This window comes from Hyperoodon ampullatus, assembly GCF_949752795.1.
Source record: "Hyperoodon ampullatus genome assembly, chromosome: 7".
Lineage (NCBI taxonomy): Eukaryota > Metazoa > Chordata > Mammalia > Artiodactyla > Ziphiidae > Hyperoodon > Hyperoodon ampullatus.
In genome coordinates, this window is record NC_136920.1 from 39,826,378 (window position 1) to 39,970,556 (window position 144,179).

General features: G+C 44.5%; 1 protein-coding gene and 1 long non-coding RNA gene across 3 annotated transcripts in view; both read right to left on the minus strand.

Moving 5' to 3' along the window:
• Positions 1-5,632: 5,632 nt before the first annotated feature.
• On the minus strand, positions 5,633-108,791 carry AMOTL1 (angiomotin like 1; the record flags this gene model as incomplete). Of its 2 annotated transcripts, XM_079707396.1 has the most annotated exons (13): positions 5,633-6,089; positions 7,182-7,457; positions 10,236-10,462; positions 11,554-11,679; positions 15,490-15,680; positions 21,503-21,652; positions 25,035-25,180; positions 44,503-44,592; positions 45,813-45,957; positions 53,766-54,057; positions 68,636-69,569; positions 74,159-74,305; positions 108,743-108,791. In XM_079707396.1, the coding sequence occupies 13 exons, from the start codon at positions 108,789-108,791 to the stop codon at positions 5,983-5,985; spliced, it is 2,880 nt and encodes a 959-aa protein (XP_079563522.1). In that variant the 3' UTR covers positions 5,633-5,982. The 2 variants fall into 2 exon arrangements, with proteins under 2 accessions (XP_079563522.1, XP_079563523.1); XM_079707397.1 differs by lacking the exon at positions 74,159-74,305.
• Positions 108,792-131,397: 22,606 nt separating this feature from the next.
• LOC307055293 overlaps positions 131,398-144,179 on the minus strand; it is a 13,150-nt gene continuing 368 nt past the window's right edge. The window contains exons 2-3 of the long non-coding RNA XR_013810976.1: positions 132,443-132,496; positions 131,398-131,727 (exon numbers count right to left, since the gene is read on the minus strand). This is a non-coding gene — a long non-coding RNA (uncharacterized lncRNA). The remainder of the gene's footprint in view (positions 131,728-132,442; positions 132,497-144,179) is intronic.

Here is a 144,179-nt window from a genome sequence, read left to right on the forward strand (position 1 = left end):
CCATTTTATCCATTTATTATATACAATATTAAGGCACAAGTTTAAGCAGCAAAGAATAGGAAAATCTTTGGCTGACCAACAGTATCAACATTTGCTGTGAGGGACATGCCGTCTTCTTGGATTTCCCCGCTCTGGATACAGACCCATCTGTACCCTCCACCTCTGCTTCAATACAGACTAGCAATACGAAGATGCCAGAATCTTACATCAGAGTCTGCTGGAGGGAACACAGCACACGCCACCAAGCAGGGCGATGGCACACACAGCTGGCGGGAAGTGTGGCAGCACCCCGGCCGTTGGTGCTTTGGCTGAGGTGGGTGCATGGCCTGCCCAGCCTCACAGAATGTCCCAGATCCTGCATGCGCCTCACGCGGAGAAGGAGCCTCCCCCCGCTCCGCAAAAGGGGAAAACACCTTAATTCAAAGAAAATCACTACGGATCAATTTGCTTACATTCCGGTTTGTAATAAATACTTACAGGTGTCTCTATGTGAACGGAATCTTAGGCAAACCACATGTAAACACACCACTGGGCACCAAAACTTCAGGAGCTGACACAAGAAAATACTGTATATGTACTTCATTATATTGAAAAAACAATATTTTAATTCTGTGAGGAAGCGAAGTTTCATGACAAAGAAACACCTCAGTCTTGGCCTAACATGACAATAACATGCACTTAAGTCTAACAGGATTTTACAGAATCCCTACTGGAGGTGGCTACTCATGAATGTGCACTTACACCCGCGTGTACGCAGAGACGTGAACACATACAAGGCGTGGCAAGAGAGCAGGTTTTTAAAAACGAAACTTCTGGAAGGTACACATACTAACGATTACTGTCCTCCTTTGAAGTGGTCACTCTGAAAGCCTCTGAGGGTCCAAAGACTCATCCCCCAGGAACATCTTAAGGACTTCTTTAAAAAAAAAAAAAAAAAAAGCTAAAAGGATGTGACTTACCTTAATCACCCATCTTTATTTATCCAACTGAGTGAATGACTTAGGATTTATTTCCAAACTTAAACCTGCCTTCAAAGGATGATGATTTCTCATCTCTAAGGATAACCAGAGGAACATGCCAGGCCCCCAAATCCATTCTAACAGAGGCATCTGCAAAATGTTTCTACTTAGCACGGCAGTAATCAGCACAGAGTCTCGCAAAGGGTCACCTCTTAAGCAACGTGGGATGAGATGAAACACTTGGATCTCCTGGATATTAAGAAAAGAAACTCGACATACAACCTTACAGTCACACCTCATATGTATGCACTGACATATACATGTCTTTATGCCATTAAATTACCAAATGAGAAAAGGGGATACTACCTAAAAGGGACAGAAAAACATTGCTCATTATTGATAGTTCCAGAAGAAATCCATTTACTGAAATGCTGACTTTTCCATGCTCCCAGCTGATCAGCTTCTGGTAACTTCTTAATTACTCTGAGCATCTCCCATGGAGCCACACACCAGAGGCAAACCCATTAAACAATCCTCATGTTGAATGAAGACGTTTTAAACCCACTGATTAATTAGCAAGAAAAAAGAAGAGAAAACCAACATTTATAAAGCGTATACCATGGCTGTGTCAGACTTGGAGAGGAGAAGCAGGCAACTGTGGGCGGGACCTTCTCTATTTAAGAACACTCGCCTGGCTCCCTTGTACCATGGTCCTCCAAGGCTTAGGAGGAGTGTGAGATCACTGGGGGCAGAGAGAAGCATGCCCCGCCGGCACCAGTGCAGACACGCAGCAGGACTTTGTTCTGGAAAACATACCTCTTTGCTCAGCTCCCAGCAGCCCAAGCGTGAGCTCCCTGCCTCAAAACCTTGCAACTCCTCCACCTTGCAAGTCTCCATAGCCCCCAGGGCCCTGCCCCACCTGACATCTGTGTTCACATCAGTCTCTGGGACTCAGGCTGCTGTAGGGAGAATTTCTCTTGCCATCAGCTACGGACAAGGATGCAGGAGCCACCTGCAATTGCCAGCACTCAGCATCCTAAGGACACAGGAGGTTGCAGGCAAACCCAGGAGAGAACAAACAGCAGTGACGGGTGGCTTCTCTGCAGGGGGCATTCCAACGGCCTCCCCGCTGAGCAACAGAACCAATGAACTCTCTCTTCCAAGTTCACAATCCATTGGGAACAACTGTCTCGATCCAACCCAAGTCCTGTGTAGTCAAATGCACACATAGGTTCCAAAGAGCAAGTTCTGCAGAACTGAAGAAGAGAGACATGCCTCCACTCTCTGCCCTCCAACCCAAGCCCTGGGAGGGACGTGGCAGCCCTGTCCTGCATGCCTGCTCCAAGCAGACTGGGCATGACACTGTGGCTGGCTTCCCAACTCTGGGAAGCAGAAGAAAAGCTAAGAAGAAAAAGCTAAGGAAAGGTTCTGCACACGCTCTGAAATTAGTGCCCCAAAGCAGCAACATCTCCTGCTGCATACAGTACCCCGGGCAGCATGCAGAAACCGCCAGGCGACACACTGAAGGAAGAAGCGGAGTTACTCCAGCACGTCACCACACAAGGCCAAGGCCTTTATCCTTCACCCTGAGACAGGGCCCGCGAGTTCAGAATTAGACACCACTGAAAAGTTCTGGAGAAGGCCCGGCCTCTGGACCACTCGCAAGTAAGTGCTTTTTAAACAGACTTTGTGGTCCTGCTTACAACGGAACACAAAGACTCCTACCTATAGCTGTGTTTATGGGCAGTTCTAGCAGTTCTGGGCTTTAGTCCTATTTCTTAGCTCCCGAGGTGGCAAGGGGGCAGGAAGCTGTGTGTGTGTGTGTGTGTGTGTGTCTACAAGTGCACACATCACACGGAGGGAACAGAGTGGGTCAAGCTGTGGCACTTATCATCCCCAAGTCAGAGGCAGTCCAGCCTGTGTCGAAGGCACAGATCCTCCCAAAGCCTCGGTTCAGATCCCAGCCTCTCCTGGGGAAGGGACTTGACCTCCTGAGCCCCAGTTTCCTCCTCTGTGAAATAAGGATGATAAACTCGCCCCTGCTCCCATGTGGTCTGAGGACTCATTAAAAGGGACTTACCCCAGTGCCTGCATACAGTTGGCACTAAAAAAATGGAGCTAGGGGCTTCCCTGGTGGCGCAGTGGTTGGGGGTCCGCCTGCCGATGCAGGGGACGCGGGTTCGTGCCCCGGTCTGGGAAGATCCCACATGCCGCGGAGCGGCTGGGCCCGTGAGCCATGGCCGCTGAGCCTGTGCGTCCGGAGCCTGCGCGTCCGGAGCCTGCGCTCCGCAGCGGGAGAGGCCACGGCAGTGAGAGGCCCGCGCACCGAAAAAAAAAAAAAAAGATGGAGCTAGGATTATTTTCTGAAAATCCAATGAGATCATATGTTGTCAACTGCCAGAACACACAGTGGGAGTTCAGTATCTGCATTTCTCCTAAATGCAAGCAAGGCTTTGAGCTATGAAGATGAAAAGTGTCAGGGCCCATAAAAGAAGACATTTCAAAACTATAGGTCCCTCTTCTTATGGAGGAGTCTTAGCAGGTTAGAAGAAAAAAAGATTAAGAGACTACAGCACAACTGAAAAATGGTGATGTCTCTGTTTGCGTTCTGACAATTAACATGCCTGGCAACGCGGGGGACCAAGGAAAGCAAATGAACCTTGTGCCTGAGCTGCCAACATATGCTGGGGCATAAAGATGAGGCTTTGCGGGAAACTGGGCTGCGGCTGTCACTCTCACCCGTTTCTAGGGGACACAGCCCATGTTTGGGGTAGCCCAGACACGGATGATGGGGGCTGGCAGAGGTGACGTGCCCTCTTATTTCTAGACATTTTCTTTCCATCCCCCACGTTAATCAGGGGTCAAAATGTCCTTAAGAGAGTTAGTTGCCATCAACCGAGCCTCATCACCTATAACAAGTGACGGGGAACTGAGACTGAGATGGGGATCCCTCTGCTCCATCCCTGCCCCGATGTGTCCATACTCACCTGGCCCCCAAACAGCCATGGGGCCTCAGCGCTCCCTCCTCACACCCAGGGCTGCTCTGGTTTCCCAGGCTGCACAATCCTCAGCGATGCTTAACGGAGGACTGCAGGAGGCAACTGCACAGCGCCTACCGCAGAGCAGGGCTTGAGCAGCATCCGTTCTGCTTACTCTCCTGACCACTAGGCAGCTCAGAGGCTCCCTGGGCAAAGCCACGGGTTTCCTCCCCCACATCTCCCTCTCCAGCTCACACCTCTGTCATCCTTGCACCACCTCAATTTGGGGAGGCTTCACCCAGGTTACACTCCAAAGACCAACTCTAAAATGAGCCACCCAAGCAAAATTTCCTAAGTGATGCTGTCTTCAGGGCTTCATCTGGGTGGGACTTGAAAAAGCCTCAGACCTGGGTTTTGTTTTTTCTTTCTTTTTTTTTTTTTTTTTTCTTTCCTTAAGTAAGCATAAGGAAAGGGACCTGGGAAAACACAGATCCAGCTACCCTGCAGGGAGAAAACTATCAGGACCCTGCATGAGCATCTGACGGCCTGACTAGCTTCTCTCTTCTGATCCAGCAGCTTCTAGATTTGTAAAGAAAGCCGATATCTGAGTATCTGAGGAGTCAGATGGGAAACCTTACAGCACAGGATGAGGCCCACGACCTCACTCACTCCTGGCTCTTTGACCTGGTGTTTCCGTCTTACTTTGGACAAGTTGCTCCCAACTGAAATCTTGAAAAACCTGACCACACTGTATAGATACTGGCCTGTCAGGTTACAAAGCAAGTTCCTGGCAGGGCAGAACTGATGTGCTGACACACACGTGCTGACAGTCACAGCGTCTGCGTGCTCACCAACAATCCCAGAGGGATGCAAGGGGCAGGCAGAGCGGTGGCCACAAACAGTAGAAAGCGGGACGAGGTGCCTGGGGAGATTCTGGATGCCACCAAGTCAAGTGTCACTCGTTTCCCGGAATGCAGTCCTGAAAGTCCTACCTCAACAGAGCAATGAGGTGGAGATACCAAACTCCACGCAAGAGCTGATGTGAGAGAGAAGAAAGTCGGGGCCGTGAGCTTAATGCAGGACGTCACAGGGCTCATGGATCTTCCGCCTAGTCGGAGCTTACCTAGTTCATGGTCAGAATGAGATCAACCACTGCAGCCCAACTCCTCAAAGGTGGAGGAAGCAGCCAGGGACCCACCGTACGGCTTTGTCCCACTGGTCACGATGAATGATGACCGTTCAGTTACTGCTCTGATAAACCCCAGAACAAAGGAATTCTGCAATGGCTTGTTGCAAAAGGAAAAAAAAAAAAAAAAGAAGGAAAAAAGGGTAAAATTAAAGAGTATGAAGCAGAGACAGAGATGAACTCAGAGAAGTGAGGGAGGATGCGCACCAAGACCAGAAAGCTCCCATCCTGTTTAGAAAATACTGCTCAATCCAGAAAAGCTAAGAAGTCCAAACCAAGCAGGTAATGAGGTGAAGATGGCCTTTTAAATTCCCCATCACCCCGGACATTTCTCCTCCCTGCCACACCCACACGCATTCACAGGACACCCCATGGAGGGCACAGGTGATATTATTACGTTATATCAAGACGGACTCTCCGAGATTTCTAGGAGGTTCTTCTCAAACAGAACAAGCTAAGAGGCAAGGAGAATGGGCGTATTTCAAGGAAGATCCATGCTTAGGTTTATCTGTTTATAACCAGAGAATGGGTGTACACAGACCCTCCCCAAGAGATACATTTTCTGTACAACGGAAAAATTCCATTTCCTATTTCTTCTTTGTTTCCAAACCTACATGCATCTTCTCTCTTCCACCATATGCAGTAAAAATCCACGACATCCTCTTCATTTTCAGTCATGTAGGCCTCCTGTTTTTGTTTTGTTTTTAACATTTATAAAAAGTGTTCTCATTAATCTGAAATCCTGATCAGTTCAAATCATTCCTGATTTCCCATCCACAACCTTCTTGATCTTTCTTTCTCTTTGCCACGTTCCTTGCTTGTCAATGTTCTGTTGCAAAATTCAACAGGGATGCCGGTGTTAGATGAGAACTTCCATCATCTCCCCGTCAGGGAACTCGGGCTTGTGGAGCAAGCTGCTGACGCGACCTTTGTGGTCAGGTGACTTCCCGTGGCCAGGAGAATTCTCTGCCAAACAGAAGGGACACATTAGCAGCCTGTTCCCCAGGAGGAGCACAGCCTTCCCAGCCCTCTCTAAAATGGAACCATTTAAGTACCACCCTTTACCATCAGTACACGCAGGTAAGGCCGTAGTGCCCAGCCCACGGTGGACCAAAGCTGAATGACTGGCCCTGGGATTCGGACACAAAGAACAGAACTAGGATGTGATGGGAGAGGTCTGAGTGGGTGAAACTGGCATCGGGACTTTGTGCGGAGCCCTCACCCCCGCTCTCCTCCTCTCCTCTAAACTACCAAGTGCACGCCATGAGCCAGGTCCTTCTCACATGTTCCCTGCCTTCCTTGCCAAAGAGCATCCCAAGAATTAAATCTCCGAAAATAACATTGTGTTTACTTGTCTATTTTGGAGGATGAACACAGGGAACCCCTTTGGAGGAAACAATTCATTTACGTCCAGTAGCTCCTACCCCCTCCTCACCCCATGACTACGAACAGTCCAAAGCCAAGTCTATTCTTTCCATGGACACTTCTGGACTCATCGCCAAGCTCCTCCTAAGCTGTCTTCTCTTAAATATTTGACAGCAACTCCTTCGAACTGGCCTGAGTACTGGGCCAGTTCGCCTACTTTAAATCTACCTCCTCCTTCAATCAGGAGGTGCTCTCGACCCTGAATCCTTGACGAGTAAGGCAATGTCTTGTACCTGATGCCCTTGATGGACCTGGTGGTGCCTGGTACCAGCTCCCAAACATACTGGGGGCAGGTGGGGGGAACTAATTCCCTATCATCCCCTGGAGGGTCTGTTTGCACACCTTCTGGGGAAGGGCTAGTTACAAAGCATACACTAAAAGGACAGATGCAACTTGTGGACTCCTTTAAATGGTAATAAGTTAGGAGTCTCTACACACATTTTAATTCCAGAATAATAAAGGGCATACAAAGCCTAAGTGCATTAGGGTAACCATAATCATAAGATAACCTGTAAAGTCAGAGTTCATTGGTAGCCCTGCTCTCTCCCCAGCTCAACAAAAGCCTCCCCCTCTCAGGCCAGGGAGCGCTGAGGATCCCCGGCGCGAGCGTGAGAGGAGGCGGGGACCTCATACCCAGCTTCTCTGCTGTGCCCTTGGCCGCTGGGTGCTTCAGGACCGGGCTGTTGGAAGGGGTTCCGCTCAGCCGGCCGCGCGTGGGCAGGGAGGCCACACTGGGCCAGAAGAGCTCGGCGCTCTTGTCCGTCTGTGTGCTGCTGTCCTTGCTGCCTGTCTTCGCGTGGGCGCTGCTGGCCGAGGCGACAAGGGCTGCAGGAGATAGTGCTGTGGCAGGCGGGGTGGGCAGCACGGGGGTGGATGCGTGTTCGTGGGGCTCCTTCCCCAGCAGCAACCCTGAGAGCGGAAGAACAGCTTTTTCAATGCCATTCTTTAAAAACAAAAACAAAACACCTAGTCTGGGGCGGGGGAGGAGTTGTCAAGTAAATTGGTTCTTACATAACATGACAAATGATAGGATACTCTTATTCTCAGGGTGCTATGGAAGAATGGAGAAGAGGCACCTTATAGGCAGAGTGTCGAGGGGTGAGGGCATTTCTGCAAAGTGTTCTAGAGGCGATGCTTGCTTTACCTAACATGGCCCAGGAGGGCTAGTCCTGGGCAGTGGCTGTGTGCTTCAGAAAACCTGAAGGCTTCCCTGCTCCTAGACACAGTCCCATCAGCCTGCTGCTCTACCTAATAGCCCCCCATACCCCTCCACTCTTGGTTAACGGATGGTCTCCTACAGGCCCCGGGTCAAAACAAACACGCTTCCTGGTCAGGGCAACACAGAGCTGTGTACAATATTCCCCAAAGAGATCCTTGCAATGGCGAGCCATGTCCTCCAAGAAGTAGGAAGCCAGCTGGGCTCCTGGGAAGGACCACTCAGCCCTCTTCTCCCTCCCTGCCCGCCCCAAGAGCAGAGAGGCTGGGGCAGGAAGAGGGTGGGCTGGCTGGGGAAAAGGGAGGCATGATGCGCTGTGGTGTCCCTTTTCCTCAAAGTCTTCCTACAAAGCTGGACAGGACAGCCACTGTTACGACGGTGAAATACGGCCCACGTTCAGAAAAGTGCCAGCACTCCAGAACACTAGCCTGTAGAAAATGCGGTAAGCACAATCGAGTGTCTGTTCACTTATTTAAAGAGCCAGCAATTCATAACGTCTCTTTGCCAGGGCTATTTCAAGGTGCCCATTCATAACAGAATGCAACTCAATCCAGTCTGTCTACAGCAACGCTTCTCAAAATGTAATGTGCATATCAATTACTTGGATATATTGTTAAGATGAAGACTCAAGTCAGTGGGTGGGGCCTGAGAGTCTGCTTCTCTAAGAAGCTCCCAGGAGAGGGTGGTGTCATGGTCCAAGGACCACACCTTGAGTAGTGAGGGCCTCTGGCTAGGTGCTTCACACACATCATCTCATTTCATATGAGGTAGGGCCTGTTGTTATCCTTTGTCTTATAGAAAAGGAAATGGAAGCTTTGAGAAATAAGTATCTCACAGTTAGAAGTATCAATAGCAGAAATGGGATTGGAACCCAGCTGTGCCTGCCTTTAAGTCCACCCTGTATTCTTTCCACCTCATCGCCCTGTCTGGTGAAAAGCCACCGTCTGGCAAGGATGTTTGGTGGAACCAAGTCACTGGCCTGTCTTCTCACCTGGGAGCCCCTGAGCCATCAGGAAGGTATATGTCATCACCTCTACCTACTTCCAAAGCCCCTCAGGCAAGAGACTGTGGAAACACTTTGGGGACTGTGCACTGTACCTTTGCGAATTGACTGTGTGCCTCTGCCTGGAACCTCAGAGGGCCCCGCTCTGTTTTTGTGACACGTGGACACCAATCACAATAACGAGGAGGAACACCAGTGCAGAGAACACAGCAATGCTTCCCGCAGCCGTGCCCTCTGGCTCCCAGGCCTGGTTGAGACACATCAAATGCTAAGGGTACAGGCACAGACCCCAGGGAAGTGCCTGCCTGGCTGGATGTCACAGACTGGCCTCTGCCAGGGAGGTTTCTATGGGAGCTGAGCACATTCAGACTCCCCTACCAGGCCGGACTGAGCACCGCTTCCAAGGATCTCTAACTGGGGTGGGGAGCTAAGTGTCCTTGGGAGGGTCTTTGAAGATCCCAGCTGCTGTCCACACACGTCCTCTTTGAAGTGCACTTCCTTGGAGGGCAGGGGCTGCAGAAGTAACCCATGGGGGAACTTCAAACAGAGATTGTGGCTGGGTGTCTTTGATCACCCCAAGTCTGTCACGTTCGTTCTGGAAGCTCTTATCCCCTTTGGCACGAAGCAGCCAGGCTCCTCTGGGGTTCTGTTTTGAGAAAAACAGGCTCTCTGCTCCTTAGATAAACAAAACACACTCTGAGCCGGGGAAATGCATCAAAGAAGGGCCAGGCCCCTGGGGGTGTGGAGTGCCGGGGACAAGAACGGAGGATGGTGTCAGGGAGCGCGAGCCGGGCGGCTCTGCCGCTTCTCTCCAGACCCAGCCAGCCCCTGTCCCCCCAGGAAACATGTTCATGGCTGAGACCACGTTTGCAGACCTCTCCTCAACATTCTGCCTGTGTAACAACAATCCAACAAAACCACCGCCACCAGAACTTTGCACTCGAGAGCACTGCTTCCCAAGCGCTTTCTCTCCGTTATCTCATTTTGCCCTTGCCATGACCCCATGGGGTACAGCGGGGCAGACGCCTCCAGGAACCGCCCTGCTCTGCGAGACACAGAAGCAGAGGTGGAGCAGTCTTACCACTGGTCTGGGGCAGAGCCAAATTGTGAGGCCTGAGGTCTCTGGGTTTTTTCCCATTAGAACATTTTTCATTAAGGGTCACCTCAACTTTCAACAATAATGGTGATAATTATGATGTGAATCAACCCGTAGTTAACAGCGACTCTGGTGTGGTGGTCTTTGCTTCCACCACCAAAGTGTGATTGATTATCCTTCTCCGCTTTACATACGAGTAAACTGAGACTCGGGAATACTCAATATTTCTGCTTTCACAGGGTGTCTGAACTCCTTTGGCCAGATGAGGTGCCTCTCAATGTTTGTGTGGCTCCTTCTCTTCAGAGCCTCACCTCAAGAGGGGCGGGACTTGCCTGAGGGGGCGGGGCTCGCCTGGGGAGGGGCGGGGCTCACCTATGCTCCCCTTCCAGGTCTTCTCCTCCTTCCTCTCCTCGGCTAACTGGCTGCTGGTGAGCGAGGTCTGGCGGGAGTGAGTCCCAGTGGCTGCAGCGATGGACGGGACAGAGCGAGCGGGCCGCAGGCTGGAGGAGTCCGTCTTCCCGGCGTCTTTACGGGATCGCTGCTGGAGGACCTTAATCATGGCATCCTTCTCTATGATTTTGGCATGGAGATTTTTAATACTGTGTAACAAAACAAAACAGTCATGATCAAAAGCCATCTGGCTAGAATAACATGAACATTTCTCTCAGGATGCCCAGGGACTTTAATTATAATTCAAGGACAGAGAGTTAAGTGCAGTGTAAGTCTTCAGTTACAATCTCCACATTGTAGAAGACGGATCTTTTGTAGTAGCTGAAAAGGGTGCACCTTCTCTGGCCCCTCAGGAGACTCTGGGATGTCCTGGGACCCCAAGGACACACAGTTTGAGTGACCATGGCCACCCAGCAGGGACCTCCTAGACTGAACTGTGTCTAGGACCCTGGCAGTGGGAGGCATGGAGAAGCAGTAGGAAAGCACACAAACTCAAGGCTCACACAGGGTGGGCTGCTCAGGAGAGTCCACTTCCCTATTTTCTGAGGAAAAAAAAAAAAAATAGACGGACAGGTTTTCTGTGAGAAGATGATGTTTTCCTCCCTGAAGGTCAAAGATGAGAATCAGAAAACACGTGAGTTCTTTTCACAACCCAAATAGTAACCTGCTGAGCTTACCAACGACTCAGCCACTCAGTCCTATTTTCACATCTGCAAAATGAGAAGCTCAGCTTCCCAGGGCTCCGTGGGGAGGGCTGAGGGTGGGTGGCAGGCTAGCTCCATTATGTCACCAAGCCCGCTGGACGTCTTGTTTAGTCCATGAAAAGAATGCATTAGCTATGTAAGTTCTTTATTTTTGGCTGGAATATATAAACCCTGGCTCAAAATCTCTGAGACTTTGGAATATGATGTTTCCCCTGTCCAGCTGGTAATGTCTAGAATGTTGTAGAGACAGACACCCAGAAAACACATGGGCATCTAAATTCTTGTTATTAGCCTCCATCTTAAAACCTGCATCTGACATGAAATTAGCCCCCAGAGACTTCAGACTCCAGGCCCGTTGTTGAGCAGACTCTTTCCCGTCTCTCTGGGGCAGGGTGTGAGGGAGAACTCAAGCTTGAAGCTGTTCAGAACAGGAAAGGGCTGAAGTGTGAGTGCAAACATCAGGCTGGTGGCCCCACTGGGGTCTTGAGGGAAGTGCCCAGAGTGGAGCCTGGTGGCCGCGCACAGCTGTCCCTTACGTGTACTCCATGTCCTGACATCTCCTGGTGGCCTGCATCACTTCCCCCTCCTCCTGCCAGATGTGGGCCTCCAGCGAGCTCTCGCCATAGCTGCCGTTCCTCGAGTGGTTGATGATCGTGGTGTCCCTGGCAACACAGGATGTACACAGAGAATGATGCCAGTCCTCGTGGGGAGGGGTCCAAGGGTGCCACACTAAAAATATCTCTCCACAGACTCCTTCACCCCTTGCCCTCTCCTAAATCCTGGCCAATTCTCTCCTTGAATTGCTAGAACTAAGATAGTATCTAAGGAAAACAAAATAAAACCCCCAAATCCAAATTCCCTGCCCCTTCTACTAATGACATTGAATTCTAAGCTATGTGGCGTGCTCTGAATACGGACACTACTGCACATCTATAGGTTTAACCTACTGACATGTGGATACTGATATTGCCATAATGGTTAGTATTTCTATGCTTGTAATCTTTCATACTCACTTCTCCTTTCTCACTTTCTCAATCAGAGCTAAAGATTTATTTCTATTTCTCACCCATATAGCAGCTATTTCAAGTATTTTACAGCAAATGGGGACTCAATACATCCTTGAAATGGAGACTGGCCCTCCTGGACAGCGAGGCTCCAGCTGAAGTCCCCTTCACGTTTGCATTCGAGCTCACCGCTTTTATGAGCCCCTGACTAGGATTCAGCTCCGTTCAGAGTGACAACCATGCTGGGCAGCAGGGCACAAAGATGAAGAAGACACACACCCTGTCCTTGGAGAGTCCAGTCGAGGGGATAGAATGAGGGGAGGGACAGACAGAGGGAGACTGCAAAGCAGTGTAGCCGGGAACAGATGCCTGACTGAAAACCGCTGGTCAAAGGTAACTGTTCCTCCTGCCACTGGTTTTGTCAATTTAATTACTCCTAATTAATGACGACTGGTAAAAATAAGATAATTGTGCCATCTAAGTGATCCAAGTATGTCTTAGGCTGAAAGGCCCAATACTGTCTCTGACCAGTGAATCTTAAACTAGTAAGAAATCATCCAGCCAAATATTTCATATCCCTTTAACTTCACATTCCAGTGTTACAATCATATTCATATTTAAAATCTTACAGTTCTTTTCTAGAACCCCCAAAAAAGCAAAAAAGGGGGGCCCTTCTTTTGTCTCTTTTAACAACAGCTATCCATGAACGAGCGTTTCCTTCATGCCTGGGCCTGGGTGAAGCTACCGAGGTATCTCATTTAGTTCTCTCAGGAACTTGTGCAGGAGGCATTACTATCCTCATTTCACAGGTTAACAAATGGGTGACTTTGCAAGAACACCCAGTTAGTGAAGGTGGAAAGGGATTCAAATCCAGATATCTCTGACTCCAAAGTCCATGCCCGTAACCATCACTCTACGCTCCCAAGTTTCCTGTATCTTTATGAAGAAGGCCTCAGCAAAGGTACATGAATGATAAAATAAACCAACGAAGAGGGCACATGTGAGAATGTGGCTAAGTGCAAACTGACTGAAAACCAATCAGAAAGCCAAGTAACACAGAAAACCAGCAAAATGCTTTAAATATACTGACAAAATTATAAATTCACTGCATGGTACACAAAAATCATCAATATAGGAATTAGTGGCCAGAAACATTTTCAACTGATTTATTTTTGGAGAATTTACATAGAGCTGGAGACAAATTTAAAAATTCATGTTTATACTGTCAAGGACGGCAGGTACAACTAGATGAAAATGACTTCAAAGGTAAACACACACAACTCTCAGCAAAATATTACATTACTTTGAAATGCTCAAAAAGTTTCAAAAGCTGCTCCACCCACACAAAATAGGCCCAGCCTCTCAATCTTCTGATCAGTGGTGCCAAAATGCACCAAGATGGCAAAATCAGTTGGTATACAAATATCACACTGCCTGTAAACATGAAGTATGTAGCAATAGCTGAAAAGTCACAAAACTAATGGCTGGAAATAGCCATTTTTACCAATTTTTATGTAGCCATTTAGATCTAGGCAATAAGAGCTTAGAATTTTGACCTTTCTCAAAAATTCCTCAGTTTCCTTTTCTCCCTTTTTGTCAACAGAAAAGCAATGCTAAACTATAGAGGTCTTCTTTGAAAAGAACATTAAGATTGGAGCTAAAAACGACCTCCTCTGAACTGATTTCTCCCAAGACTGTGGGAAGCAGTGGTCAGTAGAGAGGAGGGTAGTTCCCCATGGAACTGTTAGATGCTCCATAGATACATGTGGAAGCAAAGAATGGGGGAAGGCAGAGATGGTGGAAAGGGTCCCCATCCATCCATCCATCCATCCATCCATCCATCCATCCAGGACTTCAAACAGAGCAGAGGAGGAGAGCAACAGGGCTGGGTAAATCCCAAAGGATTATTCTCTGAGGGCAAGAGGTGTTTCCCCTGCTAGAAGGATGACGGCCAAGGCTGGGCCTAGCACAGTGTGAGTGGGGCTGACCATCTATCTGTGTGCTCTGGCTGGTTCTACTCCTGACATCCCCCCACCCCCATCCTGTGCCCAACCAGGAGTCTCATGCCTCAGACCAGTTCATTCCCCTACTTCTTTTACATTCAAGTCCCATTCATCCTAGGACCTCAAGCATGCATTAATCTGATAAATCAAAAGAGCTGAGACAACAATGACCCATAAAGGCCCTGGGTCATGCTTCCAAGGTAACGCACTTACATTGTTATTGGGGCTTTAGTGTCCTCAGCCAGGGGAATACGGTCTGGTTTCCTGCTCATAACCAGTCAAGTATTATAATTTCCATTTCAGAAACTAGGTAATTTCTGAATAAAGTGACACTCAGAAAGGCTGGTGCAGTCACACACCTATAGTCCGCAGCAGAGGAACAATTCAATGCTCAATATATTGAATAACTTATGGGTGAAAAGCAGGGCTGGTAGAATGCACAGTCACGCAAGTCAGGCGAGGTCCAGCGGTCAAGGGAAACTACCTGCTCATTCAGACAAAGGTAGAGCTTAACGGGATTATTTTGTGAATTATCGAGCATTTCGAGCTAATTTTTAAAGAAAAACTAAGGCTGTGTGCCTGCAACAAAGGAAATAAAGCAACAGAGGTAATAACTGACAGCAGCAGAAAACGACTGCAAAACAAGTGAAATTAGGCTTTAAGTCAAACAAATTTCAACACTTACTACCAGTGTGATCTGGAATAAACTACTGCATCTTTCTAAGCCTCATTTCTTCACCTACAAAATGAGGATAATAATAGTTCCCACTCTCAGGGCTGTTATGAGGATTGCATATTCTTGTCTGGTCCATGAAACATACCCACTGTTTAAAAGAGCATAAAGTATACTTTCCCAACATCATTCTTAAAGACCACATAGTACTCCGCTGTGTGGATGGAGTTTAAATTATTGAATGAATCCCTCTTGTTGGGTTCTACTCTATTTTAAATGTATTGATGTTTTCAACCACACTGGGATAAAAACTTATATAACTTCAGGCACTTATATAATATAATGATTTCCTTAAGATAAATGTCGAGAACTAGAATTTTGGAACCAAAGAAGAGGTACATATTACCAAAATCATTCTCAGAAACATTATACCACTTTGCTCTCCAACTAGCACTACAGCCACTTTATAAATTTTTTTTTTTTTTTTTGCGGTACGCGGGCCTCTCAATGCTGTGGCCTCTCCCGTTGCGGAGCACAGGCTCCAGACGTGCAAGCTCAGCGGTCATGGCTCACGGGCCCAGCCGCTCTGCGGCATGTGGGATCTTCCCGGACCGGGGCACGAACCCGTGTCCCCTGCATCGGCAGGCGGACTCTCAACCACTGCGCCACCAGGGAAGCCCTATAATTATTTTTAACTGCTCTCACTCCCTGGGATGCATCCCTGAACCCCTCTGGACACTCTGTGTTTTTCTAGCTGTGCTTTTCCGAGCAGCATAGTTCCATGGGACTCACCTCTCGGCCGCTGCAGTGGCTGCAGCGTTCATGGCGAAGTGCCGGATGGCGCTCTCCTCTACGTACTTCTGCTCCCACTTGGTCATGTCAGCCTCCAGCGCCAGGATCCGCTCTTCCTTCTCCCTTACGAGTTCCATGAGGGCCGGGGCATTGTATTCCGGCAGGCTGGCTGGCTGGCCGTTTCCGTGTTTCTGGATATGCGAAAGAAGTAACATCTTTTTCGCGGGCCTCTCACTGTTGTGGCCTCTCCCATTGTGGAGCACAGGCTCCGGACGCACAAGCTCAGCGGCCATGGCTCACGGGCCCAGCCGCTCCGAGGCATGTGGGATCTTCCAGGACCGGGGCACGAACCCGTGTCTCCTGCATCGGCAGGCGGACTCTCAACCACTGCGCCACCAGGGAAGCCCAAGAAGTAACATCTTGATGCTGAATCGGGGCTATAAAGTAGACCCTGGGTGGGCAGAGTTACCCACGTGGAGCATGCACTGTTCACCCAGATCCTGCAGCACATTCACACCCTTGCTCCCTTCTCCAGCACTGATGACCCGAATGGGGGTGGATTCTGACACCATTAACCTTTGTCCCCACTTCCTCTATCTCATTTAATTATCCGGGAGCTCTATAAAACAGAGTATTATCCCAATTTTACAGATGGAAAAACCAAGCTGCTGAGAGATTGAATGAACTATTCCTTGTCTTTAAGCTGATCAGTAGCAGGGTCAGGGTTCAAACCCGAGTCCGTCTGCCTATATCCAGCTTTGCATGACAGGAAGTGGCTTGTCCAATGTCATGCAGTTAATTTATACCAAGAGCCAGAACAGGAACAAAGTTTGGCCTCCTGGTCTAGGGCACTTTCTCCAGAGCTCAAGGAAGTGATTCAGCTGTTTGCTTCCCCTGAGGCTGGGAGATAGAATGTGAAGGCAAAGGAGGTGGGAGTGAGATGCATAGAATGTGAAGGCACAGGAAGTGGGAGTGAGATGCATAGAATGTGAAGGCACAGGAAGTGGGAGTGAGATGCCTTAAGGGCATGCTTGCCCAGACTCCCATCTGGGAAACAGAAATTAAGACCTGCCCCAGATGGAAGCCCAGCAATCAAATAGGATAATAAACATGAAAGCACTTAATACACTTTAAAGGGCTAACCAAAGTACAGTGCTACCAGAAAAACCTCTAAGGTAAGTCAAGCTCATTTTCCAGCCCTTTCTCTCCATCTGTGTCCATAAGAGAGAAGTGTTATTCAGATAACACAACACAAAGCGGCTGTGTTATCTGAATAGCTCATAAGCTGAGGATATTCACTTTTCAGATTTTCTCCCTTGTAACTCAGGGATACTATTTCCTCTAAACAGATGACTTAGAGGACGAGGAGGTTTGACTTCTGGCCCGTGGTGGAGATTGGTCATCTCGGGAACTCGGGGTTAGGAGACCAGTCGGGCCTGAGCTACTCAAGGGGAGAATGATTTCATCCCAGCTCTTCTCTGTCCTGGGACATGCATTCCCCTCCTATTTCCCAGTGATCACAAACTTTAAATGCAGAGTTGTTTGCAAGGTGAGAGGTACCTTTCACCCTGAACCACATAAATTACCCAGAGCAACAGCTGGGCATTTGAACTGCACTGCTGGAACCTAATCCCACCAGACACAAGAGAACAAACGGGCCTACGGGCTTTTTGTAAACCATATGCTTCTATTTGATTCTTGAAAGCTACAAGTACAAATTATTCTAGGATCCAGTGGTAGCTTGCCAGTGGCCGGCATTTAAGCCAGAATAGAGTGGAAAGCATGTACCTGTCCTCATCAGCCTGCACAGGAAGTCACGGACCCCATCAAGCCAGGCACCCGGCCTCAGGGCAGGAGGACAAACAAACCAGTCCACTGAGATGCGAAACTACCCTGCTTTTAGAAACTTTCCAAGAAAAATCCCACAGACTCACTTAGCTGCCATCTATGGCATCTATGGTTTCTATCCAAATCCCTTGTGTTGCCATCTCGGCTGGTGACCTGCTCAGGTCCTTAAGAGCTGTTTAAATAAATGCAAGAATTTAGACACTCAAGAGTTCAGAGATAGCACAGTCTAATGGGTACATACATTGCCCAGAAAAACAGATTAAGGGTCAGGCAGGCCAGCTTTTGCAGCCCGTTCAGCTAGTCACCAAATATTTACTAAGCATGCACCCTGTGCAGGGGATACCACAGTGAACAATACAGATAAAAATCTTTGCCTTCAGCGTGTTCACCTGGGAGAAAGGCCTAAATTTGCTACATGACCTTGGGCTGGTGTCTTAGCTGCCCTGGGCCTTGTTTTGCCCTTCAAGAACATTCCCCCCTTCTTTCTTCTACCTCCTAAGACTACTGTGGAAGTAAGATGTGAAAATTACTTTCAGCTCTTTTCCAGAAAGAAAAGATTGTGAGTTCTTAAAAACGTTAATTTCCCTTCCTCTTTTACCATTATTTCTATTTCACCTCCCCCCAACTTCTAGTAATGCTTAAGTACCACACTTTGCCTCCCAAAGTAGAGGGAGATTACTTCTAATAACAGAACCTGTTCATTGAGAGCTGCTCTTTCCTGCTGGTCCTAGTGTCCTGACCTATCTTCCCTCTCTGCCCTTCTCAGTCCAGCCACACTTGTCACTTTTTTTTCAATGGGATTGGAAAAGTTGGAGTAATTTGGGCACCAAAGATGCCCTAAGCCATCAAATGACTCTAAAGTAATGAAGAGAAGAACAACAATGATAGTTATTCTTCCTTCACCAAGTGCTAAGTGTCAGGCACTGTGTAAGTACTTTGTGCAGATTTTCTTATTTTTAGTTACAAGTATACGGTAAATATAATTTATGTGCCCCATTTTAGAGACAAGGAAGTGAAGGCTCAGAAAGATTCATTTTGTAGTAGGAGGAGAAGGCAGCCTAACCCCCGAGCCTATGCTCTGACTCACTTCATGATTCCATGCCACTCTGCTCACCTCCAGCCTACCCACCCTTCTGGAAGGTTCCAGAAGGAATACCTTGCAGGAGTAACTGGAGCTCACTTGGGGGCTCTGTGTGGAGAGGGCCCGGTGGAGAGGCTCAGCTGTGTCCTGGCGTGGCTCTACGGCAGAGTCCTTGTGTGGGGTGTCGATTCAAAAGTGCTCTAAGCTGTTCTCTCAACGGTCCCTTCAGAATGACTCTCTATGGGAAGAGGCAGGCAGTGTGGTCTCACTGCTTTGTTGAGGGGAGAGATGACAAGGGGCTTTATTTATTTTGTGTGACCTCAGTATGCCTTCTAATGGGGTCAGATAAATGCCTCGGTGACCCGGGGTGAAGGAGCAGTGTGCGAGGTGGGTTGCCCACATCCGGGGTGGAATCATGTGTGAGCTCCTCAGACTAAATAGGAAGAAGCAGATCAGAGAGGCAGAGTTTCTCGGGTGACCCCATGCTCCAGGGTGGACGCTGGTCATCCCTGCTGGGGGCCAGCAGAACTGTGATCGCCACACTTGTCCACAGCCTCCAGGCAGGAGTTGGACCAAACTATAGTGTCGGCCACGTGGAACTATTAAGGTATTTTGGTGGACTTCTTTGTAACAACGCTTTTGTCTTTTCTGGTTATAGAATAATGTATGCTCATTGGTAAAATGAGAAACTGAAGTATTAAAGGGAAAAATAAAAAATAATACTCATCTTTTTAATGAGTAGGCAAAAGCAGGGAAAAGTAGGGAAATCCCCAAGTGCCTTTCATAACAGAGGAGACAGATTAACACTCTCATTAAAAAAACAATTGTAATATTATTTTAAAGAGATGCTGGGCAGCAAAGTTCTGTTTAAAGATTGTTTCCCCCTTCTCTGGTCTCATGTCAGCCGAATACAGCTAGGGATCTGCTATCAGCTCCCGAAGACAAGTCCAAAATGCAAGCCACGTAATTCCCCAGGAGAGCCCTGATTCTGAAACTTCTGTCCTCCACAGGCAGCCGAAATCTGACAGCATCCTTTACAAACAGTGGGAAAGTTGTGTCTGCTGCTCTGAGGAAAAAAATGGGCCTGAGTGTGTGTGGGTCTGAGTGTGCATACGGGAGTGGTCCTCTGTGGCAATAGAGAAATTTTTCAGATAATGCTTCCTTCACATTTCTTCTTGATACACAACAAGGATAATGGAGCTGAGTCTGGTTTCTTTCATCCCCCCTTTTTTTTCTTAAAGAAAAAGACATCTTGCAAAACTAAATGTTGATGATAATGTACAGGAAGACATTCTTAAACATTTTGGAGAAATTGGTATATTTATTTTGTAGAGTGATCTGGCAATATCTAGTGATGTTTTGCATATGCATTCGTTATCCAGAAATCCCATTTTTAAGTATATCCTCTTGGGAAGCTCTTACATTTTTTTGCAAGGAGACATGTAAAAAGGCAGCTCATTAGAGTACTGCCTCCAACAGCAATACCATTGGCACAAATCCCAAAAGCAATCAATGGGAGAGATATAGTTTAGAATATATATAGTAGCTGAAATGAATGAAGAGTCTATTTTCATAGCACTCAAAATAGAAGATCCAGGTATAAGTAATTTAACTATAGGGTGTGGGTGGCACATTAACTGGAAAAGAACATTCTTTTTTGCTCTAAATACTGAGATGTGCCCATTCTGTCAGCCAAAGACTCATAAATACCCACCAGGTGCCAGCACAGTACCAGAGACCAGAGAGCCTGCCCTCCAGTTGGAGAACTTAAGATCTCAATAACTGAGCAACAGAAAATGGCTGAAGGGTGGCCCTGAAATGCCAAAGGGTGCGGCACAAGTTAGAAGGATCAGAAGTCCAGAGACAGACTCACTTTTCCCTGTGAGCTATCAACTAAGCCAAGTTGGTAGGGGCCTGGGTGGGCTCCTTGATTTTCTGGGCAATCTCGCTAACACCTCCATCTCCAGCCAAGTACACACGCCCAGAGGGAACTGCGTGCGCTGCCATGAGAAAGGGCTGAGCTGGCCAGAGCATATGCTTTCAAGTGTTTTCAAGTGTTTCAACCATAACCACTATGCCCTATCCACCAGATAATTCCATGGAGTCCTGTCTCGCATTTCCCTGGTTCCAAACTTAGAGCACACTCTTCACCAGCTGCATAGAGGGCTTTGCCCACCACGCTGGCTGATGACACACCAGGAGCCCTTGACCCGCTTGTAACGGAGCCCAGCCCAGCTATAGGACTTCTCCTCTTGCCAAGGCCCACGAGGACCCTGGGCTGGGGTGTTTTACTCTGAGTTTATCTGTAGCTGAATTACATGAACAGCTGTTACCAGGAGAAAAAGGACGAGGAACTTATGGCCAATATTATTTTCTAGGGATCGTCCTGACTCCTTCCTGTCCTTTACCTCTGAAAACTCACTGATGATCAGGGCCTCCCAATTTCACCCCGTTCTAGGTCCCCCGTGGATTCCCACTGTCACTAAACCCTAGATGACACTAACAGCCTTCAGGCTGGCCTCCCTGACTTCAACATCTGTTCCTCCAGCCCCTCCTCTGACACCACCAGAGGGCTCCTCCCCTGATCCTACAGGAAAAAAAGAAAATCCAGTCTCTCAACATGACCAAAAGCCCTCCGCAAACTGGCCGTTGCCTCCAGCTGGTATGCTCCCCCAGCTGGCTGCCCCCAGCTGTCCTGGACCCACTACGTGCCTCTCATCTCTCTCCTCCATGCATACTCCTCCTCTACCTCTGACGCTTCCCCCAGAATGGCCAACAAACTCATCCTTCTAAGTCCAACTCAAATGTCCTCCGCTATGAAGCTGTCTGCATTCGCATTCCCCCATACCCAGCCCCCAGGGGTCACCACTTTCTCCCTGTCAAGACGTTTTCTCTCCAGTGAGTGGGCTTACTGGCTCCTCCACTGGCCTCTGTGCTGGACCACGGAGGACAGCAAGCTCTCGTTTACCCCTGAATCCTCAGGGCAGAGAGCAAGAGCCTGGCGGGCAGCAGGTGCTCGGCTCCGTGGTGTTCACAGAACGCATGCGCCAGACTCCGAGGGCCCGGCCCCGCCCCGCCCCTCACCTGCTGGGTCCTCAGGGCGTCCAGCTCCCTCTCCAGCCAGGTGCGCAGTCTCCGCTCCATCTGCTCCCGCTTCTCGCAGGCGGACTGCAGCTGGGTCAGGGCCTGCTGCAGCTTCTCAACCTTCTCCACGTATGCCTGCTTCTCTCGGAGCTGAGGGGAGGAGAGGAAAAGGGAACACGGAATTTAGACAGTGATCCTCAAAGCTGGGGTGGAGATTGGGGGTGTGTGTGTGTCAGAGTACCTCGAGACGCTATTTAAACTACAAGTGCATGTACCTTCTCCACTCCTATCCCTCAGGTGTGCTGGGACAGAAAAGATTTAGACGAAGGCCACCAGTTATACCTAAAACAGCTGGGATGCTAGGAACTGAAAACCCTAACAGGCCACCTGCTTTCAGTCATTTATAGAGCTCTGAGCTCAATCCATGGTTATTGCTGAGTCATTATAGCATCAGCAGGCATGGGAAATGAGGTTAATAAAGATTTTTTAAATGTTATAAGGAAATGCTTATTCTATAATGTTAACTGAAAAATCCAGAATCAAAAATTATATACATTATCACAACTACGCCTGCCTATCTATCTATCTATCTATCTATCTATCATCTATGTATGAAAAAAGACTGAAAGGAAATAAAAGCATCAACTGTGTTTGTATGGCAGAATAATAATTTCTCATCTTATTTACTCTTCTGTATTTTTCAAATTTTCTATAACTACCAATTACTATTAGAAAAACTGTGTCTGTATGTATTTATGCATGTGTACCCATTTGTGTGTGTGTGAATGAGTATGACAATATCTGATTATAGATACTTGTGGAGTAATTTCCTCCTAAAGATTTCAGAGCCCTTTATGGATGACAGCCCTGGAGAGACAGGAAAGGCCTAATGAACAAACAAACCACACAATCACTGAGGAGAGGCAAATTAAGGTAAAAATTGATTTATGTAAATGTCACATCAGGTATGGATTTAGACTCACTGATCAACCACTTCAAATTCTTACCCTCAGACTTTGTTTTCTTCCAATTAGGAGTTTGGCCCATGTTCATAAATCCCAGGCACATTTCTAACTTTCTGGGGATTGGCTGGTGCCAAAAGCCTCAGACTGAGGCTTTTCCTTGATCTGGTCCTGGGTGAGAAGACACCAGATGCTATTTCCTGTCACTCTGCACCTGGGCATGCAGATGCCTTGCAGGTGATTCAGATCCTGAGTTCAACCCATGATTGCACTGGCAAGCTGGAACATGCTAGCGATTTAAGTGCTCGCTGCAAAGGGTGGTTTCTGACTTAGCAGGCAGCCCTGCCAGGAGCAATGCCTGTGCCCGAGCCAAAACCACTGTGATAAAAAACGAGGTGCTTCTGACCTTCTGCCGGGGGGCGTGGACAGCAACTTATAGCCTTTTCGACACCTGCTCTTGGGATTAGTTTTCATCTGACTCTTTCATTCACTGTGCCTTTGATTGTTTGAGGACCTACTAACTGCAGGTTCCTGTGCTAGAAAAGCCTCATCTGATAAACTATTTTGTGAGTACCATTCATACACCACTTACCATGTCGTAGACTGTATACCATTCTCTGAGTGTGTAGCCCCTAGAATATAAGTGCCACGAGATTTGTCTGCTTGGGGAAGAGTGCACAATATGTCCCCAAGGCCTGGAACAGTACCTGGCATCCAGCTGGTACTCAATAAGTATTTGTTAAATGAATGAGTTAATATTATCACTAGCCAACTGCAAGATTCTTGGAGGCATCGATCTCTCTCATTCACCCTTGGATCAGCCTTAAGTCTAGCAAGGAGTATATAATGATGATGATGACTAGTAGTAACGGTAATTAATCAGCCAACATTTTGGAGGCACTACCATGCCAAGCTTTGTGCTTTATATGAAGTATCTCGTTTAATCCGCCCAATAACAATAGAAGGTACACTCTTTTATTACCTCCATGTAACAAGTGAGAAAACTGAGGACTGAATAGGTTAGTGACTCACTCAAGGTCACACAGCTGATACAGCACCCGTCTAACTCACGTGGTCTGCCTCTAGAGTCCAAGCCCTTAACCATCATGGGAAGTTATGGTAAGCACTCAGTGTGAGCCATCTAAACTGAGTTAAGATCCTTCAAAAGAAACTTTAATAAGAACAAGGAGGGACACTGGCAGCCAGACACATGAGACATTTTGGGGGTTACATACAATCAATCAAACACAGATCCTATATAAATATAATGACAAGACCCATAACGCTGATTATAAAGAACCCGTCTTCAAGGAGTTCACAGCTTTTGCTTTAACAGAAATATTAAAATTAAAATATTTCAAAATTATCACTTTCCTTCGCTCCATACATGGAGATGGAGCCTTGATAAGTGCCCTCAGAATGAGTTCTGGCCTCCCTTCCTCAAAGCAGACCTCCTGTCCTTCAGGGGTTAAGGTCTGTAGCAGACAGTTTCCTATTTAATGAGTTGCTTGCTGGTGACGAGGAAGAGACTCTGGGGCTGTTGCCTGGGATCCTCATGCTAGTATTAAAACTGTACATAGGACTTGTGGGGTTTAACGGGAGAGGTTGAATGGACAAGACCCTACTGACTTAACAATCTTCCCCTTTAGCTGCATTAGCCTTGAAGTTGAAGTTTGCTGAGACACCCAAGCCACCTGGCGCCAGGAGATGTTTCCTGAAGGAACAGCTTTTTATTGTCGACAACAACAGCAACAGCAGTTGGATTAATAATAGTGCTGTTTCCTGCGTGCCAAGCACCAACTCAGTCCTGGTGGAGAATATCTCGGTCATGCCGCTCTGTGACTTTGAGTTTCTACTCTCCACCGTGGGTCTGCTCAGTTCAGCCTCACCACACACAGCGGATGCAACAGGCTCCCCTGTGCTGCTGTGTCTACAGCCCTGATCCCCTAGCCGGCACCTCAGGAGTGGTCATTCTACTTCCCCAGTAAGGCTTAAAGGAAAAGTCTACTTCTTAAAACTTCATCTAAAGGCTGGATTTCATCAGAAACCACTAAACCCATCACGCTTGAGCGGCATCAACGTTTCCTGGATTGGGGGGTCATTACCTGGCTAAGCCAACTTCTGAAAATTGGAGACAGGTTTGTTGAACACCACCCCAATCCCACCGCATCAGAAGACTTGGCCTTTTTTACGCAATCGAGAGCCCAGAGACACAGCACTTGAACTGTTAATTGAGTCTCTTCTCTCCACAGGCACCAGTGGTTCCCATTCCTTCCATTTATTTTCAGCCTTGGACACCTGCCAGCCAGTGGGCAGCAGCCTGGGTTGATGGCTGAGACTGAACTCTTTGCTGGTTACTCACGTCTGCCTCTCATCCTCTGCCCGGCTCTGGGGTGGATAAATTCTGTTTTTATTCATTTTTATTTGGAAGGTCACCTACATCGCTCCCCTGACTCAACTCCCTTGGAGTTGGCTCTGGTTAAAGTTGCTGGGTTAGGAAACGGAAACGGAGGCCCTCGGGGCTCTGCGCACCGCCCCTCCCCACCCCCCCGCCCCCCCCACAGGCTCACCTCCTCTTCCAGCTTGATGACCCTAGCCTGGGCGTTGCTCAGAGCCTGGTCCAGGATCTCGATGTGTCTCCGGTGGTCCTCACTCGCGGTCCGCACTGCCGCTAACTCCATTTCTAACTTCTCCTTTTCCTTCAAGAATTCTTTGTCTAGAAGGGAGATGGGAACAAAACGACCTCTATCAGAAGGCACTCACCCTCTGGGCTCATTGCCAGTCTACATCTGGCAAGGATTAAAAGTAAAAAAAGCATACAGAAAGTAGAGGGTTGAAGTACTGCCTTTGCTCCCTGTTCATAGTGGTGGTGTGTGAAGCAAGGATTTTCTCAAAAACCACTGCCAACTATAGGTATAGTCCAGGTCACAGTTCCAGAGATGAACGGCACAAAAAGAACCAGTGACCCTGTGTTCTCAGGGACTCACTTCTGTACAACATTTACTTTAAGGCTTCAAATTAACCTTGGACCTATGATTTTCTTTCAAGCTCACAGGCTCTCCAGCTTCTACCTTCCAAACCAGTGATGGAAAGGCAGGCAATACTAACGATAATACTAACGCTCTCCTTCATAGAGAAATAAACCAAGGTCCAGAAGGTTAAGCTTTCGCTCTGAGGCCAGGCAGTAGAGGGGAGCTTCAACCCAGGCCTCCTACCTCTGTCTGGGTCCTCTTCCATATGACCTGGCCTCACCTATTCTCTTAGTTCTGCTCAAGAGAGGAAAGACAGGGCTTCCCTGGTGGCGCAGTGGTTGAGAGTCCGCCTGCCGATGCAGGGGACACAGGTTCACGCCCCGGTCCGGGAAGATCCCACATGCCGTGGAGCGGCTGGGCCCATGAGCCATGGCCGCTGAGCCTGCGCGTCCAGAGCCTGTGCTCTGCAATGGGAGAGGCCACAGCAGTGAGAGGCCTGCATACCGCAAAAAAAAAAAAAAAAAAAAAAGAGAGAGGAAAGACAAAGTGCTCTGGATGTGGGGAAACAGCTTTCCTCTCATTCAGTGACACTGTAGCTGATGGTGATGACTGTCGCTCTGCACATGGAGAGGAAAGGCTGCCTCACAGTGGCTTCCACACAGCTCTCATATAGACTCATCCACCAATTTACTTAAGCAGGCAGGGCCCACGGTGTGATGAGATCAGTATCATTTACTGAAAACATCTCTCCTGTTACAAAAACAATGCTGGCATGCCTCAGAGATGTTGCGGGTTCTGTTCCAGACCACCGTAGTAAGGCAAGTCACATGATTTTTTTTGGTTTCCCAGTGTATATAAAAGTTATGTTTACACTGTACCGTAGTCTATTAAATGTGCAATAATAGCATTATGTCTAAAAAACAATGTATGTACCTTAATTAAAAAAATACTTTATTGCTAAAAAATGCCAAAACAATGAAAACAGTAACATCAAAGATCACTGATCACATATCACCATGACAAGTATAAAAATAATGAAAAAGTCTGAGATACTGTGAGAATTACCAAAACATAACATAGACACATGGAGTCGATGCTATTGGAAAAATGGCGCCAAGAGACTTGCTCAATGCACGGTAGCCACAGACATTTAATTTGTAAAAAATGCAATAAAACAAAGCGCAATAAAATAAGGTATGCCTGTATATTTTATTTTTAAAGTAATTTAGAATATTTAGATACGTTGATTATAATATGGAAAAACTTGAATGGACTTACTGTGTAAGATTAAGGGATTGGTTAAATAAACTACAGTAAACCCTACAATAGAATAGGATGCACCCATTAAAGCTAAGTAAGAGAATATTAGTGATGAGGAAAAAAATCGTCACTGTTGAAAAAAGGTGGTTACAAAACCCTATGCACACTCTTCCAAATTTGTAGAAAACAGGATGTATAATTATAAGGGTAAGAGCAACAACAACAGTTAGAAATTGATTTCTCTGTGCCCACACCACTCAGATGCCTCCTACTGGTTACCTAGTCCTCCTAGCAAACCAAACTGAAACACCAGGAACCAAAGTGTGCAAGCTATACAAGCACGTGACAGTGGTTTCACTCATTCATGATTTCCTTGTATAGCCGTTCATTCATTTAGTGAAGAGTTATCAAACATTAAGGACCAGCCTTATGGGCACTGAAGCAATAGAAAGCACGCCGCCCATAAGGAGTGGGAAAAATGTGGTTTTGAATACAGGGCAAAGACACTTTAAGGCTGCCAATGCTCAATAAACAACTTGCGATTTTAAAGCCGGAAGGGATCATAGGAAACATCACCATCCAGTTCTGCCCCCTTTGTTTTACGGGTGAGGAAAGGAAAGCCCAGGAGCAAAGGCACTCATCCAAGGTGCCCCGCCAGCTGGGGCAGAGCCAGGGCCAGATTCCGGGTCTCCTGATGGCCACTACAACGTCCTTCCCGCTTGACTGCACTGCCCTTGCTTTGTGAGCTTATGTCGACGGGAACAGGGTGCAACGGAAAAGCTTCAGAAAGAACAGAATGAAGGAGCAGACTTGTAAAGCGAGCATGGGCTGTGATGCCTAGAAATAATGGCGCCTCTCGGAAGCAAAACGAGGCCACCAAGATTCTGACCCAGAAGAGAGCATTGCTTTTGGGCTCTTATACCCCACTGCAATGACCAACTGTCCTCCCCCCTTCCCCCTTTCAGTGGCATGAAATGCTGCCTCCGAAACTTCCTTCCCAGTGCATGGAGAACGGGCATGCAAGAGGCCTAAACAAATGGGCCAGGAGCAGCCCACTGGCTCTGGGGCCCACCATCCACTGCCCAGGGCGGACCAGAGCATTTCACGCTTTCTGTGCAAAATTACTGACATTCGAGCACTAGCTCCCTGGGTTTGGATGACATCTGAACAGGCATGGTGCCCACTGCCCTTGTCCAAGCTCTGGAGGGCACCCAGGAGTTAGTTACTCAGTGGGCAGGCCTGGGAATGAACCACCGATTTCAGAGCTTCTACCTGCTTGTCAACCTAAGCTTAACAGTTCTTGTCTTTGTTGAGGGCAGTCAAGGACACATCAATTTTGGCCAGAGGCAAAGTCTAGAGGCCAAAACCAGAGCTTCTTGCAGTTTTCAAATTGATGGTCATAATTATTGCTGTGTCACAATGACAAACATTTGGATTTCTGAATTAACGAATACTCCTCCCCTCCAACACACATGCGCAGGCACACACACACACACACACACACACGCATCCAACAGTTGCTATTCCCTTGATAGCCAGTATCATATTGTGGATAGAGAATGGACTTTAGCATCAGAAAGAACTGGGTTCAAATCCTAGGTTCACCACTTTCCAGCTCTTTGTCCTAAGTTTGGTGACTTTAGACTTCAGGCTGAAGCAATATCAGTTAGTGTCACTCACACTGGCTCAGAGCTCCTTGTCCATGGACAGGAAGTAGTGTTCTCGATGGCAAAGTTTCAAAAGCCAATGTTCATGACAATTGTGGTAATAACAAAACCCGCTCATGTTTGTTGAATGGGTACTGTGTTCCACGAATGGTGACTTATATTATTCCCTTTAATTACTCCATTTATATTATTTCCTTTAAGTTTACTCTATGAGGTAGGCGCTATTATTATTTCCATCTTCCAGTGGAGGCACATGACATTAAGAAAGGATAAGTAACGTGTCCACAGAAGTGATGCCCGTCAGTGGGAGAGCAAGAACCGGCATCGGCCTCTCTCTAATGCATGTTCACAGGCACGGCACTATACTGCCTCTGCTGTGCAAGCGTGCGGGGATGAAGACCCACAGAATAACAGAAGCAGGAGGTGTGGGAGAGCGCCATTGTAACACAGCTCATTGTGGCACAAATTTAAGTATGTCACAAATCATATCATGTATCTCAAAATACAGCAATAAATCTTCATGTGTATCCCTTTGCAAATATTAACTAATTAAGCATCTGCTACATGGAGGCAACACAGAGTACTAGATAAAAGCATGGATCTAGAATCAAGCTTCCCAGGTTCATATCCAGCTCTACCACTTATGGTTTTGTGACATGAAGTAAACGAACGTCTTTGTGCTTCAGTTTTCTTGCCTTTAAGGTGAGGATCACAACAGTACCCACTTCAAAGTGCATGTAGTAAGTACCCAGTAAATGTCAACTATGATAATGCCAAGGTTATTGTTGCTGTCGAAAATAGTGATAAATCCTTGGGCTACATGGTGCATAGGATGGAGCATTCTGCTCTCAGCCAGGTGGGAAGAGAGGCAGGGACACAGGCAAAGGCAATGTGACCAGCTGCTCTAACAGATGCTTGCGCAGGGACTGTGACAACACAGGAAGGACCCCTACCTCAGGCCAGGGTGTGAGGAGGAGGTGGTGTCCAGGCAGTGAGCCTATGTGGTGGGGGTCACTGCGCCCCTTAACTCCCTGGAGACATGGGAACTGGGTGTGTCAGAACCACTGGAAAAAGTTATCTCTTGGGAGATGCCAAGGGTGAGTCCTATGAGTGAAACCACCTCACAGGGAAGTCCTTTCAGTCTGTTTATTAGCTAAGCCCCTTGGGATGGATCTCAACAAAGATCAGCCTCACACTGAACTTTTGGCTGTGCTCCAATGTATATACTGAGAATTCCTAGAACAGGCAAGTTGACACAAGGGAACTCTTGCCCGGCATGGTCTGTTTACTCAGTGGATATGAATTACCCTCAACTGTGTGGAGCAGGGCGTTGTTTAGCCTGATGGCTCCGGTCCCATTTACACAGAGGATGTCTGCTCGCACACAGTTTATTCTGGAAACCACAGCGATGGCATGGGCTTTGTAGCCAGGCCAACCTGGTGTGATTCTGGCACCTTCACATACTGGTTCACCTTGGACACGTGACTTCCCCTCTCCAGACTCCATCTCCTCAGATGAAACTAACAAGACCTATTTTGCAGGACTGTTATGAGGATTAAAACGATGACATGTAAAATACCTACTATGGAGTTTGGCACATAACAGATACTTAATAAACAGCAAGAGCTAAGACACATGACACCCAGGCACTGTGCCTTCGGTTTTACAACAGAACCTCATTTCCTGAATACTTATATCAACTCCACTTGACAACTGAAAAATCTGAAGCAAGATGAGCTATGATACTTGCAAGAGGTCAAATGGTAGTTGCTTTTGTGCCTCTACCCCTAGGTTAGTCTCTTTGCTTGAAAAAGAGCAGAAGTGGATGGAAGTGAGAATTGGGCCCAGAATTCAAAGATGTTCCCCTTCCACCTTACCCTTCTTTGCCAGCTCTGCGTAAGGTTCGAAGTGGACAGTCTGGTGAAAGAGTTTCTGCAATTACTATCTGAGCACTAAGCTTGACTGCTAGCTGAACCATTGGGTGGTGGACCCCAGTAACCTCTGTTGAGAAACAGGTGGAGCATGGGCGTGGGATCTGGCAGTGGAGGTGTCAGGGCACCATGTGCTGCACTGCTAGTTTTTAATGCAGTGCTCCAACTTATGGCTGGAGTTCATGGTGGGGTGCAAAGCTGTAACCTGGCCCTTCTCAAGGAGGAATTAATTTTCTAGGCCTTTCCTGATATAATGGGTTTTTGATGAGTTTTTCCCTAAGCCCAATATAGCTGGAGGGACTGAGGAGTCTGGTTGCCACCAGTTTGACCAAGGGGTGACTAATTTACTAGAATGCTTGGAAGGCAAAAGAGAGGTCTTTCTCCAAATAGCATGATATCACCTATATGTGGAAGGTAAAAAAATGATACAAATGAACTTATTTACAAAACAGAAATAGATTCAGAGACATACAAAACAAACTTATGGTTACCAAAGGGGATGGTAAGGAGGAGGTAAATTAGGAGTTGGGGATTAACAGATACACACGACTATATATAGATAACCAACAAGGACCTACTGTACAACACAGGGAACTCTACTCAATATCTTGTAATAACCTATAATAAAAAAGAATCTGAAAAGGACTATATATGTATACGTACATACATACATATATATATATATATATATATAAAACTGAACCACCTTGCCGTACACCTGAAACTAACACAAAATTGTAAATTAGGGCTTCCCTGGTGGCGCAGTGGTTGAGAGTCCGTCTGCCGATGCAGGGGACACGGGTTCGTGCCCCGGTCCGGGAAGATCCCACATGCCGCAGAGCGGCTGGGCCCGTGAGCCATGGCCGCTGAGCCTGCGCGTCCGGAGCCTGTGCTCCGCAACGGGAGAGGCCACAACAGTGAGAGGCCCGCGTACAGCAAAAAAAAAAAAAAAAAAAAAGTACATTAACTATACTTCAATTAAAAAAAAAAAGAGGCAAGTGTGTTCTCACCTGGAGTAGACAGCTTTCACAGGGGCTGCCCAGACAGCACTCCACTTGGAAGCATGTCTACTATACTCCTCCCTTCACAGGGCTAAGTTCTGAGCAGCCCGTCTGCATCACAAAACCCTGCTCACCCTCCCCTACCCACCACTCCCATTTGACAGGATCAAACCTGAAGGGCCCTGTGACCCAAGCAGAGTCACGTACAGTCTCTGGCCTGGGACCCTGTGAGGGGGAGCCTGGGCGAGAGGGGGACGCTGACACAGAGAGGCAGCCCAGCTCTGAGGCTAGTGAGCACGTCCCACGTGTGCACTAGAGAAACAGAGCAAGCACACGGTGGAGAGTGAAGACTCAAGCAGATGGACATGGAGAGATGGATGAGAGTCCACGGTGAGAAGGAGAGCGGGAAAGAGAGCCACACGGACAAACACTGAGCCCCCCAAACCATCTGCCCCTTGATTCTCACAAACAGGCCAGCCCAGGCCCCCGGCCCCTGGTCCCCGGCCCCTGCGAGGCCTGCCTACACGTCCTGCCTGGGGCCTCCTTCACACACAATGATACTTCTTTTAAAAAAAAAAAAAATCCTTTTATCTGGGCCTAAGCTAGCCCAGTTGGATTTTTCTTTCTGTAACCAAAAGATCACTAAGACACTCTCTGTTGTTTCTTTACACCTCTATTCCCACCTCCACCAAGAAAGGACTTGATAGTAATGCCTTAGGACAAGGCTGACCAACACTAATGGCACTGACTCTGGTAACTAGTCACTTCACCATGCTGATAAAATGGACTCCCTCTTCTGAAAAGATGTCTGAATAATTACTTGACATATTATCTCTTCCTAAAATGTTTCCTCCTGTTTCTTCTTCCTCAGGATTCTTTGGCCCTGAGTTCCATATCCTGGCACAATATCTTATAATTCTGAGCAGCTGCTGGAGCCTATTCCGAGGGTCAGCTATGATTTATGGGGTAACTGAAGTCAGATCCTCTTGGAAGTCCTTTCTTTCTTTTTTTTTTTTTTTTTTTGCGTTACGCGGGCCTCTCACTGCTGTGGCCTCTCCCGTTGCGGAGCACAGTCTCTGGATGCGCAGGCTCAGCGGCCATGGCTCCGCGGCACGTGGGATCTTCCCGGACTGGGGCACGAACCGGTGTCCCCTGCATTGGCAAGCGGACTCTCAACCATTGTGCCACCAGGGAAGCCCGGAAGTCCTTTCTTTTGAGGTTGTGGGAGTGGAAAGACAATAGGAAGGTATTCCAACTACTTCACTATCCGCAAAACTATTTAGGTTCATTCTGCCTCAAAGACATGCTACCCTTGGAAGCTCATTCTTATATCTGCCCTCACCCCTTCACCCCGGTTTGAGTGTCCAACTGACAAACCCGGAAAGAGATCCCCCAAATATAATCCAAACAGAGCACTGTTCACTTCGTGTGAGAGTCATCTGTTCACATGAGGTTTATTTGATACAAAACAACATAAGAGATGACCTACCTTTAAAAGCCACACTCATTCATTCAGAAATGAAAAAGCGATAGAATACAAAGCTGACCCCATAACGCCCCTGGTTTGGCTTTTTGTTATCTTTTAAAAATTTGCTGATCAAGTTTCTCAGGTAAGGAAGCTCGTTATTTCAGAAAAGGGTGTTGGGCTCTCTGCCTTCCCTGTATGCATGTGCAAGTTGCCATGGTTCCAGGCAACGGGAGACAAGGGTTGTGAGTGGGCTTAGGACTAAATAGGTCTGTTAACAAACACAGGGACACTCCAGCCAGGGCTTGTTTTAAATGGCTGAGAGTGAACTGTTTCAAAACGAATTGCGTAATAAAGAAAATTAAGAAGGAGAGTTCAACCAAACTCTGTTCTGCAGAGCCCTGGGAGAGAGAAGGATGGGGAGAGGAGAAAAGGGATGCAGTGGGCCAAGCAGGAAGGAGGAGGCTTCTGACAAACGCACCCCTGTCTCAACCAGAAATCTGTTCGGGTTTCGTGCGTTTTACATACTGGGCTTCCAGATACGCTTCCTTTTAAACAAGAGCTCTGAGTTTGAAAGCCAGTGGTTCAGACATTACAAGAGAAACACAGATTTGTGGAAATGGCTGTTGTTAAAATGTAGGGAAGACATTTTTTTGGAGAAATGAATCAATACGAGAAAGTGAGGCAAAGCCTGAAGTGTGAAGGATTTATTCAATCTTTGTTGCCCCAAGTTAAAGGGAAAAGAGAAACTTTCCCTCTTACAAAGTATTATGGCAGCAAAATTACTCTAACATGCAAATTAGTTTCCCAGGCCCACCCTAGAGGCTACACACTGCACGAAGCTTTTCTGATTCCTTCAGTAAAACAGATCTCTCCTGTACTGGAGAACCTGCACACATACACTTTGCTGGGGGAAGTAATTCTTTCCCGAGTCTTTATACCATATTCTGCTTGTACTCCAGGTACAGTGGCTGATGTCTGTCTGACTTATCCTTCCTACTGGGCTTACTTCATAATGTGTCTAAACCCCTCTATCTTTGTAGGACTTTAGGAATCTAAGATAGCGTAAGTGTTTCGTATGTGAAGAAAGAAATATGACAAGTTTAGGCAACAGTCACTGAATAAGAGGATCCTATCAATACAAGATCAAATTCTAACTGGATATTTAAAATAAAATTCAAAAATGATCCTTTTCAGATGCTTATCACTGGAAAGTAACAAAGCCTAACCACAAAATCTTCTAGTAATCTAATGGAGGAAAATAACACATTTTGGTCTTAACATACTTAATTTATCTATTGCTCTTTAATATCCAGGAAGTGAGTTTAATACCCCAAAGTGCTACTTTTTGTAGCACCAAACGTAAAATATCTCAGGTATGATTTGGTAAAATATTTATTTGAATACCAGTAAAAGCTCTCTTAATATAACTTTTTCTAATCTACTCATTCTTCATATTGCATTTTTATTTTAGAAACTATACTTATACACCCAGGTATAAATCATAGGTATTTTTTTACCTGCCTAGATTTATACATACGTAGCCTGCAAACTCACTTGACTGAAGATACACCCATTCCTCCAGCTCAGCTTCCACATGTACTGTTCAACCTTCCACTTTATCTTTTTTTAACTTGAAGTAAAAATGTACTGCTACTTCTGTGTCACTGCAGACAGCGTAATAACAAATTAAGCAATGAATTTAAAAATGCCACATAAATACAGGATGCACAGGGCATTTGATTTTGACTATACACTTACGCGTGAATCGATTAACAACTAAACCTGATAATTTACACTTTCTATAACCTCCACAGAAGTCCTTTTTTGCTTTCTCTTTTCTTAATACAAAAAGATAAAAAACATACACGTCTATTTCCAGGTATGACAAAGTAAGACCCTACCAGACAATCTGGCTGCCCCTGCAGAAAACAGCCATGAAGCCTGGATATAATGCAGAGAGCAATGACCTGACAGAAGTGAAAAGTGAGGCAGGCAGACAGATGGCATGGGAGGCCACTCACTGCAGAGGACAGAGCTGCACCTGTGCTGGGTCTGGACTGTGGCCATTGTCACATTTCATGGCACTGTACACTTAAAATGTGTACACTTTATTGTGTGTACATATAGGTATATATTATATATCTATATTTGGTTTAATTGAGGCATTATTATAATATGTATAATAAAACGATGTTTTCTAAATGGGCCCTTTGAAGGGCAGATATGGCTTAACGCCAAAACCTGGCTGAAAGATAGAAGTTGATGCTGGGGAAATTGTTATATCTGGGACAGAAGTGACTCAATCTACGATTGACCAGGGAGAAAGAAATGCATCACCTGCAATTATATGTTCTCCCTTCCTTAACTTCTGTGACCCCTCCCATTGTCATTTTTGTAACTTGCTTTGAGCAGATCCTTTTATTCTTCTTCTTTCTACCAAACCACAGTCTTTGTCGGCAAGAAGAAAATTAGTAGCAGATGCAAGCTTATTTTTAATGGTCCAAGACCAAATTTTCTGAACTTAAAGTGAACACTTTGTCCTGTCAAAGTTCTTGGATTCCATTAAGATACAACTGTATGTTCTCCCTCCAATTCATGAACCAAAAATAATTTCAAAAACTAATTGTAAGAAACTATACCACAGGGTTACTCATTGTATTCTGCTAATTTTTTATTCTTATCATCCAGAGAACAAAGAGTTTAATTTCATAGACATTTTGAGAAAACTTTTAAGAGTCTAAACTCTACGTTGGTCTCAACAGTTTTTTTGTTTTTGTATCTGTAGTGGATTATCCAGCAAGGCCTTTTATTATAATTGGCTCTGGTTCGAAGACAGATGTAGAAGTCAGAAACACAGAATGTTCATTCCAGTAGTTAGCACTCATTTGAGATGACTTGAATACATTATTATTAAGTCACAGTACTGGGCTAAATAATTTGCCGTAAGACTTCTAGTACAAGAATTATTTATGTTCGCTTACTAAGGCTGGATTCTTCTCTGGGTAAAAATGTGAAATCTTTCATCACCCCCAGAGCCAACAGAGACGACCTCTGGAGAAGGGGAAGGAAAAAACAAGAAAAAGGAGGTGTCCTTGTCGTGGTCTTGCATTAAGCACCTAGGGGGCCTTGGAAAAATCATTTGATCATCCTTGGTCAGTTTCTTCTTTAACAAAGCATGGAGGCCATGCTACACGAGCTCTAAAATTATGGGGAGTCCAACCCAGCCACCTCTTCCCACCTCCCTGGTACACAGGAAGTGTCTCTCCAGAGTCAGGATGCCCTGGGTTCAAAACCTGTCTTCTCCACTTACCTGCCTGTATGACCATGAACAAGTTACTTAACCTTCCTGTGCCCCAGTTTCCTCATCTATTAAATACCTGTAACACCTACCTCACAGGGCTGCTTGGAGGATGAACAGAGACGGTGTACCTACAGAGGTTAGCACAGTGCTTAGCTCACAGTAAGTGCTCAGTCCATGGGGGCAGCTGTTACTGCCGTAGATGACCTGAACCAGGACCTGAAGGCTAGATTACAAGGGAGCACCACTGCAACTCCACCTGAAGATAAACTTTGAACCATCAGATCAACAGCCTCCGGAAACCCTGTCACTCACAACGGCCATCAGGTGGCCTTTTAATGAGCTCTGGTTCAGAGGACATGTGTATTGCTGGTAACCAGACTTGTGACCTTTCAGGTCCTTTGCAACCCTGATATATAAGATCTGCAGACATCATCTCACAGCAGGATGCTTATGGGAGGATTTATGGCCCTGCTGGGAGAGGCACCCATGAGACCTCACTACCCAGGCAGTTACTAGCCGTGGCTAACCACAGGGCTGTCCTGCCCACCCCTGTCTCTATCGTTAGCTAATTGTGGATCCCCACTGGGCTAACTAAGGTTTGTGACTGCATTTGTATGTGTCTCAGTTTATCTAATGTGAAATAATCATGCTCACCCCATTAGGAATTAAGTAAAAGATGACTGTGAAACTCTCCCAGGAAAGAAAATAACAGTTATATCCTGATTTATAAATTAGGACAATTTATAAAATAAGACCTAAATACTTCTGAAGTTCTTTATTTTCCATCCTCCTTTTGCTGGGGTGTCTTCTTTCCCTTTCTCTTCCATGACCAGTGCCTGAAGCAGAGGTTCACAGACTATGCCCTGCAGGCCAAATCCACCCCACAGTCAGGACACTTGTCCACAGCTCGTCTATGGTGGCTTTGGGGCTACAGGGACAGAGTTGAGTAGTTACAGCCCCCAAGCAGAGAATTATTTACATTCTGGCCCTTTACGGAAAGAGTTTGCTGACCTATGGCCTAGAACACTGCGCATTCATGGTAGGTAGCCAATAACTGTTTTTGAATACGTGATAATGGTCATCATTTCATTCAACATCCAATACATGTTTATTAAATGCTTCTAAGCACCAGGTACTGTGCCAGCTTCTGAAACACAATGACCTGGGACTACGATGGTGAGGATGACAGTCAGGGTCCATGCCCTCATGGTGTGGACAGTTTAGTACGGGAAGAGAGAAAATGATCATCCAAACAATTCCTTATTTACAGTATGATGAGTGTTTACAAAGGGAACAGGGTACTGGCAGAGTATATAAAAGGAAGACCGGATCCTATCTCAGGCAGCCTTCTCTGAATAACTGCCATTTAATTTGAGCCGAGACCTGAACGTGGATTTCTTGCCTCTGAACTGCCAGCGAAAGTGAGGGGCCCCTGATGCCACATGAAATGCAAATGGGTTTGTCTGTTTTTCAGTCTGTGCTTCCTCCATCCATCCATCCAGCTATGAGTGCAAGGAACACAGATCGTAATGAAGTTCGAGATACTTGATTTTTCAATCCCCAAACAGGAATGTTAAGCAAATAAATAATTTTAAAACCAACAAGGTGAAAATCATAAGCCACGTTCACCTGTTAGACACTGGATATCAACACGTGACCAAGAGACCATTCTGCTATCAGCTCTGTTTTTTTAAGCATGGAAAATCGGTCTAAATTGAGGAACATTACTTTTCACACTTGGGGAGAAGATTTGATGGAACATAAACAGATGCCCTGCAGCCTGGGTGCGCTGCTGGTTGTCATGGAGGTTTGAAGTTTCTTGGTGCTGCCTGTCAAGGTTGATCAAGCAGCTTAAGCACTCATATGCTCTGCCTTCCAAACCCAGCAAGGCTCGGCGGGCCACCCAGGCATTCTTTGGGAACACGGCCCATTGACCCCACCCTGAAAACTGGCAGGTCCTTTCAGAGAAGGTGGAGGGAGAATGCAAAGGAGCAGGAAGGAGTGTTGCAGAATAAATGCATGGTATAAAGTCTTCTTTGCATTTCCTATCACCGATTAGCCCGAAGAGCTCTGCTGGCTCAATGGGGAGATTTATTCCTCTATTTCTTTAGAGGAAATGTAGGTACAAGGAGATTAAGCATCTAACTTCAGGTCACTGAACATGTCAGTGAGAGCCCAGGAACCAGAAGATGCGGTAACTGATCCAAGATTAGTTGTTTTAGCCCATGCTTACAAAACCTTTGCTTTTTAGAATCGCACAGTCCTACTAAATATAGACGTCATCTAAAAGATCATCTCCTTCAAAGGAGAATCATTAATTTAGGGCAAGAAAATTTTCTTGGTTTAAGAGATGCACCTTGGCAGGCTTCGTGGACGATTCCTTCCCCTTTGCCTGGGAGCTGATCTGTGGTGTCTGGCATGATCTATGGATTGGCTAGTGTGAAAATATGGCCGGCTGCTACAAAAACTTTCATATACCATAGCCAGCTCTCATCTCCAACATAACCACAGCAGAGTAAAGAGAAGGAGTCAGGGAACCAGAAGTCAACTACATTGTAGTATATAGCAGTCATTTTCATGAAAAAATACTACTGTTCCTCACAGTAGAAGATTTCCCTTACCTGGATATCTTCCTATTGGAAAAACCAAGGAAGGAAGGAAAGGGGGAAGGTGGAAGGCATAAAAAAAAAAAATCAAGCATTTTTAAGCTGCTTCTTATTCTGAAGGTAATTCATTAATAATTTCGCCTAATATCTTGAAATAACTGAGCAAAACCAGAGGTAGCTCCCAACATGACTGGGAGACATTGAGCTAAAAAGAACATTTTGATACTGATGCACCATGATGAGACTTTCAAGCCTGCTGTTACAGGGATTTCCCACTTTTACTCAGTCCCTCAATAAACATTTATTGAGGGCCAGGTACATAAAGATCCAAAGGGTTTTAATGAGGGTTGGGGATGGATGTTGGTAAAGGATGCCTATAGTTCTCTCACCTAGTGGAGGAGATCCCTGCAAAGGAATGGTGCCCACAGAGAATGTAGGCAGAGTAGGTGCTTGTAGTAGGGGCTTCGCACTGAGTCAGGAGCTGCAACCACCAGCAGGCCCACAGAGGAGGAAGAAGCCCAGTGTATCCACGTGTGACAACATCTATCCTCTCCTTCCTACTGAAGCCTGATAGAAACCCACAACATGATGTAATGAAATCCAATGAGGATTCAGAATAAGCTCCTTATGCTCTATGTAGGTCAACAGAATTAATGTTTATGTCATTGTAGTTTCTGCTTTGTGTTTCACACAAGCCCTTAGAGGAAATACAAAAACCAGAGGGATTTTCTTTTAGGAAATTATTTTTGTCTCTTTTATGCTCTATAAGAGACAGAAAATCAAAGTACCTAAGATAAAATTCAAGGGTAAGATGACGATTATAAGATACATTGAAAATGGCAAGTTACTATTATTTTTAATAGAGTGGTCCCACACTTTTTTTTGGTTCATTTTTAAACCCAGGGGGATTATAAGGGAAATCAAATCCTATGAATTAGTCTTGATTGATTTACACCCATTACTTATTAATTTAAACAAATAAATGAATGTCCAAAAAACCTTTTTTTCTTAGACAGGGACATTTAACAAAAGCCAGAATCTGACATACATAGACTTCTGACTTACATAGTTTAACCGAATATGCTGAATCCATGGGGCCTAAAGAATCCTAAGGGGGTGGTGGTGGGGAGATAAGTTGATGGCCATCCTGTAACATGACTGGGTTTCATCCTGGAATAATACAAGTGTGCCAGAGCTAATCAGCTCCCCATCCACTGAAGAATATAAGAAGATCATCTGTGCCAGTCTAGTTTCCCCAAATCTAATATTTTATTTTTGGCTTTCTGACCTACTAGTGATGGAAATTCTGCAGTTACCAACTTTCAGAAAGAAACAGTTACAACGTTTCACTTATTGAGAAGACAGAGCTAAGAAGGATGACAGACATTCCCGGGGCACTGCGATTAGTGGACAGTGGCCTGTGTCTGGTGTGTGTGTGTGTGTGTGTGTACACAGGCATGCATGCATACATGTGACAAATAAGTGAATGGGAAAACTAGGAATCTCAGTAAGTTAAAAAAGCTAAAGGACCAAGAAGTCCCAGTTTCACTCAGCCAGATCAGAAAGGAAATTGGCTAGATGCCCTGTTTTTAAGGAGCAATTTGGCTGCAAACATATTTGGAAAAACAAATAAGTAAAACCAGAAAACACACGCACAAATTTTTGAATTCCTCCAAAGAGAAAAACACAGCACCATGAGGTGATAGGGAAAAACACTCCTCAGAGCCATCAAATTTCTAAGCATTTCATTCGGCAAGATTTTTTTTTTTTTTTTTTTTTTTTGTGGTATGCGGGCCTCTCACTGTTGTGGCCTCTCCCGTTGCAGAGCACAGGCTCAGCGGCCACGGCTCACGGGCCCAGCTGCTCTGCAGCATGTGGGATCTTCCCGGACCAGGGCACGAACCCATGTCCCCTGCATCGGCAGGCGGACTCTCAACCACTGCGCCACCAGGGAAGCCCTCAGCAAGATTTTTAATACAGACAAAGCTCATGTCCGAGAGGAGCACAATTATCGCCCTGTTGAATGTTCATTTCATCTTGTAGAGCTAAGTGGTAATGACCAAGGCAGTCCTTCCAGGCCTTCATCAGGCTCCAACTAAAGAGCAGAATTTTGTTTCTTTAAAGAAAAACTAGCAGTGGTTGAGAGTCCGCCTGCCGATGCAGGGGACGCGGGTTCGTGCCCCGGTCCAGGAAGATCCCACATGCCGCGGAGCAGCTGGGCCCGTGAGCCATGGCCGCTGAGCCTGCACGTCCGGAGCCTGTGTTCTGCAACGGGAGAGGCCACAACAGTGAAAGGCCCGTGTACCGCAAAAAAAAAAAAAAAAAGAAAAACTACTCTGGGCAGCAGGGAAATTTAGAAATCATGCCAGGAATGATGTTCCCCTTCTGTTAGCTAAGAGTTTACAGAAGTCCTCCCAACCGCTCATGCTGCAAGAGTGCCTTGGGCGTTCTTGGACCTGGACTCCGAGCTTCAAACTGAACACCGAGCAAAAAGGTCAAACATGTTATTATTCCCTTTCCTTCTAACTTTTCACTGGCCAAGGTGGTTGTCAGGGGCTTCCTACCGTAGCCTTAGCTCCTGGTAGGCATGATCCAGAGAAGTGACTACTATTTGCTATGCAGTCAGACTTGCCTTTATCCTAGCCAAGCATCAGAATCTCAAAAGACTCACTTGAAAAGGATGGCTCCTCTCGAGTGCCCAATGTTTATAATTATGATTACTAGGCACTGAAAAGTACTCTTACAATAGAGCTTCTAAAAAACTATACAGATAACTGAACACATTAATAATTGCTAAGAGAGATAGTAATTTGTGCCTGCCATTCTGTGCCCACGTGCTAAAAGGAAAGCCTGACAGAGAGCACCACCCATCACCAGCCTCCAGGGTACGTCTGCACCTTTGTTATTACACCTGCTCACTTAGCTATGGGCATGAGATGACTCAACATGCTCAAACCTTCACTGGGGGCTTCCCTGGTGGCTCAGTGGTTGAGAGTCCGCCTGCTGATGCAGGGGACACGGGTTCGTGCCCCGTCCGGGAGGATCCCACATGCCGCGGAGCAGCTGGGCCCGTGAGCCATGGCCGCTGGGCCTGCGCGTCCGGAGCCTGTGCTCCGCAATGGGAGAGGCCACAACAGTGAGAGGCCCGCGTACCGCAAAAAAACAAAAAAACAAACAAACAAACAAACAAAAAAAACCACTTCACTGGTTACTTAATCCCAACTCCTCCTCCTCCTCCTGCTTTTTATTGGTAAAGGATGACCATACATCTAGTGGCTCTAGTCACACTCTTTTCTCTCTGTGTCATTATTCAATTGGTCACCAAGTCCTACTAATTTGTCACTTGTTTATCTGTCTCCTACCCTCCACTACTACTTCTGTCTTAGTTCAGGACCTCTACCTCTCTTGCCCAGATACTAAAATATCTGTTAACTAGTCTCCTTGCCTACAGGTTAGTTCTTCATGAATTTCTCTTCTTCTGTGCCTCCCTAATTAGCTTCTAAAATATAAGGCTTGCAAACAATGAAATCATAAACATACTTGAAGAAAACATAGGTGAATATGTTTATAATTTTGGATTGGAAAAAGCATTTCTAAGTATGACATAAAACCTAGAAGGCATAAATACAGTCACTTGAAAAATCTTCTGTAAGATAAAGAACACTATATTCAAAGATAAAAAAACAACTGGGGAAAATATCTGCACTATATTTGGCAGGGGACATGCTAATTTCCTTCATATACAAAGAGTTCTTCCAACTCACTAAGAAAAAAACCTATCGTAAATTTGAAATAACATCTCAAGTCCATCTCTTGGCTACACCAGGAGACGAAAAGCTAATGCAAATAATTATAAAGCTGTGAGGAAGGCACAACATGTCCTGAAAAGACCAGGTACTGAAAAATTGGTTAGATATCACTGCTAGCAAACCTGCTTCAAATGTCCTGCCAAGATGCAGTTACATCACATGTCAACACTAAGGCACATTTCAGCACTTGAAAAATGCCCCTGGACTCTCTTGTTTACGCCTCTGGAACACAGCAGCGTATGTTTGCACAGAACAAATCATTCCCTATAAAGCTGGAAGGTCCTCTTTGCCTACATTATTGATGTTTTAGCTTTGAGCCAGAAGGTTAAAATCTTTGGGAACATTTCTGAACTCACATGACACCAAAACCGATTAGTCCGTTAGCACAGCCTAGGCTGGGAGGTTACAGCAAATGCCCATCAGATGAAACTCACTGACGTTTCCATTTTGACCCAAACTAAGTGACAAAATAATATCCCCTGACAAGAAGGCAGAGTATCAGCAAAGTGACATCACTGACATAACTGCCACAAAGACACTTACTCTACTTAAGCACATGATCACCCAAAATTAAGGTGTCAAAATCCTAAATGCAGGGCTTCCCTGGTGGCGCAGTGGTTGAGGGTCCACCTGCCAATGCAGGGGACACGGATTCGTGCCCCGGTCCGGGAGGATCCCACATGCCACAGAGCGGCTGGGCCCGTGAGCCATGGCCGCTGGGCCTGCACGTCTGGAGCCTGTGCTCCGCGACGGGGGAGGCCACGGCAGTGAGAGGCCCATGTACGGCAAAAAAAAAAAAAAAAAAAAAAAAAATCCTTAGTGCAAATAGTACAGATGACTCAGTTTTCAAATGAAAGCTCAGATGAAATGGTAAATCTACTGCACCCATGAGAAGAAATAACTTGTTAGGAAAGTGAATAATTCAAGACGCTGATATATATATAGCTTTGTGTGTGAGTCTGGAGCATGGGCCAATTCACCTAACTGCAAGACTGCAAAGGAATCTGATGCAAAAGCCCAAGACTGTATTAGTGTCCATTTGCCAAAATAGAATTTAAAAAATGAAGCTGAGACTCAAACTGGAATGCAACCATGAGTAAATCTGGGAAAAACAAAGGAGCTTAACCTCAACGAATAGTACTGGAAATTAGAAAGTTTAACCAATTGTTTCCCAGCCTTGAAAATGTAGAGCTGTGTTGAGGGAACCAAGCATCAGAATACCACCATTATACAATGGATGGCCAGAGTCTGAACACAGGACTTTTTGTTGTTCAAACTGTCTTTAGTTTGTGAGCACTTAACTCACAATGTTGTTGAGAATTATGACAGAGAAATGAATTCAGTTTTCCAAACAGTTTCCCAAAAAAGCCAGTTGGATTTTTACATTTCTGACTTGGACAATGAATGAATGTGCAGAAATTCGTACCTTAATCGATGGTTTCTCAAAACCCACTTGCTTCTATCATTTGTCTCTGGTGAAATTAATAGAATATTCTCCCAATAAATCTTGAGGCACAGGAAGCCATTTTATTCCTGGCTGAAATGGGCTCAATGGTTCGCAAGTGAGCATCACCTACTGAGACACGTGCTGGGAACATTTAGGTGGCTTCATGATGCCAGGCGCAGCCAGTCCAGAACTGCTCAACCTAGGCACACACAGAATGTGACAAAAGAAAAAATTCCACCACAGGCTTCCTTCCCTTTCCATGGGGAAAAAGAACTGTGCCTTAGTCCAAGTGGCGAGTGCCAGGAAATACTCTATAATACCCATGGAGGGTATTAGGGAGAAACAGAAACTGTAGGTAAGAAGGTCGGAATAAACGTTACTGAAATAATACACATCAACCTCGGCTTTGTCTCTGGCAGACCTAGGAGGGTCTCATCTTCGGCCTAACAGCTTATACATTAAATTAACAAACAAAAAGCAAGCAGCACAAAACTTACTTAAAACTAACAGGGTTCTTTCCGCAGGCCCCCAGTTTTTAATACTACCCAGTTGGGATAGGTAAGCATGGAGACTCACTCTGGGAAGCGTAAAGCCCCTCGGCCGCTCTGTCTTCGTGTCCATCATACTCCCTGCTGGACAGCTGCCTGTTGGCAGTCTCCAGTCGGTCTGTGCACAGAGAGGAAATGATTACAAAGAAATGCACTTGCATTTAAGTCATCCTCCAACAGGCAAATGACCTGGGTGCTGAGAGCTGGGTAGGGAGAGATGCCCAGGGAGGAGCCCCAAATTGAACAACTCTTGGGGAGGGAACAAGACGCTCCAGAACATCAACAAGAAAAGTCCTCAGATGCCACGCTGTGCCTTTATGCAATCTAACGCCAAGGTGTGCACCAGTGACAGGCAGCGAAGAACAGGTTCCTGCAAGGCCAGCAGAGTCCTCGAAAAGGGGTTGAGTTCCCTTGGCCTCAAACCCAGCCCTCGTCTAACTTTGACCATCAGCCCTCTGTAGCTGGGAAGCAAAAAATTTAAAATAACAATTAAATAAATACCAGGAAACAAGTCAAGATGACCTAATGGATAAAGATTCTACTCAGAGTTTTAGGTTTGCTCATGCCACTTGGTCAATCTTCATCTATTCAATTAAATAATTCAACCTAACAAGTCTTTATTGAGCTTACATAATACCCAAGACTAAAGGGTTTGCAGTAACCAAAAAAAAAGGTAGGTTCCAGCTACAGACTGCCAGTACACTGAGTCTTTTGACCCGAGGGAACTGAAAAATGGCTTGGCTGACTGAAAGTGAAGTATAATTTCATGGGTCAGATCATTCTGCATGTTGTAGGTTGCCAAAATCCTGCAACAGGGGGCCCCTAGCTTTCAGGAAGTTGATATATATCTATTCTTTTCACAACTGTGGGCTTTTTTTTCTCCACGAGGGACATGTGTCCAACTCTGCCTTCTACACTATATACCAAGCAAGTTTAACTGTTGGCTTTCAAAGAATGCAATTAAATGCCTCAGCTTGATGTGGCAAGGGTTGTGCATGGAACATTGGTCTTTTCAGACATTCCCATTCACAACATGAGTCATGTTAAGTACTTTTAAAGCAAGAAGCAGCTGCACACATACTCCCTCCCTGTCAGGGACTCGTGTATAGAGGTTGTCACTTCTCAGGCTCAGTGCTGCAACCTACAACCTACAACGTGAAAAGAACACTTCTGCTCTCTGGTGCCCCTACAACGTGAAAAGAACACTTCTGCTCTCTGGTGCCCCTTTCCCAGGGGGTTGGGATTTACAAGGTTATGTAACATAACTTGGACCTGAAGTCAGGCTGTCAGCAACACGGGGCATTTAGGGTAGAGAAAACATGAGTGAACTTGACATGCCTCGGAGGTCTCTGTTGAAATCATGGAGCCTTCGAATCTCGCCTTCGAGTTTGTTTCTCATCGCCTTGTCCAGCGACTCTCGCTTGGTGGTAGACTTGACCAGGCTCTCATAGGCTTCCGAGATTCTCTGAAGTTCTTTTTCAAACTGAAAGAAAGAAGCAGCACGAAAGTGAGACTTCTGACATTCCCACCCATGCTTTAGCTATGCTGATTCTTGCATGCTCCAGCTGTGAAGGCTGTATCTTCAATGCAGCCTTTCTGGGTCTTAAGTTTGTCTACCAAATCCTGCAACTGACTTCACCACCCCCCCATCTGTCTCCCAGGGCCGCGTTAGGATCCTGTGAATTACAGACTCACATGTCTGGTGGGACCATCTGATGTCACCTGGTAATAGTCTCTTGGACAAATATCAGGAAGGGGTGAATTTAAACATAACTTAGTCTCCCTGGTGGCGCAGTGGTTAAGAATCCACCTGCCAATGCAGGGGACACGGGTTTGAGCTCTGGTCCGGGAAGATCCCAACTGGTGCAGAGCAACTAAGCCCACGAGCCACAACTACTGAGCCACGTGCCACAACTACTGAAGCCCGCGCACCTAGAGCCTGTGTTCCGCAACAAGAGAAGCCACCACAATGAGAAGCCCGCGTGCTGCAACGAAGAGTAGTCCCCGCTTGATGCAACTAGAGAAAGCCCGCGTGCAGCAACAAAGACCCAACACAGCCAAAAAATAAAATAAAATAAAATATAACGTTTAAGAAAAATAATAAACATAAAATAAACATAAACTGCTTATATTAAGTATGGCAATTTACAACTTTTATTATTTTTCCTAGTTAATGTGAGGAAAATATTAAAGTATAGGAAAACTAAAGGATCACAAGTAGAACCCTAATTTCCTGACTCCAAGTACAGTGCTCTCCTGAGACCCTCCTACCCATCCCCAAAGGAACATAAAATCCACACGAAGAGAGGTTTCATCACTTAGCCTTGTTATCCCTTTGTCTATGAAATTATCTATATAAAGGACTAATGGATTTGTATCTAACTGTAAACCATAGAAAACCTCTTTATATGTGGGAGTTGGAAGACATGGGATAAAAACCAATTTTTTTTTTTTTTTTTTTTTTTTTTTTTGTATTTCACGAAATCAAGAGCTGTAACTGGGGGCTTCCCTGGTGGCGCAGTGGTTGAGAATCTGCCTGCCAATGCAGGGGACATGGGTTTGAGCCCTGGTCTGGGAAGATCCCACATGCCGCGGAGCAACTGGGCCCGTGAGCCACAACTACTGAGCCTGTGCGTCTGGAACCTGTGTTCCGCAACAAGAGAGTCCGCGACAGTGAGGCCCGCGCACCGCAATGAAGAGTGACACCCCCCTTGCCACAACTAGAGAAGGCCCTCACACAGAAACGAAGACCCAACACAGCCATAAATAAATAAATAAATAAATAAATTTAAAAAAAAAAAAGAGCTGTAACTGGGAGAGCCTTTAATCTACGGCATATATAAATCTATAACAAGTAGCTATAACTGATATAACAGGAGTCTAACATAACAGCACGTTTTAAAGTAGAAATTAATAAATCCCATTTTATTGTTGTATAACATAAATGCAGGAGAAAGGGTAAAGAGTACCTGCAAACCTGGCTACCAAAAGTTGGAATCAGAGGCAAAGTGGCAGGGTTGAGAACACTAGCGCCTCTCCCTGGGCACCAAGAGACCTGCACCATGTTTTGGTCCCTCCATGGAGAGCTATATCACCATAAGGCAGACACCCCGACTGCCGGAACTCCAATTGCCCAGATCAAAAAGTCCCTGCTGAGACTCCTATAAGTAATACATACCCTAACAGATACCTACTGCACACTTACTATGTGTCTGGGTGCCAAGGAAACAGATATAAGACAATTCCTGGTCTTTAGGGTCTCACAGCCTAGAGCTGGCCTATATGCAGATACATATGCTTCTACAGTGCAATGTGACAAGGGGTGTGGTGATTTAATGCTATGGTAGCCTAGAGACAAAGTTATTAATTTGGCAGGGGTGAGAAGGGGTTTCTTTAAAAAATATTTCAGAGAAAATGCCATTTAAAATGAGTCCTGAGGGATGAACAGGAATTTGCCAAACAGAAAACAAAAGGCCAAAGGGCTTTGGCATTCTCGGCAGAAGACAGGGATTGAGCCAAGACAGAGCCACGAAGGAAAGTGCATGTCTCTGACACGACAGGTCACCTGGGGATGACAGCAAGGGGCAAGTGGCAGGAGCAAGTACCATAAGGAAGGACTTTATGGCCAAAGGTAACTGTTGTGGGGGGAGAGCTTGGGGAGGCGAGAGCAGCATAAATCACACCTGAGGTTTTATGGAGATCATATTAAAGGATGGTGTTGCAGGGTGGGTGTAGGGAGAGAAGGCAGGAGAAAGGAGTCCAGGTAAGGAGCGAACATGAACAGTTTAATGACAGGACAAGGGCATGAACCCAGATAACTAAAAGGACAAATTCCAAAGACACTGAAGGGTAGAATTAATAGGTCTCCGTGACTGGTCTGGACGGTAAGGGAGAAGGAAATCACAGACATTCATAGCTTAGAAGACAGAGTAACAAGACTTAACCAAAATAAATGATAAGAGAAACAGGTTTACCAAAACCAAAAGTCTGGTTTTGGAGATACCATGTCTGAAGTGCCTGCAGAACAGTTAGCAGGAAAGAGACAGGTCTGAAAGTCAGGTGGGCAGTTGTTTCACTGTGCGTAGATGACAGATGAAGTCACAAAGTGAGACCACTTAGGGAGATCAACAGAAGATCAGAGGGCCAAGGATGGGAGCGCTGACACTGCAGGAGAAGGCGAGGCAGGAGAACCCAGGAGAGAGACTGATGCCAGGGGTGCCCCTGCAGCCAGGAACCCAGAAACTTAAAGAAGGAGACCGAATGTGGTCAATGCCCCGGAGGTTACAGACGGAGCCAAGGCACATCTGAGAAGAGGTGGGTGAAGAGGCTGGAGGGCATCAGGCCTTCTGCTCAGTGGCCTCCAACCAGGGAGGGGCCCAACACCAAGGCTCCCTTCGGCACCAGGGGATGTTCCCAAAGGCCTCCTCATAGCAGAGTTGGTTGTTCCACAGTCCCCTCATTTCTACAAAGCCTTTCTATCTCTTGCAAAGATATCATGAATGATTGGTCATGTGGCAGCAGAAAGAGCAGCGTGTCCTGAATCCTGTTCACAGTCCTACCGCAAATTATGCTCCTTCCTTTTAATTTTGTTTTCAAAAGAGATGGCTCCAAAACATACCACCGTTTCTACGCTAATTCCATCTGTAAAAGGTGGCCTTTGTTTTTGGACAGTTGGACCATCCCCATCTAGACCGAAGGCATCACCTAGTCCCCAAGGAAGCTGAGGGCACCGAAAACCCTGAGGTGTCGACCGTGAGACAGTGCTCATGCTTCAAGCCCAGGGCATCTAGGATGCCTTCCTCAACTAGGCCACCCATAGGGACTTCCCTCCATCTGATTTCACGTACTTTTATCTGTTGTATTCACCTGACTGGAATTCTGATGCATTTCGTGTCTCTGATTTGACTGTCTGTTACTTGAGGGCAGAAACAGTCCCTACAGCCCTAGACCTGTGCCTTCTTATGACAAAAGTACTGACTGTTTACTCAATCTTTATACTTATAACTCCTCAAGACAGACTTGGACATTGATAAAACTACACCTGGCTGTGGATTCTTTCCTTTCATGAAGAGAACTTCCATCTGCACGCTATAAAGGGAAACTGCAGCATCCCCAAGACAGCATAGTTTACCATCTCAGATACTCAGGCAGATAGGAACTGGGACAGGGTTATGTGCTTGTAGCTACCAAGAGAGAAGGGCAAGGGTCATAGTTCTGGACAATGTATTTCCTGTAAGAAGCGATACCTGTCGTGGTGGAGACAGATGAGTCTCCTTCAGTGTGACCGCAGAGGACAGAACTACAACTAAACGCAGCAAGTTAATGAGATGAGACTGTGATTCAACATATGGAAGAATGTCCTGGGCTTCCCTGGTGGCGCAGTGGTTGAGAGTCCGCCTGCCGATGCAGGGGACACGGGTTCGTGCCCCGGTCCGGGAAGATCCCGCATGCCGCGGAGCGGCTGGGCCCGTGAGCCATGGCCGCTGAGCCTGCACGTCCGGAGCCTGTGTTTCGCAACAGGAGAAGCCACAACAGTGAGAGGCCCGCGTACCGCACACAAAAAAAAAAAAAAAAAAAAAAAAAAAAGAATGTCCTAACTACCTTTCCCAAAAGTCTACCCAGTAGGGAGCTTCTCTTTTCTAGCAACATTCAAGTAAAAAATGAACAACTTCTTTTCGGAGACATGAAGCAAGGGTTTCTAAGGGGTGGGAAACTGGACTAGAATCATTTTAATAATTTTTAGTCTAAAGCTCTATAGTTTCTGACTGCACACGCCTTCAGAAGGAGAACCACACCCTCTTCTTCACATCGGCAGCTCCAGAACATCTTAAGTTCCCCTTGATGTGTGTTAGAGGTGAAGGGAGGGGAAAGGCTGCCTTTGATCTACAGACATCTGGGCCAGTTCAGAGTCTGGGGATGATCGTGTGAAGAGGATACTGGGTTTGCCTCCACAGCTCCCATCCTCCCTTCCAGCCTAGACATCAGGAAGCTCTTAGGCCAGGCTTGCAAGATCCCCTGAAATTACAGGGAGAAGCACTCCCTGGCCCAGAAACAGAACTACGAGCAAGGGGAAAGCCTCACACAGCTTTCACTGGCATTGCTGCCATGAAGCAAATGCACAAAAAAGTGTCCGGAGAAAATTTCAGCCCTTCCCAGCTCTAGAAACTGGCTTGTTCCCTGACACCTTCACATGCTCAGCTCAGGGACCTACAGAATCGAAGACAGGCCTGCCATCCAAGACTCAGACTGCCCAATCACAGCCACCGCTGTTTCGCTGACAAAAGAAGAGGGTCTTCACTAAAGCAAGCCCGGGGGAACGGTAAACATGGCGCCCTTTCCCTTCAAACGTCCATCTCCACCCTGATGGCTTCTGAGGCCAACCAGCTCGTAGTCTGGTCCAGCTGGAAATTCCATCCATGAACTATGTTTCAGGGAAACTCGGAGGAAAAAGAAGCAAAATGAGTGCCCAAAAGGAAATAATGAAAAACCACTGCTCTTTCTGGGGGTCCCCAGCCACCATTCCAACACTAACAGGGATAATCACCGCCTTGTGCCTCTCTGGAAACGGGTCTTCAGTTCCAGGCAGTACTTTGGCAGCCTCTGAGTTTAGTCGTTGTGTCCTGCTGTGTTCCTGGCTCAGTGCACACAGGCTAAGCACTGCAATTAAAAATTGATCTATTTTTGGTTCTGCCCTGATGATGAATCTCTGCGAGTGCTCCCGAAGCTGTGAGGAAGGATTCTAGGTTGGATGTTCCTGCCAGCACAGGGCAGCCACATCCTACGGTGCAGCACTGTGGTTCCACCCAAACTGGGGGTCATCATCCCCAAGGAGTAAAGTCACCTCATTGGAGAGGCCTCTCCCTAGACCTGAGGCTTAAATAAGCAGCTGCCGAGACACAGCGGAGCAGTGAGGCCTGGACTAGGATGACCTCGGGAACACAAGCCTTCAACTGTCAAGTCACGATTTCATGCAGCTCTCTTTCTCTTGGCCCTAGCTGCTGAGAAGAGCTGTGGAACTTAGTGAAAAATACGGCAAGTATCCATCAAAACCTGAGTTTTCAAACTGACAATTCCAGTTCGACATATGACAGGTTAATGAAATATAATATTTATAGAACCATTCAGAACATTCAAGGGACTGAAGGAGTCTGGGAATCCAGAAGGCACACAGCTTTTGATTTTTCTCCTTAAGTCATCAAAATGCTTTTGGTCACAAAGTTTAAGAGTCATCCCCTGTGCAGGGAAAATGAGTTGCTGGGAAGCTGATTTTGGTTTTCAAAATAGAAATGGGCATCAACATCAAGAAATAGATGTATAGGGGACTTCCCTGGTGGTCCAGAGATTAAGATGCCATGCATCCAACGCTAGGGGCGCAGGTTCGAACCCTGGCTGGAGAACTAAGATCCCACATGACGCGCGGCCAAAAAAAAAAAAAAAAGATGTATGTTACAGGCCAATAAAAAAGTGTATCTTAATAAAAAGTCAACAAAGAATAACAAGACCTCACAATTTATGCATCCTCCCTGCAACTGTTCAAAAATATCGATGGAAAAGACAGAGAACCACACTCTGCCCTCAGGTGAGTCTGCACGGCTCCTGAAAGCGTCTGCCATAGGGCTTCATCAGGGAGAAGAAAAAAATTCCTGATTTCCCAGAAAATGCTGAGTTGGCCCTTCCCAATTTTCAGACTGTACCAGGAAAGAAGCTGCCCCAGGAAGCATCAGAGGCAAGCCTGGGCCTAAGCAGTGACTTCCAGCCAAGGCCAGGAGCCAGCACGTGTTTCCCAACTTCTAAGGGTATGACCGAGGCTGGGAGTGAGGCCGCCATCCTTAGGCAGCCCGCTGGTTCCCGGCTCTCATTTGTTCCCCACCAATAAAGGCAGCCAGAGCTCTCCGGGCCAAGCCTGGTCTTGACTCCAGGGAGCTCCAGACCCTCTCGGTGGAAGCTCTGCACAAATGAGCTGGGGCAGGTCCTGTCTGTGAATGTTTGCATCATTCCACCCACTGCTCCCAGCCGACTGCTGCCAGCCCTCAGGGAATCACAGGGGCTGACTGTTCTGACGCCCGGACCAGCAGGGAGGCCAGGCTTAACTGAGAGATCAACACTGCACAGTGAACACCATGGGCCAGCCAGGAGCATGTCTTGTTACACAGAACCAAGTGGCAATGCTTCTGTAGCCAGGTGAGTTTACATTCTCACCCTTTCTCTTTACAAAAGCCCCTGACTGCCCAGGACAGAGCACGCACCCAGACTCTTATGAGATGCCTTCTACCACACATGCCTCCTTGCTTCCAGAAAGGAAACTCGAGTGCCCTGGGGCTCTGCTGCCCGAAAAGATCCTATGACTGGGTGGGATAGGGAGGGTGGGAGGGAGACGCAAGAGGGAGGGGATATATGTATACGTATAGCTGATTCACTTTGTTATATAGCAGAAACTAACACAACATTGTAAAGCAATTATACCCCAATGAAGATGTTAAAAATAAATAAATAAATAAAAATTTAAAAAACAAAAAACAAAAAAATATTGCTTAAAAAAAAAAAAGATCCTATGACTTTTGCCCTTCACCTCTTCCTTTCTACCTGCAGCATTTCAGGTGCTGGCATGTGGGTCATCATGAAATCACTGCCCGTGATTTCACTCTCGCTGGATGTCTTCCTGCTGACTTTGGCTTTCAGCGTAAAGTCCTAAGAATGAAGGCTGCCGTACATCCTAATATTCCCACGACAATGACACAGGCTGGAATTACACAGCGTCTCCCCACCTGTTAAGTCATAAGCATAAGGAGAGCACGCAGTAACCTGTACTCTGCCCTCAGTGCTGAGACATCGCTGCGTTTTGCAGAAACCAGCTAATGAAACCAACATGGCAATCACAAGGTTCCTGTCTGAGATGCCAGATTGAAAGGAAAAACCTGTCTCTCTCAACTCACTGCTCTGTGTTACTCTCGGTGTCCCCTTTTCCACACTGTCCATCTGGGGAAATGCTACTCAGCCTCTGAGTCTCAGGTCCAGGGGCACCTCTGCTGCCCCTCCTGCAGCCTCTTGACATCCTACTGCAGGTTTAACTTAGGCAACTCTACCCCTTTTGGACTATAAGCTCCTCCAAGGCAGGCACCGTGGCATATTTATTTTTGTCTCCCTAAAGCCTTGCTCAGTGCCTGGCATTAAAAGGGGTCTAGTTAAACTTTGGCCAGTGAGTGAGGGAATCAACCCCCCATGGGCAGGTAAGGAATTGTGTTCCCCTTCCAAAGAACTTTCTCCCTCCCCTCCCCTAGGGAAGTCCCGTACCTTGTGGAGCTTGTCGGTGTTGTCGTAGTAACCCTGAAGTTCCTGGTGCAGCACCCGGTTCTCCTCTGTTAGGATCTCCACCATCTGCTGGGCTCGCTCCACGATCGCAAACGCATCCGGACCAAGCTGCTGGCTGGGGGAGGCGGCTGGCGTGGGCTGCGAGGCTGCCAGGGTCATCGGAGGTGGAGGTGGCAGGGACACCGAGTGCAACGGCCCGCTGACGGAGGAGTTCTGGGAGGACATCGGGCTGTGCTGCTGCACCGTTGACGGGAAAGGAAGCTGGCAGGGGCGGCTGCAAGGGAACAGAAAACCAGCAGTCAGACCCCAGGGCCATGGTGGGGAGAGGAGGGAAGCCCAACCACACAGGCATTATGGATGCTTTCTACTGCCAGGAGTCGTCACTGACGCACGGTCCAAGCTAGGTTGACTGAAGCAGCTTCAACCCTCCATCCCACAGATATTTAATGTGCTCTCCCCATAGGAATCAGCACTGCTCTGGTCACTGAGGAAAGAGGGGATCAGACAGACAAGGTCTCTGCTCTCATGAAGCTTATGTTCTCGGGGAGAGAGACAGGCACACCATCACACGATAAACACACAAAGCCAGGTATTGAAAAGTGATGAGCCCTCTCCAAAGAATCAGGGTGACAGGGACAGGGAATGACTGAGTGGCTAGGTCATACAGAAAGGTCAGGGGTGGACGCTTGAGTTGAAGTCTGTTGACAGACAGGAGGAAAAAGCGGTTGGGGGCATGGGGTAGAGAATTGGGAAAAGTGTTCCAGGTAGAGGAATCGCCTGCGAGTGGGGCTTAAGGCAGGACTTAGAGGAGAAGATCAACTGGAAGAAAGCAAGTTGATACAGAGCACAGCCAGCAAAAGCAGCACAAGATAAGGCCAGCGGGATGGGCGAGTGTCTTTGTGAGCCAAGGCCAGCCCTTCCCTTAGAGTGTGAATGGGGGGCCGGTGGGGGAGCTGCTTCCACTCTCAGTGGCGTGTAGATGGGATGTACGTTGGCAAGGATGGACTAAAGGTGCCCAGTGAGGAAGCCTGGGTGTGGTCAAGGTGAGACCTAACGAAGGCTCAGAGGGTAGCAGCGGAAAAGAAATAGTACATGGATCTGGGGTATGTTTTATTTATATTACGTATGGGGAGAGAGAAAGTGAGAAAAAATTTTAAATTACTCCTAGATTCTGGGGTCCACACAAATGGACAGGGGTACCATTTAATGAAATGGGAAAGTCTTAGGGAAGGAACAAACTTTGTGTGTTCTGATTTGCTGAGATAAGGAGGTCTGAGGATCAAAAGTCTGATTTTAACCAGGTTAAAAAGAACACACAGGGCTTCCCTGGTGGCACAGTGGTTGAGAGTCCGCCAGCCGATGCAGGGGACACGGGTTCGTGCCCAGGTCCTGGAAGATCTCATGTGCCACGGAGCGGCTGGGCCCGTGAGCCATGGCCGCTGAGCCTGCGCGTCCGGAGCCTGTGCTCCGCAACGGGAGAGGCCACAACAGTGAGAGGCCCGCATACCGCAAAAAAAAAAAAAGGAACACACAGAGGTGTCCCTTGATGGTTCAAATTCTGGATACTAGCTCCTTTACTTGAATTTCCACCTTCTGTTGCCCCTCCCTACCGATCCCCTCCTCACGATTCTGTTAACCTGTTTCATAAGAATCACTGTATTTTCTTTCAGCCTAAGCCAAGGGCTCCTAACAACAACTTCTATAGGTATAAACAGCAAAGACAGTCTTGGCCTCTGGTTTTCCAACCACGGCCGTTGCTCTTCTGCAGACTTGGGAAAAATGGTTTTCTTGCTGTCCCCTTCAACCTTTAGGTCTCAGTCTGGGGACTGGGGTGCTAAGAATTATCAGCAAGCCCCAAATCATCCACTTTCTATATCAAGGGGTTGAGATCCTTCTACTCCATAACAGTTTCCTGTGCCACTTCCCATTACTTGTGGCCATCCGTGGCCAAAACTCCCAGAGCTACTACACTTTTTCTCGGGAGCTCATCTGGCCTTTTATTTCCTTTGAGTATATTTGCTGGAATGTTTTTGGACCCTGTCAGCCTCCATATCTCTCATTTTGTAAGTATCTCTTAGGGCATTTTAAGCATCCTCTGAATGCTGACTCCTGGCAGCTAAAAGTCAAACTCTAGCAGAAAAGTGGACAACGGTCACCTTAGCCCTCCCTACATGGAGATACAGTTACTCCTAAAGATGACCTCAAAAGGAACCCAGCAGATCCCACCAGAGTGACTAACCACAAGCTCTGCTCTGGTAACCAATGTCAGAGCACTCCACCGGGGCTTAGGAGATAGTTGCCAACTAGATTTCCTTATGCCTTCGATCTAGGCACCCCATCCATTTCATGTTAAAGTAGCTGGGATCTAAGTTCCCCAAGTCAAGGTAGAGAACCATGGAGCTCAGTGTGGTTCTTTATTCCTTAAGTGTCTCAGATTTCAGAAAGGAGTGCTGTCGATGGGGAAGTGTAAACCCGCCCCTCCTCCCTCCCTCTCCGCACCTATTATCGAATACTTAACTATCTGGCCGTTATGAAATAAAACATTTCTGCATTCTGATGAATGTGTGCCCCTTCCACACTGCAGTGTATGTGAATATGTGTCGCCCCGTGTGTATGAGGAGGTCTGTGTGTACAAAGTCCAACTCCATAGCGAGAGTGAGATGCCCTTGGCTGCTCTTCACAACGTCCAACTTTCACCCCAGATCACAGGAACTCCTATCAGTCGTGGACCCAGAAAACCATAGATCCTTAGTGAGTACGTGCATTCCCACAGGCTGGCTAAATACTATGGTGCAATTTTCATGGATAGAGGTTACCTTGGCAAGAGACAAAATGCCACAAATTACACCGCCTCAATTCAAAGGCAGACACCCATCCCTACCTCCTCGGTTCTCCCTTCTCACTTCATCCAATGCAAACGACAAGCATGGCGCGTCTCCTTGGAGCTGAAGTGGGCACAGATGAGGCATCCGGGCTTGCCTTTGACCCAGGCAGCTTCGGGCTGGGGCTTCTACCTTTTAACATTTATTGGGCTCTGGGACTTGGAACTCACAGTCAGTGATGGGCTTATCTTCTTGGTCATCCTTTTCCTTTATATAACAAAAAGGGAGGTTTTTCATAATGCCAGCCTAAGCCATCCACAACAGTGACGAGTTACCTGAGTGGCAATGCAGGAAAAGGGTGTCTGCCAAGCTTGGAGACGGAAAGAATGGGTTTTTCAAAATGGGAAGTCTTCTATTAAATAGAGAACACCAGCCTCACAAACTAACTCGGTTACACATTCAAGAAGCACCGTATTACAATGGATGACGTGCAGCCAGGAGAGCAAACCTCTGTTCCGTGGCTTCGCTACTCAGCCAGCTGGGGCTGTGAGGCTCAAAGGTCTGTACAAGGCAAATCTGGCTGAGAGTAAATGAAGAGGAAAGAATGGTGGGGGAGGGCAGGAAAATGTCACGATCATACCAGTGCTATGAAACAAGCTATCCCCAGCTTCCAAAGATAACGCTACTGATCAGCCACCATCAGGATAAACCCTTCCTCATAATGGGGACACAGAGAAAAGGGAAAAAGAGGAGAAGGGAACCAACATTTACTGAGAAACTACTTGTGAATAGAATTCTATGCCACAATCTTCTGTTTGTGAGCCTACTCCCGTTAGAAAGTGAAGGCAGAGAGCTAGGTTACTTGACATCATGTGTCTCCTGGGACCATCCACCACTTGGCTTATTGTTAAAGGACTTATGGAGTTAATATGTATAAAGCCAGGCACAAATCAAGCTGTGGACAAATGTTAGCTATTATCGCCATTATTGTAATTATTATCATCTATATTCCAGAGCCTAGCCCTGAGTGTGGCTTTCATGAGCAGTCCAATAATTTTTTTCTGTTATGGCTAACATTTACTGGGCACTTTTTATGAACCAGTCACTGTGGTATGCACCACTACATGCATCATCTCATTTTGGCCTTTATGATTGCCTTATAAAACAGGCATCATTGTCAAGTCTCTGTATTTAGATGAGAACACAAGGCACAGGATGGTAAGTAACTTGCAAAATGGAACAGAGATAATAGAAACAGAAAGGAGATCAAAGCCCAGGCTTTTCAATTTCAGAGTCCTTGTAGTTCACTCTTTCTCTGAACAGACCAGGTGAAAGCAGGGAGGGAAGGCAGCCACCCTTTGTCCTCTGCTCCCGCGTTCCTGTGGCTCAGTCTGAGCCACCACCACATCCATGGCTCACATCCTAACAACAGCATCACAGCTTTTTATAGGCTTGAGCCACCTCGGGGGAAGGATGAAGGCTAGAAACCTGCCCCTGAGTTGTTCTCTTGGACTGTTACTTACCTTCAACATTATTATCTTTCATAGGTTAATGTCCCTTCTACAGAGAGCATTCAACTCACATTTATCGAGGGTCTATGCCATCTGCCAGGCAGCACATTTCATCACCTTGCTTAATCCTCACACCAACCAAGGCAGGACCACCAACAGGTCCTGCTCCTTTCTCAAGGAACCAAATGAGCCTTGGGACACCACAGAAAGTGACCTCTTCCCACATGCCACTGAACTGACCAGTTATTTATATACGTCTGAGCAGGGCTGAAAAAGCCTCTTTGCCCCAAGCCCACAGTGATGTATTAGAAACAAGAATCAAGGAGGATTTAAAGAGTCACATCTAAGAGACAAAATAGGGGGTCATACTGGGAAGTCGTGCATGCTGGTCTTCCATCGTCAGTGACTTGGACCATGCCAAGCATAGCCTGACCCCAGAATCTGCACCCGCTTCTTACTTCCAAACTTACAACCTTGCCTGAATCACACACCTGACAACCTACCTTCTCTTGAATTTTTAAATACAATATTATTTAATTTTTTATGCATGTGTGTATTTTCTCTCTAATTATTAGCATGCATGTTTTTTTGAGGGTAGAAAATCATGACTTATACTAAGTTGGTACCCAGTACATTTTTGTCAATTGATTTGGCCCCTGAACCCAAAAGCAAGTTAGGAGACCACATATGCTTGATGCACTTTCAAAGACTGACTCAACCTTCAACATTGTTTTATTAAGGAAGAGACCTCTGGTATTTAGATTTGTTCTCAATCATATAGGTAGAATCTCCAATCATGACATTGCCAATATAATAACATAGCTCCAAGTCACTGCCGTTCTCATGTATTGAGTGGTCACAAAATGCAGCTCAAAACTGGAGTGACAATGTTATTTGGACCGGGGAAACAAGGTCATTGGAGACAGCTAATCAACAGTCCATTTGCTTCTCTCTGCATACAATAAGCCTTCATAAATAAGCTTGTTTAAATGTATGTGTTTACATTATACCTGTACTAAATGTGCCATGAATAGCACTTTACATCCACTGTCATTTCATTCTCACAAGCTTGGGCATTCCCTGCTCTCACACCATATATTATTATTCTGTTTTTAAAGTATGCAAACTAAGGCTCAGAGGATCACAAACCAGAGATCTCAGTCTTTATAAAGCAAAACAATGGGCTACAAACTGGGGGTTGGAACCCGCATACTCCCACCACACCAGGGCTTTTGCCCATGTTGGTACAGGAGAGCACTGTTCCTTAATATGGGGTCTCTTTTCCCTGCTTCTGCTTCCTTCTAGCCAAGTAACCATGGGCAAGTTTTTAACTTCTTCATCACCTTTAAATGGTGATAATAACAGTATCTACCTCAAGAGTTGTTGTGAGAATTAAATGAGATAATGCATATAAAGCACTGCACATAGTGTCTATCATTAGGAAACTATTGATACTTAATAACTGCTAGCCTCTGCTATTATCACACACTGCTAACGGGTGTTAGGAGAAAGGCAAGGGACAAATTCACCCTTGGGTGTCACTTCCTCTTCAAACACCATGTGTTGAGAATCCCAGTCCCTAACACTAAAGCTTCAACAAGGAATAAAAGCAAATGCTAGCACCATAGAATCTTCCATTTCTGAACTGTTTGCTTGCAATGCAATGCAGAACAAGAGTATAAAGGTGATGCCTGTACACATCAGGACACTCTCTCTTGAACACAGATTCTCACTTTCTTCTAGACCTGTGCTGTCCAAAATAGTAGCCACAAACCACATGTGGTTACCGAACACCTGAAATGTGACTCATCTGAACTGAGATGTGCAGGAAGTATAAAAGGCACATCAAAATCTGAAGACAGTACAAAAAATGTAAAACATCTCATTAATAGTTTTTTTATGTTGATTACCTGTTGAAATCATAATATTTTGCATATAATGGGTTAACTAAAACATGTATCTAAAAATATGTTTTTAAATGGATTAACTAACTGTATGGAGGTTCCTTAAAAAACTACAACTGGAGTTACCATATGATCCAGCAATTCTACTCCTGGGCATATATTTGGAAAAGACACATGCACCCCAATGTTCATAGCAGCATTATTTACAATAGCCAAAATATGGAAGCAACCTAAGTGTCCATTGACAGATGAATGGATAAAGAAGATGTGGTATATAAGCACAATGGAATATTACTCAGCCATAAAAAAGAAAGAAATAATGCCATTTGCAGCAATATGGATGGACCTAGAGATTATCATACTAAGTGAAGTAAGTCAGACAAAGACAAATATCATATGACATCACTTATATCTGGAATCTTAAAAAATGATACAAATGAACTTATTGACAAAACAAAAATAGACTCACAGACATAGAAAACAAACTTACAGTTACCAAAGGGGAAGGCAGGGAGGGACAAATTAGGAGTTTGGTATTGGCAGATACAAACTACTATATATAAAATAGGTAAACAACAAGGTCCTACTGTATAGCACAGGGAACTATATTCAATATCCTGTGATAAACCATAATAGAAAAAAATATTTTTAAAGTATGTATATATGTATGTATAACTGAATCACTTTGCTGTACAGCAGAAACTAACACAACATTGTAAATCAGCTATACTTCAATTTTTTAAAATGGGTTAACTAAAACATGTTTTTAAATTAATTTCACCTGTTTCTTTTAACTTTTAAAAAATGTGGCTGCAAGAAAAATTTTAATTAGATATGTGACCCAGATTATATTTCTTTATTTTTTAAGGATGTCGATGTCTTTATTTCTTTTAATTTAGCCATTTTATTTTTTAAAAATTTTTATTCGTGTGTACTTGATTTACAGTGTTGTGTTCGTTTCTGCTGTACAGCAAAGTGAATCAGTTATACACTGATTCTTTTAGATTCTTTTCCCGTATAGGTCATTACAGAGTATTGAGAAGAGTTCCCTGTGCTACACAGTAGGTCCTTATTGGTTATCTATCTTATAGATAGTAGTGTGTATGTGTCAATCCCAATCTCCCAATTTATCCCACCTCTCCTTCCCCTCCTCACATTATAGTTCTACTGTTCAGCACTGCTCTAGTCCACATTGCATGTACACCAAAAGGCCTCATTTTGGAGACATTCCAGAAATCAGTGAGCAACAAAACAATTCATGCAAACAGACAGGCAGTCTCCACTCTACTGTCCCCAGATCCCCAAGCATCAATGGTGATCAGCAAGCTATATTCAATGTATTAAACTATATATTTATCTACAATTAGGCCATCATGCTAACATTTAATAAATATGGCTTGTGTGACTGACAAAAATTGTCCAAAACACAGCAGGAAAAGAAACATCAATGGATAAACAGATGAAGGATATGATCAAGTAATTCAGAAGAGAAAATGCAAACAGCTAAATACATTTCCCAGAGCAAACTTATTAGTAGAGAAGTAAAATCAAAACAACTGTTTTCCATTTATCAACATTAACAATTCAGTTCAATGAATGTTTACTGAGCCTCTAAGCAAAGATTCTTTAAAATTCTCAAGATATGATACATATTAGGATTTCACCTGAGTAAAAAATAATATATAGAAAAATGACTAGAAGGAACTATGACAAAAGGTCAGAATGACTATTTCTAGGTGATGAAATTAGGGATTTTTTTTCACTCTTCATATTTTTCTGTTCTTTATACAATTTCTACAATGAACATGGATGGCTATTCAAAAAAAATTTCACTAAGTAATATATGTTATAGAAAAATTAGAAAATAGAGAAAAATTTAAAAATAAAGATAAGCAAAAAAATGAGAAAAATTAGAAAATAAAGGTAAGCCAAAAAAATCAGCACTGTTATTCTAATAATCAGAGAAAGTAAACAAAATAAAATAAAAGAATTTTAAAATGAGATGAAAATAACAAAGGGCTTCTTGGCTGTGAAGAGGTTCAAATTTTAAGACTTCTCACTCAATAAAAATACCTCTTATTTACCTAGAGATTTCCAACTTAGAGTATTTTCTTATAATTTTCTAACCCTCAAAGCAACAGTGAACGGAGTATTTAACTATGGTTACGGCTGGATAATGGGACTGCAGGTAATTTCTATTTTCCTTCTTTTTTATTTTAGGGAGTGGAGGAAGTGGGAGTTATCTATATTTCTAGATTTTCTACAATGAACATGCTTCATTTATGTAAGGAAGAAAATCAGTTAGTTTTAGGAAAAATCAGCTGTAACAAGTTGCAGATAAGGAAACTGAGTCTCTGAGAACTTATTCAATTTGCTACAAAGTGGGAGAGCCAGGACTCAAAACCCCTCAAATCTTCTATTCCCAAACCCACAGCCTTCCCACCTGGGTCCCTTTGGTGGTGCAGACACGAGACTCATAAATGTTCAAATTGAGACTACGGTCTTGGGTAAGCTAATATCAAAATTATTGCTATGCAGGATGCGTATGGATAATCCTCTTGTTTGGAGAAGCCACTCATTTAATGCATTGCTGCTGGAACTGTGTTAGATTTCCTGAGAAAGTAACCTGAACTTGACCCTAGCCTTTTGAAATTCCCACACTGCAGAGTTGCTTCTCACAATAAACAGGGCATTTTATTTGGCTCATCCAGCCATAATTCAGCTTAAAAATTGTACAAACTCCTGAGTTTTAATGCTGGTATTCAAAACACATGTTTAGCTGGTGGAATTTTTTTTTTTTTTTTTTTTTTTTTTTTTTTTTTTTTTTTTTTTTGCTATACGCGGGCCTCTCACCGTTGTGGAGTCTCCTGTTGCGGAGCACAGGCTCCGGACGCGCAGGCTCGGCGGCCATGGCTCACGGGCCCAGCCGCTCCGCGGCATGTGGGATCCTCCCGGACCAAGGCACGAACCCGTGTCCCCTGCATCGGCAGGAGGACTCTCAACCACTGAGCCACCAGGGAAGCCCCAGAACTGTTCTGAAGATGGAGGAGGATGACCCACACCGTGCCTGGCACACAGCAAGCACTCAGAGGCCTATGCTACTACTGCCTCTGTTCCATTGTTACCTGAGAAGGGCGGAGATGGAGCTCCAGAAACTGGAAAATCAGAGCGAGTATTAGAGAAAACAGGTTTTAGTTTATTCTGAAGCCATGAAAATATACAGATCATATGAACACAAAAATACCAAGGGCCAATTTTCAAAATCAAATCAATCTAACTAGTCAAATACACGCGCCCCCCCCCAAATTAACCAAGCTAATAATTGCAAATGAAAATTAAAAATTAACAAAATTTGCCTATTACATTAGCAAAGTCTTTGTAATTATAATGACTAATGTTGGTCATAGGGCAGTGAAACAGGCACTATAATATTTTCATAAAGTTATCTGGTATCAGAAGTCATTAAATATTTAACTAAAATTTATCCAATAATTTCATTTCTAAATAATGATGCCTAAATAAGTAAACTAAAATATGGAAAATTCGATGTGCGTGATGATGGTCTCTATACTATTTATAGAGAAAAAGATGTAAATGATATAATTTATGAAATATGCAGCAATAGAAAGGATGGTTATGAAAACAAACATTGTAGAAAAAAACTTGTAATACAATACTATCTAAAAAGAGCTAAGATACTAACTGGAATATCATCTATGATTACAACATGTGAAAAAATTAATTTGTACAGGAAAAATGTTAACAGTGGTTGTATTAAGAAAGTAGGATACTTTAAATAATTTTTTAGCATCTTTAGTTTCCACTTTTGGACATATGGACAGATTTCTTTGGAAAACAAACATACATTTGACGAATGTGCTCCAAACTGCTTTGATGAAAATCAGATCATCCACTGGTATTCATTCGTGCATTCACGTCCATTAACGGTACAGACTGCGTAAGCCAAGTCACAACTCTTAGAAGTGCCGTTTCCACAAAATGTGTCAGAGTTAATATCCAAATTCTTCCTTTTCTTTCTTTTTTTTTAAAGCCTAATTCTCCATAGAACAACCTGTCCAATTCTCACCTTGTCCTTATTTATATCCATTTCCACTTTCAGGTTGAAGGAAACGGAAGAAGGGGCAGGAACAAAACCAGAGTCTCTATCCATGGCCGCTCATGGTCCCTGGAGGTCCCCACCAGCCACCTCAGTAGGGCCAAGTCGCCGTAGTCCCTCCCTCTCCCCAGCCTCACTAGCACACTCACGAAAAAGGCCAAGGTGTGCAAGTCAAGTACACATTGACTGGTGGTCTTTCCATGGGGTTTCCCACAAAAGGAGTCCATAACCCACCACTTCTCCCATCGTTAGCAGATCAGAGCAGGTGAGAGAATTTGTAAGCTATGGTGACTCAGTAATGAAGGCAAAAGAACTCCAAGTTCTTCCTCATCTTATCTTAAGCTCTATGCTCTTTGGACCTTTCCACCTCTAGGCAAAAAGAACTGAAGTCTCGATAGCTTGATGGGTTGGATCAGAACACTGAACATTCACAACATACTGAGGCCGTTTTTGCAGCACGCGGCCTGGATGTGGACCCAGTCATCTCAGTCAGACTCAGAAGAGTCTGAGATTACTGAGATTACTGAGTCTCTCTGACTCAGAAGAGTCTATGACGTATTGACCCAACAGCCTGCAGCTTCCCAAACCATCACTATTAATGACAAACTGATAACCCGTTAAGCATAAGGGAATGTGTCAGTGAAATTAAAAGGAGCCCTGGGGCTTCCCTGGTGGCGCAGTGGTTAAGAGTCCGCCTGCCGATGCAGGGGACATGGGTTCGTGCCCTGGTCCGGGAGGATCCCACGTGCCGCGGAGCGGCTGGGCCCGTGAGCCATGGCCGCTGAGCCTGTGCGTCCAGAGCCTGTGCTCCGCAACAGGAGAGACCACAGCAGTGAGAGGCCACACACACACACAAAAAAAGGAGCCCTCCTCTTCTCGTGGGTCAAAGATAACTTGAACATCACACACTGCTGAACTTCAGATCCAACCCTTGGAGCTCAGGCCACACTGAAGGTGTCTGAAACAGGGCTGGTGTGGACGCAACTTTGTTTACCCTGTCGGCCAAAGGCTGCACTGCTGGAGTCATGCTGGCTAGGTGTGGCCAGGCTCACAAAGGCGCCTTGTAGCTCTGTGGCCCAGCCTCAATGGCCTGTCTATTACGTCTTCTGGGACATTTTGATGTGTCATGTGGACCCAGCTGTCAAGCCTGGCAATCAGGTCAAATCCTTCATACATTTCTTCTTTTTGACGTCATAATTTTGAGACAAATGACACCACCCACCAATAACTGGGTAGCCCTCCAGGAAGAGCTTCCCTCCTCCCCTTACTGTGTCTCCCACTCACAGCACATCTACTGCCAAATGACAAAAAGCAAAATGATCCACTTTATGCATTGCCATTTAACAAAGAATAAAGCCAAGCAGAAGGAAGGAGACTTCGTCTGGGGATATTTTCACTTTCTATCAGGCTCTAGAGGCTGACTTAAACAAATGTGAACTATCACAAACCAAACTCTGATATGATTCTGGGATAAACATCATGGATTACTTAACTTTGACAAATCAGTGTTCTAAAAACCAGAGATTTGAAGATTTATTTTTCTTCTTCAAACCTGATAGTTTTTAAGTTTAAATTTCTCCCTGGCTTAAGGAGCCATAAAAGGGTAAGAATAAGAGCCCTCCCAGGCCCCATCTTGATTCCCCAGTGGGATCAGACTGTGCCCACTGAGTTCTGCTGCCTGTCAGGGGCCTAAAGGTTGGTATAGTGCTACACAGCTGCCATCCCCCACCGAACGCAGGGAAATGCGTCAGCAGCTGGGAAGTAAGTGGCAGGCCGATCAGCCAGATCACTCTCTCTGCCAAGGCCCGGTCACTCCCTTTTTGCAAGATGTACAGCCAAAGTATGCCCTGCACACTGCCATTGGGGTGGCACAGGGAAATCTCAGCTCATTTGATTTAGAAACAGATGAATAAAGCCTTTGGTGAGAATGAAGACATATCCATGATAGGCAGTGGCCACTTGTCTTCTCTTCCCACTGCTCCATGCTCTCCCTGAGCAGAGCAAGCTCAGAAACATCTAAATGCTGGCGATTCCCAAATGTGTATCTCCAGACCCAGTTTCTCTCCTGAGAGTTTGTTTTCCAATTGCCTTATTTCCAGCTGCCCTATTATTCCTCAATGTCCACAGCTAATCAATCATTAAATGATATCAATTCTATTTCTCTTAGCATATAAGGCTCCCCTATACCTATGGCCTCAAACCTAGGTCACCCTCACCAAGTCTTATCTGGATAATTGACCTGGTCCCTGAGGCCCTCCTGGCCTCCAGTATCCCCTTCCTCTAATTCATCCTTCTCTGCCATGGAAGTCAGCCTAGTAAACATCAACATAGTATCTATTGAAAAACACTGGTTCTCCTAATTGTTTATGGATAAATTCTGAACTCTTTAGTATGACACTCAACGACCTTCACCAACTGGTCTCAACTTCCCTGTCCAAACACACCTTCTGCTACTTCTTACCCCACCAGTGCTCTGCATTATTGCAGCTCATGCCAGACAAAACCTCCAAAGCTTTTTGTCTGAAGAAATGGTATCTCCCCTGCATAGTACCTACTGCTACTTCATCTCTACCCCACAACTCTTATTTATTCTTCAAGACCCAACTCAAATGTCACCTCCTCTGTGAAGCTCTCCCTAAGCCCTACAGCTGTGAGTCACACTACCCTCTCTGGTGCCCTAATGCTCTCTGCATATTTCTATCCTAAAACAGCACACTGCACCAAGAGGATCTGTTAAGATGCTGGTTTCCCCCAAGACGATGCTGGAAGGACCTTGAGGGTAGGAACCATATCGTTATCTCTGGACCAAGTACAGGGTTGCACAGAATACACACTCGGTAAGTGTTGTTGAATCCATCAACAGATGTAGGAGGAATTAAGGCAATGGAGGAATAAGGCTTTGACAGTCAGAATACTTGAGCCTTGCTCCAGCTGCCTCAGAGTCGAGTACTGTGGGAATTTAGTTTCTCATCTGTTGAATACGGGGGTGGGGCTATATGATTTCTATGGCCCTTTAACTCCTCTGTTCTAGAATTCAGACTACATTTTCCTTTAAAATCTACAATGAAGAAAGACTCTATAAAACCCCATGGTAATAATATGTTCCAGGAGTTTGGACACGCTCCACAAAGCCAGCCAGGAAAATTGCTGCTCTGCCAGGACACTGGGCTGAGCTCCCAAGGATGGCCAGCAATGGAGGTTCCTCCCTTAAACTCATAAATCCCCCGCTGCCTTCTGTTACATTTGGAGAAAATACCCAATTGCCCTCTTTTCTGTTTCACTCTGCATATTTTGGCCAAAATGCTGCTTATTAAATATTATGCACAAGAAAAAAAAACGACGACAAAAACCTAACACGCCTTGAAAATAGTGAGTGCTAAAAACATGAATTAAACCACTAGGCTTACTATGGAAAACAGTATGGAGGTTTCTCAAAAAACTAAAAATAGAACTACCATATGAACCAGCAATTCCACTCCTGGGTATATATCCAAAAAAAACAAAAACACTAATTTGAAAAGGTACATGCACCCCAATGTTCACAGCAGCATTATTTACAATTGCCAAGATATGGAAGCAACACAAGTATCCATCAGCTGATCAATGGATAAAGATGTGGCATATATATACAGTGGAATATTACTCAGCCATAAAAAAAGAATGAAATAGGAGCTGCCCTGATGGCACAGTGGTTGGGAATCCACCTGACAATGCAGGGGACACGGGTTCAAGCCCTGGTCCGGGAAGGTCCCACATGCCGCGGAGCAGCTAAGCCCGTGTGCCACAACTACTGAGTCTGTGCTCTAGAGCCCGTGAGCCACAACTACTGAGCCCTCGTGCCACAACTACTGAAGCCCGCCCACCTAGAGCCCGTGCTCCACAACGAGAGAGAAGCCACCGCAATGAGAAGCCCATGCACTGCAACAAAGAGTAGCCCCCGCTCGCCGCAACTAGAGAAAGCCCACGTGCAGCATCGAAGACCCAATACAGTAAAAAATAAATATAAGTAAATAAATAAATAAATTTATTTTTAAAAAAAGAATGAAATAATGCCATTTTGCAGCAACATGGATGGACCTAGAGATTATCATAATAAGTGAAGTAAGTCAGACAGAGAAAGACAAATACTGTCTGTTATCACTTACATGTAGAATCTAAAAAATACAACAAACTGGTGAATACAACAAAAAGGAAGCAGACTCACAGGTATAAAGAACAAACTAGTAGTTACCAGTGAGGAGAGGGAAGGGGGGAGGGACAATGTAGGGGCAGGGGATTAAGAGGTACAAAGTATTAGGTATAAAATAAGCTTCAAGGATATATTGTACAACATGGGGAATACAGCCAATATTTTATAATAACTATAAATGAAGTATAACCTTTAAAAATTGTGAATCACTATACTGTACACCTATAACATATAATATACATCAACTATACTTCAATAAAAAAGAATTTTTTTTAATTAAAATAAAAAACTTCTAGGCTTGATAATCACCTCGTTACCCCATACTCTGGGGGTGGCTGGTACCTCAGGACGGCCACTTCTGTCCTCGCAGGCTGGGGAGCAGGGTAAGGCTTGACCATCTCGTGGAGCATCCCCGGGTGCTGGTCACTGTAGAAAAGTCCATGCTCCTGGGTCTTGCCCACCGGGGACATCATTTGCTTGGTCTTGAAGGGGTACTCGGGTGGAGGACCTCGGGGGTCCAGCACTTTAGCTGCAGGCTGGGCTGGGGAGGGCCCCCCGCCTGCCTTGAACCCCTTTCCGGTCCCTGGGCCAGGGAGGTGTTGCTTTGCACCGTTCCTCTCCAATGACAGCTGCATGATCCTCTCACTGAGAGAGCGGACGTGGCCCTGCTTGAGTTCCTTCAGCGCCTCGTCCTTGTGCGCCTGTCCGCTGTTGGCGCGGTTCACCGTGGGCCTGCCCTCAGTCCGCGCCTTCTGACTGGCACCCCCGGCCATGTAGTAGCCGTGACCCACAGCCCCCTGCTGCTGCTGCTGCGGCGGCGGCGGCGGCTGCTGCCCCCGGAAGAACTGGGACTGCGCTTTGGCCTCCTCATACGTGGGCAGTTCCTCGTTGTTCTGCTGAGGCTGCGTGGACCGCACCTGTTTCTCCATCACCGTGTTGTCCACCTGGTGTTCCTGACCCTGCGGTTCCTGGCGTGCCGACTGGTAGACCATTTGTGGGTCTTCTTGAGTGAGGTTTTCCGTGGAAGAAAAGTTGTTTGTGGGGTGGGCTGGTCCTGCACTCCCTGTGGCCTGGTGCTGAATGGCCAGCAAGTTCATGTTCTCGGTCGGGGTACCATAGCGCAGTTGCTCCTGGATCAGCCGCTGTAACACTGTTCCAGCTGCCGCATCCTCGGAACCTCTCATTTCCACCTCTGAGATCCTCGGGAAGTTCAGCGGGTGGAAGTTACAAAGAGGATCCTCAACTAGAAGGTAAACATAGGAAAAAGATGTCAGGCTGTTCCACGCAGATATAGGTCTGGACATACATGGTGAATAACCAACTTTCTAATGACAGAGGCATTTAAAGATTTCCAGTACACCGTCACTCCCATTTACCCTACAGTTTCTCATGGAAGCATCTCTCCAAATCAAAGTGTCTCTACTAATCTCCCTTCCCTTGCCTACTGTTTCCTCCTAGACCTTGCTCGGGCCTTCAAGCCCTCCCTTTCCTTTAAGCTCCCCACCGACCCCTTCTCTTCATCATATAAACAGGTTAAGTCTTTCCCATCTTAAAAAAAAAAAGAAAAAGAAGAAAAACAAGCAAAACTCAGAACCAAACAAAAAGAAACCATCTTTTCATGGCTCTACATAAACCTCTAAGTGCCACCCTGCATCTCTCCTCCCCTTCTAATCGTCCTCAGAAAGCAATCGATACGGAAAGTGGCCATCTCCACTTTCCGAACGTGCCGTCCACTGCCCTCCCTACCGCTCTGATTAGCAATCATTCCCAGGGAGAACCTTCCAGCCTAACCTTTCTGAAGCATTTAGCATGTTGATCACCCACCTCTTGAAATGCTCTCCTCACTCAGCATCCAGGCCACCCCCTCTCATGGTTCAGGATCCTGCTGCTTCTCCGTACACTCCATCTCTGGCTCCCTTTTCTCCACCTGCCCCTTAAATTCTTTCCCACAGCTCTGCCCTGAGCACTCACCCACCCTCACTTCGACAGATTCTCATCTCATCCACCACTCGTCTGAACCTACTGACCCATGGCCCACCCATTTACAACCACCAGCCGATGGCCCACAGGTCCTCCAAACTCAACGTGTCTTCCTCAGCCCATCCAAACAACCCCTGGATCCCTGCCTCGTCTACTCTTTGCCAAGCCAGAAACCTGAGAGTTTTCCAAAATTCCTTCCTCTCCCTTACCCCCAACATCTGGTCAGCGCCTGCCTGTGAATTCTACCTCCGAAATGAAACATCTCTCCCAACTCTCCCCTTTATTCCCCTGCCAGTCTCCAAGTTCATTATCAATAACCACAGTACAACCACAAAAACCATTTTTAAGGAGCATATGATGTGCCAGGTATTGTACTAAATTCCCTCCTTTATTTAGTTTAGTTCACATACAATTGCATGAGGCAGGTATTAATTCCTCCATCTTACAGATAAGGAGAGAGGTTTAGAGAAGGTAAATCACCAAGGTCGCAGAGGTAGGAAGAGACAGATCCAGGATCCGACTCATTCCACAACGAAATCTGTGTTCATTCCGCATGACAAGCCCGTGGAGCCTCATACCCAAACCATTCCAAGAGCCCCCTCATCTATTTCTCTGACACTAGTCTCTTTTCCACTTCCAAACCCACCCCCTCAGACTCCAACTTATCTTCCCCACTGCCTTAAGATTGTTCAAACCGGAAAACTTAATCATACCACTCCTCTGCACAAAATTCCTCAACAATTAATTATAGGATGAAACTGATAATCCATCATAGGGTGTAGCAGGCATTGCTCTGTCCAACCAGCAACATTTCATGCCATCACTGGCCCCCTCACTGGCAACCCCTTGGAGTTCAAGTTCCAGCAATACCCTAAGAAGTTCCCAGACATGCTAGCTCTCTCTGGCCTCCAAGACTTTGCTCCCATCCATCCCTCTGCCTAGAAAGATGCATCTCACCACACCCTTCTTGGGAAATTCCTAGACATGCTGTGAGTGATGGCTCCAAAGCTACCTTCTGAGTAGAACCCTTCCTGCTGTAGCCCAGCAGGCTTGAGCCCTCCTTCTCCAATGTCCGGGCTCCATTACTATACCTCCCTTAGAGCAGTCATCACAACAGATGGCAATCACTCATGTACACAGACTCTAAACTCCTTAAGAGCAAAGATCTTGCCTCCTCATCTGGGTATCCCTAGCATACAACTCAGTGCCTGCATGTAATGGGGGTCAAACATGTAACCAGTAAAAGAATATCTGAGCACCATGAAATATATAATTCACCCCATTTCACAATAGTACTAAGAAGTAGTGTATTGAGGACATTTATAGTGTTAGGATAGCAAAAATTCTACTACTTACTACTGGCAAGACTTTGAGCAAATCACTTGCTCTCTTAGAGCTCAACATCCTCCCCTGTCAATAGAGGGAGCTGAACTAGCCCCTTAGAGATAAGCAGCCTTAGAGATAGCAGCCTTCACTCTTACAATTCCCTGTAGTGATGGTTCTTTGTTTTTACATATGCACAGGACACATCACTTTCCCCCAAACTGTCTTTCTTCCCCAAGGTTGCCTTTTTTTTTCTCTGAATGGCATCCTCATCAGAGACAACCAGATAGAAATTTCAGATTCAATTTTGATCCTTTTGTCTCCTTTGCTCCCTACATTTAATCAAGTGCCAAGCACTTTTCAGTCCACAGTGAAATGAGAAAAAATGAAGGTGGTGTGATAAGTGAAATGAGAAAAAATGAAGGTGGTGTGGTATGCTTACAAGATATAGAAATACACATATACATGTGTATCTACCTAGACATATGTCATTGGGTTTATTGTCTTCTTTGGGCAAGGGATTCTGTCAAGGATTACATCCCTCTTACACTGTTCAGTATTAAAATATGAGAAAGGGCTTCCCTGGTGGCGCAGTGATTGAGAGTCAGCCTGCCAATGCAGGGGACACGGGTTCGTGCCCCGGTCCGGGAATATCCCACATGCCGCAGAGCGGCTGGGCCCATGAGCCATGGCTGCTGAGCCTGCGCGTCCGGAGCCTGTGCTCCGCAATGGGAGAGGCCACAACAGTGAGAGGCCCGTGTACCGAAAAAAAAAAATAAATAAATAAAATAAAATAAAATATGAGAAAAGGCAACCGTAGATGACATTTTGAGTGTCTCTGTAACAGCAAAGACTGCAGCCCCAGCTTCCATGCCCTCAGCTACTCCCCAGGTTCCAGTCCCCTAACCAGTTGTCTAAATGTCCTGAGCAGCCTAATATCTCTTGCCTCTGGCCTCTCCTCCTTTTGATCAACACTGTATTTATCTGTATTTGTCTACTAGAATTCAAGCACCAGAGAACAGAGAGTTTTATCTGTTACGTTCACATGCCGTATACCCAGTGCCTAGAATACTACCCCAATATACAGAAGGCATTCAGAAAAGAATTGTGGGGGGCAGGGATAAATTAGAAGTTTGGGATTAACATATACACACTACTGTCCATGAAAGCGATAAAAAAACAAGGACCTACTGTATAGCACAGGGAACTATATTCAGTATCTTATAATAACCTATTATGGAAAAGAATCTGAAAAAGAACAGATAGATAGATAGATATACAAATAACTGAATCACTTTGCTGTACACCTGAAACTAACATAGCACTGTAAACTAACCATACTTCAATTTAAAATGTGGTTAAAAAAAAATAAGAGAAAAAATAATTGCCAAGTAAAGAACTTTACAGACTTGTTCCTGAAGCTCAACTCTGATCGACCCCAAAATCACACCTCTGTGACCTCAGGCAAATTACTTGGCTTCTCTGAACCTCTCTGCTCTGTATAATGGTCAGGCTTCATATCTGCCTCACAGGATGGCATGTGGAGTAAATTCAAACTTATTCCTCACCTTCAGAGAAGGTGTACAGTAACTGATATTTAAACCAGAAGTTCAACAACAAAAAATTTTAAACAAAAAAAACAGATCATTGAAAGTCCACACAAGATGAATTGCCAATAATTGTAATAAGTGATGAACAACGCTAGGAAAGCGATTAACAGTGTGGGTTGAGTTGAGCCATCACTCACTCTACAAATAACAACTGCCAACCTGTTATATTCAGGCATTCTGATAGGTGCTGGGGTTAGGAGAATGAAGTGGACAGTCCTTACCTTCAGGGCTTAATGAAACAAGCAAATTCAAATAAAAATCAACATTTTAAAATAAAATGAATAAAAATTCAAATAAAAATATATATCCAAAGGAAAAAGATTTTTTTGGATGAATAATAAAAGGAATGGTGTCTCATTAAGCATGAAAACTACTGAAGTTCCTTTTCATAAGCACATCTGGCAAGAACCCTGAGATCTTCTTTAAAGTGGTTTAGAAGATTCCTTTTCATGGTTTAACCAATCTCCTAAACCCTCAAAAATAGGCAGAGAGTTTTTACAAAGGAAGCAGTTCCTTCACAACTATAGTTTTGAATTTCTCTGAATTTCTGAATCATTTGCAAAAAGAGGTAAAAATGAAAGCAGAGAAGAAAAAAAGGAATGAAAGATTCTGGGAAAGAATACAGAAGAATATTTAGGAATTAGAAGAAAATGAGGGCATAAATGGTATAATTCTGAAGTTCCTACGTACTTAGGAACTCTGTTGAGAGGGTCACATATTATAGTAAAACAGTCAATTAAAACCTTGTTAATGTTTACCAAACATTAAAAATAAGGCACCTACCAATACAGAGACAACCAATAATCCAATATGCTGATATTTAAAACAAGGATAGAGAAAAAATTATGCAAAAGAGTGAAAAATGAGAAACATAAGATTGTTCTGCTTTCCCAACACAAGTGCCAATAAAAGAACTTACCAACTTTTTCCCTGATGCTACTGTTTGCCTCCACCGTCAAAGATGCTTCATGCCTCCCAGAATAGAGCTGAAAGTCTGGGAAAAAGTAGTTGGGGTCTTCCAGAATCTGGATGGGACTACTGAGGCTGTAACAGGCAGGAGGGGGACCTGGGGGGCAGAAAGCAAAGTGCATATTAGTGCCAATGAAGGTCTCCTCTCCCTCTTTGCCGTGTGAGTCACACTAGCTGTTCTCCCACACACATTTCCACTGGCAGTGGCAGCTCTGTCGATTCATAAAATTCCAAAGTTACTATTCAGAATTATCACAAGTCTAGCCACCCACCAAAATGACCCGTAAGGTCACAATAACAATTTTCAAGACACGCTGAGTGAAGTCAGGGACTCTTTCTCACAACCTACTTCCAAGGGCAGCAGCAGAAACACTGGCAGAAATCAAGTCCCCTGAGGAACTGGACAAGTCACCAAGTTTGGAAAGGTCAACGTAGGGGACAGAAAGGAGGGAGGCAGGGAGGCCAGAAAAGGAAAACTAAAAGGGGAAGGGCAGCTGTCTCTTGGAATGTATGAAAGATGCAGAGAGGGGTGGTCATTTTGCCAGACCACGTGTTAGCAAGGGCCTGTCCCAACCCAGGACAGAGCGCTCAGCCCCACTCTGAGGGTTCTGGAGCTTCGTGTGGCAGTGTGAGCCTGGGTCATGGGTTCTGGCCCTCTGCCAGGCACTGACCTTTCAGCTCCTCTGTATCTGCTTCACACTCAAAGAGGAGTGTGCTTCCTGTTTCAATTAAACGTGACACTGTGTTCAATTCTACAGTCACTGAACATGAGATACCACGACGGCGACACCGATCTGGCATCTACAACATCGTGGGAACACTCAGTGGGATGGGTCTGGGCTGTCTTTCCTCTCTGCACTCGTTTCTCTGCGTGGGCACCAAGTTGAAGGCTCTTTCTGGCAAAAGTAACTTAGTTTACTCTGGGGAAAGAGTCAGGCTATTTTTTTTTAATTAAAATTCTTGCCCGCAAGGATTCCTTAATATACGCAAATCAATCAATGTGATATACCACATTAACAAATTGAAGAGTAAAAACCATATGATCATCTCAATAGATGCAGAAACAGCTTTTGACAAAATTCAACACCCATTTATGATAAAAATTCTACAGAAAGTGGGCATAGAGGGAACCTACCTCAACATAATAAAGGTCATATACGACAAACCCACAGCAAACATCATTCTCAATGGTGAAAAACTGAAGCATTTCTTCTAAGATCAGGAACAAGACAAGGATGTCCACTCTCGCCACTATTATTCAACGTAGTTTTGGAAGTCCTAGCCACGGCAATCAGAGAAGAAAAAGAAATGAAAGGAATACAAATTGGAAAAGAAGAAGGAAAACTGTCACTGTTGGCAGATGACATGCTACTATACATAGAGAATACTAAAGATGCCACCAGAAAACTACTAGAGCTAATCAATGAATTTGGTAAGGTTGCAGGGTACAAAATTAATGCACAGAAATCTCTTGCATTCCTATACACTAACAATGAAAGATCAGAAAGAGAAATTAAGGAAACAATCCCATTCAGCATTGCAACAAAAAGAATAAAATACCTAGGAATAAACCTACCTAAGGAGGTAAAAGACCTGTATGCAGAAAACTGTAAGACACTGATGAAAGAAATCAAAGATAACACAAACAGATGGAGAAATATACCATGTTCTTGGATTGGAAGAATCAATATTGTGAAAATGACTATACTACCCAAAGCAATCTACAGATTCAATGCAATCCCTATCAAATTACCAGTGGCATTTTTTACATAACTAGAACAAAAAATCTTAAAATCTGTATGGAGACACAAAAGACCCCGAATAGCCAAAGCAGTCTTGAGGGAAGAAAACGGAGCTGGAGGAATCAGACTCGCTGACTTCAGACTATACTACAAAGCTACAGTAATCAAGGCAATATGGTACTGGCACAAAAACAGAAATATAGATCAAAGGAACAAGATAGAAAGCCCAGAGATAAACCCACGCACCTATGGTCAACTAATCTATGACAAAGGAAGCAAGGATATACAATGGAGAAAAGGCAGTCTCTTCAATAAGTGGTGCTGGGAAAACTGGACAGCTACATGTAAGAGAATGAAAGTAGAACACTCCCTAACACCATACACAGAAATAAGCTCAAAATGGATTAGAGACCTAAATGTAAGGCCAGACACTATACACCTCTTAGAGGAAAACAGGAAGAACACTCTTTGACGTAAATGAGAGCAAAATCTTTTTTGATCCACCTCCTAGAGTAATGGAAATAAAAACAAATGGGACCTAATGAAACTTCAAAGCTTTTGCAAAGCAAAGGAAACGACAAACAAGACAAAAAGCGACACTCAGAATTGGAGAAAATATTTGCAAATGAATTAACCAACAAAGGATTAATCTGCAAGATATATAAACAGCTCATGCAGCTCAATATTAAAAAAACAAACAACCCAATCTAAAAATGGGCAGACTTGATCAGACATTTCACCAAAGAAGATATACATATGGCTAAGAAGCACATGAAAAGCTGCTCAACATCACTACTTATTAGAGAAATGCAAATCAAAACTGCAATGAGGTATCACCAGACACCAGTTAGAATGGGCATCATCAGAAAATCTACAAACAACAAATGCTGGAGAGGGTGTGGGGAAAATGGAACCCTCTTGCACTGTTGTTGGGAATGTAATTCAGCCACTATGGAGAACAGTATGGAGGTTCCTTAAAAAACTAAAAATAGAATTACCATCTGACCCAGCAATCCCACTACTGGGAATATACCCAGAGAAAACCATAATTCAAAGACACACATGCACACCAGTGTTCATTGCAGCACTATTTATAATAGCTAGGTCATGGAAGCAAACTAAATGCCCATTGACAGACGAATGGATAAAGAAGATGTGGTACATATATACAATGGAATATTACTCAGTCATAAAAAGAAACGAAATTGGGTCGTTTGTAGAGACATGGATGGATCTAGAGACACTCATACAGAGTGAAGTAAGTCAGAAAGAGAAAAACAAATATCGTATATTAACGCATATATGTGGAATCTAGAAAAATGGTACAGATAAACCGGTTTGCAGGGCAGAAATAGAGACACAGATGTAGAGAACAAACGTATGGACACCAAGCGGGGAAAGCAGCGGGGGGTGGGGCTGGTGGTGGGATGAACTGGGAGATTGGGATTGACATGTACACATGTCAATATATGTATAAAACAGATAAGTAATAAGAAACTGCTGTATAAAAAAATAAATAAAATAAAATTCAAAAGTTCAAAAAAAATAAAAAGACTTTTCTATTAAAAACTATATATAGACATATATATATGGTAGCTAAACATGAATATCAATTAGATTAGTTACAAATACAAGGAAAAACAATTTAGAGAGTTAATGGCTAAGGACATCTTAGTGCCTTTTCCGTTAATGTGTAACTATAATGGATCACTGTATAGTTTGTCCTGGTCTTCTCCACATCATGTGTAGAATTAATCCATATCAAAACTTTCTTGTACCGAAACCTGAAGGTTTGTCCACAGCTGTCCAGGTGTGTCCAAAGTTTACCTCGACAGCTTCCCTTCCATCCTGGATATCCTTTCCCTGGCATTCTGGACAGTGAGCCCTCCCCTCTGATTCTCCACTGTTGGTGGAGATAAGATAGATGGTACAAAGCATGCCAAGAGACTTCACAGGGTGGCAGCACCTCATTGGGTCATCAGAATCCAAATTTTGCCAATTCATTAATTTACCATGAGAAACACAACTGCCAGAGGGAACAGTCTCTTATGCCCTCCAGGCCAGCTAGCACATTTACTGTTTAGACATTTCCACAAGAAGGCAAATTACAACTTGGAAGTTGCATGGTGAGCAAGGAATCCCAGTAAGGGAAGTAGATGCATGCTCAAATGATGGATGCCACTAGGTAGAGTTGTCTGATGCCTCCACGTCCCTCAAAGGAATTTTCCCACCCAGACACCCAAGCAGCACCCATTTCACAGTGGCAATTTACCCGAGTTGTACAAAGCTTTTAGGAAAAATATTATCTGAGATGCTTGTGTTACTGACTGTGGAACCCGAAAAGGAGTGGGCAATAGCAAGCCTCAGAATTAAATCTGATTACTTTGGTCTATAGTCCCAACAGAAATTCTTTCAACATTTAGTCAACATGTGCCTGGCACGTTCTAAGTGCCAGGCACCATGCTATAGCGATAAACAAGACAAGAACTCTGCCGTCCGGAGTCTCAGAATTCAGCAGGAAGCAGACATGTTGGCTGGCAGTTACGATGCAGGGTAGCGTTGGCTGTAACAAAGCCTTGTTCTAGATACAGTGGGAGCTCAGGACAAAGGGCCTAACCCTGCCTAAAGGTCGAGAAAACCTGCACAGAGGCCAAGGAGCTTAAGCTGATCCTACTTCAGTATCTGATTTTCACAATGAAAGAAAATGCATTTTTATGATTATATATTACCAATAATACAATCATATAGAGAACTGCTGTTAGTCTTATGGTATGTTTCTGTTTAATTTTATACCTTAAGATTCGTACATACAAATATGAAATCACACAGTGTCATGCTGCTGTCACTTAGCATGATAACATGAGTTGTTCTCCTGCGATGTAATAAAAATACATTAAAAAAAAATCCTTGCCCCAGAGATAATTCCATTAGAAGAAAAATCATGTTTTACAGCCATCACTTCAAACAGGTCATTTGCAGTTTCTTGCTAGGATTGTTATCTACCCATTTCCCATAAGGCCAAAGCTAGTAGTAAGCAACTAATTATTCTAAGAGGCTGTAAGATGGAAATTTACTCAACTTCTTCCTGAGTTTCTCTACCTCAACCCATGAAATAATATTTGCGCATGTGCTCACATGTATCATAAGCATGTTTAGACTAGAGAGAAAAAGAGAAAAAAGATTTTGACAACCAGAATATTTATCTTAACAATGTTAAAATAAATAATGTAGTTGTGACTTAGATCTTAAGGATGAATAAAAACTGAGTATGAATGACATACTATATAAAGATCAGCCTAAAATGACAGTTCCAATGCCTGTGACAGTGTCTGTCAGCATTCTCTTTTTGGCCAACCCACAAAGGACTACCCTGGAAAGAAACTCAGCCCTTTCTGGGCCTCATCTTCTACATCTATAAATCTAAAAGTCAAGGCTAAAATTAGGAATCATCGATGGCCTGGATCCAAAGGCAAATCCTGGCCTGGCTTCTACTTCAGGCAGGTGGAAAATATTGGTGGAAAGTTGGAGAGACGCACAGAGCAACTTGGCCACCTGTTAGGATCACCTGGGGAACGTTGCCAATGCCAGTACCCCAGTCTCACCCAGACCTAGTCAATCAGAATCACTGGGACAGGGCCCAGGCACGCGTATTTTATAAGGCTCTTCATATGATTCCGATGTGCAACCACCGCTGAGAAGCCCTAAGCTAGATGGAGAACAGTGCACACAGGCAAAGAAACAAAAAAACATAAACACACCTTCTGCACCCTCCGCCTCTCTACCACCAAATCAGAGCCAGGGAGGAGTTGAGGACCCATACACTTGAGTAAAGAAAGTGTGACAGATACACATTACTATATATAAAATAGATAAACAACAAGGACCTACTGTGTAGCACAGGCAACTATATTCAATATCTTACAATAACTTATAACGGAAAAGAATCTGAAAAAGAATATATATATATTTATAAATATATATACTTATATATATATTTATATATATATTTATAAATATATATATTTATATATATATAAACTGAATCACTTTACTGTACACCTGAAACTACACAACATTGTAAATCAACTATATGTCAATTCAATTAAAAAAAAAGTGTGGTGTTCTCTTACGATCTGGGTCAGGAATGGCACATGCCAACAGATTACAACTCTTTGGGCCCTACTACCATCTAATCATGTGACTAAAAATTTTAAATGATAACAGAGAGTAAACTGCCAATAAAATTGTGGCCTACCTAAGAATATATATGTGTATATGTATGGGTGTACAAAGGTGTGAGTAGGGAATGTGTGTATGCATAGATACATGCTTTCAACATGGAGCCCAGTTAAGAACCCTGCAGTAAGCCATTCCTATTATCACAACACTGGTATAAACTGCTTTTCTACACTTTATCCAACGGCCTGCTGAGTGACAGTAGGCCCCAGGGCTCCAGGCCACAGGGCGCTATAGTGAGAGCAGAGCTGGAAGGAGGGGCCTAAGCTCAGAGGGCACCAAAGATGCGCCGCCTCTCACCATTTCTTCGGCAGGCCTCAGTATTAAGAAAGAACTAATGCTCTTCGTACGCGCACGCACGCACACACACACACACACACCCCTATGCAGACTGAAGGACAGGATGCCCAACTCCATATGAACAGTCATCTAAGACTCCGTGGCCCACACACTGACCGAGAGTTCCGTTCCCACCCTGCCCCTCTCCTTGGAAGTGCAGAGAGAAGTCCGGCTGAGCAGATGATCAGGACAAACTCTACGGACAGCCAGGCCCAGGAATTATCACTCCACTGAGCCGACAGACAACCGAGTGAGCTATCCCAGCACTGCCACATCTGCAAGGAATCATTTCACTTCCAGCTCCCTCACCTGTAAGACAAGGTAAAATGACAATAACGTGTATCACGAGTTGGCACGACATTCCTGGACTACACAGCAAAAATGCAAGAGAGACACCATCCGCCGTCCCACGTGCACATAATCTTTCCCTTCCTGTTCTAGTGCAGGATCTTCGTTAGGAACTCCGGTAGCACGATTTGAGTCTCTTCTTATGTAAAAACATAGGGTATATAATCTAACCAACAGGGTCAAGGATCTCTGAAATCAGAAACTGGACATCAATACCTGTCACAAGCAGAAATTTGGTTTTGTTAGCAGGTCTCCAGCCCTGGGAGCAAGAACTGTGAGAAACCACAGGAGACGCCCGGATACCACCCCTACCCGGTGAGCGCTGCGAGGCCTGGCTGGGGCCCAGGGCCTACGTGACAGTGCAGGTTTTAGGGGAGTCCACAGCTGACCAAGGAATCAGCTTCTATGTAATCTGTACATTGAGTTGCCTCTCAGCGTTTCCATGTAAGTTTCTCTTGACTTAGTAACTTGCAGTCACCTACTTTCAACCCAAACCTTCATCTAAGGACCATGGCTCACAAGGCTTTAGTCTGCGTGGGGAAACTGGCAGAAGCAATAGAAAACCTGCCCAGGGTCTCCCTCTGGGCAGGAGGCTTGCAGCCCCTAGGGCTCCTGCCTGAAATAAAGCTAGACATTTGTTTGTGCTGTGCTCGGCAGAGGGTGAAATTCTGTAATTTCAGTTTGAGGGTTCAACGTTTCTACCTTATATTGATGATGACCCATTTCAACAAGAATAGTTCCTTTCTCTTTGCAAAAACTGCATGTCATTTCTCAACAAGAATCCTTTGCTTCTCTCTCTACGAGCATGACTACTTTTGGCTGGCTTCTAAAGCACTGAAAACTTCCTTCCCATTATGGTTTTACTCTCTCACTTTCTTTGTAACTGTCCAGAGGCCTTTAGGTAATGTGACCCTGAACACGACTTTTTTCCCTCCCTCCATAGTAGGGATAACAACAAAGGCCTCATTGTTGAAGGAAAAATGAATTAAGGTAAAAATGAAGTGAGTTTCCTGGGGGAGGTGAGAGGTACAACAAATCCTGGTCACCTGCTCATCTGTTTCACCTCCACTGTACCTTATTTGTTCCCTAAGATCAGATCCGGAATCCATAAACAGACCAACATAAGAGGCTCAGGAGTCTCCTTCCGGTGTAAACACCACAGGACATTCAAACCGTCACCCCACTATCGTCCTGCACTCACACAGCTGGGAATCACCTGTCCTTAATTAAACTCCACTGCCAGCATGCCACTCCCTTGCACATAAACATAGCGGCTACAGCTTCAAGTTCAAATTCTGTTCGGTTTTCAAGGCTGTCTACACTCGGCCCCCTCCTTTAGCTGCCAACAGTCCTGCTGGTCCCCTCAGCATCCCAGCATCCTGTGAACATGCCACCCTCATTCTCCAAGGCCCTGCTGGGAATGCCATCCTCTAGCTGCACACTGCCCTCCCCAAGTCCTCTCAAGTTCATCCCAATACATTTACCTCTTCAGGTTACCTCCCCTACAGTGGCCTGCCTTCCCCCAATGGCCACGGTAATTATGATCGAAAGCGCACAACTGAGCACTTAAACATCAACTGCCTAGTAGTCTGCAGTAGTCACTTAATATAGGCTGGTGCATCCAACAATCCCACTTCTGGGCATATACCCAGACAAAACTCTAATTCGAAAAGATACATGCATCCCTATGTTCACAGCAGCACTATTCACAATAGCCAAGAGATGGAAACAACCTAAATGACCATCGCCAGATGAATGGATAAAGAAGATGGGGTACACATATACAATGGCATACTACTCAGCCATTAAGTAGATGCACATATCTAAACAACAAAAACAGACTCACGGATATACAGAACAGACTAGTGGCTGCCAAGGGGAAGGGGCGATGGGGGAGGGATGGGCTGGGAGTTTGGTATTAGCAGATGCAAACTATGACATATAGGACGAATAAACAAGGTCCTACTGTATAGCACAGGGAACTATATTCAATATCCTATGATAAACCATAACAGAAAAGAATATGAAAAAGAATATACATATGTATAACTGAGTCACTTTGCTATACAGCAGAAATTAAACACAACATTGTAAATCAACTATACTTCAAAGAACAAATAAATAAATAAATATATATATATATATATGCTGGTGCCAGTGCCCTAGTGAAGCTTGAAGACAAGGCACCATATGGGTACTTGCTACTTTCTGTATAAAGTATATGTTCCCTTACTACTTGCTGACGGATGGAGAACTTGGCATATCCTCTGGGATGATGCCACTACCAAGTTTAATGAGAGGCTCCCCTCAAAGCCAGTCTCTGAGAGTTCCCGATGATTCTCTGGCCCTCTCAGGTCTCTAAGATGAGGAAGCACTCGCTCTCCCCTTTGCAGCTGGCAGTGATGCTCTGGGGCCTTCACTCACTGCGAAAAAACTCCCAGGTGTCACTGCACCCAAGTGCAAGACTTTCTGCCAGCTCTCTGTAAGCCAAAACCACCTAATGCCTTTAAAAACAATTCCACTGGGCTTCCCTGGTGGCGCAGTGGTTGAGAGCCCACCTGCCGATGCAGGGGACACGGGTTCGTGCCCCGGTCCGGGAGGATCCCACATGCCGCGGAGCGCCTGGGCCCGTGAGCCATGGCCGCTGAGCCTCCGCGTCCGGAGCCTGTGCTCCGCAACAGGAGAGGCCACAACAGTGAGAGGTCTGCGTACCACAAAAAAACAAAAACAAACAAAAAAAAAACACAATTCCACTGTCAAGATTAGAATAACCTCCTCTAACCTTATAACAGAGATTTTAACCACAAGCAACAAAACAATTCTGTGGCTTCTACCTTCCTTTTCAAAGAGCTAAGGAATTTACTGAGTGCGCCAGCAGCCTCAAAGTTAAATGTAAGCAACCAAGCCAAGCCTTCGGATTCTGGCAGAACTGGAGGTTTCTCCGGGGAGTAGAATACTCTGCTCAGGCAGACAGATGCCCTAGAAACAATGTTTTTAAAGGGAGCGTGGAGACTCCACGACAGTACCTGAAAAATAAGGGGTAGTCTGTTCACAGGCCCTCATGTGAAGCCAAGCTCCCTCCCTAGGGTCGCCAAGTCATACTCTTGAACCTGAGGCCTGAAGGAAGCAGACAGGTCCTGGCACCCCCTCTATGAACACCTGCACGCAGCACACACACTGAAAAAGCAAACAGGGATCTCCAACACTAAACTGAAGGCACACACCTGAATACACCTTCTCACTCCCTTTCTCCCAAGTAACCATTATTTGAAACCTAAGATGGGGGGTGTGGGGAGGAGGTGGGAGTGGGGAAGATTTCTAAAATTCCCAGCCTCTACAGATGTGGTCTTCCTGGGCATGGAACTTCAATTTGAAGTTCCTGGGATAATCCATCCATTGTAGAAAACAAGAAAAATAAATACACCTATTTAACTTAGACTCTCTCAAAGTGCAATTTGTGATGAATACCTTTAAAGTTGTGTGAAGTTTAACTTTGTAATGCTTATTTAAAAATATCTCTGAGATAGTATCAGTGTGGACCAAAATACAGAAAGTATGCTTAACCTTTAAAGTAACAATTGAGTTTAACAGGGCCCTGTGATGTGAGCTATAAATAACAAAGAAATGAGTAAGACCTCCCTTAGCCTTAAGATATTTTGATTCCATTCTGGAGACAACAGGCACCAACTATCCAAACTTCATCTCAGAGTAAGTGCTCTATTAAAGGGACACAAAGCTTTGAAGGCTCAGGAGTAATTCTTTACTACCTGATGATTGACAGAGGTGATTCAGAGCTAAAACGACAAGGAGAAAGAGACTCCGGAGCTGAAGTGGAAAAAAGGAGGAGGATGTTAATCTGCTTCAGGGTGAAGAGAGGGTGCTAGTGAGGAAAGATAAGCCCAAAAAGGTAAAGGTGAAGCATAGGGGCTGAGTCACCAAAGTGTTTGGTCTCTTTAAGCAATGGAGACTTCATTGGTGCTTGGGTATGGGTAAGGAGGAGAATGAAGCTGTATCTGCAGACCCAGAATCCAGTATTTAGTCTTAAAAGCCTATAGAGTTATCGTATGATCCACCAATCCCACTCCTGGGCATATATCCAGAGAAAACTCTAATTCGAAAAGATACAAGCACCCCAATGCTCATAGCAACACTACCTACAATAGCCAAGACATGGAAGCAACGTAAGTGTCCATCAACAGGTGAATGGATAAAGAAGATGTGGTACATATATACAATGGAATACTACTCAGCCATAAAAAGGAATGAAATAATGCCATTTGCAGCAACATGGGTGGACCTAGAGATTATCATACTAAATGAAGTCAGAAAGAGAAAGGCAAACACCATATGACATCTAAACTAAGAAAGAGGGTGGGGGAGGGATAAATTAAGGGTTTGGGATTATCAGATACACGCTACTATATATAAAATAGATAAACAATGAGGTCCTACTGTATAGTACAGGGAACTATATTCAATATCCTATAATAAACCATAATAGAAGAGAATATGAAAAAGAATATATACATTCATGTATGTATAACTGAATCACTTTGAGGTACACCAGAAACTAACACAACATTGTAAATCAATTGTACTTTAATAAAAATAAATAAATAAAAGCACTAGTACGTTATTTTCATAACACTACAGAAATGCAAAATAATTTAGAATTAGGTGGTTCAACTTTCAACTACTACCTATCATATCCCTGATAGTCAATCACCTCTAATTAAATACTAATAGTGTTGGAGAACCCTGAACTCACTGTGTGAGCCTTGGAAGCTGGGTCTACCTCCCATTACAGAAGCCACAAGGTCCCCTCCCTGTTCTAGCAGTTAGGAGGACCGAGGCCCAGTCAACTGATATTCCAACCAAAGACTTTGAATCTTGAGGAAATGACACAGAAACAAAGGATGCTGATAAAGTATCTATGGTAACAGTACCCCCAGGAGTCCAGAAGCAACAGTGGTATCCATGGTAGCCACCATCATCACAAGACAAGTAGCCTACCCCTGCCTGAGTTGCCGGTATATCTTCACCTAGGTTCCTGCTCATTTTCTGAGCCTTCCCATTAACATGTGAGCTGCCCAATGTACTTCCAATAAATTCTTCTTTTGCTTAAGTTAGCCAAAGTTACTTTGCACTGCTTACAATCAAGGACTTCTGATAGACATATGTCATAGGCCTATATGTGGAATCTAAAAAAATTATACATATGAACTTATTTACAAAACAGAAATAGACTCACAGACATAGAAAACAAACTTACAGTTACCAAAGGGGGTGGGGGAGGGATAAATTATGAGTTTGGGATTAAAATATATATACTACTATATATAAAATAGATAAACAACAAGGATCTACTGTATAGCACAGGGAACTATACTCAATATCTTGTAATAATCTATAATGGGAGAGAATGTAAAGAAATAATATATACATTTATGTATAACTGAATCACTTTGCTGTACACCTGAAACTAACACAACATTGTAAATCAACTATACTTCAATAAAATTTTTTTAAAAAAGAACTTCTTATAGATACAGAGACTTACTTTACAAAAAAATTTAATTGTTCTGACCCCTATTCTAAGAACACAGCACTGTATGGTAAGTACTACATGACTTAGCACAACCTGCCTTGAATTATAGCAACTCATGTCTATTGCCCCAAATATCCTTTGCACAAAACCTAGAGAAATACTTGCAGTTCCCCCAAAGTTTCCTCCATCTGGAGGGCCTTTCTCCCTATACGGATCAAGGAAACTCTTACTTCGGCACACACTAAATGCTAAAATATATACCCTGACTAACCAAATGTCTCTGGAAGCCCTCCTCTAGTGCCACTTCCTCCAGGAAGTCATCTACCCCTCCTCCCCCAATTTTGTATATGCCACTCACCTGCATTCCCATCACATTTCATGTATATTTATGCCGCAATATATTACATTGCCTGTGTATTTAATTTTTTTAGTTTTTTTCTCTCCCCAGTAACTTATAAGTTGATTAACAGCAAGGATCTTGCCTTATTCACCTCTTGTATCTCCAGTTTCCAGCAGGAATAAGATCAAAGTAAGTGCTCAGTACATATTTATTGAATCAATGACCCATCTGCATATGTTCACAGTCCCTGGCAGTTTCTAGCACATAATGGTCACTCAATAAATACACATTAATGGAATTAAGATACATTTTAAAATAACCAATTACAAACATATTCTTAATTCTACAGAGCTTAACTCAAAGGCGAGTTGTCTCTTTCAATCTACTCAGGAGACCAAGGCTTGGTAAAAGCTAGTGGGGGAAAAAAAAAGGGAGAAAGCCATCTAGTGCTAAAACAGGTTAATTACAAGGATGCTGTGATCCAAATCCTGCAGGGGCTTTGTACATGTTAGAGGTAACAACATCACAGGGATTTTGTAGCTTAAACACAAATTCACATTTAGAGAAAGGGGCTCTTTGGTCCCACTCAACACCCACAGCAGGTCCCAGAGCCCTGGGACTGTGTGCTAAATACAACCCTTGGTTTCTGCTTCCTCACATGTCTGAGAGCTGGTGCAGTCAGGAGACCTCTAAGGGTATCCACTCATGCACCGTTAAAAAGATAAATAAATAAAAGGAGTCATTGCAGTCCCACCACCCAGAGTCACAGGGAGTATACAATGAGAGCGTCCATGGTAAAAGGACCCTATCTACCAAGAGGAAATCATTTTTTAAATTTGGGTTTTACTATCACATCCAAAGGCTACATAAATATCTTGACTCAAGTACACATAATATCACAATTCATATTTCATGTTGATGTATTTGGTGTTTAACTTAGCTAAAACTAAAAGTACCTGGACTTCAGAGATTCCTTTCCTCAGGTAAGTTTTTTCTTTTAAACTACTTTATTAAGGTATGATTAACACATAAAAAGCTGTACATATTTAATGTATACAGATCGATGAGTTTGGGGATAAGCATACACCGTAAAACCATCACCACCATCAAGGTCACAGACATATCCATCACGTCCCAAAGTTTTCTCCCACCCCCTCTATTATTTGTATGTGTGTGTGTGTGTGGGGGGGGGGTAAGATCTTAATCTATCCTCTTAGCAAATTTTCAGTATACAATACAGCATTGTTAGCTCTAGGCACTATGCTGTATAATAGAACTCTAGACCTTATTTACTCGGATCAGTTTTAATAAATAAGCCCTATATTAATTTAATAACTGAAACTTAAATAATCTTTAAACATGCCCAATTTGTTTATACTTATCTCAGGACCACAAAGGCATTCTTTCAGGCGCCCTGGCTCACATTTTGTTCCCAGTGAGGAAAAAAAATTATTACCAGCAGGTAAGCTCCATTGCTCAAACGTGTTTCTATCACTGTTTGCAGACAGTAAGTACTTAATGTTTTGGGAACAAAGGAAAACAAACAGGATGAAGAGCCTTAAAATAAACCCCAAGACTTAAAGTGACAACATGAATGCACAGCTGTGCTCCTCAAAGCTCCCTCTCACCCACACTGCAGAGAGAGGAACAGTTCAGACGCGAGGATCTTAGGACCCTACAGCCTTCCGGATCCTAAGAGAGCATGCTGTTGCAGCTTAGTGACACTGAGAGGTCTGCCAGGCTGCAGCGTTTCACAGGGACTGGGACTCTGGAGAGGCAAGTACATTTCTTCTTATCACCCCGCCCACCTCATAAGTCAGTATTGGCTCACGGATGAGCTACATAATTTAAAGCAACCAATATTCCCCAAGAAATTAAACACCCCTTTAGTAAGAAGAGTATAATCAATAATAGCAGGAGCTACCGTTTACTGAGGGCCTATTAAGTGCAGGGATGATATAAAAATTATTGTATTTAATTATCACCCTATTCCCATTGTACAGACAGGGATACCAGACTCACGGTGGTAAAGTCACGTCCAGAGTCACAAAACTAGCCAGCAGCACAGCTCCTAAGCCCTTCCAACAGCAAAGCTCTTTTTACTATGCTACTCTGCCTTCCAAAGATCCCCCAATCATGCACACTTAATTTTTTTAATTGAAGTATAGTTTATGGAAAATATTATATAAGTTATAGGTATACAATATAGTGATTCACAATTTGTAAAGGTTATACTTCATTTATAGTTATTATAAAATATTGGCTATATTCCAGGTGTTGTACAATATAACCTTGCACCTTATTTTATACCTAATAGTTTGTACCTCTTAATCCCCTGCCCCTACATTGCCCCTCCCCCCTTCCCCCTCCCCACTGGTAACCACTAGTTTGTTCTCTATATCTGTTGAGTCTGCTTCTTTTATGTTATATTCACTAGTTTCTTGTATTTTTTAGATTCCATATGTAAGCAATATCATACAGTGTTTGTCATTGTCTGACTTATTTCACTTAGCGTAATACCCTCCAAGTCCGTCCATGTTGCTGCGAATGGCAAAATTTCATTCTTTTTTATGGCTGGGTAGTATTCCATTGTGTGTGTCTGTAGATGCATATTTACCACATCTTCTTTATCCACTCACCTGTTGATGGACACTGAGGTTGCTTCCATATCTTGGCAATTGTAAATAATGCTGCTACGAACACTGGGGTGCATGTATCTTTTTGAATTAGTATTTTTGGTTTTTTCAGATATATACCCAGGAGCGGGACTGCAATGCACACTTAATTCTAAGTCCTCTTTTCCTGCCTAATTTCTTATATTAATATTAGAGGAGTTTTAATGAAATGTCCTTGCTTGTGGATAATGGGGAAAGAAAGGCTCTGGGAAAGTTTCCTTCCCTCCATACATGCCTGCATAAATGCCAGTATATATGAGGCAGATTTGTGTTATTTCTTATAAAAGCTTAGAGTAATAAGAGCACACCACCTGCCAATCACCAGAACACCAAGGCAGTTGATGAAACCAACCTTCCCATCCCTTCCATTTGGCCACATATTATTTTCATGATGGCGTCTCCGCTTTAACAGTGAATCCTAAACCTGTGGTGTGTCAAAGTTACTCATGAAACATGTTAAAATGTCACCTCCAAGCCCCCATGTCAGACCTGTAACATTGGGATCTCCACAAGTACGGACCAGAAAGGAAGTTTTTGGCTATGCTTCACAGTTGATTTGAATGCAGAGTCAGGTTTGGGAAGCTTGTACTTCTCTGCCATATAAGATCTTATACAACACATGAACTGAAAAGTTGTGGTAAACTGAAACTTTATAAATCAATCACATTTTAAGCCAAAACATGTTAGATGTGAAGAATCCAAACAATGATGAACAATTAAAGGAGAGAGCTTTTCCTAAAACCAACCAGCCAACCAATCTGCATTGACTCCTTTAAAGTGAAAAATCCTTTGCATAAATGTGTTACTTTTTAATAAATTCAGATTTGAAGTCAATAGTTTTAGTGCCCTATATTTCATAATAGCTAACCCAAATGACTGGTAAGGGAATATGACTATTTCAGCTACATCTAAAATATTGTTATAAAGATACAATAAAAAAGTGATCATACAAAAAAATACATCTAATTCAACATGATGAGAAAATGCCTGGGAAACTGCCTACCATATTATATGATAAATACTTCTAAATCTGAAACTGAGAAATCACAGGGCCAACTATGCCAGCAAGTCATGTAAAACAAGCAGCTATCTAATTATAGGGAAGGAAGGCAAAGAAAGCAACATTACTGAGCACGACATGATACACAAACATTATCTCAGATAATTCTCACATCTCTGAGAATTAGGTTTCACTATCTCCTTTTTTCCTAAACAAAAAGCAGGAATGTCATGCTCTGGGTCACACAAAAATAAACAAATGGGACCTAATTAAACTTAAAAGCTTTTGCTCAGCAAAGCAAACCATAAACAAAACTAAAAGATATCCCACAGAATGGGAGAAAATATTTGCAAACGAAGCAACCAACAAGGGATTAATCTCCAAAATATACAAACAGCTCATGCAGCTCAATATCAAAACAACAAAAAACCCAATCAAGAAATGGGCAGAAGATATAAATAGACATTTCTACAAAGAAGACATAAGGATGACCAAAAAGCACATGAAAAGATGCTCATCATCACTATTTATTAGAGAAATGCAAATCAAAACTACAATGAGGTATCACCTCACACTGGTCAGAATGGCCATCATCAAAAAATCTACAAACAGTAAATGCTGGAGAGGGTGTGGAGAAAAGGGAACCCTCCTACATTGTTGATGGGAATGTAAATTGGTACAGCCAATATAGAGAACAGTATGGAGGTTCCTTAATAAACTAAAAATAGAGCTACCATATGATCCAGCAATCCCACTCCTGGGCATATATCTGGAGAAAACCATAATTTGAAAAGATACATGCACCCCAGTGTTCACTGCAGCACTATTTACAATCGCCAAGACGTGGAAGCAACCTAAATGTTGGATGAATGGATAAAGAAATGTGGTATACATATACAATGGAGTATTACTCAGCCATAAAAAAGAATGAAATGATGCCCTTTGTAGCAACATGGATGGACCTAGAAGTAAGTCATACTAAATGAAGTAAGTCACACAGAGAAAGACAAATATCATCTGATAACACTTATTGTAGAATCTAAAAAAAGTGATATGAATGAACTTATTTACAAAACAGAAACAGACTCACAGACATAGAAAACAAACTTATGGTTACCAAAGAGGAAAGGTGGAGGGGAGGGATAAATTAGGAGATTGGGAGTAGCATATACACACTAATATATATAAAACAGATAAACAACAAGGACTTACTGTACAGCACAGGGAACTATATTCAATATCTTGTAATAACCTATATGGGAAAAGAATCTGAAAAAGAATATATATATTATATATATACACATATATATAATATATATACATATAACTGAATCACTTTGCTATACACCTGAAACTAACAAAACATTATAAATCAACTATACTCCAATAAAAAATCAGTAAATTTAAAAACAAACCTTTTCTTGGATATTCCTCTATATTTTATTACGTTAAAGTCTACTGGTCCATCTTTCACTTTGAAGGGACTTTTCTTTACCAGTGCAGGATTTCCTAACATAATACATTGGTCATTGGGAAAATAATCGTTCACTGAACTATGCAAAATCTTCCATACATGGAAATATTTCAAGTAAGCAATATCGACAAAATTGACAAAATCACATTTGTTACGACAACACAGATCGCAACCATCAAAAAGTCTTTTACGTATTAGGAAGTTGTCAAGCTCATGGTGGCAAATCCAAGTTTTCCAAGATTCTAATTTTCACTTGAAAACTTGAGTTTTATCATTGGTAACAAATACTGTCCATTGATTTTCTTGACATAACAGTCACCCTTTATTCACTTTTGAGAAAACAGCTATCAAATATCTAACTCAGAATAACCATAGTTTGTCAATTGTTCTTTCAACTAAAACTAAGAAAAGCTGCTATTAAGGTCACGATTCAAGTGCTTGTCACACAAGGGCTCCTCCTCAGTTTGCTGCAGCAGCACTTTATGTGTACTTCCCACTTCGTCACACAAGACACTAAACAGATGTACTTGAGGTTGGAGATTTAACAGAATTGATCATTTGTACTGCTTCAACAAGAACATTCTTAAGTGAAACTGGCTTTTTATATTGTGTGCTGGTGAGAAGCAGCCTGACTTCTAGTACAGTCGGGGGCCACTGCCTTGATTCATGTGGACCCACCTGCAGTTTTACCCACTTTTGCTTTTGGACCATCAGTACAAATGTCAATACAGTGAAAAAGGCGCATGTCTTAGTATTATTAAGAAGATAACTTTTAGGTCTCAGAAGCCCCCAGGGTTCCACAAGCCACACTTTGAGAAACACTGTTCTATGTTCTATAGCCTTTTCCAGCAAAAAATGTGAAACTTAAGGAGAATTTTAAGATGAAAAAGGTTGCAAACCAGTCATACTTGAAAATGATTTACCTCTCTGCCCAGGCAAAGGAAGATGCCCACAGCCCCCAAAAGCTGGTGAGACATACAGAGAAGACGTACAGAGGCCCTTTGATGCAAAGCGCTGCTTGAACTCTGTCAGAAGAACGATCCTGTTGATTACAGAAAATGCATCTGAAGAGAGAGAGCAGCCCCTCTAGAAAACACCTGCATAGGAATGCATCTTCTTTGCCCTTGAGGAATTCTTATAAAAGGGAATAAAAATCAACACTGACATTTGATTGGCAAAAAGCCTCCGTGAGATTGCTATTAGGAGGTGGGGAGAAAAGAAAATGTAATAACTTGCCTGGCAGGAAGTCAGGCAATCTTTGGACAAAGGGAAGGATGTTAAGACATGATGACTGAAGAGAAAAAATGAGGCTGTCAAGCCAAAAGACTTGAGTATTAGAAAAATTTAAAGAATAAAAACAACAGAGGAGAAAATACCCACTGAACGGAAAGGAAGGATGTGCCATGCTTTTTGTTCTGTCTTGACAAATTTGTTTCTTAAACAATGTAAGAATCCAGGCTCTACCATTTATTAGCTATGTGAACTGGAACAAATGAGTTAACTTCTTGGTTCCCATTACCTTACCAAGAAATGGGGATAATAGGACCTACTACATAGGACTGTTACAAAGCTTAACTGAGACAATGGCAAGGGCTATGAGCAATGTTCCAGCACACAGTAAGTGCTCAATACATTTTAGCTTCTTTTTATGAGAATGGGGAAATGGAACAAGAATCAAGGCTGTTGGATGGACCTAGAAATTATCATACTAAGTGAAGTAAATCAGAAAGAGAAAGACAAATACCATATGATATCACTTATGTGTGGAATTAAATATGACACAAATGAACTTATTTACGAAACAGAAACAGACTCACAGACATAGAAAACAGACTTGTGGTTGCCAAGGGGGAGATGGGGGAAGGCTGGAGTGGGAGTTTGGGACTAGCAGATGCAAACTATTATACATAGAATGGACAAACAACAAGGTCCTACTGTATAGCACAGAGAACTATAGTCACTATCCTGTAATAAACCATAATGGAAAAGAATATAAAATTTTTTAATTAAAAAATAAAATAAAAGCAAAACCACAAAAGAAAGAATCATCGCCATAAACTTCACTTTCAAGAGAGGATCCAATCAGTGAGCTTTTTAGGAACAGCAGCAAGATGCTCAAGCAAACCAGAGATGAAGGCTTTTAGAGTGTTTTAGGTCAGACTATTCAGCTGACTGACAAACAAGACTAAAGTTACATTTTCAATTTTCCAAGAATTTGGAATAAGGGACATCTTACAACACACAATTCCTCAGAAAATAAGCATAATGTTGTGGTCCTACTATCAAAAACCAAAATAAAAGAATACATGGTGTCATCCAAAAGCTCTCCAAAACTCCTAACCTGTCTGGCCACCCTGGCACACAGGAGCCTAGGTGGACCTGGAGAAGGTGTTAGGAACCAGAAGCTAACCTGAACACCCTCAGCTGCTCCGGAGGCTCCACCTTCAGACAGAAGGACAATAGAGTAGTTATTTGGAGTCGAGGAGGGGGGGGGAGAGGCAGATTTGTCCTTTGTGTTGAGAATTGCAAATAATTTTAAAAACCCTCCTCTCCTTGGCACCTGTGTTCCATGACTTTTCTTTCAATCCACCGGTGGTATAACAGGATGGAGGTCAAGGTGTGAACTCCAAATCTCTTCTCTGCATCTCCTGCAGTGAGTCCATCCCTTTCACTGTCAATGGAGGAAAAAACTGACCCTTTACTACCTATGATCCTGAAAGCCTAGTCCTTCAGGATCATAACACAGGTGGCAACTAAAAGCCTATTTTCATCCCCAAGCAGTAAGTCTTATAACTGGCCAATAAAATGAAAAATCAAAGAATAAAAATGGCTGACCTCGCTTCAAGATGTATAACATATCAGTTGACTACAAAGACCCACTAGAACATTTCCTCTAATGCCCAGTGCAACAAGTAACTGACTAATTCCTCCAAGTCAAGGGTCTCAAAACTGATTTACAATAATTTCTCTGAAAAAAATGCCTGAATCAATGTGACCCGAACATAATGTAACATTTCTGGAGATCTGAATCTCAGGTCTGAATCAACACAAACGTCATCAATGTGAGCAGATTTCACTGCTATATTGATGAGGCTTGAGTTTAGTTCAGTGGAGATTTCTAGGTGATAACCAGAATTAAGAGCCTGAGGGTTGTTTTCTTCTTAACTTCTTAAATGGATGAGCAAACAACAGATCACAGATTCCTAAATCCTTTTTCTATATGATGAAATAAGGCAGATTTTGCAAACAGTGGTGTATAACTAGCACTAATTTTCCACTGGTCTTCCCAGATAGAACAACTCACTCAAATCAAAGAGAAAATTGAAAGGTGAATGTAGACATAACCCGTGCTGTCGCCATAGAACGTCTCATACGACTCCCTGACACATGCCCCACCTGGTGGTTTACCAATGGCTCCCCTCCCTCATCTGGGAGAACCTACTGAATCTGATCTGGTCCTTGTCGGTCACGATGCCAGCCACCTGAGCTTCCTGCCAGTCCTCCAGGGCTCCATGTCCCTTTTCAACAAATGGCATTCTTCAGGTCTAAGACCTGCACTGTTCCTACCCACTTCTAGTTCTCAGACTGGCTGTCACTTTCTCCAGGGAGACCAAAAATGAAAAACCAAGGATCATGATTTTTAAAGTATGACTTAAAATATGATTATGATTTTTTAAAGGGGGAGGGCAGGAAAAAAGAAAGAGGAAAGAAATTTTTAAAAAGCAAAAATAAAAGACCAGGACAATACTGATTTAGCCACCCTATCAGACTCAGAAAGCAGCTGATTTATGTGAAGGTTCTGAGCTATCTTTGGATGATTCCTCTAAGAGCAGTTCTTAGTGAAAAAGAGCTGAAGTAAAAGGCCATGGAGGTCTTTAAGGCTGCAAGTTAAGTCGAGGGCATTAGAAAGTTACATAGAGCCAATGAAAAGAAGTCTGCCAATTCGAACACTTTTTTAAACAAGATGACTTTTTCAGAACTCAATCCAGAGCATGTTCTATCACTGAACTGCTCTGCAGTGCTGATGACTCTGGTCTGTTCTGTGGATGCTGATCAACTTCCACCTAGTAAGTGTCCAGGGCTCTCACAGTCCAAATCTTTAAGAAATGGGAAACGTCATCAGCATAGGGCTTTCAAGTGTATCACCCAGTACCTCTTGCACACAGAACATGTATGTGAATTTTTACACTGATTCTATCATCATTTTGCACCTTCAGTTACTACCTATTTTAGTTACTATCCTATTTCAACAATGGGTAGAAAAGCATCCTCTTGGAAGGTAACTGTGGTGCTTATATTTAAAAAATGAGAATCACTGTCAGCAAATATTTCTATTATCTATATACCCTTCTCCCCCCACCCTCAAGTCAAACAACACATCACGTTAATTGGTGTTTATAATGATGATTCTGAACCATCAAGAAAAAGTTACATAAGGCAAGAGCTGAGGGAGTGGAGGGGCGGAGTTGGGGTGGGAATCAATCTTGCAGAAAAACTGCCACATTTAGCTTTAACTACACAGAAAATTCACATCTTCAGAACAATACATTCTCTAGGTGGTCCAAATGCTGAGGATTTACTGTGTGCTCAACTGTTAATACTTCATCTTAATATTGGCGACATGATTCTTCTGATGACTTTAGCAGTTTAATACACGTCTGCAAATTCCTTGACACTCCTGTAGAAAGATGAACTCCTCTTCCCTTGGATTTTGGCAAGCTTTTAAGTGCAATGCCCAATAAAGAACGACAGAAGTGACCCTAGGTGACTTCCAAGATCAGACCATAAAAGGCAGGGCAGTTTCTTTCTTGTTTGCTGGGATACTCACATCTGGAGCTCTGAGCCACCACGTGAGAATTCTGACTAGCTTGGTGCTGTGAGGAAAGGCCACTTGCAGGAGCTCCAGTCTGCAGACCTAGCCTTCAAGTGCATCCCAGCCCTGATGCCAGACAGGTGAATGAAGGAGCCTCCAGATAACCCAATCCCAAACCATCCAGTCACCCCCAGCCTCCTCCCAGCACATTGGAGCAGAAACAAACCATCTCATCCCCGTCTGAAGTCCAGACCCACAGAATCTGGAAGCAGAATAAATGAGTGTTTGAAGCCAGTAGGATGAGGCAATTTGTTGCACAGCAATGGAACATGGGTGATAACTAACACATGACTCTTTTAATGTGTCAGATACTGTTCCTAGCACTTTACATATTTTAACTCACATAATACACATAAATTCTTACAATGATCTTTTGAGGTAGGTGTTACTATTATCCCTATTTAACATATGAGGAAACTACTTAACAGAGAGGTTAAGTAATTTGCCCAAGGTGACAAAGACAGTGAGTGGCACCAGTGGGAAGTGACTCCACGTTTGCAGTTCTGGAGTCTTAACCATTCAGCTCCACAGATGAACACATCACAACTGGCCCATTAGGCCCACCTTCCATCATCTCTACTGAGTGTCCTCCACTAAGTCACACTCACACATCTAGTAATTCCCTGGTTGCATCTGTGTCCTCCATACCCTCCCAAGCTCCCTGGCAGGGAACTCTTCCATGCTTCTAGAAGTCACGATATCTGTCATTTCAACACATTTCCTCTTACGCAGTCCACAGTGAAGACAGAATACTTGAAAGGCAGTTATTAATCGTTTCTTGGCCTTCGTTTCTCAGAGTGGAATAAACCAGTTCATCTGCCTTCTGTTTTCTAACATTACATTCCTTTTAGAATATAAGTTCCATAGGTGCAAAGGACATACACCCCACACCGAGTTCAGTTCCACGCACGTGAGAGACCCTCAAATGTCAAATGGAGGAACTATATCCTTTTACTGTATCCTCACCAAACTCTCCACCTCAGTATTGACTTGCACAGTCCAGAGTTAGTAAGTCAACAGATTTTTATTGAGCAGTGAGAGCTTCTGTATCCAAAATTTTGCCTAATTTATATTCTGTCCCCAAATAAGAAATGTCATGCTCCCCAAATGTTCAACATGTACCATCCTTAAGAGAAGTTGAAACTAATTCAGAGTAGATTCAATTAGAATATTTGTGATTGCTGCCTAACTACTAAATTTAATCCTACAAAAGCTGTTCAGGGCTTCCCTGGTGGCGCAGTGGCTGAGAGTCCACCTGCCGATGCAGGGGACACAGGTTCGTGCTCCGGTCCGGGAAGATCCCACATGCTGCGGAGCGGCTGGGCCCGTGAGCCATGGCCGCTGAGCCTACACGTCCAGAGCCTGTGCTCCGGAACGGGAGAGGCCACAACAGTGAGAGGCCCGCGTACCGGAAAAAAAAAAAAAAAAAAAAAAAAAAAAAAAAAAAGCTGTTCACTTTATGAGCAAGCTTAATTACACAGAGCCCATTTTATGTTCCTAAACTACAGTGTGATATTGGTCAGTTAACAAATGCCATTAAAGTATAAATATTTGTATTTCTTTCCACTTTTTTCCACTCCATATTCCTGGAATTTATTTTGGAGAAAGTTGAAGGTAAGTAACTTCAGAATTTTGGGAAATTTTAGCTCTAAACTCAGGACTAAGATAATCCCTATTTCGGAGTAGACGTTTTCAGACATACTCTTTCCTTTTTCTGGATGAGTATTTTACAGGAGCAAATCTAAAAGTTAGCTAAAGTGAATTTATTCACCACTTTTCATGCTGCCACGCATTTTGGACCTACCAGGCCAGTCACTACCATGGGGAAGGGTGAGTCTGACAGGATTCTGTCCTTTTACAAACCTCCAGCTTCTAACCTCACACCCCCATTATCTTCAAGGTTTGCGTAAATGGTTTTGTGCTGGTTACAGTACTTTCCCAGGTGTCTTCATTTAAGCCTATTGGGATTTCAGAAGACATTTTCTTTTACTCTTCCAGATAAAGGAACATTAGTCCATTTCTCCTTTCAGAAACTAGAGTGGGGTTACGTGTGTTCTGCAGTGAGTTTACTACTATGCACTAAGAAATATCCACTGCCTCCACGGGTTTCCATAAATCTGAGAAAGCACATTCCCTGGTGTCTGTTTCTATCCTTCCTCCTCCTTGCCCCATTCCTCAGAAAAGATCCCAGACACTCCCTCTTGTCTGCCCTCACATCCTTTTTTTTTTTTTTTTTTTTGACAATTAATGGCTCATCCTTTAATGTATGAGGAGATTTTATAAATGGATAAGCGAAAGTTTAACATAAATAGAAAGTTTTCAGGAAAACAGATACAGATAGTTTATAAACATGTAAAACGATGCTAAATATCACTCATAATCAAATAAAAATTTAAAATATAAGTCTTTTGTCTATCAGATGGTAAAATTTTAACAAAATTTAATTGGGGAGAATTTATGGAAAAAAAAATAGAGAGCTTCCCTGGTGTCGCAGTGGTTGAGAGTCCGCCTGCCGATGCAGGGGACACGGGTTCGTGCCCTGGTCCGGGAAGATCCAACACGCCGCGGAGCGGCTGGGCCCATGAGCCATGGCCGCTGAGCCTGCGCGTCCGGAGCCTGTGCTCCGCAACGGGAGAGGCCGCAACAGTGAGAGGCCCGCGTACCGCAAAAAAAAAAAAAAAAAAAAAAGAATCTCTGGATGGCAACTTGGCAATATCTATTAAAATTCAAAATGTACTTATACTATGGTTATCATTCTAGGAATTTATAGTAGATATATATTAGTACATTTGCAAAGAAGTATGTAAAAGACAAAGTACTGCCTGTAATATCCAATACTGAAAACAAACCTAACATTCCTAAAATGAGGATTGATTATAAATTACAGAGTTCATATGAGTGAACAAATTGCCCTCACATCTTTCAAACTTTTCCCACATCACCAGGATGAGCAACCTAGTTGCAGTGACTTTAGGGACCCGTCCCTCAGGAAACAGGGCCTTACTAGAGAATTTTACATTCTCTCCTTTCCCCAGACTTGCCAGATAGAAAGCCTCACTCACTAGAAACTTGGTGGTCAGAGCCCTTCAGAGCACAGCTCATGGAAGGAAGGGAAAGGCCTGCCTCACGCCTGCTCTCAGGGGTTCCGTTCCTGGGCCACGCCATCCGGAGCAGCCCTTACAGCTGAGAAGCAGCAGCTGGAAGGGAGATGCCTCCTTCCTCCCGGGCACAGGGCTACAGGGTGTGTGTGCGCCCCGCCTCACACTGAGGAGGCAGAGTGAGCCTGAAAGTCATGACATCTGTCATCCTTGTCCTGATCTGCCTGTCCTGAGAGGGGTGGAGGGAGGGAAGGAGGGAGGGAGGGAGGGAGGAAGGACAGAGCTCATCAGAAGAGGTGTAAGACAGCAAAGTGGGGACACCTGTCACATGGCTCCCACAGAGTCCAGGTAACGAGGAGTGCGGCTGGTTGGGGTGTGGAGACACGTGAAGGGCGGGGACGTATACAAGAACCATCCTGAGGGTCAACTGCGAGGACCTGGTGACTGACTGGATGTGGGCGAGTAAGGAAAGGAACTTGACAGTTTACAGAACACCTTCAAAGGAGGCAACAATGAGGATGACGCAGCGCGGAATGGCATCCGAGCAAGCCCAAACTGGCGCCACAAACCAGACGAGTGAGCCCCCAGCCTCACACGGACAAAGGCTGGTTCAACAGGGCAGCCGACCCAAGGCGGAGGAGTCCAGGCCGCCTCTGGATCCTCCCCAGGAGAAGGGGGTCTCGGGGCTAAATCCAGCCTAACATTTCCATTTGTTTCTCTCAAGGACCAGATTCCTGGAAGAATTCCATGAACTGAACCAAAGCCTCGAATATCCCCTAGAAACAGTAGACCACCCCCCTTGATAACAGCCTGCTAACTTGATAAACTCCATGCCCAGATGCCTTGCTGACCCACCTTCCAAACGAAATGAGCCTCCGAATTGCCAAGTGGCAAAGTGAGGTTCAAGCTGACAGGGCAGTATCCCCGTGGTATTTTCTCCCCATCAGTCACACCAGACTTCCAAGGGAAGAGTGGTACATTTCACTCAAAAACGTGCCCCGGGGACATCCCTGGTGGTGCAGTGGTTGAGAGTCCGCCTGCCGATGCAGGGGACACGGGTTCGTGCCCCGGTCTGGGAAGATCCCACATGCCGCAGAGCGGCTGGGCCCGTGAGCCATGGCCGCTGAGCCTGCGCGTCCGGAGCCTGTGCTCCGCAACGGGAGAGGCCACAACAGTGAGAGGCCCGCGTACCGCAAAAAAAAAGGCCCGCGTACCGCAAAAAAAAACATGCCCCGGTCCCACGATATGAAGCCCAATGATGCTGCCTTCAGACAAACAGGGCTAGCATCCCTCTAGAATAGCACTGGCCAGTGGAACTTGCTGTAATGATGGATATGGCTCTTAGGCACTTGAATCGTGGCCAGTATGACTGAGGACCTGAATGTTTAGTTTCATTTAATTTTCATTAATTTAGATGGCCACACGTGGCTAGTGGTTAACATGGAAGGTGTAGATCTAGAACTTAAAAAAAAAAAAAAGAAAGAAAAATCTGGGGGCCAGATTAAGCTGCGAGGAAAAAATCATTGAATTCTAATTCTCCACTGAGAGGAAGCGGACTCTCTTAACAGTGCAGCATCTGCTCAAGCTTTTTTTCCAGCCCTGAGCTCTTCTCTGGTCATTACAACTGCACATCAATGAGCCTCCAAAACATCGCAGCTTGGAAAGCCCTCAGAGACCCTAGCCCAACTGCCGGTCCACTGCAGGTAACTTCTCCACAGTGTCCCTGAACATTTCTAAGCAATCTTTACCGAGTCCCCCCAGCAGCAGTGGAACTCAGCATCAGGAGAGGCAGTCCACCTCCAAATCCAAGGACACTCTTCCAAAGGGAAATCAAGGACGCTCAAAATAATAAAAAAACAAATTTTGCACCATGCTTTCCCTCTTATACGGCCTTTTAACATGCATTATCTCAGGTAAGCCTCACCATAACCTTAGGATATAAGCATTAGTAAACACATTTATTTTACAGAACTTAAGTGAATGAATTAGCCAAGGCGATATGGCTGGTATATGGTCACCATGTACCATAACCTGGCATGTCTTCCAAGGACTGAGAGATCAAAAGACAACTGAGAGAAGGAAAACTCAGGGTGGGGAAGGGGGAAGGCATGGAAGAGGGATTAGAGGAAAGGATACAGTCATGTACATCAACTAGGAGCCTCAGAAATCAAATCTATGTCGATCTCAACCATTAAACATGAACAGAATCAGTTCCAAAGAGTAAGGTACCTCAGTCTAGATCTAATTTACAGGGGCCTGTGCTCTAAAATAGTGCTTCTCAAAGTGTGGTCCCCGAACCAGCAGTGACAATATCACCTGGAAACTTGTTAGAAATGCAAATTCTCAGGCCCCATCCAAGACCTGCTGAAACAGAAAGCCTGGGGCTGGGGCCCGGCAGTCTGGTTCTAAATAAGCCCTCTTGACGATTCCGATGTCCACCCACGTTTAAGAACCACTGCTCTACATCTGTACATCTAAGGCGCAGTCCGTTTCCTCTGGGAAATAAACAACTTAGTCATCAAGGGAAAGGAAAGGGAGCTGCCAGTAGTGAAGTTTGGGACACAGTGACATCAGCCCTGGCTTACTGTACCTCGGGTAATAAGGACCCCAAAATCTTAACTAGCTCAGGACAGCACACACCTCCTACCACCTCCTGTGGTCAGGGCGGAGAGAAAATTGTTCTTTACTCAGAAACTCTTGGTTTAGAGGTAGGGAAAAGGTATATTCTATAAGGAGCACTAGATCGTGAATAGAGTATCCTAGCTTCTAACCTCAATCAATAAATAATATTTGTAAACAACAAGGTCCTACTGTATAGCACAGGGAACTATATTCAATATCCTGTAATAAACCATAGTGGAAAGGAATATGAAAAAGAATATATATATGTATAACTGAATCACTTTGCTGTACAGAAGAAATTAACATTACATTGTAAATTAACTATAAGGACATAAAATAAAATTTTAAATAAATAAATAAATAAATAGTATTTGGTATACAGCACAGTTTTCCCAAGTGTGAAAAGGCAAGCTTCTATGAGTAAGAACTGGGATTCCAGTTTCTCAAAGAAAAAGATACATGAGAAAACACATAACATTATAAAACCATTTGTCTTTCTGCTATTTTACTGCTACTACTACTACTACTACTAATGATAATAATAGGCATTTACTGAATGCTTTGAATGTGCCAGCACTGAGCTAAGTGCTATATATGCATCAATTCATTTCACCTGCATGCAACTCCACCAGGTAAGAACCATTACTGTCTCCACTGTCTCCATGAAGTTGCACGGGTCACACACCCTGAGATCACACAGAAAGGAGGTGGCAGGGCCAGGAAGCAAACTAAGTCCATCTGCCCCTAAACAATCCAAAATACTACTGCCTTTTTCATTTTGACACATATTCTAACTTTAAATCAATTCAGCCTTACTCATACTCGGTTTTAAGTACTGCATTTTCTTTTTTTTTTTTTTAACCTATTATGCCATGTGCTGTTCAAAAAAGTTCTTAACCACTCAGTTTACCCAAAGTCCTTCAACCTGTGCTCAAGAACCAGGGTAACCCACACGGAAGAATTCATGCCAGTAAAATATCCAAAAACTAGATCAAAGGCAAGAACCCATTTTCTTCCCACCCTGCTTGGGCAACATGCCCAGGGAAGCCCTCCCTGACCACCTGATCAAAGTGAGACCTCCCTGCTGCTTCTCTTCTCTGTGCTCCCAAATACATCATGCTCTTCTCTTCTATCATAATATTAACACCTGGGAATGTCCACATACCACCTCACCAATAGCAAGCTCTGGAGAGTGGGAACTATGCCTGATTCACCCGTGTGCTTCCAGAGCACTAAATGCATAATCAACACCTAAGAGATGGTTTATAAGATGGACAGCAAGACATACACATTCTTAAGAGGGTAAAAGTGAACTACAATTTGAATATTAAATGTAAAACTATGAAATTTTTTTTAAAAAATAGAAAATCTTTGGAATATTAACCTAGGCAAAATGTTCTTAGATGTGACACCAAAAGCACAATCCATAAAAGGAAAAAAATCAATAAATTGGACATTAGCAAAATTAAAATTTTTTTTCCTGCAAATGAAAAGACAGGCTACATACTGAAATATATATATACGAAAGCCATATATCTGACAAAGGACTCATATCTGGAATATATAAGGAATTCTCAAAGCTCAATGGCAAAAAATAATAATAATAATAATCCAGTTAGAACACGGCAAGACAGGAGCAGACATTTCACCACAGAGGATATACAGATGGCAAATAAGCACATGAAAAGATGTCCAACATCATTAGCCATTAGGGAATGCAAATTAAAACCATGATGAGATTAAAAAATGTACTGGGACAGCTAAAATAATAAACAAAAGCTGGTGAGGATGCAGAGAAACTGCACACATTACTGGTGGGAATGTAAAATGGTAGACACTCTGGAAAAGTTTGACAATTTCTTAAAAAACTAAACATACACCTAAACCCAGCAATCCCAATCCTAGGCATCTGTTCCAGAGAAACAAAAACTTTGTCCTCACCAAAACCTGTACATGAACATTCAGAGCATCTTTAACTGTAAGAGCCAAAAACTGAAAACAACCAGGTGTCTTTCGGTGGGTAAATGCTTAAGCAAACTGTGGTATATCCACACCAGGGAATACTACTCAGCAATAAAAAGGAACAAACTAGTGATAAAGCAATAGTTTGGGTGGATCTTGAGGGTATTACGCTGAGTGAAAAAGCTAATCTCATAAAGATCACATACTGCATAATTTTATGTATGCAATATTCTCAGAATTATACAGGAGAACACAGTGGTTACTACAGTTTAGAGATGGAATAGGGGGAAGGGGAGGGTGACCATAAAGGGGTGGCACAAAGCAGAGCTTTGAGGTGATAGAATAACTGTGCATCTTGATTGTGGTGGTAGCTACAGGAAGCTACACATGTGAAAAAAAATTGCACAGGAGGATAACACACACAAACCCGAGTGTCTGCATGTAAAACTGGTGAAATCTGAATATGGTCTGGATCGTACCAAGGTCCATTTCCTGGTTCTACTGTTGTACTCTGGTTATGCGAGATGTTACCAATGGGGGAAATTGGGTGAAGGGTACAAGGGACCTCTCTACTATTTTTGCAACTTCCCGTAAAGTTATAATCATTTCAAAACTAAAAGTTAAACAAACAAACAAGTGAGCTACAGGCATTTTACATAAAAACAAAACAAACAAGAAAAGAGGTACACATAGCTGCACTACTGGCCAGTGAAGTCCCAAACACAGATTTAAACACACACAGTAGGATCATGTGACTTTATTATTTTTTTTAAGTTAAACGCAATTCTCCAGAGGCTTAACAGGGATACAATTCCTAACACGTTAGAGCTACTCCCCCAGCCCCCGCAATAAAGGGAGAAAAAATGCCTGATGTGTGAGACACTTTGGGAGTCCAGGAGTCTGGTCCTAAGAGCCTGGAATGAATATACCCTAAGATTTTGCAAGGATGGAGGCCAAGGGCCTCACAAGTTCGAGAAGAACTCAGAGTGGTGCCAACACACAAGCCCAGGCGTGCCTCCGTTCCAGAAAATGTAGTGTACGGATCTACCCACAATAGCCAAGATTTAAATGTTGCCTTCTCTCCAAGACAAAACAAACCAACAAAATAAAAAAAAAAATGTTTAAGCGCTAAGCAAACAAATAAAAACCTCAACAACCTCAGACTATTTCCAACAAACCTTATAATTAAATATGTCCTCTTACTTGACCTCCAAGTTACCCCTTGCTTTTCAAGTATTCTATTGCCTAGTGAATTCTGGGACATAAGAACCTACTAAAATTAATGAAAGAATAGGAGGAGAAAAATTATTCAAAACACTAGAGAATTTCCTGATCTAAGCTTCCATATGCATTTAAAATGCAGATAGCTACTTGGAAGGAGTGAGGATGTTACTTTGGGAGAATTTTGCTTATCAGGACTACTAACCGGTCTTACAAAGTCACTTCCTTTTTAATGTATTGGCCTGGAAAATCAGAGTTTTACGATTTTCACTAGCAATTCCCTTGTTTTTTAAGTCGTTCATTATTTTTTTCTTTAAAAAGCTTTACGTTATACAGTGATTTATCATTTTCAAAGCATTTTCACAAATTGCTATGAAGCACTGGTACCTAGGGGCTGTACTTTTCAACAGAACTCTCACCAGCCAGACTGCCATCTAATTTCAATTAGATCGGCCATCTTTCCCCCAGGCCCTGGGTCTACACTTCTCCACAGGGGTAGACTTAAAAAAAAAAAAAAGCAGAGCTCTATGAACAGAAGCCTCCAGACGAACTGGCCAAGGGCAGACACTCTCAAGTCTAATCAGCAGAGTGCCTTCCCAGAAAATCACTCACATTTCTGCACTCCTGTGCTTTTCCTAACAGCACTTTAGAATCTCATTTAAACCGAAAGTCCTCCATTAGCTTGCATGAACAGATGTATTTTTAAATGCTTTGATGTCCACATGCCCGTCAGTACATTAGTATTCTTCACCCCCCACCATCACACAGAACCAAAAGACCAAGACTTGTGTACATTTTAAAAAGAAGGGAGAGGGGACTTCCCTGGTGGTCCAGTGGTTGACTCGGTGCCCCCAATGCAGGGATCCTGCAACAAAGACCCGGTGCAGCTAAATAAATAAACATTTTTTAAAAAAACTAAAAATACTAATAAAAAGAAGGGAGTGGGAGTGGAGTTAAGAGCACCTTCTCTCCTCCTATCCACTTGCAGAGTTCACAAGGGTTTCCTCATTTATCTTGAAAAATGTATCTCACAAAAGCAAAGCATACCCATCCAGAAACTAAACATCCCCCATGGCCCACCAGGGAGAGTGGAGGCAGGCAGCTCTAAAGCCTTCTACTCTATGCCCTACTCCTTTTAATTCTGGTCCAATCAGTGGGTTCCAACCCTTTGCTCCTCTGTAGAACAGTTCAAAGTGTATTAAGGATTGTGCCCACATCGCTTCCATAAAAAGCATTATAGTAGATGCACTATGATGATCAGAGCAGCGTCCTGGGAGATAAATGTCACACTGGTCTAGATGCTTCAAGAACTTGCAAGTTAGAGAGACACCAATGCTTAACTTGTGTCGGACGTCCACGGAGAGCTGCCGGGTCCAGGAGTGGTGGACAGCCCGGCGTGGTGGGCAGCCCGGAGTGGTGGGCGGCCGGGGGAAATCTTAGTTTGGCAGCGACACACTGGCCAGTTTTGGAAGCAGAGAGGGAGAAATGACTATTCAACATTTCAAGCCCAGACTTTTCACTTCCTGAAAAGGAAGGAAATTTTTTGGAATAGTAGCTGTTAATAATCCCTCTATTCTGGTTGTATTTGCTTATAGCAAGTAACGTTATTGTTTGGGGTAGTCCAAAGCATCTTCCGGGATCATAAATGGCTCTAGTGACCCACTATCTCCAACACCACCAAGGACTTTATAAGCAGTACAAAAACTCGATTCTCCTAACATGCCTCGGAAGAAGAAAACGGGCAACCATGTCCGCACTGTATCAGGACAGGGCAAAGGAACTGAGGGGGACCGAGGGCGGAAAATGTTCGGTCCCAACCTCAAAGGCTCCGAGGCCCATCATCAGGGCCACGTCTACTGAAGCCCCAGTTCAGGTGATCCACACACTAGCCGGGCATTTTCCAAAGCATGTGCCACTCGGGGACAGGAAACCGACGCCGAAGCCAAAGAAGCAAACACCCTTCGAACAAAAATGGAAAGGGAGAGTCTTTACAGCCACCAATCAAGATACTAGAGGGTAGGGCGTGGCGAGGCGCGGGAGCTGCGGGCAGGCAGCCGGATTCTCAGCCTGGGCTCCTAAGAGGGAAACTTGGAAAGGTCGCCGCGGCGGAGGCCCTAGAGGTGGGTGCGACCCAGCGCTCGTCGGTTCCGCCGCCCGGTCCTCCAGCCCGGCTGCCCACGGGGCACGTCCGGACCCTGCCACAGCGCGGGCCCCGCTCTGCCCAGCTGTCATCGACCGAAGTGCCACGAAAGTCCCATTCCAAGAAGAGCCACCTCCACTTGGAAAGTTTAATGTTTTTCCCCCTGAAACTAGATTCTTTTGAAGCAACACGAACAGCAAGGGAGAGCTGGATCTAACTCCCCAGTTTCTGTCAAAGAAACTTGTCCTGGGAGAACAAAGAAGAAGCAATCAGAGAACGCGATCCGAGGCCGGCGGTCCGCGGCGCGATCGCTTCTCCGCCCCCACCCGCCAGAGACGAGACTTTGGGGCTACAGGAGGGGTCCGGCGCGTCGGTCGGGCCACCGTGCGCGCCTTTGTCTCGCGCGCAGGGAAGCGGCCACCGGCCACCCCTTCCGCCGCCTCCCTCGGCCGTCGGAGAGCCGCGCGCCGGCGCGTCGCGGAGAGGGCGGCCATATGGCAGCGCCCCTCCGGAAAGGCCAGCCCCAAGGCGAGGGCGCGCCTGCAGCCCAGGCCACGGGCCACGACGGCCAAACGACTCCCAGTCTTCGAGGGGGCGCGGGGAGGCGCGGCGCTGCGACCCGGCCGGCCGGATCCGGGGCCTGCAGAGTGGCGCGGGAACAGAGTTCTGATTTTTTTTTTCTTTTTTTAAAGCAATATGGGTAAGGGAGATCAAGATTCCGGTGGCAAGCACTCCCGGCCCCCAGCACCAAAAAGGCTGCCCAAGTCGTTCCGGAGCCGGGCCGATCTCCGCCCCGAACTCCTGGAGAGGAGCCCCCGACCCGGAGCGGCAGGGGGCGGGGAGCATCGATCGGCCGGGTCCTCTGCGCGGGAGAGTCGGAGGCGCCCGCCCTGCGCCCGGAGCGGGGACGGGTTACCTTTCACCGCAGACTCACAAGTTCCCCGCCGCAACTTTGCCCTCCACATGAGGCGATCATGGCTAGTTCAGTGCCGCGGCTGGGGAAGGCGGCGGCCAGGCAGCGCGCCGGGCATGGCGTGTGGCAGCCTGGGGAAGCGGCGCCCGACAAGCAGCCCCATTCACAAGCAAGAGGAGACACGCCGAGGCTTCCCCTCCAGCCCCAAACCGGACCACCGCCGCTGGGTCCTAGAGCGTCCCGTGCGCTGCCGCCGCCGCCCGCGCTCCCCGCGCCCCGTGCGCCGCGCGGGGAGGGTAGTCCGGGATCGTCACTGTAACCCTACACTTCACCCCCGCCCAGCGCCTGGCCGCTGGGCCCTAGAGCCCGTCTGCAGGCTCCCGCCGCCCCTCCGGGGCCCGGGAGATCGCCAGCTGAAATTGCCCCGAGCTCTAGCTGACGTGTCTCCCCGAGAGTTAGGAGGGCGACGGCCTCCCTTGTTTTGGTCCCTGCCGAGGTTTAATTCATGCCAGACTCCACTTCTCCTTCATTTGACTTTCTCTTCCTTCCCACCAGGCCAACTCCGGCCGAAATCGGTTTCCCGATCTGCCCTCAAAGTCCAGATCAGTTCTGTGTAGGATTTTTTTCTTCTTAAGCGGTATTTCCAGATGAAAAGTGGCCAGACTTTTCTCCTTGAATTCCCTTAGCCCCAGTGCTTCTATCATGCACTGGGATTGGACGACAAGCTGCTGCTCTGGGCTCCGTTGACTAGCAGAAGGGCCAAAACAGATTCTACATCCTCAGATATTACAACCAGTGGTCACAAACCTCTAGGCTGTTACCTGCCCGAGCGGAGGCGATTAAAGTAATTCTGGGAGAATGTTGCTGATTCTGTCCCACCTCTTAAACCAGGCTACACTGAGTAACACTCCTCACCCACCCCAGTATACTCAATTGCAGACCTCCGGAGCCTTGATCTGGGGACCCCAAACCCACCCACACCATGTAACGTCTCTCCCTAGCTTCCAGGAGCTGTCTCTGCTGCTTACAGGAGCAGAGGCCAGGTAATAGTATTGCAGTTGCTGAGGAAGATGTTAATAGGAGAAACAGGGCATCCCACACCTCTTACCTTGTGCTCCTCTCCTCTCTGCCTTCTCTCTAGACCAGAATTATTTCAGGGATTCCCGCCTGGACTGTGGCAATTAGCTAACTAGTCAGCCAGCAGTTTTACCCCTCCACTCAATCCTGGTGGGTTGTGTGCCCCTCTGATTACAGTCTTTTCTTGCGATACATCCCTGATGGTTCAGTAACCTCTGCTCTCAAGATAAAACCCAAATGCAATAATTTAACAATTATTTACCAAAAACCTACCACATTTAAAGTCCGATACCCTAGTACTCGATAACACATAAAAGAAACGAAACAGCAGCTAACCAGCCCTTCAAGGATTTATTTATTTAAGATAACAAAATACGCAACCACAGAGCAGGAAAGCACTGGAGATGCTTGGAAAAAGTGGAGAGCAGCGGTCTCCTAACCTTTTGGCACCAGGGACCGGTTTCCTGGAAGACAATTTTTCCAAGGACTGGGCTGGGCGATAGTTCAGGCTGTAATGCAAGCAATGGGGAGCGATGGGAAGTGGCAGATGAAATGTCGCTTGCTTGCCGCCACTCACCTCCTGCTGTGTGGCCCGGTTCCTAACAGGCCAGCGGGCCCCTGGTGGAGAGGACTGAGTGCATGCAGGAGAAAGGAGAGCCTTGATGAGTGGTGGAGCTCAGAGCCACTGGCATTGTATGAATTTAGCATAGGCTGGGGGAGAGGTGATGGATAGAAAAAGGAGGGAAAGTAGGAAGGAAACTAACGTTTATTAATTGCCCCCTATTCGATACCATACTATATCCTGAGAGGCAGCCGAATTTAACAGTTACAAGCATCCACTGGAACAAAACAGAAATGAGTGGTTGAGTCCCAGCTCAACCACTCTACCTGTGGGCACTTAGGCAAGTCATCTACCTTCTCTAAACCTCAGTTTCTTCATTTGCAAGATGAGGGAAATTGCACCAACCCTCACAGGGTGGTTGTACGGACTGAATAAAGCAAGGAATATAAAATACTTATTAGCACGATGCACATAAGTGCTCAGCACACGTTTGCTATTATTTCAAGCAACCCTCCATTAGCCCTGGACATAGGGAGCCCATCTGGGAAATAGCTACAGGAAGCAATGACAACTGAGGTTGGGAGACAGAAAGGAAGAAAGAGATACCATGTAGATACCAAATCTTTGAGGATGCCAAATACAGGGAAGATACAAAATCTCTGAAGCAAGATTTTACTCTTTTCATTGACTAGACAGCTATCCTGGGAGAAAGAACAAAGTAATCAAGTTAACTCAGATTTTGTGCCTGGGTCATAGGAAGAATGGATCATTCTTGGAACATTTATAAACCAGTTGGTCCAACGGATGAACCTATGATGGAAGAAGCAGAGTTGAGAGGGGGAACTGGTTTGAGAAAGATGTTGACAGGCTTCCTGTCCTCTGGGCAAGAGAAAAAAGGAACAAGAGCCTGGGTGAGAAGTCAAGAACAGAAATGCAGAGAAAAAAAGAGATGAAGCTTTGAAGATCAGTTTACTTGGAGAATGCCCACGACAGAAAATTCAGGAAAGAAGGAGGCAGAAGAGGCAGACGCTGGGGAAGTAGAAGAGCTAGGAAGGTTTCCAGGCATGGAAGCCAGAGGAAGCTTTAAGAAGATGGTCCCCCTATCAAATGCTACAGACTCCTAGACTTCTGAGGAAGTGACAGGCACAGCTTGTGGGCTCAAGAATCTTCTGATTCAATCAGGTGGACCTAGCCTAGACTTTTCTAATTGATACCGAGTGATAGTTTAGTAGGCCAGTTTCCCCCCTCCACTCACCTTAATTTCCTCAACCATTAATAATCACTATATCAAATGCAGAAAATGAATAATCTTCTACCTCAAATATATCTGACTCTTGTTCAGGAGCTGAGGCCTGAGAAAAAGACTTCAGATGTAACCAGCAAGAGGTCATCGATAACATTTTATAGTATATTTGGTTGCAGATTCTAAGGTTGGGGCCAAATAGAAACAAGGTATGTTTACAAAAAAATCTGAATGCAGCTTTACTAGCAGTAAGGGAGTGAATCAGTCAGCATCTGTGATTTTGGACCTACATACTCACTCTATGGGTCAGCATCCTTTCTATAAAATGACCCAAGTTGTCTTTTACTCACCCCTAGGAAAGTTAAGAAGGTGACAGAGCAATTTTGGCACTCCTAGAGACAGCTCAGGGAACAGTCTTTAACTCCAGACAGGGCAGGTACCAGGATGTTCCAGACAAGCACAGAGGCTGGAAGAATAGCGAGGGAACAGAGGCATCCAGGAAGAGGAGGATAAGCATGGTCTTAGAGTTAAGTCCTGAGGTCTAGTCCGGGTCCACTTATTTCTAGCTATGGAGAGCAACAAAACAAGCCTCAGCTACCTCCTCTGTAAAATGGGAATCATTACATTTAGCTCATTGGCTTATAGTGAGGATTAGAAAATATATGTCATGTGCTGGGCACATAATAGGAATTCAGTAAAAGAAACCCTTCCCTTCTCCAGTGATTTGAAATACCAAGGAATTTAATTCTCTATTACAATGGGAATCATCCTCCCCCCGCCACTCTTCTTCTCTGCACCCACCAAACACAGCCTTAAAAGTCTTTATCATCTGCTACTTGGACTAGGATGGGTCCTAAGAATGGGCCTGAGCTTGCCAGGAGGGAAACAGCAAACAGCAAAAAAAGAGTGGACAGGCATGTCCACAAAAGGGACAGCTACTGCCCGGCACACCTAGGACAGCTCACACTACAATTAGTGGTTCTCAATGAACACCTGTTGTGTGAACAAACCAATGGCTCAATGCAGCCAGGCTGTCTTAATCAAACACTTGTTTTGTTTCTAGAACACAGAAACCCAAGTTCTGTAGTGCTTCCCAAAGTGTGATTTATAAGCCAAAGCATGTAAAATTTTAAATTCCTAATGTCTCACCTCCAAATTCTAGAGATTCAGGGTCTCTAAGGATGGAGTCGTCATAGAATCCAGTGTAAGCAATGCCAAGCACACCAAAATTTGAGGGTCAAGGACTAAGGCCTCCCACTGCTTCACTGGGGTCAAGGTGCTCTTCCATTTCTCTTTCAGCAGCATTTACTGTATCAGAGCTTAATATGATAAAGGTAAAGGACAATGGGTGACATATTAGAACGTTAAAAACAAAGCATTATGGGAGCATGGAGGAGTGACTGGCATTGTACAGGGAGGGAAAAGGGCAGGTTCCAAGAAATCCAAGTGCTGAGGGAAGGCCGTCATTACTAGCAAAGGCAGGGGAAAGGAGAGGGCACATTGCCATGCTTCCCAACACTTTTTCTTTGAACTTCTTCTTTTCCAAAACATAAAATGGTCACACCAACCCCAGGTTTGCTAAATCCATATATTATTGCCAGGTAAGAGGATTTCTTCCAAGCTTTTCTTTCAGTTCTCTGTCTTACAAAGACAATAGTTGTATTTTTTTCCCTGCTTATTTCCAAATATGAAATCCCCTTCTCAAATAAGCTCCTCCTCTGGAGATTCTGACATATGCCCTGCCCCCATCTTGTAAACTGTTAACAGGAGCAAAATGCAGGGAGTCCTGGAAGTGCCCAAAGCAGAGGACGCCAGGAGAGCACTGCTGTGAGGAGGAAGGTGGGGTCAGGGATGAGCCTTTTCCAGGCCAGACTGACTGAGAATGGACAGTGAAAAACAGAGAGGAAGATGTGCAAGGCAAGTGGAAGATGCACAGGTGAGACCACTCTGCAGTTCCGGAAATACCGGGTGCCTTAGAGATGGGTAAACTGCTCCCAGGAGGAGTTAAATGTCATGTAACAGAATGGGTCATTTGAAAACCCTGCTCCATTTGAGACTTACCCCAGGACTCTGTTAATTATGAAAAAATTGCCCAATAAATATGTATTAAGTACCTACTAAGGGCCAGGCTCCGTGCTATCATCCTCCACAGGTGTTTGGCTCATTTAGTGAGTTATGGATCTGAGGCCTGTTTGTCTGGATGTTTTCAGCTTCACACCCATGGTGACACACTGCTCTCTTCTTGCCCCATAGCTTTCTCCTCTGAGCGTATTACATAATATGCATTTAACGCATAATCTGATCTATATAAAACACAAGAAGCAGAAGGTGGATACCGTCATGTCCAGGCAAAATGCACCTACACCAAAAAGCTAAAAAGGAAGAGTAGAGACATTGTCCCCAAATAAACCTGGGGTCAGATCCTGACTGAGACACTCAGTAGCTATGACTATAAAGCAGCCTGGCATGTCACAGGTATTTAATAAATGATGATCATTCTGTTATTTGCTACTCTTAACTACAGAAACCTCGGGAATACTGAAAGCTCATACTTTCTGGCTAATTGGTTATTTCAGGGTTTCTCAACCTTGGCCCTCTTGCCATTTGGTGTTGAGATTTCTTTGTGGTAAGGACTGCCCTCTGCATTGTTGGATGTTTAGCGGCATCCCTGGCCTCTACCGGCTCGATGCCAGTGGCAACCACCCTACCTCCCACTCCAAGTTGTGCCAACTAATAATGTCTCCAAATATTGTCAAATGTCTCCTATGGGCAAAACTCCCCCCCGCCAGTTGAGAACCACTGAATTAGATGAGTAGTTAATGGTGCCCAGTTTACAGGCTCCCAAGCTTCTAACCACACTGATCATTCCGTTGAGCTGTTGGGTGAATCCAATCACCTACTAATAGAAGGCAGCCTCAGTTTTGTTTGTTCTACAGTATATATCACACTATGGCAATTTCTTCCCATTTCTCTCTTCATTAACAAAAAACCAATTAGGTTTTATTCTATTTCCAATGATGGTAGAGATACGTGGTGTTTTTTTTTTCTTCTAAAAACTGGAATCATACTGAGTTTCTAAAACAACAGCGACATACAATCGCTATTAAAAACAAGGACTGTCACAATAACTGGAGATAACTTTGATCAGAATGTTCAGACTTAATTAAGATCGCTTGTAGTCCCCTTTCTGAAAAGGATGCAGGTGTGTTTTATTCTGAAAACATGTCCTCTCTGTTCACAGCTAGAAAGAACAGTGAGAAGAATGGCCCCTCCATAGCCTACACAGCAGTTCTAGCTCTTCTCTTTCTAGAATATGCACTAAAGACCAGCATCCTTCCAGCACATCTTATACTTTAAATGCCAAAGACAGAGAAGTGGGGAAGCTCTCACCATTCCCAAGGGCTCCGGCCACTCTGGATGGTTCAATTCAGGAGAAAAACTTGTTTTACAGCATAATCTCAGAGTGGGGTGGAGGGTAGGGTAAGAGTTAAAATTCACATCTTACATGATAGGTGATCCATCCAGACATCAGGAATTATTTATTGTGTGTCAGCAACAGAGCCAGTATCATGCCAAGCAGAACAGAGTCTTCAGAAAAGTCCAAGGTTGGGAGGGGAATAATTAGAAATAACTAGAACAAATAAAGTTCTAAACAGAAGGACGAACTGAAAGGATTAACCGAAAGCACAACAGAGTTTGAAAGAAGGCAGAGCCATGTGAAAGCTGCAGTGGTTCATTCATTCATTCAAAAAATATTATCAACTACATTGAATAAGCCACACCCTCCACTAGGTGTGCAAATACCCTGCTATGGGCTCTGCTTATTAAAATGTGTACAAATAAACCTATAATTTCAAACTGGTCTATGTGCTATGAAGAAAAGGAACAGGGTGCAATAACAAAGACTCACGAGGGCAAGGGTGGCTACTTAGAGGGAGTGGAAAAGGAAGGCTTCTCCAAGGAGATGAAGAACAGGGGGAAGAGCCATCCAGCTGAGCAAACAGCCTGTGCGAAGATCTTGAAGCAGGAAGGAGCTTAAAGGAGGCAAAGGGAGGAGGGCCTGCATGAATCCAGTCTGGAGCATCCCGGGATGAGTTCCTTAGGAATGTTACGAGCCTCCTTTACCCAGCATCTGGGAATGGTCCCTTTCCAGTCATCCTTTAGGATGTAATACCTTATGAGTTTCAAACAATATGAGTTTCAAATTAAGTGGAAGAGAGAAAAGGAATGTCAGAAAATGACCAATTTGGGATGAAGAATAATAAAAGGACTAAATGGAAACAACCTGAAAGTGAACTCCACATTGGTCACCACCATATCCACATGAAAGATGCAGTCTCTCTAGAGCCTTCATCTGAGTCTTGTTGAAAACAGGGGAAGACCTAGGATGCTCAGTGCCAGTAAGGCAGTGGTTCTTAAACGTGAGCTGCATCAAAGTCACCAGAAGAGCTTGCTAAAACAGACTGCTGGGTCCCACCCTTGAGTTTCTGATTCAGCAGGTCAGGGTGGGGCCCCAGAATTGCACTTTTAATCTAACAAGTTCCCAGATGATGCTGATGATGCTGGTCCACGGACCACACTTTGAGAACCCCTGCTTTAGGATATTTGGGGACCTACATTTCTGTGCACTCAGAATCCCAACCTAAACGAAGGAACAAGCAAGAAGCATTGTAGGAGGAGAATGATCAAAACCCAGTTTTCTGTCTCAAGTGAGCAAGTATGGAATAGTGTGTCTCCTCTGTACCAGGTGATTTCATATGTTACCTCATTTCATCGGTACATAACACACTGCATGGTAGGCTTCATTATCCTTGTTTTATGCATGAGGAAAAGAGGGTTTTTCCCAGGTCATGGGAATCTCCCGAGATCACATGGCTCAAAAGTGACAGGGCCAGGATTCAAACCTGTTCTTCAGAGCAGAGCTCTTGATCTTGACGCTACACTACATTGCCTTGCACACACACAGCTCCCTCTCCAGGCTCCCCTGGATGGGAGAGATGCTCCCCGGGCTCCAGACCCACTGCACCACTGCAGAGTACTCTGAGGCCGACCCTGTGCAGCCAGTGATGGGTGCAGACACTTTTCACAGACTCCTGGGGGCTGCCAGGGACCTGAACTTGTTACTAAGTTCTTCCCTTTCTTTAGGGAGGGCAGTAAACTCTACTAAGCCTCCACAAATGCACTGCCCTAAGCATGTTACATACATCATCTCTTTCAAAACCACCAGGGGTGGTTTTCAGTCTGTGGGGGGCAGTTAAGTATTCTAAAACACAAGCTGAGGAGTGAAGACAGGTCTGGGCTCAACTTCCCTTCTGTCATTTATTGGTTATATGACTTGACTAAAGCTCAGATTTTCTTCTTTTGAGAAGTAGTGGTTACAACAGTATTCGCCTCAAAGGATTGTGAGAAATTCATGAGTCACTTGCATGTAAAGCTCTCAGCTCTTAACATGCAGCACATACTCCATAATTATCAGCTACGATTACTAACCTGTTATCCATTTTCTTTCAAAATATGGCCATTTTAGAGAAGCTTTAATTATTGCTGTGCTAGACGGTCCTAGACACACAGCTTCTTCTGTTGACGTTTCTTGAGTTTGGGAGTATTCAATTGGTAGATCCAGGAAATATGAATGGTAGGTATCTTGATCTGAGCTCCTCCCACACCCTAGCTAGGAAAAATATCTTAAGAGATCCTTACAAACAAAACAGGAAAAAATGGGCTAGCTTAGGTATTTTAGGTGAATTTAAAATAATTAAATAACTACACCCGATGTGTATTGATTAATGGAATGATATTAACTTGGGTGGGGGTTGAGGTCAAGGGGTCTGATGATCCTACTATGCTAAATATTGGTCAAGTTATATGTGAGGTCAGGCTCAGTTCTCGGTGCCAGGTTAAAACAAAACTTTCCTCTTCGAAAGCACTCAGCAGAGGTTGAGCAGGATGGGAATGGATGGAGAAACCAGAGCATATTAAAAAAGAGACCTACAGCCACTGTGGAAAACAGTATGGACATTTCTTAAAAAACTAAAAATAGAGTTACCATATGATCTGGCAATCCCACTCCTGGGCATATACCCAGCAAAGACAAAAGCTCTAATTTGAAAAGATACATGCAACTCAATGTTCATAGCAGTACTGTTTACAATAGCCAAGACATGGAAGCAACCTAAGTGCCCATCGACAGATAAATGGATAAAGAAGACGTGGTATATATATACAGTGGAATATTAGTCAGCCATTAAAAAAGAATGAAATAATGCCATTTGCAGCAACATGGATGGACCCAGAGATTATCATACTAAGTGAAGTAAGTCAGACAAATATTGTATGATATCACTTATATGTGGAATCTAAAAAAATAGTACACATGAACTTATTTACAAAACAGAAATAGACTCACAGACATAGAAAATAAACTTATGGCTACCAAAGGGGCACGGGGGAGGGATAAAGTGGGAGTATGGGATTAACAGGTGCACACTACTACGTATAAAATAGATAAACAACAGGATTTACTGAATAGCACAGGGAACTATATTCAATATCTTGTGATAAACTATAATGGCAAAGAAGAGAAAAAAGAATATATATACACACATATATGTATAACTGAATCACTTTGCTCTACACCTGAAACTAACACAATATTGTAAATCAACTATACTTCAATTAAAAAATAATAATAAAACAAGAGACCTAGTAGGGAGAAAAGATTAAGATACAATTTGATAGCCATCTTAAAATATTTTGAGAGCTTACAGAAAGGAAAGAGGTACAGACTGACTCTGCATTTACTATAAACACTCTAGAGCATTGTTTTTCAAACGGTAGTAGGCAACCTATTAGTGGAAATCAACTGAATAGGTTAATCAGCATTTTAAATAAATAAAATAGAACAAAGTGGAAAATATCACAGGCAGCCAGTCTAATAAGGAGTAATTGCTATTCCATGAAACTTCTGTTTTAGTTATACTTATATTCAAATTTGTATGAGTCTATAAAGTGTACCTTTATGTAGGGTCACAGTAAAAAAAAAAAAATGTTTGAAAGCTCTAGAAGGTAAAACATGGACAACTGGGTGCAAGAAACAGGAAATCAGGTTTCAGCTCCCTCAAAGAAAGTGTTATAATAATGATCACTGCATAACAATAAACTAGGCTTTCTCATGAGGCAGGACCCCCTCCCCCATATATACATCACCCCCACTGGTGATGGTCTAGCCCAGGCTGAGGGACCATGCATTAAGGAAAGAGGGCACTGGGTGTTCCCTCCAATGAGGACACTAAGATGCTCTAAACGAGTAGACCAGGCCTGAGCTTCTGTTACAAGAGAGAATGGAGAAAACCAAAACCTCAATATCCAGACTCCGTAAGTCATGTAGCCCATCCAGGAGCAGGCAAATGCTCCTGTGTTTATATATTATGCAAAATAAGCATGCATCAAATCCCTGAAGCTGCTCAGGATTTCTGCTGTAGGAAGGGCTAATTTCCAACAACCATTTTCTAATTGATAAAATAGCGCACCCGTCAGCAATCAGTTCTCAATAATGTAAGCACCTAAGTGGAGTCCAGTGGGGAGTAAATACCCAGTGACAGGACTTGAGCCATGTTTTACCACACCTTGTAACAGAGCAAGCTAAAATCTGACATGAAAAGCAGAGCACGCCCAGATGCTGCTCCCACACCAAGAGCTGCCAGACACCACCAGTTGGATGTGAATATCAGATAAGCAACAAAATTTTTTAGTATATTATGTCCCAAATATTGCAAGGGACATATATATATTACTGAAAAAAAATCATTTGCTGTTTATCTGAAATTTAACTGGGTATCCTCTATTTTTGGATACCCAGTTTGGATTTTGAAAATTCTGACAATTACCTGCCTACGTGGGTGATATCGCTATACTTGCTTTAGAGGCTTCCTCAGTCTCTCATTTGGCAAAGTGTGCAATGTCAAGCTGACAGTAGTAGAAAGCAATAACGATGATAATAATGGAAAAAGGAGTGAAATTCAAATGGACACAGTGTAACAGCTTTGTCCCACTGAACCCTACCATGCCAAATTTAAAGGCCTTTTGAGAGTGGGACAAACAGACCCTGTGAGTCATCAGGATGTGCACGGCATTTTGAGGGAAGAGTTAATGAGGTTACCGTCCCACTTTGTAGAGCTTCCATGCTCAACCTGGGCACGTACAAGGGAGAAGGTTCCGCTTCATTCACCTTCGCTCCAGTATTCAGAACTCAGTTTCGGGGACCCCAGAGGAGGAGCTGACTTTGGCTGCCACCAGCTGTCCTAACACAGACATAACCTGTTCATGCCCTGTACCCTTCCTCTTGCAGCACATGCTGTGAAGGGTGGATGACCTCCAGTAAGCCTGCCTGGCTTCCCCTTGACCTCCATGACTGAGTCAGGTTCCTCTTCTCAGGGGTCCCACGGTCCCTTGAATACTTCCTATATAGCACTCACCACAATAAAAAATAACTGCAACCACTCATGGAGTACCAACTATGTGCTAATCACTTTGTGTGTGTGTGTGTGTGTGTGTGTGTGTGTGTATATATATATGTATGTATCATCTCATTTAATCACTCCCAACTACCCTATGAAGTAGGTATTTGCATTCCCATATCACAGATGGGTAAAGCCTAGAAAGCTTAGATAACCTACACAAGGTCACACAGTCAATAAGGGCCCACTGGTCTGGAGGAGCCAGAGTACCACATTGTAAACTTTTCTATTAATTGGTCTTTCTCTCCCAGGGAAGGATTATTTCTCATCCACCCTTGTGTCCCCAAGCCCAGCCTGCAGTGTGTGGCAAGTGGTGGGCAGCATTGTAAATGGGTCAGCCCATAATTTTACAGTCAAATAGGCCTGGATGCAAATCATGGTTCTGCCAAGAATCAGCCACTGAGAATCAAGAGTTTGGGTTCTAGTAACTTGCTCTGGAATTGAGGACAGAGGTTAGGAATCCAAGCAAGAGAGAACAAAGCTAGGTTCAAGCCCCAGCTCCACCACTCCCAGGTGTGACTTGGCAAGTTATTGAACTTGTCTAAGCTCCAACTCCCCATCTGTCAAATGAGGGAAACAATAGTACCTGCTTCACAGCATTGCTTTGAGATTCCTGACATAAAGTTCTTAGCAAGACACCTATACATGAAAAGCACTCCACAAATATGAGCTCTTTTTTATTTTAATACATTCTAAAATGCCATTTGAACTGGAGCAAATAATTTTGGGTTAACTACTGGCATAAGTATTGCAAGTTTCAGACACAGTTTTTATTCAGGAAATTAGAACTTGGGGAAAATAATGTAAATAATTTGGGAGAATCTATTTAAAAGAACTATTCAGTGCAGCTCAATATTAAAAAAACAAACAACCCAATCAAAAAATGGGCAGAAGACCTAAACAGACATCTCTCCAAAGAAGACATACAGATGGCCAAGAGGCACATGAAAAGCTGCTCCACATCACTAAGTATTAGAGAAATGCAAATCAAAACTACAGTGAGTATCACCTCACACCTGTCAGAATGGCCTTCATCAGAAAATCTACAAACAACAAATGCTGGAGAGGGTGTGGAGAAAAGGGAACCCTCTTGCACTGTTGGTGGGAATGTAAATTGATACAACCACTATGGAGAACAGTATGGAAGTTCCTTAAAAAACTAAAAATAGAACTACCATATGACCCAGCAATCCCACTGCTGGGCATATACCCAGAGAAAACCGTAATTCAAAAAGACACATGCACCCCAGTGTCCATTGCAGCACTATTTACAATAGCCAGGTCATGGAAGCAACCTAAACGCCCATCGACAGACGAACGGATAAAGAAGATGTGGTACATATATACAATGGAGTACTAGCCATAAAAAGCAATGAAATTGGGTCATTTGTAGAGACGTGGATGGACCTAGAGACTGTCATACAGAGTGAATTAAGTCAGAAAGAGAAAAACAAATATTGTATATTAACGCATATATGTGGAATCTAGAAAAATGGTACAGATGAACCAGTTTACAGGGCAGAAATAGAGACAAAGATGTAGAGAACAAACAAATGGACAGCAAGGGGGGAAAGTGGCGGGGGGTGGCGGTGGTGGTGGTGGGATGAATTGGGAGATTGGAATTGACATGTATACACTAATATGTATAAAATAGATAACTAATCAGAACCTGTTGTATAAAAAAATAAAATTAAAAACAAAGAACTTGTTACAAGGGCAATTAAATAATACTTTGTGTAATTATATTTTAATGACTGCCCTCTCTCCAGTGAGCAAGGCCTGTGACTGCCTTGCTCACTTCTATATCCCTAATGCTATGTCAGTCAGATAACTGAACAGAGACTTTGTTATCTAGGAAAAAAATATGTCTACTTGTTTGCATTCTATTCAACTAATAATCCCACCTTCGTATCATATCTAAAGTATCCAATTAACACCTAATAAAATATTTTGTTGTTATTTTTTTAAAAAAGGACTATTCAAGGAAGAATTTAGGCTTTCTAGTAGTTACACAACACTGAAAGAGTTCCCAGAAAAGGGAACAAATATCCAAGAGAAGGCTGGGAGTGGGGAATCCAGGCTACCATGTCCAGTTGTATAAGCCGTTCACTGCACAAGAGTGCTGGGCTGACAGACTGAATGAAGCAGAGGTATGGGGCTAAAATCTAGCTTGCCCTGTACTCGCTAAACTGGGAACATGGACTCTGCTCTTCATCCACTTGGAGGGGATGCTTTTTTCTAATTTGCTCAAAGGTACTGTTTGGGCTGGTGGCAGCTCTAGCTTTATACTTTCGTAACTGATTCTCTTTCCCCTTTTCTTTCAGTGTCACTAGATGAACAGAATAGGGGAGAAGAAACAGAATGGAGCTCAGGGAAGGAAGACATACTTGAAAGTGATGAGGGTTGTGAAGGAAGGCGGGGAAAAAAGGAAAGCAGTAAAATCAGGGTAACATTTACTAAACACTGGTCATCTGTCAGGCACTGTTCTAAGTGCTTTAGATGTGCTAACTCACTGGATGCTCGTTACACTCCTATACGACAAGGGGGAACCACTAGAGGGGGAGGTACCAGGTGGGCATGTGGGGTTAACCCACACAGGGGTCTGACAGGCACGGAAACAGCCTGACACAGTCCTCAGTCTACAGCAAATGTTCAGAATCTGGAATCCCTCTTTTGAGTCTGTGGTGGAAATGGCTTTTAGAGCCAAAAGGGAAATATTTTTTTAAAGGAGATAGTCTGAATTCTCTGGCTGGCCAACCACAGGGGCTACGTAACGGACTTTTATTTTTGGTCAACAGCCAGTAAATAGCAAGTCTTTTGGGAGACAGAAGCAAAGGACCTCTGGCAGGTTACAAGTCCCAGCAGGAGACCTTCAACCATGAACTTTCCGAAGGGTTCATTTCAGACCAGGTTCTGCACCCACAAGTTCCTTCTCTATTTTCTTAAGAACCTGAAGTTTCCATAAAATATTTACAGTGACCTGAAAGCAGCTCCAGTGTCCACTCTTCGTGGTAATCTTTAAAAAAAGCCCTCTGAGGGTGTGGAGAAAAGGTAACCCTCCTACACTGTTGGTGGGAATGTAAATTGGTGCAAACAGTATGGAGGTTCCTTAAAAAAACAAAAATAATGTTACCATATGATCCAGCAATCCCACTCCTGGGCATATATCCAGAGAAAACTATAATTAGAAAAAATACATGCACCCCAATGTTTATTGCAGCACTATTTACAATAGCCTGGACATGGAAGCAACACAAGTGTCTATCAACTGATCAATGGATAAAGATGTGGTGTATATATATATATATACAATGGAATATTACTCAGCCATTAAAAAAAGAATTAAATAATGCCATTTGTAACAACATGGATGGACCTAGAGTTTATCATACTAAGTAAGTCAAACAGAGAAAGACAAATATCATATGATGTCATTCATATGTGGAATCTAAAAAAAAAAAACGATACGAATGAACTTATTTAGAAAACAGAAATAGACTCACAGACGTGTAAAACAAACTTGTGGTTACCAAAGGGGAAAGGAGGGGAGGGATAAATGAGGAGTTTGGGATTAACATATACACACGACTATATATAAAATAGGTAATCAACAAGGGCCTACTGTACAGCACAGGGAACTCAATATCTTGTAATAACCTATAAGGGAAAAGAATCTGAAAAATTATATATATATATATATATATATATATAAAAGTATAACTGAATCACTTTGCTGTACAAAAATTTATATTTCAATAAATTTTTTTAAAATAAATAAAAATTTCCTAGCCAGAAAAAAAAAAACAAAACCCTCTGAGAAGAGGCTGAAAATAAATCTTTCTATCAGGTGGTCAGTAATCTTGCCAACTCTGGATTTGGGGCTACAAAGGTCACGGAGAGAGGAGAATTAAGCAGAGACAAATATATAGATACAGATTTGACATTAAAACAACCACATGTGTGCCATGATGATGAATTTCTGTACCTAGCTATCCTATAAGGAGTGTGTTTCAGCAGGCGGCAGACAGCCCGAGACAGCAAAACCACCCCTGAACATCTGTTTCCCCCATTTTGCCAAAGAGCATTCTTTTTTAATCCCTTTTTATAATTTGACCTGTTCCATTTTTCTGGCAGAGGGCCCTAGCAAGGCAAGCACTGCCTTTTCTGTCTGTATTCCAACTTAACATGGGAACAGGAAGGAGGCAGCAAGAGGGGAAAGGGGGAGGGGACAGACGGAGGGGAACCGAGGCGGAGGTGGTGGGGGGGGGGAGACAGGGAGCCAGAAGTGGGGAGAAAGGAGAAAAGGGGAAGGGGTAACCCAGGAGAGACAGTGAGAGCTGACAAGTCCCAGCAAGCCATTTTAATGCAACCACCATGGGCACAACTGATTTGAGAGGAACCAAAACCAACAGGACATATTCCAGAAAGATCATTCAGTAAGAATGTGACCCAGAAACCATAATCATAGCATTCTTGAACAGATCAAGCTGGTTATTTTACACTCTTTAGACTCAGGAAGTCCTTAACAATTGATGAAATATCATGGTTTCTAGGTGGTTTGTGTTTAACATTCAGGAATGACTGGACACAGTCCTATATTTTTCTAGTAAAACATCTCTTCGGCAAGGAAAAATGCCCTTTCCATTTTCCTCTGTGTGTGTGTGTGTGTGTCTGTGTGTGTGTATTTTATCCCACTGTTCCATACCACCTTCCTTGCTCTTTTAGCCAAGGTAGATAACCATTTATCTCCCAGAATTGATTGTCATTTCCCCCTTCCTACTCCATTCTCCCTCCCAAGGAGAACACCCCGAAATAAAATCTTACCTCCTGGGCAATGAGTAGTGTCACTTCACAAACAAACATTAGGGGAGTTGGGATGAGTTTTACACCCAGACCCAAGTCCACCTGTCCTCAGTTATGCTTTCAGATTCCCCTCCAGGCTGCCACTGTCCCGCCCCAAACTGTGCTGCTTCCAAGGTCTAGTTTCCTTTAGAAATGGCGTCAGTACCATCAGGAAACCATAAGAGGTTTCCTGTCCCAGGGACTTGGCCCCGTAATACAGAGCGGGAACAGCAGGAACTAAATGAAGGAAGCTAGGAAGAGTTTTTCTGGTTGTTGCTTCAGATCCCGTTATGGAAAATTCCTTCGGAGCATATTAATCATTATTTGGTGGTCTAAAAAATATATATATATATATGGCTTTGAGCACCTACTATTCATTCATTTATTCAACAGAGAACGTACCGAACAGCCATATACTGTGCTGGCAGGCCCTGGGCTAGTTCCTTTTACATCATTTATAGCATTCAGCCCACCACCAAATCCGCCTGGGAGGAGGGCAACTTGTATATTCTCCTCTCCAAGAAACTGAGATTGGCTCTGAAGCCAGAGATTATATTTTGAATGGAAGTTTTGCCCTTAACTAGCTGTGTGACATGGGGCAGATAATTTAACCCCTCTGAACCTCTGTTTCCTCCTCCATGAGGTGAAAATAATTCCTTCTGCTTCACTGAGTTGTTCTGAGGATGAAATGAGCTGATAAACTTAACAGGATCAATTGCGGAAGAGACTTGAGTGCCCAGGTTTAGGGAACTGTAACAATGGTGAGCCTTTCTGTGATTGTTTTGTTGGAGCGAGGAGGCCAGACCACACCCCTGTGGTAGGGTGAGGTTTCCTGTGAAGGGAATTGAATTTTCCACTGTCAATCATCCTGAGGAAAAGTTAAACTGGGGTGAAAACTCCCTCCCTCTCAGAGCTATGCTCAGAGCTGGGGGAGGAAGAAGGCAGGACAGATAGGTTTCTAAGGGTGGAGAGATCTGGGGGTGGATCCGGGGATGAGGTGAATGGCCCTGGCCGTTTAGAGACCAGCTCAGAGCTGGGAAGGTAGCCAATCTGATCCCAGACCCTCGGTGAGTCTGGGCTTGTGTAGTGATTAGAAGGCCCTGGGCCCACTCTGCGGCCAGCACAGGGCAGGACGCTGGGAAATCAGTCAGGCTCCCAGCAGGCGAACAAACACCAAGCCTCCAGGTTCTGGTGTAAGCAGGGGCAGCAGCAGCCATGGCTGTGTCATGTGGTCACCGGTTTCTGAAGAAAGAGGACGTGGAACAGTAACCCAGGTGTCCACTGGCCTCAGTAAGGTGTATCTGGATTCCAGCTCCCTTGGCAAAAGGCTAGAGCAGCCAGAACTGAAGCTGTGGATGCGAACAAGCACCCCTGAGAATTCTTGGGCCTAAAATTAGAGGGTAGCCTTAGAGAAAGACTTGATTTGTTAGTAATATGGGCAGGCAAATCCTTGGAAATCATTATATTTGGGGCTATCAATGTGGGTGACATGATTTAAACCCCAAGCTGGGAAGCTGGGTAGACTGTTCACACCTGTAAAGTGCCCAGCATAGAGTAGGTGAATAATAATAAAGGCCCGGGATCTTTCTCCTTATTCATCCCCATATGATGGGAGGGAAGAAAACTTCGGATGCAGGAAGAGATTTGTTCACTACTTTTAGGTCTTGCTGCATCTTCCTAACACGGGGTGGGAAAGAGGAGATGAATGGCCATATTATTTCATTTCTATGTCAAAAGTCAGGTCTTTCAGAAGGTTTGACCAGGCCTGAAGGGATCGGAGCATTCGGCTAGGGACATGAAACATAGTAAACATTTAATGATGGTTACGACATTCAAGGGTTTCTTCTAAAACCCATCTGCCCTCACCACCATGGTCTGAGGCTGATACTATTATTACCCCCTTAATATCAGCTAGGGTCCTAAGAGGAAATGGATGGCATGCTTCAAAGAAGTGACTGAAGAGAGTCTGATGAAGGGACTACTGATCAAAGTGTGATGAGCGGGTTGAGGGAAAACGGGATGGAGAAGCAGCCTGGGGCAAGCCACGTGGGAGCCACCCCTCAGTCAGAAGGGGAGGTTCCAGAACCCAGCACGATCTGATGCTGTAAGAGAGGAAGCAGTGGCCTAAACTAATCCAGCCACATTATCCCACAGCCTGACAGGAAGGGATTAAGTACCCTGACATCTCTTGGTTTCCACCCTCCCATATACTGCCAGTACCTCTCACTGGCCAAACTGGAAGCCAGAGGCTACATTCCAAAAGGTAAGTTTTCCAGGGCACAGACCAGGGTAGTGAAGGATGGTGAGTGGGTCTGGAAGAACATCAGAAAAGAGCCACCACATGATTTTACAGGTTAGGAAACAGATATAGATGAAGTAACTTGCCGAAGGTCATAGAGCAAATAAGAGGTGGGACAAAATTCAAACCATACAGAGTATGACTCCGAGTCCATGCACTTAACCACTAAGACATGCTTCCTAGAACTGACTGAAAAGATTACTCGTTATCCAGCACCTCTTTCTCCCTGTATCCTACTCAATCATCCTTCCAGTAATAGACTCCACCTTACTCCCACCCAGATTTCCCAGCCTTCTTGGAGTTAGGTATGGCCATCTGACTAAAGTTCAGTCCAAAGGAATGTAAGTGAAATAATGCATGCAGCTTTTAGGTTATGCCCTCCACTTTCCTTCTCTCTTTCCTATAGACTGGAATGTGGATGTGATGGTGGGATCTGAAGCAGCCACCTTAGCTCACTGCATGGAAGCTCCATTTGAGACTATCAGAGGACAACGAAGCCACCATATCAGCACTGGATTGCTTACGCTCCAAGTGAAAGAGAATTTAACTTGTTTCTTGTTTCAGTCACTGTCATTTTAGCCTTGGTTGTAGCAGCCAAACCAGTATTCTAAACAATACAAAGACTAGGATATAGCTCAGTCATTGTGGTTAGAACAATAAGAGGCACGTGACAGCTGGTGATCACCAATGTAAGTGCACTCCTCTTCTTCCTGGCACATTACTAGACTACGTTTCCCAGCCTCCTTCCATGTGAATGAGGTTATGGGACTAGCTTCCACCTTTGGAATATGAGGGAAGGTCAGTGTGTTACCTCCAGGCTGAGACAACCATCAGTGAGCATACCTTGGTCTTGCTCACCTTATTGACTTGTCTGCCAAATGGATTCAAAGGATCCAGTGAAGGAACCTGATGCTGTAGGGTAGGATGGAGCCAAGGCAGGGAAGGAGCCTGGGGCTCTTCATGACCACATGGAGCAGAGCCCTCCGACAGCTCAACACTAGACGACAACACAAGCAACAAACACTGCCTTTATGGTGTTAAGCCACTGACATTTGGGCTTGTTTGTTGTAGCAGTTAGCCTATCTATCCTGACTAATTTTATACTTACCAGCTGCTGCACTCTGAAAGACATAAGTACTTTTATCCAACAATGCAATCTCATCTCCTATTTTAGGAGGATTAGGGGGTGGGCTGGCAAACATTTAAGTCATTATTTTAAAGAAGTTACACAACTGTTATCATTTATTATAATAAAGCCCCTACATCCTGCTTGAATGAGGAAGGCAAGAATAGCACAAGAAAACCCTTTCTCATGGTACACTGGCCCTGGGGGCATTGGCCCTGTTCTCTTCCAAGAATGCTATTCTCATGAGCACTCCTTTTGGAACTCAGGAAAGTTCACAGGGTCTGAGCAAAAGAGAGCATGAACTGAGCTCAATGAGGTGTGCCAGAGGGTCAAGCAACTCCCATAAGGGCAGCAAATTAGGAAAAGTTATGGAAACAAGGACACATCCGTGTGCTTTTGGATGGTGAGGGAGTGAACTTTCCCCTTATTCTTTCTAATGTTCAAATTTTCTAAAGTAAGCATGTGTTACTTTTATACTAAAAAGTGGTTTTAGGATTTCAGTTTTTAAGAAAGAAAATAAACTGGTTAAGCCTAAGGAATGAACAAAGGAGAGAGATATAGGTCAAAGGTCAAAGGATTCAAGTGCCCCCAGGCACTGTTATGACAAGCAGAGAGGCCAATTTTAGGAGTATATAACCATGAAAAGACAAAGCATCTCAGCGGTGACCCTCACTCACACATTCAACAAGCATTTACTGAAGACTTACATGTGCCAGGCACTGGGCTGGCTGCTAGATTTGCAAAGAAAAGTGTGGTGACCACAACCTAGTATGGTAGCTAACAACCGTGGCTACACACTGGAATCACTGAGATCCAATTTTTAAAGTACACACTGATGAAATACTGATGCTTCGGTCCACACTCCAGGGATTCTGATGTAATTGGTTAGGACTTGGTCTCGGGACTTTTAATAGCTCCCCTGATTCTAACGTCTAGGGTTAAGAACCACTAGGGGCACATGACACATGGACTTAGTGTTGAAAGAGGGGTAGGAGCCAGCCAGGGGAGGAGGAGAGAAGGGGGAAGAGAGGCAGGCAGGCAACTGGAAGAGAGCTGCAGTTAGAGGACTGTCCCATAGTTCAATGTAATTAGAAGGTTATGGTGGCTGGGGGTGATGCAAATCATGGAGGTCCTCCCATGGCTAACCAAATGTCTATCCTCCAGGTAGTGGGAAGTTGATAAAGGTTATTAGAAGGGCAGACATGATCACATCTGCGTTCATCCCAACTCTCCATGCATTCTTTCTCACCCCCTCAGATGGCCATCACTTCTACCTATGGGTGGGACTATAGAAAGACTATGGAAAGGTGTAGAAAGTGGTACCATCACAGAAGAGAGGACATATTTCTGGACTCTCCATCAGAGGACACCTTCAATACAGCATTCATCTAGAGATAGGCTCCTTTTTCCATTCTTTTCAAAAACCCCTTTTTGGTTACTTAATTCCATTACATGATCTTGCCACAACACTGAGAATAAATCCCCCAAAGAGCAAGTTATAGTTCATTTGGAGACTTACATGAAAATTTGGAGGCAAAACCAACTACCTATCATGCCACAAGTAGTGGGATCGTCACCAAAGACCCCAGATGGAACACCATTCCACACACTGCTCCAAGAATAAATCACTAAATAATTCAATCGACCTGATCACCATTCCTAAGAATCTGTGTTTGGAGACTAGGTAAGTTGCAGAGAAATTTCTAGAAATGAAAATGGTTTTAGTTAATAGGTTGGGACAATTGATGAGAGAGCTATTCCATCATGCACAGGAAATAAGTGTCTTTCAAATGAATACTACTAATAAAGTAACAGCAATAAGCACTTCCTGAATACCTGCACATACTATACATGGGGCTAGGACTCTACACACACCATTGACCCCAGCCATGCAAGGTCTCCAATTAGGTTGAGAGATAACTGAGGCCCAGAGCAGTTTAGTCACCTGCCCAAGGTCACAGGTAAGTGCAGTGATAGAATTCAAATTAAGTGTTTATGACCTCCCTCCACCTCTTCTCCAGTTCCCTTAGATCCTGGCCAGGGGGTGAATCTGTGCTCTTCTGTGCTCCAGAAAGAATGGCTGCTGGACAAGCTCATCAACTGCTGTAGGAAGCATCTTTCCTGCTGTGTGTCTTAGAAAAGCACCCAAAAGTATCACGACTCTTTCCAAGGGAGAAAGGCCAGCTCCCTCTTTGACCTGAATAGCGTGGAAACAATGCAGTCTCATCCAATGAGCTGCTCTGTCAGGAAGAGAAAAACCCTTTGGAGCCACCATGCACCCAAACAGCATGGCACCCGAATGTAAATAATAAATACCCGATAGCTATGGGCCTCCTTTGGCTTACGGTCTCAGGAGGCTGGAACTGGATGATGCTTAGAGGCCACCTGGCACAACCCCAGCTTTTCAAAGATGAGAAAACAGACTGGTTAACATATCTGCTAAGGAAGGTGAAGCACCCAGAACCCTGGTCTCAAACTCTGACTTGTGTTTTATATTCTCAATCATCCTGCCATCCCAGAGCCCAGGAGGGACCAGGATTCCTATAACACTCTCATCTCCTCTTGAGAAACTGAGCTTTTCCCACAGAAGGGCTGAAGAGAAAAAAAGGTTATTTTCTGAGTTTTCTACGGCTAATCTGAAGGGCTCCCCCTACTGATCAGCACCTCAGCTGGGCCGTCCAGTCTGTTGTTGGGGGTGGGGAGAGATGAAAACAAAAAAGGGTCAGTCACCTGGGCCTTTCTGGTACATAAACCATTCTGTGAATGCAATGGTGCCAATTCTGGTGTCATTAATACACAATTAAACACATGTGGAGCAGATTACCAAGAATCTGCTCTCTTAATAAACTGCTTCATGCAAAGCTATGGTTTAAAGGTCATTTTCATTTCATAAAAAGACTCACCATAGTGTACCTTTAAAAGCTAGTTTTGCTCATGCATTTAATTTATGATTCCATTTCCAGAGATGTGATTGCCTCACAACTTTTCAGAAACATGTCTTCTGAATAAAACAAGGTCCTCTTCCCTGCCTCACAACGCCATCCTTGATCCAGACCTATCTTGGGTACCTGGCTCCTAGAAAAGGATGAAAGTCCTTGCTGCGGTGGAATTTTACTTCAGGTGGTGTGGGACTTGCTGAGGACATACAGCCCAGGAGGAGAGGCTGACCAGACACACGGTACCCAAGGCTGAGAGCCTTAGTGTGGATAAACATTTTTAAACAGCTGTCATTTCATGGAAGGCAGGCAAGATGTGCAAGCTGGTGATAAAAGAACAGCAAGGACAGACTTGACAGTCCAGATTGTTAGCAGCTTAACTAAACCCTAGAATGAGAAAAACAAAAAACAAAAAACCATCAACCACTAAGCCACCAAGTGAGACTGGGTGGCAGGAATACTTAGAGGGATCCCGACAATGCAAATTTCCTTCTCTTCACAGGAGGAAGTCTGTCTCTGACAAGACTGTCGCGTTCACCCACAACAAATCTACACTTAGAACGACAGGCACAGGAAAATGAAATGCCCTATTCCCAGACACCTGAAGGAGAAACAAATCAGGGAGGAACGCAGCTCCCAAGTCTTGAAATTTTATTACCAGAACGTTTTTGGCCCTGGACTTCATTAAATTCAGGTTAGGAGCTAGCCACACGATATCCTTCTTGGGGCAGGTACTGGCTAGACTGAGCAAGCCCGCACCGCGTCCTTCCAGGCAGGATGAGTCAGGCTGCTTGCAGAGGTCCCCAGATGGGGAAGTTTGTTGGGCCGCGCTCCAGGGAGCAGCACCACGGACCTGGACACACACGCACACACGCACACACACACACACACACACAGGGCACAGCTGACACTTTCCCCGCCACCCCCAAAGCACACGCGCCAGGAAAAGGCCAGTTCTCACCGCGAAGGGAATGTACAGCTGGGGAAGTGTGTTCCCTGGCCGTTTCTCTCCGCCCCTCTGGCTGATTGGACCCGGGCGCCCCCCAGATTCCCGGTTCTCGGGCTGGATTTCGAGAAGAAAAAGCAAAAGGGTCAGACTTACCTAACTCCTCGGGGCTGTAGGGCGCGGATGAGGCTTCTTCTACAAATTCACTGTCTGGAGGAAGAAGAAAAGCAGAAAACAAAAATAGAATCACAACCATTCAGGGCTAATGGATTAAGCATCAGTTACCGTCGTAGGTCTCTTAGAAAAGCGCGGGTTTCTCTCCCGCAGCGACCGGAATCCGTGAACCGGGGGCCACGCGGGGTCCCAGATGCCCCATCCACTGGGGGTAAGAAATTGTCAAAGAAACTTGGCAGGGGGGGCAGTTCCACCCAGGGTCCAAGCGTCTTCCGGGTGCGGGCAGGTGCGCGCCAACTTTCCGTGGGTGCGACCCCACGGATCGCCCGGCCGGGCGCGCAGGGCCGCGACCTCATCCTCTGCCCTCAGCCCGCGAGGCGCATCGCGGCGTCCGCTGGGTCTAGCGTCGACGCCCAGAACCCCCAAAGTTTCCTGGTGGGTCCAGCAGACCCGGGAGCGCGCAGCAGCGGCGGCGAGCTCCCCGCGCCCACCCCCTCCGCCCGTTGCTAGGCGACCGCGGCCGTCAAGCTCGGCAGCGGCGCGCGCGCTGCCTCCCAATTCCCGGTTGGAGGGTGGCTTCCCCACCCCCACCCTCTTCGACCATTCATTACAAATTAGAGCATAACCAGTTTTAAAACGATCCCTGCTTTTTTGTACTATGTCTGTCCTACTCCGATGCTTGGGAAATCGTTTTTCTGTGCTTTTCATGGAGAGAGGTAGAATTTTCAGAGCTTGAATATTTCTTGCAGCAAGGAAGGAGGAGCTTTCAATACTCCCAACCATCTCCTTGTTTTTGAACCTGAATTCTAACTCCACTCCAAACAATATTTCCTTCTCTTAAGAGACTACGTGGTTCGAGCAAGGAAGGCAATGTGTCTCCATTTCATAGGTGGGGGAACTGGGGCTCAGAAGTTAAGTAACTTATGGATGACTGCACAGAACTGTGATGGGTGTCTGTCTGTGTGTGTGTGTGTGTGTGTGTGTGTGTGTGTGTGTGTGTGTGGTGTGTCTGGGGAGAGCAGAGCGGTGCTCCTTCTATTGTTGAGCGGTCTCAAATACAGAATATAAGAACAGAAGTTAGGGTCTGAAAGTCTGAGTTGTAGGTCCTAAAGAAATTCATGTCAGATTGCGGGAATCTCCCTATTTGTGTCAGTGGCCTGAATAACCTCTGCAGATGCATTATGTGTTTTCCACCAGGACTGACTGACTGCTTGCCTGGGAGGACCCTGGGCTATGGGGATGTGCTCTAGCGAGCTGCTGGGAGAAAGCTAGAGGAAGGAAAGAGCAAACATGGAAAATGGTTGTCTCTTCTCCATCCCTGTCCTTGGACACTGATAGTTGGAGAGTCAACAGTCTGGGCAATGTCCTGGGGTCCTTGTATAGTCTCACACTGATCAGATCACCAGCTGCAGCAGCCTGAGGGCTCCCGGATCAGTGCCAAGGTCTTCTCATTCTGTAAACTCTCAGTCATCTCTGGGTTTTCCATTGTCAGTTTACAAATTACCCAAATTACCATGGAGGACAGAAAGAAGCCACTTTGGCCAGAGTGCTCACAGAGGAATGGCTGGGGACCAGGTTGAGACTGTCCTTCTTCCTCACCAAGGTAACCATTCTTCTTCTTCTTTTTTTTTTTTTTTTTGGCTGCACTGTGTGCAGCCTGCAGGGATTGAACCAGGGTCACAGCAGTGAAAGCCCAGAATCCTAACCACTAGGCCATCAGGGAACTCCCCAAAGTAACCATTCTTGAGCTGCCTAGCCTACCTCTCTATCCTCTTCTTTTTCCCCCACTCCTGACAATCTGAGCTCTCAAATCCAAGAAGTGAATGTGCTTGGGTGAATGTTTGCACGCATCAATCCATCCCCTCCCACCTCCTAGAAACCTCTATTTGCCCTCAGGAATTCACGGTTCATCACAATCCCCAACATCCTCAGCCTCTTCTCTGAATGTTTCTTTCAATTCCTTACTCTTATGGAAACCTGACTCTCCTTGAAAATAAGAGACCACATGGCCCACCACCCCTACTCCCTGCAGCCATCTACACACCCTTGTGTTATTCTACCTCATTCCTTGAAGATATTGGCATCTGGATCACTGTCACTTCCCCTAATACCATTCCCGTGATAATTCTTATTTCCAGTTCTGCCTAATGGATTCTTCTCACACACTGGTCTCTCAACTCTTCAACATCCTCTCACTTCCTGGATCTCCAACTATCCCAGCTCCCTGCTCTCAGAGTGACACCAACTGTAGTCTCAACGCCAAGCATCCCACTCTCCAACCACCACCTCCTACCTTTCCAGCTTATTCTTTCTGTTATCCTAACCCAATGTCTCCTTGACCCCAACAGCTCCTATAATTTACTTATCCCATGATCTTTTCTCTGTTCCTCACTCTCCTCTTGACCTTCCTTCCTCTTTTAACCACACTAGTTTCTAGGTTTATTATAATCATTTCTCTCTTACATACACCTTCAAATCCATCTCTCCCTCTCTACCCATCTCTCTCTTTCTCCATCTCCCTGCCCCCCATATTAAGTCCTTGGGAAAACCATAACCCTGATAAAATCTAATTCTTCATCTTCTGTCTGCCAGCACCCAGTGAAACATCATTGGAGAAGCATACCATCATGCTGACTGGTCTTATTTTCAATTTGTAACCAGTAACCTCAAGTGGATATTAGTGCAACCCAGCACTGGCCTTGACATTGCCAAATTCCAACGGTCAGTTCTTGGTCTGAATAGGAGCTTTTGACCCCTGAATCCATAAGTGGGTGAGCTCAGATGGACTGTCTGCAGGACCAGTCTCCTCTATTTCCCCATCATATCGGTAGGCAACTAGTCTTTGTATTCCAAGAGAGACAGTCTACAGAGGGCTTTGGGATCAGCCAGACCTTGGTTCTAATACCAGCTCCACTATTAACTAATAGTTTAATTTCTGCTAACCTTAGTTTTCTATAAAAATGGAGATAATAATCATATCTAACTCATAAGTTTGTGGTGAGAATGCAATAAACTACAGCATTTAGAGAGACTGTCACATTGTGAAAATCAAGTAAATGTTAGTTATTATTAGATGGCATGCTCCTTTACAGCTGAGAAAAAATGGGCTCTTTTCTCTCCTTTACAATTTGAGTTACTGAAAGGAATCACTAACCACAGATTATGCTTCAAATTAAAGGCTAGGTACATTGCCCCATCTTTTAGTTTGCTTTCTAAGAGGTGCCTTGAAAGTTGGTTATGTGGAGTTGGGACCAGGCATTCCCACACAGGAAGAGCATTACACATATTCTACCGGGTGATTAGGTTCCGGAGCCTGCCAAACTGTTCTAACTCACAATGGATTCCCCTTCAATTTGTTCCTATAAATGGATGGCTCGTAAGCCAAGATCTTTTCTTACAGCACTTTAGTTATTTAAATTTCCTAATCAACTGAAGGTTAATGAGAAAATATTTTTCTTGTTTCAATATCTGTTGTTGACAATTTTTCTAAAATATATGATTCCAATTTTCTGTCTTAGGAAGCAGAGCAGAACAAACAATAATGTTTCTTGTTAAACAAACAATATTTATGGGGAATATACCATGCTTCCAGAATGGTGCTAGGCAATGCAGATACAAAAGTGATCAGAACAGGTTCCTGCCCTCAGGTTGCTCACCTTCTAATAGGTTCAGAGGACCTTACTAAACCTCAGGCAATGTCCAAAGTGCTTACCCACACTTGACTTTTATAGACCTCTTATAAAGAAATGATTCTGCTGGAGGGTCACCAAGTTATAAAGGACAGTGCACAATCTTATAGGTTGAAATAGTGCCATCAGATTATTAGGGGAGAAATCACAGGGATGTTACTAGATCTCTCAAAGCCTCAGTTTCCTGATAATAATACTTATCTCACTGTATCGTCAGGAGAAGCCAAACAGGAAAAGTGTGAGACAGACCAAGCACAGTGCCTTTCTCTCCCACATAGAAGGCTTAGGCATGCTGGAGTCCCCTCTTTTTTTTTTTTTAATAAATTTATTTATTTTATTTATTTATTTTTGGCTGCATTGGGTCTTCGTTGCTGCGCGCGGGCCTTCTCTAGTTGCGGCGAGTGGGGGCTACTCTTCGTTGCAGTGCACAGGCTTCTCATTGCAGTGGCTTCTCTTGTTGTGGAGTGTGGGCTCTAGGCATGTGGGCTTCAGTAGTTGCAGCATGTGGGCTCAGTAGTTGTGGCTTGTGGGCTCTAGAGCACAGGCTCAGTAGCTGTGGCGCACAGGCTTAGTTGCTCCGTGGCATGTGGGATCTTCCCAGACCAGGGCTCGGACCCATGTCCCCTGCATTGGTAGGTGGATTCTTAACCACTGCACCACCAGGGAAGTCCCTGGAGTCCCTCTTTTGACTGTCCTTGGAGGAGAATGGGCTTCCTGCTGCTGTGGCCACTGAAGACAGGGAAGGAGTCTGATCCTATTTCTAGGGCAGCATTTTTTAGAAGGTGGGACAGGTGGGGAGAAAGCAGCAAGAAGGAAGTGTTTCTGGAGCTCAGGGTGAACTATTTCTGGACCTCAGGTTTTCCATAGAAACAGAGTACACAGGGGGCTGATATCTAATATCCACTCTAGCTGTTACCCACTACATCATGAGTTGAACAGACTTTTGGGAGCTAGCCTGGGAACCCAGCCCCTAGCTTTAATATTTCTTTATATATATAAAGTGAATAATATATTATTCATCAATATTAATAATCTTATATAATATATATTATATTATATATAATTCTAAATGTTTTAAATTAATTTTTATTATATAAGCAAATAATATATATTCAAGGTGAAGGAAAAAACATTTAATAGCCATGGGTATAAACTGAAAAATGGAAGTCCTCTCTCCTGTTCTATCACAGTCTCCATCCCCAAACTGAAGCACTATCCACACCTTCCTGTGTGCCCTGGTAAAGATTTTTTTTTAGGCATATTCAAACATGTTTATGAATTGTTGAAACAAGTTGGATATCATATTATGGCTTCTAAATGAAAGACAATACATTTCTAAATGAGATTTTGGTCCAACCCCAGTCATAAACTAAGGTGTGACTATTTTCTGGTTAGTAGGGCAAGAAAGTTTATAAAAAATCATAGGAAAAAAGTTTTATCAACTATTACAAAACAGTAAAATCCTGAACAAAATTTAGGCATTTAAAGAGTTATACTTCAGCTATCTGGAAAACTCACTTAATCATAACCCTCATTCCTCTGTAAATGAAGTATGCTCACATAGCAAAACTGAACATAACTCTAGGATCCAAGGAATTCTTAGATCCATTTCTAGAACTAAAAGCACACTCCAAATGCTTTTCAAGTGGCTAGAAGAGGGGTTTCTAGCAAAACAGCCATCGCTAATATCCTGCTTAGTGTGCAGGACTGCAGCTATGGACCAGGACCATGCCCCACAGGAGTCTGGGCGTGTCATCAGCCCCTGGCTGGCCTCTGCTGCAGCGGTGGCAGGGCCTGCCTCGACTGCAGGTTCTGCTTGGAGGAAAGGCCACGGAGAGGGCAGGCTTATATGGGCTGCTTTGACTCTGGAGGCCCCCAGGGGCTACAGCCCCTTGGTCAGTGGAGAAAAGGAGGAGATGGGGTCTCAAACAGATGTGGCTTCTTCCCCCAAGAGATGGGTGAGGGCTAAATGCCACATGGGGAGAAGGTTTTTGTTCAGCCAAGGGATGTTATCAATTCCTTTACAAGAAAAAGCTGCACGGATGCCATAACAAGTTAGAATGGTAGCCAGAGGCCACTCGGATCTGTGCACAGCCTTCCCAACACCTACCCCGGGAGGTCACCAATCTCAAGCATGAAAGACAGGAAGAGGCGAGCTAAGCCTTACCTCTGCCTCCCTCTCTACCCTGGCATCGCCCTTTGCACACCTTCTCTGCAGGTAGTCTTCCGTCTCCTGGAGGCCCTCTGCTAGTTACCAGCAGAACAGAGTGGAGAAGCAATACTTGCCCCTCCGCCCCTCCTCACCCTGGGGAGCATGGGCAGGACTGATTGAGGAGGGAAGAGTGGGTCTGTGTCTGCCTTAAACAAGGCATGACTCTCTCCTGTTATCCTGTCTCTTATCTGCATCCTCTCAGGACGAGCCAACAGAGGACAGCAGGAAAATATATGCACCCACCCATATAGTTTCATCAAAGAGAATTTTGCATTTATTGGTCTCAGCATTAGCTCCAGGGCTGAACTGGCCCAAAGGACATCTCACCTTCTCCTAGGGTTTTATATTCTTTTATTTTAGTACAACCCCACTTTTTTTATAATCCTTGATGAAAGGGAGAAAGAAAATATAGTTGCTTTGTTTCCCTTAAATGAAAATCAAGTCTCAGATAACTGCTCTAAGTGTTTGATAACATCCAGAAAAAAGAAATGGGCTCTATAGGAAGAATAGTTCACCATATCTCACCTGAAAAAAGAATCATTACTCTTAGCAGAAACAATACAAGCCAAGAGGTGATATGATATTAAGTCTGACAGGAAGCCAAGGATTCATTTTGGTAAAAATGCTAAATATAGTCTCTGAAAAATTCAAATACCATGAAGTAGATGCTACTAATAAAAGCAAGACATTTTATGAAATATATAAACAACTTGGATCTATCCAGCCCCCTGCAACCAGGATTCCTTTTACCAACTATGGAATAGAGATGAAGATTTAAAAGACGCCCCACTCAACATCATATCAAAGGAAATAAACTCTGGCTGAGCCAAGAAGCAACTAGAAGGTGTATGTGGCCATGAATCAGAATAAACCATTCCAAAAATATACAAAGAAAAAGGTCCCTGCAGAGGAAAATCATACATTTCCAGCTCACACTCAGTTGGATCTATTGAGTGAAATCAGACAAAATACCCTGTGTTAAGATTAAGGGTAAAAACATTTGCTGCCATTGAAATCTATGACTACACCATTACAAGACACATCCATAGGATGGATATGAGTTTCTGCTGAGATGCAGAGACCATCCTGATCTCCCACTTTCCACCCCAGTATCCTGGACAGAGGGAATCGCTTCTTTCAGATGCTGCGAATAGAGTCTACCTGGTGCACAAGAGTCTCTCTTTTTTCACATTAAAATGGTTTTTCCAAGAAGCTATGGCCTTAGCAGTCAGCATACTGTAGGTGCTGGCAGGAAAATCAGAGACCTGAGTTCTGGCCTTAGTTTTACCACTAATCTTTGACAAGTCTCCAAACCTGCCTAGCCCGTATCTCCTCTGTAAAAAGAAATGACCTTTATGAAACTTGTAAAACGAATGCCAATAGGAGACCATGGATAACAGATTCTGTTGTATTAATCTTTTTACCACCCTGTATGCAAGAGAAATAGACACAAAGCTCAACTTTACCCCAATATAAAATAAAAAATTTAAACAAAAAAATAAATAGACAGAAAGGATCAAGCTTCATGGAAAGGTGGAGATGCCCTTTGAAGCTGATGGAGAAGTGAAATGGACAGAGCAGAGCTCTGGGGAATGAAGGCCTGAGTGTGAATGTGAGCTCTGCTGGTGTTTGCTATATGAGTCTTATGGTGCCTTAGTTATCATGCCTTCCCAAGCTTCAGTTTCCTCATCTGAAAAATGGGAATAATAATAATACTTGAAGAGATTTCAATGAGGATTTGAATAAAATGAAATAATGCCCACAGCAGTGCTTGGCACCCAGACCACACTCAGAAAAATTTCCTTCCTTCCTTCCTGACATGTTAAAACTCTCCCTGACCTTGAGAGGGACCAGGAGGGAAATCTGCTCCTTCTTGTTTTTATAACCAGAATGGGAACAGCACCACTGAATTTCTAGACACACCTGGCCCCTACTGCCAGGTTATGTTTCCCACACTTCCTGACTCTTCCCTAATGAGGGGCTTAAGCAGGTTGGGTGCCCTGGGAAGAGTGAATGGGAGCAGGATTCCCAAAGAGCTGAGCGAGCACATCTATAACAGGAAGAAGTGTTTTATAGATTCACTGAGAAGGGCTATGGAGGCCTCCCCTCCTGCACAAATCCCCACATGTCTGATGTGGCAGCTGGCAAATCAAAGGAGCGGCCAAAGGAGCTTACACTGCGCCAATCAGAAACAGGGCTCTGGGCCCCTTTTGTTTTGTGTGTCAGGCACTGCATATGATTTCATTTGGAAAATGTGTTCCAAGCCTTTAAAATAAGTTTGCATAACCACCGGCCCACGTCCTTGAGGGTATTTTAAGAGTGTAGGAAGCAGGAGTGGCAGAGGGACTTTCCTGCAGAAATTCTGTATCACCCTCAGACATCCTGGGTTCTCCCCAGCCAGCTTCCTGGAGGCTGACCCACCATCATGGCAGCCCGAGATGCTCTGAGGATAACACAAAGGCAGCTGTTGCGTGGATCTGGCCCTGTCTCAAGGCCCATGACTCACCAGGATGACTGAGCCTCCCTAGCAGATAATGCAGTTCTTGGAGGACTCCAGGAAGCCAAGAAAAAAACCTCAAGGCCTGGACACTTCCAGGACTTTCCCTGGTACCTCACTAGAAATGTAAACCCCATTAGCCCACAGTGGGCCTCAGAGATGGAGCAGATGGGACCGGCCAGTGTTGGGAAACAGGGGATGTGGGGTAGGGGGTGGAGGAAAGATGCTCTGAAGCAGGTGGGTCAAGGCCTTGGCAATGCATTAGCTGAGGCGGCCGTTAGAGGGTCTTGGATGATAATCCACACTTTGCGACAGAACTGCTGATTTTCTGGCCCAGCTCAGAGCTAGTGCTCTTTTCTACTGTGACAATTAAGTAAGCAATAAAAAATCTGTAACTGGGCCACCAGAGCCTTTAAGTGAGAAGGCAGAGTAGCGAGGGTTGGAGGATGAGTTGTGGAGCAATAGCTTGGCACAGCTTGGCGTTAGGCAGACCTCGGTTCAAATCCCCACTCTGTGACCTTGAGCAAGTTTCTCAGTCTCTTCAGGCTCAGGTGTTTTCATTCATAAAAGGAGAATAAGGTTGTTGTGAGAGTGAATGGCGACAGTCATATCTCTACAAAAAAGGCCCTTTGGGATTGACGTATACCCACTACTATATTTACAAGAGATAACCAACAAGGTCCTAACATATAGCACAGGAAACTCTGCTTAATATTCTGTAATAACCTAAATGGGAAAAGAATTTCAAAAAGAATAGATATATGTTCATGTATAACTGAATCACTTTGCTGTACCCCTGAAACTAACACAACACTGTAAATCAACTATAGTCCAATATAAGATTAAAAAAAATTTTTTTAAGAATATCTTTCAAAAATAAAGGTGAAAAATGTTATCCTACAAACTTAGGTAGAATTCAGAGTTTTACCATTATTTTTTAAAAAACAAAAAATAAAAATTAAATAGACATTTTAACAAAAAATAAAAAATAAATTTTAAAAAATAGGGGGAAAAGGGCATAGCATAATGTCTGGTGTAACGTATCTATCTAATAAACGATTACAAATATGCTTTTGTAATTCGTCCAATTGTGACTTAGGTCTGGCACAGCGGGGCCCCCGCTTTGTTTCTAGTGCGAGTTTTCTCATCTCATTTCAACATTTCACCATGTTTCCATTTTGCCACCCTACCTAGTCCTCTTAGGACCTACATCCTTTCCCTGAACCGCAGCCTAGGCCTCTGAGAACCACCCTAATCCAGCTGCTCACAAGGACTTTCACATTTCAGCCACATTGATTCACTGTGACAGTGCTTCACCCACATATGGCAATACAACCATACTCTGTCTTGGACACCTCCATCATCACATACGGATTGTCTGAACTGGGGCCAGATATCATGGTATCTGTTGCCCACCCGAGCTGAGCTTTTCCATCTGCCCCAGAAGCTCATCACTTACCCAAGAGCAGTGCTTCCCTATTAGGTAGATCCAGACACAGGTCTGGTTCCCCTTCCTATGAGCCAGCCATGCCTCCAAAGATTGTAGATACATGATGTGGTGAACTCAAGGAGGTGTGTGATAATGCTTAGAGCTGGTCACAATAGAATTTCTAGCCACCCCTTTGTCACAGTGATCCCTAGGGCTTCTTTCTGCTCTAAGATTGTATGATGGATGATTCTATTGCCTAGGTTACACAAGCACCAGCGGACAAACTACACCTACTTAATTCTCTCCTCTGCCATCCAGCTTTGGTTAACAAGCCCTGGGGGGAGAGGGGGTCACTGAATGAAATGCTCTAGGTTTGCTGAAAGTAAGGTGAAGTGATGTAGTGGTGCCAGAAGAAGTTATGCAACCAGTTGGGTTGCCACAGTCAAAAAAGATTCTCAAGGAAAGCAGAAATATGTAGAGGATATGTTCCTAGCCATCATTCATTTGTCCATCCGTTCATTCATCAAGCCAGCCAGCCAGCCAGCTGGCCAGCCACTAAATATGCATCAAGTATTTGCCAGGCTACTTGTGAAAGGGATGCAAAGGTGAATAAAACAAGATGTCTGCCCCCAAGAAGCTCACACATTGTCTAGGATATAGACAATGACAATACAGTGTGGCAACTCTGTGACACAGGAATCTGCAAGTTCTGTGGCAGCACTGAGGATGGACCACTCATTCAGATCAGGGTAGGGGTGGGTAGGTGGCAGCAGCAGGAAGAGATCCCAGAATAGATGACTTAAGCTGGGACTTCAAAGATGAGCAGGAGCTGGCCAGGTAGAAGGCACATAGTAATGACAGCCTTTGCAAAGGCGCACAGGTGTGTGAGAGCATGATGTATTCAAGGATCCAGGGGGAGGTCAATATAGCGATGAGAAAGGGGTTTGCTTTTAGTGAGGAGCAGCAGGAGATGAATCTAGAGAGGCAGGCAGGGGTCAGATCAGGAAGGCTGCATGTTGAGCTGAGGTTCAACTTTATTCCATGGGCTGGGCTGTGAGGAGACACTGGCTTAAGGACCTCTAAAAGTGACTAGGGTGGCAATGCGACAGGGCACAGGAGTGAACAGCTATTGGTTTTTGTCTGGGCTGCATCCAAGTGTCCTGTCCGAGAGTATCAAGCTTCACTTCAGGGAATCTCCCATTGTGTGCAGTTGTCTTGGTTAGAAGATGTACACTGATGCAGTGCAGAAGTTCAGTAAATGTTTATTGCTGTATAAGTTACCCCATTTTAGAGATGGGACACAGTAGAGAGTGTAGTCTGGTGATCTCAGTGTCTATCTTACTCTCTTTTTTGTATTCCCAGTGCTTGGCACATAGTAGGTGCTCAATAGTTATTGAGTGAACTAATAAACAACGACAAATGGGAGGCATGCCCTCTCTAAAAACATCATGTGAATGCATTAACCTCAGTGGCCTTTGTTCTCCCATCCATAGAATGACTCCTACAGCCCAAGTGGATCTCCATTAGATCTGGGGGATGGGGGATGGGGCAGACTCTTAGACCTGAAAGAGGACCACTGCTCTGTGTCAGGGTTGTGACTCTTACACTTGGATGCTCCACGCCAGGACAGTAAACAACATCCCCATCAATTAATGCTGAGTTGCATTAATCAGATGCTGGGACACAGAACCAGAAGGAAGGTGAACTGACCTAGACTGTTTATACCAGTTGCATTATCCTCAACTTTAATCTTTGCAGGGCCGTGGAGAGGAGAGGAGAGGGGAGGAGGGGGGAGACGGGCAAGAAAATAGTGCCTGACACATGTTAGAGGTTCAAAGATATGTGACTAACTTCCCACCTAGCTAGGGTAAGGGCTCAGTCAATGACAGCTT